Below are 144,179 nucleotides of genomic sequence, written 5' to 3' on the forward strand. Positions count from 1 at the left end.
AGCATTAACAGGTTCAGACCCAGCTGTACTTTTTTTTTTTTTTTTTTTCAACTGCTATCAACACAGTGATTATTATTCATCACACTTTTGTAAACATTAACTCGTGGCTGTAATGAATGCATTTAGCGCATATTTCTTCCTGTACACGTTGTTCTAATTATATTTAACAAGGTATGAAATATGCAACAATGTGAGATTGTGTTGTGTCAGTTCAGTTCATTGAGAAGCCCAAGCTGACTTAGAATGTTCCTTTCCAGCAATGCTTTTTATTCCCAACACCTGCTCTCTGTCTCGCTCTCCCGTTCTCCTTTTTCTTTCCCTGTATCTCTCTCTCACTACACACAAGCCGGTCTAGTCTCGTTTGCATTGTTGGGCAGTACAATTTGTATTCACTAACAAGTAGTGTAGTAAGAGATTACAATTTGAAACTCACACTACATCACGGTTATTTTGGGGGGTGGCTTGTTTGCTGACTTATTGTATAAATCACAATCTTTTCCTAAACCTGACTAAGTAGTTTTGTTGCTAACTCCTAACCAAGTCGATCTTTTTCTAAGCCTAACTAGGTCGCTTTCTTGCCTTAACCTAAGGAAGTTGTTTTCTGTGAAGACGGTAGTTTATTTTAAAAAAGACTGTATGCATGTAACGAGCAGAAATGACACGTGTTGCTGGACATTTGTAGGAAAACAAACAAAAAAGGGGGAATTACTTTTTTGTAAGATATCATATGAACCGTCATCCCCTCGACTGCGCAGATAGACCAGTTCGGTCAGGTCGCTCCGGTAGTTCTTTTGTGTCAAAAGTCGTGCATAGAGCTCAACACTGGCTTCAGTTAATTTAGGTTAACAAATAGATCCAGACAGAAACTAAACCAAAATACTTCAGAGATGAGGGTTATCATTCATTTTCCACCGTGCAAAGCAGCTGAAGCATCATAGGCCAAAATGACTTTATGTTTTGAAATAATCCTCCTTCTTAGCATGCAACATTACTGCATATGACAGTCAGCGATAGTGAGTTCTTACCAGTCAGATAAGTTCAATCAAAACAAAGCACGTCTTGTTTTTCTTTCTTTTTTTCTGCAGAACAGTGGGTTTGAGGAGGATTTTGGTGCTGGGCTGTCACAGTGCTGATATTGAAGGCATTCAGCTTTGCGGGTGCAGCAAAAAAAAATTTCTAGGGTGGAGTTCCTGATAAAGGTGGTTTCCTGTATTTGCTTCTTTTAGCGAGAGTGTGGGTGTGTATGTGTGTGTGTGTGTGTGTGTGTGTGTGTGCGTGTGTGTGTGTGTGTGTGTGTGTGTTTGTGTGCGCTACGGGCGAGCAGTTTTTAGATAAACAGAAAGTGGAGAGGATTGTCAAATCAGCAATTGGTCATTCAGTGTGTGTGTGTGTGTGTGTGTGTGTGTGTGTTTGTGTGTCTGTGAATGGAGGTACATGTGCATGCTGATATGCATGTGTGACCACTCCACTTCTAATGCACTGTGTTTACAACTGTAGAGCAAGTTGCTAATGGTTGCCTGGCCAATGACCCTCAAAACAGACTCCTTATCTCTGCTGCCACTGCTCTGCCCCCCCATTCTCATCTGCTGACACGGAGGGGAAACTGAAAGTGCTGCTTTAGTTACTTTGCACACTCAAGGATTTCTACTTTAAGAATTTCAAGAGTAAGTCTGTACTCCTCCCTGTGGATTTTTACAAGTATTTACTTCTTTAACTTGAGTTTTACAGTATTTTCCAGCATTGAGTCACATAACACCTTCAAAATGTACATTCTGTTGGCCTTTTCATCAGAACAGGAAGTCGCTTTGCTAATCTATTCATGACGTCAATCTTTTCTAAGTAGTAGGTGAACTTAATGCACATGCCTGCTCTCATACTGACTATACCAGTAAGCAGTTAAAATGAGGGCAGCTCATATGCATAAATGGTTTGCTCAACCCCATCAGCCACAATTTGGTTTTGCAATTGTAAACTGCTGAAAAATTGCTCATGTGTTTGTGAGTGAAAGGGAAAAAGCAGGCAGGCAAACAGATTAATAGGAAATAAACTGGCAAGATCACTAGCAGGAGCTGGAAGCGTGGCATGTTGATGAACCGTGAACAGCAACAATCTGACGGAGACTGGCCGTTTATGAAGTGAAGAGGAGTGCGTTTGATTGGTGGGCAGGAGCGCTGATTGCAGGAGACTGGCAGCAGCGCTGATTGCAGATTGTGTCCAGGTAAGAAGTGAGAAGGAGAGAGAGACGACGAGAGGGGGAGGGAAACAAGCAAACGGACAAAACCAAAACACACCAAGCACACCTCACTCATACTAAAAGACAGAGAAATAATAAAAACACACTGCTGTCAAGGAGGAGGGACTGTGACATATACATATATTAATAAATAAGACATTTGAGAATACAGGCATACAGCTTGCTTGATTCAAGTAGTAAAAACAAATATTGTACTCACACAACATGTAAAAATATAAGTAAGTAAATGGGTGCAAATCGGCTTGCAATTTATTTACTCTCATCAACATAATGAGAGGATAAATGTTATGAACTTGTGCTATTTATCTATTAATGTAAACGCTTAAGACATAACAAACTCAATGTAACTGTCACATATGCAAAATAAACCAAAACTAGTTTTGCGATCACACCAGCCGCGACACCAAATTGGGCCAGAGGTGTAAAGTGGAAGGCCCACTTCCCCACTTACTACACCTGTCTGGCACCATTACTCGGCCCACACGGTTTGTGTGTGTGCGCGCGCGTCGTGTTACAATCAGCTGTTCGTTCGTGTCCCCTGTTCACAACGTTCAGTATCATTTTCACTGTACAAACGTAGTAGATTTAAGCCAAACCATGTAGTTCTTTCCTAAACCTAATTATAGAGGGTTTTGTTGCCTAATCCTAAAGTGATCGCGAGAGTAACTATAGTGGTTTTGATGCTGAAAATATAGTGACGCCAAGGCAAGGGGCGTGACGCCAAGGGGTGTGATGCCAAGGGGCATGACAAAGGGGGCGGTATGTGAGAAGTTGGGATGGGTGTTGACCACGCCCATCTTCAAACTCCACCTTCATTTTACACACCTGTAAAGTTTTGTGACTGCATCCTGCACAGTTGTGACACTATCTCTGTGAAAAAATCTGTCCACAGACAGAAATATAATGCATATAATGTATGTAGTTAATATTGTACTTTTATGTAGATCAACCTTCAGATGTTTTACCCCACAAAACATCATTACATGCTCCGACAGCCAATAACTGGAGATTAATAAGTGAAAACAAAATGAAGCGCTGAAAAATCCCCTCTCTGCGGACACAGAAAGAAATGTAAGCATGAGGTCCACATGTTGCGTAGGCACGTTGAGTTGTTAATGTTATGCAGTTACCCAATGAGTCATTTGAAAAGGATGACTACAGTTTAGCTTTGGATATGGGAACAGACATAAACACAACTTCTACGACAGGAAAACATTGATGTTAATCTAATTTAGTTGCTATCGCTCCAAGATCACAACAAACCCAAATTCAAGAGCAGTGTCATGTTTGCCAATCACTGCTGTGTTTTAATTTGTTATCATCTGACAGCCAGTCACACCACACATCAGCTGTCCTCTGACTCAGTACTCTGCTGATTCCCTAACCACAAATGTGCCTTCCTCTCTCTGTCCATCTCTCTAACTCTCTCTCTCTCTCTCTCTCTCTCTGCTGGGTTAGTGACTACAGGGGGAGATGGTGAGAACAGTGGGCCGTAGCCTTTCCCAGCCACAGCCCAGAAGATTGCTGTGGAACGAGGAGTCCACCTCTCGCCTCAGCCCCTGGCCCCCCGGCCCCCAGTGATGTGGGAAAAGCCTGGGAGGGTGTCCCACTGAGCACGCTCAGACAGTCGTCCCAGGCTCCAAACCTATCACTCCAGCCCTCTCAGCGGCAGCAGCAGCAGCAGCCAGGTCCCGGCCGAGCTTGTTAAAGTCAGCTTCACGAGTTGTTTTCTTTGCCGTGTTGTTTCACCTTGCCTCAGACCAAACAGAAAGTGCCACACAAGTTGCAGTGAGGGTGAAATGAGCCAGTGAGTCGTGACTTCTTGCTACCACTTAAACAGATCTGTGTAAACATCTGTTGGGTTTGCCTGGAACCGTCACGACATGGCTATTGATTGACATAGCTTCGACAGTTGCAGCTTCAAACTTGTCACTATTGTTTCTTTTATGACATGTTTTTGCGAACAGCAACTGCTTGAAATAACTTTAAGAATCCTTTTAAGTGACTCTTATCCATCTGAGAATTACACAACATCCATGCGAGCGAGAGGGACTGCGTGATGGTTTGCTGAGTAATCCCTACTAGTCCCCGTGTGTTAAACTGATAAAGAGCAGGAGCATCTGTGTAGTGTCAAATCCTATAACAAGCCAAACACACGCTCTCGCGCACACACACATGCGCAGATAAAACAACTTTGCACCACTGCGGAGGATAAGAGTGCCTAAACACGAGAAATAAAGAGAGATCATTGACCTTCATCTAGGCTTAGAGAGCATTATCATTCTGAGATGCTTGCATGTCTCCGGCACAAGTTCTTGCCATGGGAATGTGTATTGTTCCACCTCCTCCGTCACGATGCTTTCATGTGAGAAGAGGAGCTCAAGCAAAGCAAAACTGCTCTGAAATCCCAAGTTCAATGATTTCTTTTTTTTTCACAAAAGAGGCATAAATCATAACTGCTATAGATTTGTTCACATGCACACCCCTCTCTCAGTTTTATACTCTTTGCACTGATTCAGCGTTCATAAGCGAGGGAGCAGATCTTTGTATGGGAAACTCTGTGACCTGAAGAGCGCTCGTCTCCCTCGAAGCGTGTGAACAGCCACTATCCTCCCTCCTCTTCCCCACGCCCCCACCTTCTCCCCCTTCATGCTAAGCATGGCATTATATTTTTCTCTTGTCATCTTTAGGTTTCATTGTGTCGGTGAAGCGGTGACCAGTTGGCACCAGACCACCCTGCGTCTGCTTTACATCAGCTCTGAGTCACCAGGAGAGCCCTGTTTATATACGGCCTGAGACGAGGACGCTTGGGAAGACAGCCAGGAGAGAACTTGTCCTCTTTTTTTTTCCCTCAAAGTTTTATCTTGGATCTATGAGATACATGCACTGTCAGAGTCTAGGGGGGAGGCAGCGTAAGCATTCACTGCCGCAGTGTGTTTGTGTGTGATTGTGGGGTGGGGCATGGGGGGAATGGTTTGTGGTTATGTGAGCAAAAGCTTCTTGGCACATCATCATATGACTTTATTCTTTCTCACACGGTGAGAGAAAAAGGGGATGTGAGCACACGGATTGTTTTATTGTGGAAAAATATCACCATTGCAGAGTCATTGTAAACACATGATTACATAGCAACCGCAGAGAGGTTTTTTCAAAGCCAGTTTATGTAAATATAGGTGAAATGCTATTTACTTGTGGGATTCCAGGATATTTACTGCTCATTTAAAAATATAGCAATGATGTTGTCCTGCGGTTATGATGAAGGGAGACATGTTCTGCTGATATTCCGCTTACGGTGCACCTGACAAACAAAGTCACTCATTTATGTCGTCAAGTAGAACATTCCTAGAGCCTGCTTGGCACCTGCTTCTAATCGTAACAAATAGAAAAACAGGCACATACTCAGCAACAAAAATCACATTTTGAACCAAAAGTTAATTATATCTGAAGTTCATAAGAATTTCATTATTTTTTAGTGTTGTCTCTGAAATTAAACGGGTACAAAGTCAGTAGAACAACATTATGTAAGGTCATGGTAAGACTATAAGCTTTCCCTAAGGTGGAAAATCTGTTTTTCCTCCATAATTGTCGTGTAAAGAAACACAAAGTAGCATTTTAAAGCAATATATTATGTCATAAAATGCAATTAAATCTAGAGGCACAGGGATTAGTTCTCACAAAACTACAACGGCCTGAAGCGAGTAACTACCACAGAGAAGCTGAGACAATGATCTGACGATAAGGTGTATGGAGAAGTGGAGTAGATATACTGTGGAGTTGAGGAGTTGATGGAAAGCAGCTGTGCAGACTGGACAGGTGAGGTGAATGAGATGAAATCAGGAGAGAGCAGGTAGAGTGCCACGCCCACGGCAACACACACAGCAGAAACACAAGGGAGGGGGAGACACAAGAGACGACGGGAAACAAGCCGAAGCACAGCCACCGTGACAGAACGCAATTTAAAAATGTCTCCTACCCAGGATTCCCAGGAGATCTCAATTGTCTAAAAAAAAAATCACAGAATGGCTCTACTTATGTCCTCCACTTCCTTTCGTCCCCTCCATCTGCCAAGCACAAACGCATATCCAGAGACAAAAAGCATTAGCACTGTAGACTCACGTGATATCACTGAACCGTTTCCACAGCCTGGTACAGCTCAGACAAATAGTCACTGTTTATCAGGAGTTGGTGGAGAAAGGTGGAGCTGACCGTGGTGCTGCACAGGTAAACTCTGCAACACACCTGCTGGGCTCTATCCCAGGTACTGGAGCCTACTACGGCCTACTTGGTCACAAAACACTAACAAAGCTAAAGATTGAGTCAAATTGCAAAATGAAGTCTGCTTTGGCATAATACAAATAATTTATCAAAGACATTATCCGCTTGGGAAAGTTTATTTTTTTACGGTTCAACAATGATCCGAATGATTAAATGTCCCTATTAGTGTAAATATAACTCTACTGGTGTCCATAAAAAGCTCAACCAATAAACAGTAAGAAACAACACTCATCTACCCGAGCAGCTCTCTGAGGCTGTTTGGCACAGTGGAGCTAAATGTTAACATCTGCATGCTTACATGATGATGTTTAACATGTTTATTGTTTATCATATTCACCATCTTAGTTCAACATATTATCATGTATATATATATATCATAAATATAAAGTATGGCTATACATCCAGTAGTTATTTGGTATTGTATATATTTTGAATTTGCACCTTATTATCTCAGACTTTTATATTTGCACTCTTCCCACTTTGTATTGCAACTGTTGCACAGCAATTTTAAGTGTTATCTTATCTTATCTTAAGTTATGTTATCTTTTTAAGATATTACAGTGGACTGTCTGTACCAAAGTTATGGATTAAGTGACCCACATTGCCACCCTAAAGTCAAAGTCATTTTGCTAACATGGCTAAAAAAAACTTGAAATACATTTCAAATGCTCAAAACTCTTCTGTAGAAACTGGAAAATATAGAATTTTGCTTATTACACCTTTGTTTTTGGTCATCATTCTGTCAAGTTACCCTCTCCTGACCTGTCCACTTCTCAGCGGCCTTCTGCCTGAGTGCCAGGGGATCTGCCCTTCTCACTTCTCTACTCTAAGTTATTATAGCTCGTAGCTCAACATCGAGCACATGTACTCACTGTGTTATTGCAACACAAATAGTTCATTCATGTTGTATACATATGCCTTCACACAAACCCTGGGTGTTTCTGTCCTTTCCCACAAGACTTTAACCTCTGAAGTGCCAAAGGTCGAAACAGCTTACTTCACTCACTGTGGTCTTTGCAGAACGGGCTGTGCTTCAATTCCTCATTGGGGACAAGATATTTAATCATCCTGTAGTCTTTCTATTCAGAAAGAATTTGACTGGAATTACACCAAAGCACTCAATGAAGAAGGAATTTTGATTATAACCCAAACTATTATTCCCTTATTTCCAACCATTCATTCAAATATATCATGTAAAGGTCATAGTCTCAGCTCATATTACTCAGACAAAGGTAAGCCAAAACAGAGCATGCAACATGTCATGAAACACATCATCGGCCAGTTCTCATGACTCACTGCGAACAGCAGGTGCTGAGATTTGGCTTTTCACAGCCTCCTCCGTTGTACATCTCACCAAACCATATTTCCACTGAAATGTTTTCTGACTTTTGAGTTTGCTGTGCTGGGCCCAGAGAGCTGTGTCAGAAGAGGCAAGTGAAACAGAGAGTTAACCCGAGCAAGTGCCTATGAGCAGCCAGACTGCAGCAAAAATCAAGTACAGGCTGAAGGGCAAAAGAGGGCAGTGCTAGTGAGAGCACCAACATATCCAAATCAATGGCAGAGATGCTCTTGCTGACATAAAATCTACATTCTACACAAGTGAGAAATTCTTTCTGTACCTAATCTATATGACTAGTGCAAATCAAAGAAATGCATAACCCGAATAAAGACTGTGATTATACGTTTTTACTTGAACAACTCACTTTGTTTTTACAAATGAATTTAGCTTTGATGATGCTCACTGACTTCCATTAACTTAGAGCGTTCATCTTTCCCCTCGCTCATCATCTCAAGCTTTCCCTTATGTATTCTTTTTTTATCCATTCTTCCTCCTATAGTCATTTGGAAAACGCCGGGCGTGAGCAAAGGTAATTGCAAGCGAGTGTTTGTAATGCAGGCTAAAGACGGACTGACAGAGATATAAAGGCTGAGTGAAGATGTGATGTGTAATTGGTGTGATTATATGCTGTTCTATAGAGCAAGCAGTCAGCGGAGATATAAAATCTTTCTTCCACAACTGTTATTAGCTTTGATTGGCGTTCATTCTCTGTAAATGCATTGTTGATTTTGCACCGTTTTATTGATTACGTTGTGTATTATTAAACTTGCCCCCCACTCTTCACAAGAAGAAGTTTAATTTTAACACATATGTCCTGTTAACATCAAATACATGAAGTATGCGCTGAACATTTAATGTCACAGGGAACTAATGTAACCTGGTGCAGATAGAATTTACAGAGTCAGTTTGGACTCTGATGTCGTCTAAAACGCGGGATGTCAAAACATTTTGCTGATTGCATGTGAAGGGTTAAAGAGTGGTGAAAAGGCAGGAAAATGCAAGTAAAACAAACAAACGAACAAAAACAATGAAAGGGAGAACACCCATTTGCACCCAAAACCTAAATGCAGCAAACTTGAAGTTAGTCTGAGTGGCACACTACAGATTTATTAGCTCGGTCTGACCCATGGATTACTCTTGAAGACCAGTCAGCACTACTGCGCTGTAAATCAGTTCTTGCCCAGCAGGAGCAGGACCACAAAACCATTGGTGTAAAGGGTCAAAGGTCAATGGGGAGGAAGCTCAGAATCAGGAAGCCACTGGTAATATCTTTATCTACTCTGGAGGCCACAGTTCTCATTAGCAACAGGTTTACAGTGGGGATTTTGACACTACTGGTGAGTATTTTTAGTATATAGTATAGCAATAGTATAAATTATAACAACAGCTATTGGTATTCAAAATATCTTAGCAGCTCAGTGTTTTTAGTCATATAGGTAGCCCTTATAATTAGCCCTTATATTTCCTTATTTCAGTCTGTGAGAGATGTTTAGACTTAGTCGAGGGGTAGCCCCTACAGAACTGTTAGTAATAACTTCTAAATTTCACTTGACCTACCTCATAACCTCCGAGTTATTTCTCCCATGATTGTTTAGCCATGAGGGCCAGAGCCTATTAAGCAGTTTACTGGCAGAAACAACACAGTCAGCCTTACTGATAATAGTGAGCTATTGCTAAGAACCGGAGTAGCTGCTGCTTACATTGTGTGTTTCTCTTTGGCTACAGTGAATCACCATGCTTATTTCTGAATATCTGTGGAAAGTACCTGCTATAATAAGCAGGGTTCTCTGCAGTTTGTTGACTTGAAAGTCACGCAATAGGAGCAGCAGCAATGACCACACAGGAGGGAAGAAGAGCTGTGAATGAAAGAAAGAAAGAAAGAAAGAAAGAAAGAAAGAAAGTACGTAATAGCAGAAACTGACGCTTGTGGTCAAGGAAGTTGACCCTTAGTGCTATTTTCTCATGAAAAGGGTTGGATTAAGTACTGTGGGCGGCAGTTACAAGTGTGTTCAATGTGTTTTTGAGTGCGTGTGCCTGTGACAATATTTTTCTCTTTAGCAATTTCTGCCCTTTTTGGTCAGGTCTGATTCATGAATTGATTCATGAGTAATGATCTATCATTCTTTGTAGTAAAATGAGTACAACTTCATGTATGTTAAATATGTTATGTAAAAAAAATCTTTAGTATAAACTATTTAGTAAAGCAGTTGAATGAATTTCTGTAAGATAATGTACATAATATATGTTTAATGTTGCTTAAAATGTAAAATTGCAGACAGTTACAACAAGAAATCTGTAGGAAAAAAGTTGCCTGGTGTAAGTGTGTGTGTATATGGATGTGTGGGTGTGTGTGTGTGTGTGTGTGTATGTGTGTGTGCATGTAACCCAGACAGCAGGGAGAAAGAAAAGCGCTCTTTTCACTAACGTTGATTGGAAGCAGATGTTGGCAAAAGCCAAGACAGAGGAGAAAATGTTTCGGAAAATTCTCAGGGCTCAGCCTTCTCTTTCTGGGCCCTGGCCCGGGCAGCCAATCGCTGCGCAGCACCCACCGGTCTTAGGGGTGAAAGAAGCGCTCCCATTGGATGGAGATTCAAACGTGGGCGTTGGGAGCAGATGTCCTGGGAAAGTTGCTGAATCCCAGTCGACTCACAGTAAAAGAAAAGCGAAAACATTTGCTTGTTCAACTGGACAGTGACCAAAACCTGTTTAAGTCCAGCTGAACTCCCTCTCTTTCTCTCTCGTAGTGCTTGTACAAACACTATTACAATGTCCCTGTATGCCCCAGTTGTGTATGTAGACCTACACATTTCATATAAATCGGCTTTTGAAATGGTTAGTTATTCAATTGCTTCACAAAAGAAAAGAATAATCTTTTGTAAGAAAAGAAAACTGACTTAAAGACCTCTCTTTTCTGCTGTCCTCTTTCATCTAGCTTGGAGACGATGGTTTGAAATGAATGCAGTTGAGGGCTTCCACACCTTTGCCATCTCCCACCACTCATCTCCCCATGTCTCCATGCCTCCGCCCCTCTAAACCCTCCACTCCTCCTTTGCAACTTTGCATCCCCTAACCTTCACCCTCCCGCATTCAACCTTCCATTCCGTTTCTCATCTCCCTCCGTCTCCATCCCCAAACCCCCTCTCCTCTCCTCTCACCTCTCCTCTCCCCCCATCATCAGCACCCTGATTCAGTCACACTCTAGTTCACACGCGGCCTCACCTGCACACAAAGCCCCATCTCACTCTTTTATTGTGCCAGTCTATTGCCTATTCACAGCAACAGCACAGCACAAATCAATCATCTTTCCTAATGGAAAGTCCACATTAACATGAGAGGACACTCCATTTCCGTCCCAGAATGCCAGGTCGACTGGTACCTGAGCTCCAGCCAATGCAGATCCAAGGGGCGGCAGGCACTCTCATTTCAGGTGGGATAGCAAGGTGATGCCGTTAGGTCCAGGGGTGGCTCTGGGAGTCAATGGTGTATTAACTGAGGATGCGACAACGGCAATAAAAATGCAAATTACCAGCCAAAGCAGGGGATGGCCTGGATCTGCCCTTCATAAGCCTGGATAATACAGTCACCACACCTGCCAAGACATGTGGTTCAACACATCTCAGACACAACAATACAATGAATGAGAGGAGGGGAGGAACAGGAGAGGTACACTCCGTGTGACAAACACTGAGACCAGAGGTGCTATAGCTAAGAAGGGTGCTGTTTTATCTGTGACAGCCATTACTGGTTTGTAAAATAGCCTCCATTATGTTTAATAAGAAAGTTAATATATGCTATTGAAGACACTAGACATACACATCATTTGGCATATCTTAAAGTTGAATACATATCCTCGATCCTATGCAGAAATCCGCACTAGTATTTAAAGTGTGTAGCCAGTGCTTCTCAGTCACTTGTGCTGGTGTGTCTAGATGACAAACAGTTGATATTTGTGGAAGTAAAGACCAAAACTAAAAGACCAAACTAAAGCTTGTCCAGAGTCACTAATGATGGAGAGCAACCATTCCTGAAAAGCTCAGCTGCTTTTTTCATGACTCTTTATGCACCTATATCTAGAATAACAGCCCAGTCGCACAGCGGTTTGGGAAATAGTCACGAAATCTAATGTATTAATTTTTTTCATGACAGTCTGCACAAAATCAATTTGTATGTAATTCACGTAATTGTGAACCGGAAAGTATAAAGAGCAGCGAAAGTCAAAGCTGATTTATTTGCCACGTAACTTCCGTATTTAAGTTACGGCATTGACCATCACGAAAAAAATTAGAAATTCGTGTCTATATACACGAATCAATATCAATCAGTTAATTTCATGACTATTGCATGGACTTCTGTGCAACTAGTCTGTGTGGGCAGGCTGAGGTTGTAAGGGGGTAGCAGAGAGGCCGGCAGGAATCCTGGCGCCCAAGAAACAGACAAGAAATAGTTCAGGTTCCAATAATACAAGGAAAACTATTCACTTTCACAGCTAGTTGAGCTAACGGTCTGACGAAGAGTGAGTGAAGAACCGGGGTTGATGCTCTGCAGCGTTGATGAGTAGATGGTCTGCAGGTGTGCAGCTTGTAACAGGTGATTCAGCTCGGCAGCAATCAGGGAGCCGGGAAGGTGAGTGGAGGAGCTACGCCCACACAACACACACACACACAGGGGAGAACTGGAAACACCAAGTGAAAGGGGAAATAAGTTGAAGCACGGCTACGGACGTCGCGCTTACCTGAGTTTGTATTATGTGACATAAGCTACCTGGCCCAAGTAGCATGATTCATTTCATGTAAAGTATTTTAGAAACACAGTATGTTAGCCAGGCAGAAGGGACCATTAAAAGAGTCAAATGAAATTCAAACAAGCCCAGTACACTAGTGTCCTTATGGCAATAGACCAAATCTGCAGAAGACAATTCACCTCTATCAACTCTAAACTCTGCCCATCTGCCTTCCATGAGAAGGGTCATATTTGAGAGGACACGGTAGATCTAACTCTGTTTATGTTCGTCCCTGGACAGCACTGGAGTCCGTACTGGCCCAAGTCAGTCCAAGCATGAAGGACAAAAAGGACATGAATATATCCCCAGGCAACTGGGTCTTAAGTTGGCCCATCAGGACCCTCTGGGACACATTGGTCATATTTCACAATTTCTCTGCGTAATGGAACCACTGAGTCGGTCTCTTGTGCGTCACAGGGATTCTCTTTTTTGTAAAGAGGACGTTAATTCAGGGCAGCGAGGAAAGATATAGTTGTGTTTTATCCTAATCATAGCAGAAGGTCCACTAGGTCTTAAATCCAAAGGAAGTAGACTATTAAAGCATCATGACTGAAGTTGAAAGAGAGATTTAGCAGTGATGGCATCTAGACAGTGTGATATTGTGCCCTCCAATGTTGGATTTTTGTATCCATTAATGTCCCTAAAATTAATGCTATACAACATTTCCCTTGAAGCCAGAGGGCGGCCAGGCTTTAATTCAGTGTCATTAAAATACCAGTTCTGCTGCACTGATCTTTACAATTCAGTTAGATGACATGCACACATACTATAACATTCTCATATGGACATTTGTGTGACTTTCTTTGGAGATTTATGGTGCACATACACTGTAATTTCACCACAAAAGCAGTTTCCTGCGGTACCATTCACCAGCCCCTATGAGTGTGACTGGCTCAGGACAGATTTACTAAATCTATTACAAATTACTGGACCACAAAAACTCTGTGCCACTAGCTGTCTCATGTTTTCAATTTAGTATTCAGCATTTGCTGAGACTGATTCTGTAATTTGGCACAGCCACAGTGCTGTCTATTATTTCATTTAAATGTTATGCTGCTAATTAAGACTTGATCCAAGGCAAAGGACACGTTGTGTGCACGTCTGGAGAGCAATGGAGTGCAACTGAAAGCTCTGCTGCTGAGCTTGAAATATTTAAAATACCGTTAGATACTGCTGTCGGCTTCATAAAAGGGTAAGTAATTTAACAAAAAAACTCTAATAACTGGTGCTTCTCCCAGACCTTCAATCACAGACACAGTTTGCTCTGCTGCAGCAGTCAATCATCATTTAGAAAACCATTTTCCATTCACTCCTTTCATATTTTGCACTCCCTAAAATACAGATTGTGTTAACTCAAAACTCATTTTGCTCTGTCATTTCGCCACAAAAAAAGTGCTATTTGACCCATTAACCTCTAAAAAAGTGTTAATTAAAGCAACCCCTTGATGTTTTGGCTTACCCCAATAGTACAGTGGTACCTTAAAAAGTAGACACAGTAAACTATGACATGCAAACCCTCTCCTTTAATGATGCTATAAACTATATAGTCTTGAGAGCTGGCGTAGTTTTAGAGTGGCAATAGAGAAGTAAGTGTGTAAAAGAAAATGGCTGCAGTACATATAACCTGCAATGCAATAAAATGGGTATAAAAATCCTGCATGAGGAAACACACATCCTTCAATGCAATAGACTGATAAGTAGAATCCAGACGGCAGTTATGACTTATTGATAAATTCGCTCCAGAGGTTCCAGATTTTATTGTAATACAGCCAGTATTTCCCAACTTCATGGCTACATCATTTAATCTCCCGCTCTGTCTTTCCCAGTCATGTTAAGACTACATGCAGGAGACAGATGTAGCTTGGTAAGACCCTTTAGATAAATATTTAGGTTTGAAATCTGACAAACGGGCCGCATTCCAGTGTCAAGAGAGCTGTAAGCTGCTGACGACAGGAGGTGATACTTTTTGTCAGGAGAGGCAGAAATCATCCGACATCTTTCTTGCGACTGCCAGGTGTGACAGTTCTCGCTTTCTGCACAGACTTCCTCTTCTCTTTATGTCTCTCTGTGCTGTCTTTCACTTTTAAACACCGCTTTAAATCAGTGGAAGCGTTCTTTGAAGGAGGCACAGAGGAGGAAAAAAAAAAAAGTGTGTCTGCCGGAGTGAGCCAGCTTTGTGTCTGGGTTTGGATGTGGAGTAAGCAGGTATGAGTGGTATCATAATGGTTTCGGATTTTGTTCCAGGTCTGTTTGAACATGCACTGTCCTGGCAAGTATTTAAAAACCTGCCTAGCGATCACGTCTGGTCTGGATCATCGGCCCAGTCAGAGCGAGGGAGGTGGAACAGGAGAAGAACCACCTGTGTAACCTCAGCCTGCCCTCTGCCAAGAACACCAGCAACAGGTCCAACGGCTCTGGGGTTACATGTGAAGTATCAGTACTGTATGTACAGTATATTCTTTTTTTGTGTGATTTATACAGTATGTGTGTCTTATTTGATCAGCAGTGTTTCATATTTACATTGTTAAACATTACATTTATGCAAATTGAACTAAATGCAAATGTCTAATTCGTCTATGTTTAAAGGGGACCTATTATGCTTTTGTGCTTTTTCCCTTTGCTTTAGTGTGTTATATAGTTTTTTTGTGTAAGTAAAAGGTCTGCAAAGTTACGAAGCCCGAAGTGCCAAAGGGAGTTACCGCAACGCCTTGCTTGAAGTCCCGAGCAGGAGCTCAAACAGAGCGTTTCAGACAGAGGGTGAAAAGAGTTGCTGCAGCACAGCCGTTATGAGAAAAATAAAGAGTTTTTTTGAATATGAAAGCATGTAAACGTGTTCTAGTAGAAACCCAAAATACAAGTACGCCCCTGAAAATGAGCATAATGGGTCCTCTTTAAGATATGGGATATCCTTGTACATTGTGTTTTGTTTCTACTTTCAGTTTTTCTAAAACTGAATAACAGCCTACTGGACCCGTGGTTGGCCCTATTGCTAGACTGCTGCAGCGGGGCCAAACAGCTGTGCTGTTTGGGGCAGCAGGCCACGGCCCTGTATGTTTTCTATCTACAGTGGAATTTATATGAGCCCGGGGTTACAAGCACATGAATGAGCCCCAGTGTGCTGGTTCTGTTTTGACGTCACCTCATCAGTGCGCATGGGACACACTCGTTAAAACTGGGACACTCCGCGGCCCGCGTGTATTTCAAAGGGAACTAGGCCCCCTTTGAAGGACCAGAGTGTGGTAGTTTGAACAATAGACAGATTTGTTTGACTAATTTGTGCCACTTAGGGACCATTGCAGAATCAACTTTTCAATGAAACCATCTATCTATCTATGATAATGTTCAAAATACTTAAAATAGTGTCGCCAAAACTGGTAGTATAACAGTTTATAGTACTATATTGGCACTAATACATGTCACTGTTATAGTATCGTAATGTGTATGCATGATTCAAAGCAATAACACCACACACAATTATGAAATCTTTGTTCACATATATTTTATAACATTTTGAAGTACATTAAGTACATATTAGAAATAGAAGCTACAGTTTATAAAACCTTTCCAGCAGAAATCATTGATGGGCCAGCATCAGCCTTTTTTCTCTAGCAGACAGGTCTATTTTCTATATAAAAAAAGAATAAAAAAACAAACAAAAACAAAACAAATCGCTACATTATTTTGTCCTGCGCTACCTTTATATTCCCATGAAAGCACCAGCTGTCTGCATCTCTTGTCTTTTATAAAATATAAATTATTGAAAAATATTCAAATGTTTGTGAACTAAATACAATAAAAATGATCTCATAACAAAAATACAGAGACACTATAAAATATACAAAAAAAACAACAACATCCAAAACAAAAAAAGGTTTTCCTTCTGAATCCATTCTGAGATATGCATATGCCACAAAACTACTGGAGTGTGTGTGTGTATACACCTGCCCGACTAGGTTCATTAATACATAAGACCTGCAGTAGATTGTAATCTGTGACATTTAACAATAGTTTATATCCTGACAAAATATTTTTGGGTAACAGAACGTTTTCTTTTAGCACATTAATCTTATGAAGCCAACCATACTGATATTATGACATTGTGTGGGGGGAAAAAGATCACTTCTTCCAGGGCACTGACAACCGTTACAATAATGTTTAAAAATCTCTCTAACATAAAACACTGACATCAGAAAAAGAACCTGAACGAAACCAACAGTGTTTTTGAAACCTTGACATCAACATGCAGAGAGGAATGAAAGTACAGTGCAGCTTATTACTAATTAATTTGTTGAATTCTTTGTGTCAGATGACGGCGGACAAGCTTGTTACCAATTAAACATTATGAACATATCCAGCATCTCTTTTTTTCTACACTCAGATCAGCGAAGGCGTTTTTCTTTGTCCTACAGCTTGTGTGCTTTCCAACAAATTAACAAAAAAGACCAAAGAAAAGTCAACACTTTCCAAAAATGTGAGAGAATTCTGGTCCCTGTCTTTCCGACATTGTGGACGATACCCGAAGCACCGCGGCCAAAGACCTCACATGGGTTTTGGTTATTATTCCTGCTTTGTCTCTTGCTTATTTGTGTAATCTGGGTCTCAATAAAGCATTATGAAATACAATCTGTACAAATAGACATCTCAAAAGCTATTTTCATCCATATGGGTAACATTCAGCCACTGTAAACAATAACATTGTATTCTAAGATGATATTCCACTTTGGCATTTCCCATAAGGCCAGTGTGCAGCCACTGTTCCCACTGTTGGGAGGAAACTGCTGCCAATTTGCTCTAATGTAACCAGTGAATCTTTATTCTGAGCGAGCTGCACAAGTATGAGTGGAATCATACATGAGTTACTATGAGCTGAATATTATTTTGCTCATAGATGAGTAACGCACAAACCTCAAAATTAAATACAAATGTCTGCCTCTAGTCCTAAATGCCTCTATTTTCAGTGAGGTTTCAGTTGCATTCAACCACGATGGCAGTGGAAAATCAAGTGCACAAGCCACACAATGGAAACCTCCAAGCAGCGCCAACTTGCATCGTTTCTGTCAGTCTTTCTCTATCAGACCTTACAAGTGATTATCACCTGCAGCATTCTTTTCAGTCACCTCCATCTATCCCACAAGACTTCCGATTCTCTCTAGTCAACGTTTTTCTATTGCCTGTCCCTTTTTCCTACACTGTACCTTCACACTATACTGCAGCCGCGTCCTTGAGGCCAAAATGTACTGCATAAGAAAAGAAAAAAAAATCTGACATTCTTAGGATTTTGTAAAATCACTCCCTCAACTATTTCACTTGTGATTTTATCGTATAGACAGACAGAAGACTATTCAAACACTTCTAAAGCAACACTAACATGGACAGTGAACCGACAAATTATGCATCTAATCTGCACATTAAACAACTCTTCTCACCAAAGACTCCTGAATTCCCCCACATAGATTGTCTACAGTTTGCTAATACTGGTGGTATATGCAAAAAATGCATAAGTTTCAGTCACAATATGTGTCTCTAACACGGTGGCAAACATGTACGTAAAGGTGAAAGCGTCAGTTTCAAAAGCAACGGCTACTTTCAGTTGTCTGTCTATCAGACACTCTTGGGATGAGTAATCTCACCAGGTCCTCGAACCTTGTGGCCAGTGTCTATAGTGTTGTCTGATAACCAATCAGCACATTTCAGTTAAAGGCTCCTAGAGAACATCTAATGTTTGGTTCCACTGTAATACCTTCATTGACAACATAAGAAAAATACTCTTTCCAATATATGCCTGGCAGGTTTACATTGGCTGTTCTCAACATCAATAATATAATACTGGCACAAGCATACGCTCCTCAAACAACAAATTAGAAACGACACTTTTTGGTCCGAGCTGAAAATTCTCTCTTTGCCACAGAGAAACAGTGAGCACGTATGTAAATATGACAATATACCTTCCCGCAGTTTGGTTTTTACATTTTGGCAACCCCTTTTTCTTAGCGGGAACCTTCCGCCTGCTCTCCCCCGACAATGAAATGAATCAATTATTTTCTCTCTCTCTCGGTTCTCTCAGACGTTCTGTCTTGGTCCTCTCGTCTCCCCACTGTGCTACTTAGGCAGACCTGAACTCTACCCGATGGCGCTCCATCTGCCTCGAGCTGCTAAATAATACCGATACATAATCACACATACGCACGCTCACACACACATGCGCGCACACACATCTCAGATGCGACAGGGTATGAATACAGGCTTTTGGCTTGTGCCTTCTTTTTTAAAACATGGTCTGAGAGACAGGAGCTTGAAGTTGACAAAGACCACAGTTAGTCATTAAAAACATTTTTGGTCCCCAAAAAAACAACTCTATCAAAACAGTTAAGACCACTTTATGAGCCCCAGTCCACGTGTCTCCTCAACTTTTTTTTCTTCACTTCTTGTTCCGTCTCTGCTTTCACTCGTCCGTATCGGGCTTTACGTCCAACATTGCATGGAGCTCCTCGGGAGTGTAGCCCAGCAGGCTTTTTAAGTCACAGACAAAGCGGTAGACGTAGCGTTTCCCCGACGTCTTGTGGATGATGTTCTTGTCATAGTAGTAGCGTAGGCCACGGCTCAGCTTCTCATAGTTCATCTTGGGCTTGTTTTTCCTCTTGCCCCATCTCCGAGCAACCTAAAACAACGCAGAAAATAAACATGTCAAGATGTGTCATAAATAATATAATAGATATGTAACATATGACTTCAAATCAAAATCATATTTTTCTTTAAATCTGGTAGTCTCTGAGAATGTGCAACAGTACTTTGTTTTATCAAAGTCATTTTGAAAGACTAATATTGCAAACCCTTCCAATAATAAAAAATAAAAAAGATTGATGGAGCCAAACAAGGCATGCTAAACGTTTTCACAAAGGCAGAAGACATCTTGTTCATCTGGCTAACTACTTAGGACCTCCCAGCGCGTGTACCAGCGACCAGCGGGGTCACGACTTCTCACCTCATCTGGGTCAGAAAGCTTGAACTCCCAGCCGTCGCCTGTCCAGCTGATGAAGGACTGGCAAGACTTGTCGGTCAGCAGCTCCAGGAGAAACTGCCACAGCTGGATGGGGCCGCTGCCTGCACAACAGATGAGGGAGGGAGAGAACGCGTGCATTAAAAAACAAAGCTATTTACACCGAGGAGACACATTGTTGCTGATGTAGACATTGGTTGGTGTGTGGATTTAATTAGTTAAGCGTGAGGTTGGGACAAAGATATGAAGATCGAGACTCTCAAGTTCTGTAGTCCTATTAGTTCAGTGCTCCAAAATACTGTATTATAGATAATAATACATTCACATTTTAAGACCATTCAAGATTTCTAGAATAATAGTTTACAAAATTGAGAAACAATGCATACAACTATGCAAAATCTATGAAAGAAGTACTATCCAGATCAAAAGGAGGAGTATATCGTGTTTAGACAGTGTATATTTCTGCTATGTATGATGTATGTGTTAAATATGGATGCCAATTATTCACTTGTGTCTGAAGAGGGACAAAGTAAACCTTCTAATGTGGGTCAGACTCAAGTACAGCAGTGGAACCAAATGTCCTCCTAAATACAACAGTCCCATTCATCATGTATTCCCTTGTCTGGCAGTTGCCCTGTGCACTATGTGAATCTAGAGTCTGTATGAGTTCCATACTGGTGAAATCACTAGTTTAAAATAAGAGGGGCTGCCTTTAGACTGCAGCAACACATCTGAATGCAGACCGTGCGTGTGAGAAAGAGAGCGGTTGCTAAGTGATCTGTAATGTTATAATGGATTCATGAATAAAGAGTAATATAATAACCAGATAAAAGTGAAACTTCAGCGCTATTACAACAGCTTGTTCTCGTGGAAAAAAAGGAGGGAAAGCAGAATGAAGATAACCAAAAAAGAAGGCTGGTCTTGTCTCTGAACTAGATTCACTGCAGCACACTTTGATCTTGTGGTTTTTCAGCACATACACTAACGCACCCACTTTTGAGGCTTGCATGTTGAAATCACACCTGCCTATGCAGCACACCGCCTCAGCAAAACTGAAGCTATACGCAAAAGTCACCTCTCTCACCTCAGAAAAACCAAATGTACCTTTACAAAACACAAACAAAAGCAGCCAGGGAAACAGACGTGTGGGTTGAACGCTTGAAATGTTGCTCGCGAAGCCCTCTTTGCTCCTGCAAGGATTGGAGAAGGTGCATGACAACAGCCACCAAGGCTTTAGGAAAATAAGTGGCTGTGCAACACTGGGTCTCTTTCAGACGGAGAGCTTTGACTCGCATTCCAAAAGTCTGCTACTGTAATAGCGAGCCCACATAAGGGTGATACAGTGCCCGTTTACCAGCCCCCTGTGCTCTCACGCCAGAATGTAGGCGACCCTTTGACAAAAAAAAGTTTCCAAAAATATGTTACAAGTCTCCACGCACAATGGGCCTCATTGAAAAAGCACAGTGTGGCAAAAGGGTGGGTGGGGTGGGGTCTCGCATTCACAGCGCAGAGTTAAGTATCTGACCCATGGTACAGTATGCTAAATGAGTCTTGAGCATAATGCAGCTACAGCAAGAAAGCTGGGTGGTGATTTGGGCTGCAGCTAAGGACTAATTTATCTATCTATTTCTATCTTACACTGTTTTTTGTACACGTAAACTAATGATAACAAAAGTAAAAAAAAAGGAATGAGTATCAGGTTGTTCTCATACAGGTAGCGTAGCTATACGTACCAAAAGTAATACACTGTAATTGGTATATTTCCCACGAAATCAATTCATAGTAATCCACGTAATTGTGAAGCAGGAAGTATAAAGAGAAGTATAAAGTCGTTTTGTTGCCTAAACCTAACCAAGTTATTTCCTGTGGAGACGGAAGTTTATTTTGAAAAGACTGGAGCAGGAATTGACACGTGTTGCTGGACATTCATAGGAAAACACGAAAAATGAGAATTAACTTATCATACGAACATTTGAAAGCGGATACGTCGTTGAATTTTCATATTTTAAAAGATGAAATCGACTAATATGTAGTGTTTTAACTTATCAATAACAATTTTACCACTACATCTAGTGGCAACGTATTTGTATGTTTATACTTGTGAGACTTGTGAGACAGGGAGCCGGAGGACAGAGATAGCAAAGTATCATGATACAGATTGAGAGTCCACCTGTAGACAGAGGTGTAAATGATAAATTGTCACAGGAAATCGCTGAGATGACAACTAAAGCTTCACTTATCTCTCTGCAGCCTTATCAGGCTCAATGTCAAGTGTCACCTGTCACCTTGTGACTGGGACAGGAAGCCGAGCAGAGCAAGCTGTCACAAACACCAATTTGGAATCTTACAAATTTTTTTTGGTTGAGGTTTCTCTCTCTCTCTATCTCTCTCTTTCTCTCGCTCTCCCTTTCTTCCTGTATTTCTTCATCCACCCCCACATATGCGCACGGGCACGCACACACACACACACGTACACTCAAAGAATGCTTCCATCTTTGAAGGACTACACTCTCCTTACGCCGCTCCTAATAACAGCTTGGACTGCCGGCTGCTCGGCATTTTCAGGAAAATTAGGATATTTTAGCATGATTTTCATCTTTCCCCTTTTCCCCTTCGTGTAAAAGCACAGAGGAAGCACATTCTCCTCAGTGAGAGTACATTACTATGCATTAGGCTGGAAACACTCGCCAGGCTTTCACACATGAGCTCTTTGGAGCCGTAACAACTGATACATGTCAGACGTCGAGATCGAAGCGGTAAATGGAGCCAGAATGCTGCAGTGTACATTTGAAAAAGGTTTTGAAAGAAGATATTTCCACATGCTCGGGTTTACATTTTGATATTATACAGATTTTTTTTGTCAAAACGAATTTCATAAAGACAGAGGTCATCATAGCTTGTTTTAAAAATGTACTTACACGACTCTTCAAGGGTGTAAGAATCTCAAGTGCATCCTATCAACTGATGTATCATATTTATTTTTATCCATTCATTTTCAGTATCTTGGTTCAGTCTACTTTTGTCAAATATGGTGTATGGAGAAACACAGCCTCTACTGGTCACTAGAGGGGCTTTTTAGACTGTCCTACTCTTCATTATTTGATTATATGTGCATTATGCCATCTTTCCAACATCATTACGAATGAATGACTCATTGTTCTATAAACGGCTTTTGAACTAATAACCATACAGATGACCAATTACCTCGTGCATACCAACTTTAGGGACAGTCTGTTGAGATCTGATGTATGCATTGTTAGTGACGTTGAGAAATTTGCTTGGATTTCCCCTTTTCCAATGCTGGCAATCTCGCAGCCTTGTGACTATGATTTAAACATGACTGAAAAAGTCCCAAACACTTTGGCGTTAAGAGGTGATTCAACGCTCCACACAATCCAATTTTCAAACAGCAGTGTGTGTCATAAAGACTTGAACTAAACACTCTACTTGTGTATTTTCTTTTACGCAACACATGATTTGGAAAGTATCGTTTTCATGTGTTTACGTGCACATCTTGGTAAACTGTTAAAAGTAGTAGCAGTAGTCGTTCTTTCATGCACCTTTTTCAGACTAAAAACCGGGGACAGATGCTAAAATTGTGTTTTTGCTTTAGAAGACTTTGCAGGTATCTCCACATCTTATTGAACTTGGAGAACATACATAAGCCGGCTCTTTGAGCGTGTACGAGTATGAAGAGGCCTCACGAGATGAAGAGATATCAGGGGCAAGCATAATTTTCTATGTTTCACCAGCGTTGCTAGGACGACCTGGAAAAAATAGGTTGAGATGCGGGCTGCAGATAACAAGGAGGTAGATGAGAAGTGAAGACAGAACAAAAGAGTGCGAGACATAGACAGACAGAGAGAGAGAGAGAGAGAAAAAAAGATCAAGAAGAAGAAGGTACGAGCAAAATCTATTTTGTTTCCTGTAATGTGCATGACTCGAGCTGCCAGGGTAAAAGGGGGTTGTTTTTTTTCTTTCGGTGTAAAAGCAGTGCATTAAGGCACCCCCACATCTGGGGCTTTTGCAGAGCATCAACAAGTGTGTTACAGCTGCACTGAATCTTATTCCTTATAAGACTTGCACACACTATCAGGAATAATACAAAACACCAATATTATTCTTTAACCTTACCTCTCGCCATGTGTGAGCTCACTTGCATATGTATAGTTGATAATAATACTATAATATATAAATAAATAACATAGTTCTGCATTCCTTTTATGTGTACCAGTATCACAGACCTGGGAGTGTGCATGCTGGCCAGAACAGAACAGAACAGAGCTATGGTTAATTTCATTGGTTACCTTGTGATTTCCCTGCTATGACATTTTAAAAATGCCTGCTGTGGAAAAAGGTCTATAAAAAGCTGCAGCGCTTTTAGAGGTAGAACTGTATATAAATATGATACTGTATAAACTCTGACCTCTAGACATCTCTTACCTGTGTATCCTGCCAGCGCCGCCGCTGGGATGACGGGTTTATCCTTACTGAGGTCTGAGCGCTCCCTCACATAGTCTTTGAAAGTGCCCTTGGGCTTGTGGCTATGCAGGGCGGTGGGGTAGTCTTCCGAGTCGAAGCTGTCGTACGAAGGTACCCGCTGCAGGCTGCTGAACGAGGACTGGCTGCTCCATGACTGGGTCAGTCGGTCGCAGCTCTCGAAGCTCTCGATGCTCTCAAAGGAGTCCTGGCCACCGAGCTTACCTGAGAGGGAAGGACGGGCAGAAAGGGAGAGAGAGAGAGAGAGAGAGAAATAAAGTTGTTACAAAGTTGCAAACTGTAAATTTGAAAAACTCTTTAATAAAGCCTGAATTTGTAAAATGTATGACTTTGCTTTTCCTGAACAGATGTGTAGCTTTTTTTTCAATGCAATACTTGAATAATGCAATACCATAGTAGTAAATTATGCATCCTAACTAAGCTATATTGTTCTGTACGGTGCCACATCTCTCTCCATTTCACACCTCATCTCCCTTTTACAACCACCATTTGGATTTGATTTTAAATGGAAGACAATCACACAAATTGCCTTGCTATTTTTGGCCTTGGGAAAGATAAGAGGAGCCCTCAGTCATTATCAAATGACAGATAATGCAGCCCCCTCGATTGATGCCGAAATCTTCCAACTGCTGAAATTGAAGCCACATGTGGATATCAGTTGTGCTACAAAATACTTTCCCACGTCGGGAGGGAGCACAACGCAACGCTCAAAAGCTGTGTGTGATACATGAGGATCGGACCTCATACCTTGCAGGCAAATGCTTAAAGCACTGGCAGGAGGCTTGCACAGTGTACATGGCACATGCTATTCATTTATACAGCTGGGGATTTGTGAGAAGAAAATCCTAGCTTTATGGCTATAAATGTAAACCATGCTGCTAATTCCTCTGTAAACTATCACTGGGAGAGAAAACAAGCCTGCGCATTGAGAAAAGCAAACAGTTTCATGAGAAAACCCCACGCTCGCTAGCCGAGGATGACACCTCTATCTCCTTACCTAGAAGTCGAGGAAAAGAGGCCAACAGAAAAAAAAAAAAAAACGTTCTTGAAGGTTACACCACTTGAGCTGTTTTACATAAAGGACGGGGCGGCAAGAAGAGAACACGTTGTGGCTTTGGTTCGTGTATCACACTGACAAAAACAATAGAGCTTTCTTTTTTTTCCCCGACCCAGTCTAGAGTGTACGAGCCGGGTTTGCTTGAACCACAAACCAACTGGAGGGCCTGCTTTTCTTCTCCTCTAATACATGCACGCTGATGTGGCATGACAAGATTGTGGTAGCCTCAGCACAATCACACGCACACAGACGCCCACGCAAACACATTTACATGCACTCGCACACGCATGCGGACCCATTTATCAATTCCAAACAAACTGTTGATTAAAACAGAAATGCGGCACCGAAATGCTCTGCTTTAAATCTCAACTGTGCTCCTCATATCTAGTGTGTGACCCCTCACCTCTGCTTAGGCGTCCAACACACATGTTGTCAGGGGAAACCACCTCCTGCTTGACGGTGAAGTAGTCCCCCTGCAGCGGGTTGAGGGGCGTGTCCCGCAGGATGACAGCGGGGTATTCACTCTCGTACTTGAGCGTCAGCAATTCCTCCGAGCTGATGGGATGAAGTGTCTGGTAGGACTCTGTGATGAAGCCGGGCTCTGAGTATTCAGAAGGAGGGACACATTGAGCATGCTCAACACCGTAGCCTGGAGACACAAAGGGAAATGAGTTTGGATAGAAAGCAGAGAAGGAAAGCGAGGAGCAAAGCAAAGGAGGAAGATCAATCTTAGGAGAGCGGAGTCATTATCCATCTTGTGCTGAACTGCTGGCCAAAAGCTTAGTGTATAATAGTCCATAACAAAACACAGCCCTGAGTGCATAAGATGAGTCTTGCACATTTGAGGCGAAATTATTGATTAGATATGTACCTAACTTTAGCTAAACTTACAGTGATATGTGGTCAATATACGCCTATATACACAGGCTTTTTACTGGGATCTAAATCCAAATGTACAATGGGATAAGATCCATTTTATCATCTAACACTAAATCTCCAAACTCTTTCATTCACAACGCCAATTAGGCATGCATATTGTGCTATTACACAGTGACTGACTACGAGTGTGATGGGTACTTACTGACAAAGTAGTCTGAGGTATAACGGGATTCCTGGAAGTTGGAGGTCAGTCCATTGATGGGGTAATGCTTTGCATCCTCTTCATGAAAAATAAATAGAGAACGAGCGTCAGTGACCTCGCCATTGATTTCATGTATCGTGTAACTGCATCCAGCATTATCAAAAATTAATGACCTGAGCTAAATAGTGTCTTCCTGTTTGGCTCCTGTTACTGTAGCATCCTAAATTGGTGCAAGCAGTGATATCACCCTGTGTGGTGAGACTTTTTCTCACACAAAACCAGCTGATAATGCATAAAAGTGCCATAAAAAATAAATAAAAAAAATCTGTATTCTAAATTTTTTTTCAGACCAATGTGGCCTTACCTTTCTGAAGCATTTCTAAATGTTCCCAAAGGATGTCACCCACAAAGTCAGGTGCTAAGTCCAGGAAGCGCTCCTTCCCCATCGCACACAGGGTGGCTCCGTTCATGCAGAATTTGTCAAAGTCGACGTTCTTCAGACTGAACTCGTTCACTGTCCACGTTAGCCACTCAGCCACGTGGTTGTCTGTCCACTGTCTGGGATCTGAAGGAGATCACAATTGGTGATTATTATACTGTGTTCACTGTTGAAATACAATATAATCCTTCTGTTAAAATCACATGATGTGTATTCAGACTGAGGTGGTGCAAATACTACACATGCTCTATGGACTGCAGCACATTCTCCATTTTCACTGTGAGAAAACTCTGATATTTGGTTATGCCGCCAACTTTCACATCGCCGCTGTGGTAAATAACTACCGATAACAAGTCAATCAAAAACAAACAAGGAGGCAGCTGAAGATGTGAGCAGTGGTAATGACAAGCCAAAACCATAGTTTGTAGATATAGTAAGATTACATAGACAGATACTGTCCTGCTGTTTTTACATGAGGAGGCTCTGTGGTCGGCTTCCACTGAAGTAGCTAAGTCATTATTTTACGGTCTAGATTCTCTGGATGCGGTAGTCAGACAGTCTGCCCGGACTGAAATGTATGTAATGTAAGGCCCTTTGTGGAATAACTGGGTGTCTCCTTGTTTTCAGTCCTTCTAAAAGATGCCTTCACTGAATGATCTAACGCAGGCTACAATGTGAAATGATTTAAAGAATGTGCATGCCTGACATGTGACACGTTGATGAGGGCTCATGCTTTTTACTGACAACATTGAACGTCCCCAATGGAAACGTTAACAGGGTCTAATAAGAACACAAGCAGCTGACAGTGTTACCTTTGGGTATACCCAGCCGCTGCTGTTCCTTCGTGAAGCCACTGAAGGTGGCCTTCAGAGCCTGGGACATCATCTCTTTACTTCCTGGAGTCAGCAAGGGGACATCGCCACACTCCGGATCTGCCAATCACAAACAACATTGATTAGGATATTTCTTATTCAATATATATTTCATTTGGGATTGCAATTACTAATATTCTAATGTTACATAATGCTTTAACAATTATTGACAACCCAAACTACGACAATGTATCCTGTATTGTATTTCATGCCGATAAAGCTTACTGAATGGGAAATTAAATTGAGACAGAGAAGGGAGCAGGAAAGAGCGATTTGTGAATGTGGTTCAGTTAGATATTCACACAGACACACACACACACACACACACACACACACACACACACACACACACAAACAAAATCAACAGTTGTATCTGCCCGTGATCAACAACATGGCTCAACAATTACATCCCGTCTAGACAGACACTGTCTCCGCATCAGATCCAATCTATTTAAACAAGACCTGTCACACCGTCGCATATGAACTGTTTACAAACGGAGGTAACAGTGCATGTGCACACTGATACACGTGCATGTTTCAGAAAGGCTGAATAGCAGATAGTGGAAACAATTTGCGCAGTTTTTAAACTGAATTTAGGGCATGTCTTTCAATGGCTTTCAACCACGTTTTTACAATTGTCTACAGTTTCTGGTATTTCAGGCAGGGTCCTAAGGCAAATCCCACTCATCTGGCACAAAGTAATCCCGCACGTTTACTTGCAAATACTTATACCAAACTCTCTCCTAGCCGCAAATCCTGGGTGGGAGAGCAGGGCCTGGTGCCCATCAGTGACACCATGACCCCCACTAGCCCTCCTACCATGTTGCCCTTACACAGTGGGCCTACTGTCACCGGACCAAGCACGGGGTCAAACATTCTGAGAGGTCAAGGGTCGAGGGATGAGGTGATGATGTCACCGTGGCTGCTGGCGGGTGGCTAGGAGAGTTTGGGGGTGGGCTGTCTCGAGGGTCTCGGTCACACACTGGGCGTACTGTTCTCTGCTCACAGCCAGTGGGCACCCAGTGCGGAACAGAGCTCCCTTTGATGGCTTTAAACAGTGCCTGATGACTCGCACTCATCTAATTAGATTGACCAGGCTGCAGAAGTGTGGGGATGAGGGGGCAAAGCAGGGGAGATGATGAGGGGAGACGGGGAAAGACCCCCGGGCACTAACACTAGAATAGACGGCTAAAAACTAATCTGGCAAAGACTCAACCAATGACTTGTAAATAGACATAAAAAGGCCTTATAGAGCTCCAATTAACTGTCTTTATCTGCAATGCGCCCACACTCATTTACACAACAAAGACAGACATGATATGTCAGGATCTGTTGGAGTCTGCGGTATATAATAGCATTAACTCGTCCAATCAACTTGGGGGGTTAAAATGCGTGAGGCAAAACTTTAACTCGGGGCTTCAGCGGGTTAAGGTGCACACAAACCCAAGGGTTCAATCAGGCTTTGATTCTCGCGGCATGTCTTTCTCTTTAGCTCATCCCTCTTGTCTGTCTCCATAGCGCGTCAATTAAAATCGTTAGAAACCAGATCACAAAAGGCTTGGCTTGAAAGCTAAATCGTGATGAGGAAGAGTTGTGTCACTCCTCTCACAGCGCCGCCATTCGTCGAACCCAGATGTTCTGGCATCTCCGCTGGCTGGTGGTTTAATCTGCCAGCAGTACACTGGGGCAACATACAGTTCATGCTTGTTTTCACCACTCGCTGACGTCTCGACCTCGTCTGGAATGCACAGCAGCTGTCTCTCCTTCGCCCATGTAACCAATGTCTGTCTGGCTGTTTGTAAAATTAGGTCTCCTAGTTTTCTGTCTTTGGCTCTTTTTTTCCCTCTATTTCTCTCTCTAAAGAAAGAAGCCTCACAACAGGCCAAAGACAGAGGACAGACAAGAGCTCTTTGCTTCTTCATGTGATTCAATTAGGCCTATAATAATATATTGCTCTCTGTTACACTGGTGGTGAGCAAACAGAAAGTTATTCATTCAAGTCAGGAGTAAAAGCAAGGTAGAAGAGCTGAGAATAAACGCTGTTTTACAGCCTCACATAAGACCTCAGTTTAACTATTGTCAGACACAGTTCGCACATCAAAATAAAACCGTGCAGTTTCACAATGAAAATAAGACCTGAGCGAGGTGTCTTTAGTGTACAGGTTGGCCCTGACAACAGGGTTGTCTTGGCCTCTGCTGAGCTCATTTTTCTTTTAAGTAGTGTTGGTAGTGCTAAAACGTACATGTTGCAAACGGCTGCAAACTGAGATGGGACTGGGGCTCAGACAGTCTGCGCTTTGATGTGAAGGCAGCGGCGAAATGTGGCAGTTTATTTAAGCTGGATCGAGTGGAGTTTGTCTGCACTTTCGAACCGCTTACGCCCCTCCCTCTTCATCGCTTTTATCAACCCGGCCCCAGCCTGTGCTTGCCCACACAGACTTTAGAATCCACTTTAGCACTAAATCCTCCATCAAAGACACTCAACACCATCGTGCATGAGAACTACCATTAGGCACTCTAAAGAGGGAAATATGTGAACCATGATTATAGAGCAAATTAAAATGGGAACTGCAATTTGTGTGATTTCTTTTGTTTTTATTTTTGAATTACTCATTTCTCCAGTTTAAAATGAGTTTTGAAGTGGGATTTTTGTTTACCGTCTTGCAGAAATTCAAAGCACAACAAATGTCTTCCAAGTTTGGACTGTTAGGTGACAGATTTCTACAAAGAGAAATTGCATTTTCAACACAACAATTTACTTTCTCAATAGTATGTATGTGCGTTATTGTATTTTCGTGAATTGAAATCTTAAAAACATGAAGCAGAGGACAAAGCAAGGCTGCAAGGCAAACAAAAGACCTAAAAGTGCAGTGATAACGGAACAGCCTCCATGGTGAGTGATCCATATGAAAGTTATCTGCGGCAGAGCTAATGTACAGTGTGCATCCATTAGCGAGAGAGAGGCGAGCTCGGATCTAGACAATCTCTAGTAAATGATGAAGTCCTGATAGAATTTCAATGCCTGCGAGTCCCATTAGATACAGAATGGTCAGTATGTACTGAGAGTTAGAGCATCCACAAGTCATCACTTTCCACATTAGACCGTGTGGGTCTGTCCGCAAAATGAGTCCCATCCACTTAGCTCACAAAATGTGGGAGTGGGTGTAAATCACAGGCAACATTATGGCATTTCGCTACCAACTAGCAAGAGTAAAAAGAGCGTCCGGAGTGAAAAGTATGAAATGAAAACAATTTCTCCTAATGACGTAGAAGGAATAATATAAGTCCATCTATTCTAAGAATGAAGTGAGACCGGTGTTTAGTCTGGATTTACAGTAAAAGCTATTGATTAGCCACTCCCCTCTTGCCATGATATGAATAATGGACAGGCTGCTGAGTGCGACGGCCATATTTTCCCCAAGGGATTGTCGCTGACAGACTGTGCACCTTCACCGCCCTGCCCCTTTGACCAAGCCCCAGTTTGGCACCTTCGGCTGTTAAATTGACACACATATGAACACACATACACACACATGAACCAAATTAGCAGCCTTCTTCGCCTGTGCGCCGGAGCGTGGGCGTGAAATTGGGATTTTTGCAACTGGGGCCAAAGTCTATGGGGCTGGAACAGACAGGGTTGGGTTGGGCAGGGCAGGTTCAGGGCTGGGGAAGATAGCAAGGGAGCATCTCTGGTGGGTGAGGGGAGACTGAGTAGGAGGGGTGGGGGGGGGATGAGTCACCGGCCTGTAATATGAGCCCATCACAGGACAAGAGAACCGGGGGTGGGCACAGTGGAGAGAGAGGCAGAAGAATGAATGGGAGGTCTCATAATGCTCCCTCTCTTCTGCTCTGTCTCTGGAGTGACATCACAGTGGGATCAGTGCCATCTCCCAGGCTCTGGCGGAGACTCGCTTCATTCATAAAGCCTGGACTTCTGCCTCCGCTCTGAATGATGCAACGACACAAGCAGAGCAGGCAACCAGACCCAACAAATAAGGGACAATATGCTTTCTATCATGCGATTGAGCTATAAATAGACCTATAGAGTTCGGCCAATGAGTGGGTGTGTGTTGGCGTGAGGAAGAGAGAGTCGGCTGTTAAAAAAAAAATGAGGATGACATCAAAAAGGCTATTCGAAACTGGGTTTTTGAAAAGTGAAACACTTTAGGGTCAAATAGTCATTTATTTATATCAGTGTCAAAGCATGTGTCTCTGTAGCTGAGTGTATGGTGGGCTTTATTCAAATCAGCGAAAGAGTCCATTTCCTGTGGCTAAGTTGCCACTTCCTGTGGGAAGTGAGGTGAGTTGTGGGTTCAGGTGAGGGTCATACCCTTCCTGAATATCCCTACATGCATACAGGTATCAGCGGGGTCACAACGCGGCGCAGGAAAAAAAAAGAGTCGAGGTCTTGGCTACTTGCCAAGGGCTTATAATCGTCTCATTAAAGCAGACCAGTCCATCCACAGCAGACCAGAGGTGGCAGTGGTATCTGAGAGAGCCTTTGATGGAGATCCGTATCTAGACCCCTGGTCTGAGAACGCGGGGTCATAAACCCGACCAACATAAAGGGGGCCCATTCAGCGCCACAGGGTGATAAAGTGGCGGCTGAGAGCTGCAGTGGAGCGAGAGGAGGAGGACGGGGTGGCAGTCTGGTTTTGAGAGGGCCGCTTGTTCGGCCAGCCGCTCCGCTGTTTAGATTTCCATCTCAATGCCAAGACCAGGAATAGATGTGTAGGCCTGCAGCTCAACCCAAAGTGAAGAAGCCAGACCAGACCTAGACCCTGCTCCAGCACAGGACTGTGTTAAACAAGGACCATCCCATCATCACAAACAACAGTGCTGAAACACTCGTTTTATTCTTAGGTCTCCACCGCTGGCTCCTGGCTGCCCTCTTGAAGCACAAGCCTGTGGCGGTGTAAAGCAGCTGTAGGCTACGGGACGAGGCCACTGTACTGCTGACATCTGTCTTTGGCCATGAAACTAGAGTTGTCCAGGATCATCACCACCACCACAGACATAGCGGCTACTGAAGCAGACAATAAGTGAGACTAATACCCCCATAGCTGCCTTGCTGTCTTTTCTTTCTTCCACTCCCTCCATCTCTGAAATCATATTAGCTTATGATGTGAAAGTGCATTAACTCTACTGTTTATGCCAAAGTCTCAGCGCTTGATATGACATTACCTCTGAGTTTGAAATGATACGCGCCATCGCCAACAGACGCTAAACATATTTTTGCTAAAAGCTTGATGGAAATTCTTTCCTTTTCCAGAAGAACGAGGGGAACAAGGACAGGGCGCTTTCAAGCAGGATTTGGCTCCTTTGGTTGCTTATTTAACTGCCTACAAGCTTTGTTGCTCTGTGATCTTTAACAGTGTGTGTGTTTTTTTAGGTATGCCTCAAGTATTAAAAAGGTTGAGCAACAGTAATGTACTTCTCACAACATGCCCGTTGCACAACCTTCAAGTTCTCTTATTACTTTGAGAAGGCTGACAAATAATATTGAGAAAAAAGCTACAACCCAGCATGCACTAAAGCACAACACAGACAGTGGAGATCTGACAAATCTCACACAACTTGAAGGTTTTCCATGACCTCCATATATGTTAAATATTTATAATGAAAGCCCTACTTAGTCCAAAAGGATTTGACTGTTTTGTTTTATCCATCAGTGTTAGGCATGGTGGTGGGAAAGAGGAACTGACAGGCGAGCGTGTACTGGAGAGTGCAGGTGGCGCTAGCCTAGCTGTATCCAGGATAGCCGGCCTCCCAAGCTCCGTCCCTGTTGTAAACAGACAGGGGATGCTCCGGGAGAACTGTTTAGGCGTTAAACCAAACACACGACATATCTGACAAACAGTTTACTCGATGTGTTGCATTTTTTCCACAAAACATGGTGCCTGCCCCATTTTTAGTCCAAACTGATACATTCCACAACCAGGTTCCTGAAAGAATTGTGAATCGTGTGGGACGGCACACAGCCGCACATTCACACACAACATCAACGGAATTGTTCGCCACTCAACCGTTCTTTTTTGTGCAACACATACGCGTGTAAGTCTTGTAGTGGCTGGATCTAATTATACATCACACATAGTATATAAGAGCTTGTTGCTTGTTTGAAGGCAAGCTATGGGCGACAGATGGATACTTGATAAATAAATTCCCCCGAGACCGCAGTGTTTTCATGTTGCATGCCTCACATTCCACCTCTGTTTTACAATCGCTAATGTGCTTCTCACAGCTTTCTTGTTTTCCTCTAATGCAACCAAAAATGACTTGTGGCCTAAGTGGCAAAATGGTTTCAGCTCAGAATGATGAATTACCCTTCTATTTTTGTCTCAATGTAGGCTCCATGGCTAATAGGAGCATAAAACATCTGGCCCCGTCTCCTCTTCCGTTATCTTATTTAAGATATCGGAGTTATTTTTCATGACGCTGTGAACAACCTCAGCTTTGGCTGACTTGGCTGCGTAAAAAAGATGTAAACCGCGATGTGATAACTGGAAAGTTACAAGTCAAGTGTTTTGCAATAAGAGATGGAAGTGATTTCCAAAACACGCGCATATCGTTGCAGATGTGTAAACTCATGATCACCTTGTCTTCTCTATCTCCCTTTCTCCGTTTCTCTTTCTCTCTCTCTTAGGCACTCACGCATAGACTATGACTCATTCCATCAAAGAATGACTGGACTTCATTTGACAATGTGACTGGTCATGATGAAAGCAGTGACCATATCTTGTAAAATTCCTACTCAATGAGTCAAAAGTGGTCACAGTTACCCTGTAACTATGCATAGAACAAACATGCAGATACGAGGGAGGTCAGGCTAGTAGGCAGGCAATGGAATCCAGCTGCTTTTACTCTCACAGCTAAACTCCAGAGGCAGTCTAAAAACTTACACCGAGTCCCATTCCTCGACCTCCTCCGTAGCTGCCAGAACACATGTGCCTCCCATTTGACTGCGTCACTGAGGCCCAACTCATCATGAGCGCTACAGAGTCGCACCTACACAGCAGCAGCCAGCCACCCACGCAAACACACCCTTCTCTATCTTCCTTTGCTTTGGGAGGCCAATCAATCAATACAAGTCTGATGCTGAAGGTCTGATACACATACGGTCTGTGGCTGTGCCCCATTTGTTCACCTGATTACAAAAGCAGCACGCTGACTCTAAAAACAGGTGGTGTGCAGCAGACACAACAGAAAACAAGGGAAGAAAATCTGGAGCATACATACAGCACAAAATGAGTGACATGGCCTCGTTGAGGACAGCTGAACATCCGTAGTGAAACAAACCCGCTGCCTTTCAGGACACTGGACTGATTCTCAAAGCAGGCATGTTTCTAAACTAGCCCAGTTTCCATCCCTTTATGGGAAACACAGCTCCCTAAATGTGGAACAGTAAAACAGAAACAGAGCAAGAGGACAGAAAAAAAAGTTCTAACGCACTCAGGCCGATGTTGAAATGCGTGGGAGGTCGTGGAGCCATTTTGGGGGCAGCGTCGGGCCAGTTAGGCTTCGCAGTCAAGACTGGTGATGTAGGGAGGGGAGAGGCCTGTGGTGGCAGAAACCAGTAAGCGAGCCGAGCAGACGCACAGTCGGACAGCCAGTGGCGTGTGGTGCAGCAGGCGTCTAGTGCCATGACTCAGGGATTACAAGCCAGGAATGACTGGGGATGGGACAAAGTGCACTCACCAGGAACTCACTATACACCACATCAAGGTGCCGTGAGAGAAACCCATGTGGCCAACAGAGAGACATTAGAAACCGAGGAAGAAAGGAAAGGAGGGGGAGGAGCACTTGAGTAGGAATTGTGTGAGTGGGTGGGTGAATGACTGAAAAAGAGTTGTCTGTTACAAAAAAAGCTTGTTAATGCTTTATTTCTCCAGCCGAGGAGCATATTTTCCTTTGTTTTGGTTGTTGGCTTTTTGTGGAATGTGAGTAAAAATGAGAAGCTGTTGAAGACTGATTGCAAAGAGAAGCATAATCATTTTGTGCTCTAATTGTTTTTTAGCATAACGAGGTCTACTCGCTAACAACATATCGGCCACACCTTGGAAGGCCCCTCTTTCTCAGTCCCTCAAACACCCAACCCCCTCTCTCACACCATATGCTTACTATTTAGCAGTCTGCTGTATCTGCTGCTAACACGCCTTGCTTTATGACTAAGCTTTATAAGCAAAGATTAAGGCGTGTAGTCACCGGGGAAGCGTCGAGATAGGACCCACGCAGTATAATGGTTTTATGATGGGCAACACAGCAGATGACGGGCTGAATGAATGAAATGCCGACTGAATGGGGGGGATAACCTATTCGATTTAACACAGCGGCATCAATGAAAGAAAGAAAGACATGGTCATTGGGGAAACTCACAGATAACCACTTCACTTGTATCCGCCCAGTCTGTTGACAAGTGTGACCAGCACAGGGAGGCCCATTGAGGAAGCTGGTATTAGTTGCCCTCTAGGCACAGTCACGGTCTGGTCAAACACCACCTAATGACATTTGGGTGATGAGCTGAACACTGGACTGACTAATCAAGTTTTGATCTGGCAAAACCATATCGTCCTCAGTTTGACACGGCGCACATCAGATGAAAAATGGACCGGTTAGCTCCGTTTGGCCCGATTCATTGACAGACCACATCAAGAGAAGCCTGGATCACCCAAACAGTGTTTGCACAGCTGCCAGGCGGCCACGCACACTCAAACATTGGCATATATTATACTGCGCTACTGAAGGAGTGCTGACACAAACACACCGAAGCAAAAACCTGAAGCTTATGTAACACCCTCTGTTCTGACACAAGCTGCCCCTCTCCGCACCATACCGACATGGGAGGCACCTTGGAAAAGAAAACCAGCGAAGCCTTTCTAAGAGTCATTCGTGTGGTGGCATGGCCTGTATGTGCTTGTGTGCATAGCGTATGTGGCGGGCGTGGAGCGAGATGCCTTATAAGGGCTCTCAGAAGCAGCATCAGGCACGCCAGTTACAACAAACAGCAGCGTTTTGATCAGATAAAAGTGAGCCTCCCACTTGAGCTCCTTCTATGCCTCCATGCATGCCACCCAGCAGGGCATGCTCACAAGCATTCCTGTCAGTCACTGAACCCCGACCTTCAGGCCTGACAAACACAGAAGGAGAGTAAAAGAGAGACAACTCACTCAAGTCTAAAGGGGACAACACCTTGTATTGTAAATGATTGACAACTCTATCGAATATTAAATCTATGACCTCAGAACAATGTTATAGTATACTTTAACGCTCAATAAGAACTTCAGCAATACAAGAGCACTTTCATGTCTACAATTTCACAATCAAACACCTCCCCGGTTAAGTAACGCTCTCTCCTATCTTTAAAACTTGTCTCTGTCGAGCTGACAGTGTTGTTATGACTACATGATGCTTTCAATAATAAGCTACCATGGTCTGGGTTACATGGAAGTAAGTGTGCTGTGTCAGGAATTGACTACTATAACTGAACAGAGGAAGAAAAGCTTTGTGGAACATTAGATGCCTTGTTTGGGTGCACCTCTGACCCTGGCACAGTGTGAGCGCTTTGAAGGGAATTACCTCCGCTGGAGAGAGAGAGAGGACAGGCCTTGGGTAAGCTGACACTGGCTGCACTTTCGTCACAAAGGAAAACAAACAATGTAGTAAGGTGGGCCACTTAAGCTTGTTAGTGGGGTATGCATGCATGTATGTACAGTATGTGGTTGCAGGTGTTTGGAAAAAGATAGCATCTGTAGTTCCCACAATGCCATAGCTCTGCGCTCTTGCTTGTGAAAAGCTGAGCAGCCATGCCCACTGGGACAAGTGCTGCTACTTTCACAAATCCAACAAATCAACAAATGCGTTCTGGCTTTGTATGGAGCACTTATCGCTCTCAGCAAAGAGCCTGTCATGGTCCTTTACATGCCTGCAACATTGAACATCACTGTTGTGTCTTCTAAGGATCAGGAACAGCCTTGGACACGTGTAGTGCACTTATCTAGTAAGCATGGTAACACCACTGAGTGAACAGAACAGCGTGTGTCTGCGTGACGGAGAAAAAAGATGTGTTTCTGCGAAGTTGTGAGCTGCTCCTTGGCAGCCTCGGCCTGACCCCGGTGCACCCAAGTGAGCGTAAGCAGGAGCGAGCATTGCAAAATGCTCTTTGCAAGATAGCGCTACGCTTTTGGCAGCCCAACTGCAGCTGTCAGTACTTTTTTATGTACGTTTTGTGAGACGTGTGAATCTACACTCTGCAGGTATTGACAGTGAGGAGAAGGTGGTTAATGTGGTGAGTCACAGCCCCCTTAGTGGGTCAACACTCGCAATTAGTATCAAATTTCCATGTTCCTGCTCGCTGCTCTATTAACAGGCTCAACGCCACCTGAGCTGCAAAAGCACAGGGGATTTTGTTAATGTGAAGAGCTGCAAAATGCAAACTATCCAAACATGCCACCATGTGTAACATCACTGCAAAAAAAAAAATGAGAAGTGAAACCACACGAAAGGTTTGAACCCAAACACAGCTCACAGTTGTGGTGGGCATCCCTGTCCTGTATGTGCACCCGGACTGGACTACCCCTGAAGCAAGCCAAGTCTTCCACGCAGCCGGGTCAGAGAGGCAAGCCTCAGCACTGCAGATTCATCACCTCAGCCTGCCTCTCCTTCCCTCTGGAAAGTCAGTTTCAACCACAGCGGAGGAGGGAGGGAGGTAGAGGAGACAGCAGGGTTGGTGGGGAGGGCAGTGATTAGGCACTATACTGCCTGTCTGTCTTCCCATGCCGGCTGGGCAGAGTGCCCTGTTCTCTCACCAGAATGGCACTGAATATAGGGTCAGAGATGGGTGTTTAGATGGGAGATGGAGACAGAGCCCCAGTGACATCAAAGCAGGAAGAAAGAGAGTACTTCAGAACTACAAAAGCCTGTATTGACAGTCAAGTTGCGCAACACTAAACAAAACATGACAAAACTTACACAATAACTGTTTAAGGATGCATGTGAGCAAATTTGAAAAAGTTGTGTGTCTGAAAGTATGTATTAATATCAAAACACTGGGAAAAAAAATCATAATTTTTTTGTATGAATTGAAACATTTTTGTTACCATGTTGTGACAATTTATTTTGCCTACATGACATCATTTTCTCCTGGTAAAAATAACTTTTCCATAGCAGCCCAATTGTTTCACACACATCATTATATTGTTAATTATAAGAAAGGCAGCGTCAGAGTGTGATTCATCCAATAAACACGAGAAACACACATACTGGCATTGCATGTGCAATGACTGTGGAGCCTCCGGCGTGGTTCTTTCAAGTGTTGCGTGTTGTCCAATATTGAGCAACCGACACACGCTGAAATCGGTTAAGGACGTTGTGTCCCTCTCGGCCGCATGTAATCACTCAGAATTATCACTACTAGTATCAACATCAACGTCATGAGCCAGCAGCCGGCTACACGGCGCACAGTGAAACACATCCAGGAGTAACGTTATAGTCTCGTGTTAACTGTCACAGAAGAGTTGTTATTACTCACCGTCCATTTTTTCAGCCTTTATGATGGTTAACGTCGGTTTCATATCGACAGCTGCCGTCATGACCATCAGATCAGAGTGACTTAATAACGCCGCGTCTCCTCTTTTTTTATTCTAACAGCTCCAAAAACACGCTCTATAAGGAATAAGAATCTTCTCTTCCTCTGGCGCGCCGGTCAATTCTACCTTTTTTTTTAAAAATCTTTCCTCTCACACTACAAATTCAGTTTCTTTTACTCGTAACTTCTCTTTCCCTCTTTTTCTTTCTCCCTCTCTCCGGTACATGTACACACACTCCCTCTTTTCCTCGTTCTTTCTCACTCACTCACTCACTTACACACTCACTCACTTCTTCCTCTCTCTATCTCTGGCTATGGGCGTTGCATTGCAAAGAGCCGGAGTGCGACGACAGCTGAAGGGGGCGGTGTTTGGGGCTGACTTGCCAGTTGATTCACAATTCAATTACAATCCCCCCCCCACCCCACACACACACCCCACCCTTTACACACACACACACACACACACACGCACACACACGCACACACACACACTACTACTACCACCTCCCCCGTGTGTCTGTGGGAACCTACTTAGTTCCAAGACCCCTTCACGTCATCAGACAGACGCAGTTAGCAGGAGTCTACATGTTCCCGTAAATTGCTGGCGTTTTACAGGGTATGAGAAACACTCATTCTCTGCTGAGAATTAACTTTAATAATGTTTAACCACGTTACTTCCCAAATATGACAGCAAACAGTTCATTCAGCAACTCCATCATACCATCGTACATGCCAAAAATAAAACAAATTTTAAACATGGTAAATTATTATAAGTAACACCATGAATGAATTATACTGGAATGTTACAGGCATATACTATAGGGGCGCAAAAACAATATGGTTGCCATATTTGAGCCCTTATAGAAACATTTTAGGGAACAGTAAGATGTCTTTGGAGATGGTTTTAGATCTTAAAAGAGCTACATACACACAGTTTAGCTGTACGTGTGGGGAACCGTTAACTAAAAAGAAGCTAAAAGGAGAGTCTGGCTCGTGCCGGTTGATTCACAATTCAATTAAAATGCCAATTACAATACTATGAGAAACACTCATTCTCTGCTGAGAATGAACTGTAATGATGTTTATCCACATTACTTCCAACATATGACAGCAAACACAGTTCATTCAACAACTCCATCATCCATGCCAAAAAAAATAAACAATCAAATTTTAAACATGGTAAATTATAATATCAACTTCTGCCCTCCAAGAGGCGATTTAGAGAATTTTTTAATGGGTTATGTATGACTAATTGTGATGTGTTTTGTTTTTTGTCTTACTTGTCCGTCTGTCTATGGTAAAAGTATGTCTATTGTATGTGTACTTTTTTCTCAAACTGAGCTGCCTATGGATGCAAAATGAATTTCAGTGCAAACTGACAATAAAGTTGTATCGTATCGTATCGTATCGTATCGTAAGTAACACCATGAATGAATTATACTGGAATGTTACAGGCATATACTATAGGGGGCAAAACAGCATGGAGTACAATATGGTTGCCATATTTGAGCCCTTATAGAAACATTTTAGGGAACAGTAAGATGTCTTTGGAGATGGTTTTAGATCTTAAAATAGATACATACACACAGTTTAGCTGTACGTGTGGAGAACCGTTAACTTAAAAGGATCTAAAAGGAGGGTCCGGCTCGTCTGTGTCCTATATTCTGCAGGTCCGGCCTTCCTCATAACTTGTAACTCACCCTCATAAACACCTCAGAGTATTTCCTGTTCACCTTGTACTGATCAATAAAAAACAACCTTTTTTCTTTACACAGCTGCCACAGGTATTAGACAAAGTGCATCTTTGCAAATGTTATGTTTACAAGTGTTTGTGAACAGTGCACGGTTTAAAAAATAGGTTAGTGGTGCGGATATTTAAATCAATCAAACTGGGTCACCAAGACCATCGATGAAAATTCAGTTTGAACAGGGCAAACTGTTCTAATTCTGAGTTTTTTTTTTACTTTTGTGCTTTCTTATCTACAATAATCAGGGACAATGACCATGCCTTACTGGAAATCGAATCAAGAATGTGTTCTGCCACTGGAAAAGAACAAAGACGAGAGTAAGATTGGGCTTTTTAGCCACAGTAAGGCTCCACTCTGAGCAAACCACTGCCATTCGGGAACACCTCCCATGGCAACAGAAAAATGTAATAACAGATTATAATAGTAATTCTCGCACAAGTACCTCTGGAACCTGCTGCTTCTAAACAAATGCAAGCAAATTGAGCTCAGTACAGTCTTTTGTCCATTAAAGAAACTACGGAAATGGTTTTCTTTAAAGCATCAGCCCTGTTTTTTTCCATATATCCAACCATATCTTGTTAAGAGTGAGTCATGGCACAACCTGCAACCTCAATGTGATACTTCTGCATGTACTGTACGTATGTATGTATGTATGGAGGCTGGGGAGCCAGGGATATTGATCACACATGGATTTTTCAACCGGTGGTACTTCACCGGCTCCATTAGCAGCCCCGGATCAGGTTTCATTGGCCTGATAGGAGCCTCGTCTGGGAAGAGTGCTGCTGGGTTCTATGGTGAGAGGAGCTGCCTCATATAAGGGGCAGAGTAGAGGGGGTGATGGAGGAGAAGAATGGAACAGTACCTCTCCCTTCATCTCAACAGTCAGTCACTCTCTCGCTGACTGGACCTCTTTGTTTTCTGTTAATGAACTCCCTCGTATCTGTTCTTAAAAGGACAGCCTGGGTCCTTTTGCGCCTGAGGGCGGCCATTAGGGGTTTAATGGTGTTGCTGACTAATATCTAGGCTGGCGTCACTGGAGCCCATTTCAGTTTGGGTTTTCTTCTGCCAGTCTTCACTACTTCTTCTTTTTTTTCAGTATTATAACAAAGCTTTTAAATTGCATTTTTTTCATTTTCAGAATGTGTAGAACCGATATGATAAAAACCGAACTATTGAAGTGAAATTAAACATGCAGTTTGCTGACAAAGCATTGTCGCTTTAAACTCTTGTTGCCAGGAAACATCTGAATACATTTCTGTTCTTGTGGCTCAGAACAGTGTGTGACTGATCTGCCTCTCAGAGCAATGACCATTTCTATTGCCCTTGGACAGCCTGCTGTACAACGACCTTGCAGACAAACACATTTTCACGAACAGGACACTGACATGAGGAAAATGATTTCCATAAAAAAAAAAAAAAAATGGAATTCTAAACATTTAGTTTATCTTCATGGAGATCTCGATATCAACTTGTAGGAATTGCCTGTGTCAAAGTTTTGCACATTACGAACCCAAAAAAAACAACTATTGTTGAAACAAACTGCGTCATTTCCTATTTAGACAAAGGGATTGTTAATTGTCTTACACTCATAAAACAATCAGCCAGTGTCTACCAGTACACTTGAGGACACATGTCCCAGATCAAACAAGTTTTGGTTTCAATGTCTCATTTTCTTCACCTGGCACATGCTGTTGCCATGGTTTTGACAGTTACTCATTTTGTGTTGCAGCATCGCACCCCTAGCTGAAGCAGCTTTCTCCCTCTCCTCGCTGCTCTCTCCTGCTCGCTGTCTGCGTCTCGCTGGCACATCTGTGTTGTCTGCCTGTCTATGATCCCTAGATGTAACCGTTGCACCTGCTACTTTTCACCGAGTTAACTGAAAGGTTATTCGATTCAGAGCAATCCGTACAGCTGTCAAGTGATATTTGTCTTTGATGTCGGGCGCCCTCGCAGCAAGTCACAAGAGTATTTAGATTTCAACGCCGTGCTTCCTTTCACATTCACAAACATAAAAATCTGAAATGATGACGTAGCTGAGGCGAAGTGTAAAACATCCCAGACAATGGATAATGGCTTCACACGTTTGGTATGTTGTGTGAATAGGCGGCATTTAGCATGTAATCAATCAGTCACTCATTTACAGCACACCCTCACATGGGTGATGGACACACACACAGACACACTCAGAGAGAGAGAGAGAGAGAGACAGCAGACAGTAAAACAGTGGGGTCCTTGTGGCCTCTGTCTAGCAGCTCTAGTCTCAGCTCTATCTGTGGTGGACGCTGTCTGAAGGTGCCACAGGCTGGATGCACTCCTGCGGAGATCAGAGGGTTAGCTGGGACAGGAGTGGTGTATCCCTGTCTGTGTGTGTGTGCGTGCTCATGTATGTGTACTGTAGTAGTGTACATCTTTCTCTTCTCACATTCCAAAGTCTCTGCTGAGAGCATCTGTGTGTGTGTGTGTGTCAGTGAGTGCGTGTGTGTGTGTGTGTGTATGTGTGTGCGCGCCATCCTAAACTGTGTGCATGTAAGTGCACTGGGAAAGTAGCAGGGCCTCCCTGAACAAAGGCTCAGCTCTTTTCTGAACAATTAGCTTCGCTAAAAAGGACATCTCTTCCTCCATTAGCGGCACCACGTGCCCCCCATCACTCCATTGTGCAGATAATTCAATTATCCCCACCCCCCTCCGAGTCTCTCTGCCTCCCAGACCTCCCTCTTCTCGTCTTGCCCTCCCTCCTCTCTGTTACCGCCGCGCTCTCAGATAAAGCTCCACTAGTCCCTGAAGCTGAGGGGAAAATACATCAGTCTGCGGTTTTAATTCATTTCTCACTGAACAAATGAAGACTGTACATTATAGAAAGCAGCGACGCTCAAAAGAACGGTACATTCTGAAACGATAATGATCTGGCTGTGGTAATACGGCTGCTGCTTGTTGTATTTTGTTAATTGTTGAATTAATGTTCTTTATATTGAGTGATGATAGGGAAGAATTGATCTTTACCAACAATAGGATGGACTTGACTCAACTATGAACGCACATTACAAGACACAGTAAGAGGTATTCATTCTTACCATTACCGGTGTACACTCATTGTAGTTAACAGTGTGTGAATATTGCTAAGCACACAATAGAAAACATTAACACAATGGGAGGTCTCTCTTAGGATTCATTAAAGCGCCACCTTTCCTGATGAGCTGGCATCTGTTGCATCATCACCCGTCAGTGATTGCATGTCTCAGAAGTGCATGTTCTCCAACTAAAGTGGTTTAGTCACCGCACTATCAAGAGGAACTTACGACACTAACACTTCCTAGAAATAAAAGTCCTAGAACTCTGGGAAAGGGAAGTTCAACAGTCGGGTATTTGGCTGAAAGCATCTTTAAAAATCTTTAAAAATGTTAAAAGGAAAGTAAGGTGTTTTTCTTCAAGCAGCAATGCCAGTAAGCTTTTAGTGTGGGACATCTCAAAAGGCCTAAACATCAAACCGACATTAAAGAACTAGCGGCGACGAAGGCCGACTGTTATGTCGCCAAACACCGTCTGTGTCTTGATCAAAAAGTTGCACTTGAACACATCGCAAAGACTACAGTCAACGGCCAAATAGCACGTACGATCTGTGCCTGCGTGAGAGAAAATAACTCTCCCTACCAGCCGGCGGCGGTAGAGGACCGCGGATTTACAAGCCATTGTTATGATACGTACATGAAATAAAGTGGCGTTTGCCGACCATATCAACACCACTTTGTCTCACCACTTAGCTTCATTCCAGATGGCCATGTCGTTGTGAAAATACTTGTGTACTGGAATGATCCGATGAGATTCAGCTGAACAGCCAATCAGAGGAATTTCTCTAACCGACGGGCTCCGCCGACGATTCAACATTCTGAATTGGTCAAAAAGCCACCAACAAGGGCAGATTAGAGTAAACAGTGTGGGACACACCTCAAAGACTAGGCCGACAGACGCTCACCGACGGCCCAACATTAGCTGGCGGCCGACCGTCGGCTTGGTGTGTCAAGGTCTTTAAGGTCAAGAGTTTTCATTTGGATAAATACTCCAATAAATGTCTCATCAAAAGAGAAAGAATATCCACAAGAAATCTTTCTTTGAGATGGTTTATTTATAGTTCAGCAAAGCAGTACTTTGAGTTATGGGGTGGAAATTCCAGAGTGACTCTACTGTAATTGCCGATTTCAATGCACAATGCAACCACTTCTCAGAAGTCTAATGTGGAAACTCAAATATTTCAGATTTCTAAAAATACTCCAACATCTACAAACGTACAGTGTAGTAGTAACGGATTACCTCTTTCCTCTGTTTATTGACTAACACCTCTTTGCCTCACAACTGTCATCACACCATGCAGTTCAACTCTAGGACCATGGCAGCGGTGTAGCCCATTCCTCCACAGTTGTCTGTCGCTTTTCCGTGTTTCCACTCTTGTTTTGTTTTATTGTTGGAGGGGGAAGTGTGCGCCGGCCTGATTAGCATCACTGTTTCCTCCTTTCCCATAACCCCCCAGACCTCCGCAGGCTGCCTGTTTACTTTTAGAAATAAAAAATGGGCCTGCGCCCGTGAGGACGTGCCCCTCATCAGAGGCGAAGCCCCTCGTCCCCCTCCCCTCAAGGCTCCACATCCCAGATCCTCCTCCCCTCCCCACGTCTCCTCTCCTCCCACCAACCCCAGTCTCAGTCCTGAGACTTATCCCTCTCTCTTATCCGTCTTCTCTCCTCAAACTGTATTCCGCCCACTCCTTTGCTTTCCACCCCGTTCCCCTCCTCTTCCAACTGTCCAGCTGTCAAATCACATCAAATAAAACACAGGCCAATGGTCCCTGAGTGCCAGATCACAGCTGTGTTCTGCGTGTACTAAATGGGAGGGCATGTTTAAATGTACAGTGAACTCATGAGTGCCTGGGAGTGTGTGTGTGTGCGTGTATGTACTGTATGTGTGTGTGTGTGTCTGTGTGTGCGCCTGCTCTACTGAATGGGAGGATGCTGTAATACAATACACACCAGAGTGCAGGGTGTGAATTTAATGAATGAATATGTGGAGTGTGCATCACTGCAGGATGTTGGTGGAGTGTGTATGCATGTGTGATATCTGTGCCTGGATTTCAGTGAGATCACACAGAAATACACACTCACTCAATTTTTCCCACACACCCACACACACACACACACATAGTGAATTTCCACAACGGGAGTTTACAACAGGCCCTGTGGTGTGAGTGTTGGATAGTGAAGAGTAGAGCTGGGTCAGTGTAAACACCACCATGGCATGGCTGTTGTCAGGAAGCAGTGTGTGTGACATTGGGCTCTGGGCCAAACATGCGATGGTCCTTTAACATCCAACATCCCCGCCTCACATCTGCTCTCTACTCTCTCTTTCTCACACTAGCACATTTCATTTTAACAACACCCAATCCATTCTCCAAGAAGTCACTTGAGCTGTAAAATCCTATATGTAACTTACCCACTTTAAACGTTAAATAAAATATATCAACCCCTTATCCCAGACAGTGGATTTAGTTTGTGAGAAAGTTAGGAATGTTGTTAACTAAGGACTTATGTATGGTGCTTTAAAAAGTAACTGGTTATATCTTTATCTTATCTTGATCACCTTGAAACTATTGTGCCAGTAAAATATTTGAAATGGCTGATTTATCGTGTTATAATTTAAATTTCAGTCTGACTTAAAGCGGGTGTAATCAATATATCAAAGAACAATATGGCAATGTGAAAGGGGGTGCTCGTAGTGATGAACCTAAAGAGAATACAGACATACACAGTTAGCAACTAGCTTGTGAACATAGTGGAGGATTTAGCAGTTAAAGAGCTGGATATTTCCCTCGGGAGTTGGTGGAGACCAAAAACAGAGCTAAAAGAGAGTGAATACTGGCCTTACATTCACCATGTGGCCTACAACACGGCTCCACATGAATGATAACTACTCCATGTGTACATAAGCAGCTGTTTGCAAACAAGTTTGCAGTGTCAGCTTAAAAGGTGATGATATGTCAATGTTACGTTCACATTGTGTTTACGCTGGCTCCAAGTGGCCAAAAAAAAATCAGTTATTGCAGGTTTAAGGAATATCAAAAGATGAGTTTGTATTTATTTGTTTCCATGAATGTATTGTTGCTGATGACAGTTTTACTTTTTACACACCTTAATATCAAACAGCATACACTTAAAGAGGTTCCTTATAAGTGGTGTAGCCCTTCTAGAAGTGATTATATTCCAGCAAATCTTCAGTTGACTGACTCAGATGTATCCTGATTGGTTACATAAAACACTTGCTCACTGTTAAGGAGCAAATGATCATGATTAAAAACGGGCACACCCTCAGTGGTTAAAAAAACATGAATGGTATGCACATGTGACTTTGAAGTAGAAATCTCCGAGGTGCCAAATCACTTACACAGCAGGAAAGAAGCTGACTAGTTTCTAATTATATACAAATTGAATGAGTGTTCTGGAATTTGCAAGTGCAATATATTGAAGGGGAAGCCGTGTTTTCAGTTTGACAGAGATGAGTCAAAGCAACGGCTGCAGGGTGTGGAGACTGTGTCAGAGGTTATTTGGCTGCTGTTAAGGTTAGCACAGACTCATAACGCCGTATACTGGTAGCACAAAAACCTCAGCAGCTCTATATGACCCCACCAACAAGACCTAAATGACTCTAACAACATCTCCAGGTGGCTAGAATGCTCTTAGACCTGTGGTCTGCATAGTGTAGGATTTAGGAGACGGATGAGAAAAAAAAAAGGTCAACGCTCGGTCATTTTTTTCCACTCAGCAATGTTTATGTCAACGGTTTAGCGCTGGGAGCAATGAAGTGAGGGCTCCAAAGGAGTGTGTCTCTGGCAACAAACATCAGCAAATCCCATCAAATCCTGACTCCCTCTCATACACACACACACACACACACACATGTGCACACTCAGGCCCCCTCCACATCTCCAGAGACCAAACCAGAGGCTTGGGAAAAAGATGGCCGCCCTTTTGCCCCCTGTCTTGCCCCCTGCATCCAGCTCAGGGAGGTGACGGAAGAAAGCCTGTGCCCCCCAGCACCCCTGCCCTACTCCCGTGGCGTGCGTCCCAGTCCGCCGGCATCAATCACTTTTGAGGGCGAGAAGAGGCCAGAGTCAAACGCAGGCAAATGCACTGGAAGGAATGTTCCAGTTTAAAATAAAACTCATATGAAAAAAAAAATGAAAGAAAAATAGAAAGAGAGGATTGAAAGAAGAAAAATGCACGGCATTTGGTTGTCCAAAGAAGAAAATAGGAGAGAGAGAGGGGGGGGGGGGCGGGTGTGGGGGGGTATCTGGTAAAGGCATTGCCCTCAGGGTCAGCATCACCAACATCCCTCGTGCAGCAGACGCAGAACAACAGGCCAAGACAAGACCATGTGTGTTTGTGTGTGTGTCTGTTCTAAAAAACTAAATGAGGAAGTTTAAATGTGTGCGTCAACATGAATGCTAAGAGTGTGAATGATTGCCCATTTAGCATTCCAGTTAACACAAAATCTTGTGTTTGCTCTAAGTTGTTTATTCACAATGAACTATTTGATCATTACATAATGAAGCATGTACAGTATGAATAAAAAAAGAAGGTAACGTGTGTCCTTTTATTTCTTAATAGTTTAACACTTATAAATCTTTACAAATAAGAATTAACTATGACTGAATATGCGTTTTGCCTCTTGTTCCAGTACCTCATACCATATTCGAGGTCAGACTGTCTGTGTCCATTTCTTACCTGTAGGGCACACGTCGCGTCCGTTGGGCACCTCCTGCAGGGGTATATCCTGGATGTAAAGGGGCTGTGACGGGTAGTACTGCTGCTGAGGGTGAACCACACCTGGGAGGTGGGTCTGAGGGCCAACTGCCACCCCGCCACTATGCCTCTGGAGACAAACAACACACAGTATGGTTTATCCATAATGATCTGATGCATACTGTATATTATTGTACAGTTGATTTACTTCCGTATGCTTGTTTTTATCTGCTTTAACGTGCTGTTGAAGAGCAATATTCCACACCTCATAGATGTGAAAGTAAGTAATACAATTTTGTATATTTTAACCACCTGAACTCAAACAAAGGAAACTCTTGTGCCATGAATATTTGCTATTTTATAAACATTATACAAATCACTTGGCTAATGCTTCTGACAATAGCTGATGGGGTTTTCTTAAATATGACTTTGGTTATGACGAGGATCCAGCTCAACTAGCATAAAATAAAACATTTGAGTTCTGTATGGAATTCAAGCTATAGAATAAATTATTTAAATAAGTGAACCAGCTAGAATTAAACTAATAAAGTTGAACCTAAACTCCAAGCACATCAATCGTACTTGAACCATCGGAGGGGCAGTGCATCCCACCAGTGTTTTACTGTTCTGAAAACAGATCAGTGTGTGTTTTCATGTAGCAAATAAGTTTAGCCAGAGTTTTATCAGTTAAACAATGAAAAACATGTATTTACGTTCGTGGGGGATGTATTGAAAGATTAAGCTGAAAACAACTGATCAAACTGTTGCTTTGGCCGACAGCGTAACCTTGGAGTTTGAAAGCATTTTTCATTTATTTTTTTCATTGTTTTCCCGCACAGATAGCCCTCGTTGCTAAATTTGACTCATTCAGTTTATCTTTTGCCATGTTGATTTATCCTGCTTATCATCAGAAATGTTCACGTAAGAGGTCGCACTAAAAGGGAAGTCTAAAGTCAGCACTTGACAGGGGAGCCAGGAGAGATATGAAATTCTGTGTGGATACAAGAGATAGTAGGGAGGAAGATAGCCACTTGGCCATTTTTAGCATATCAAAGCCTTCACTTGACAACAAACAAGAAACTCAATAGATATCGTTGGACGCTTCTGTTTGAAAGTGATGTGAGCGGGGTATGGACATTTTTCTCACAAGAGTGTGTCTAACTAGATGAAATGTGCTCTTTTTAACTTAAATAAGGGTTATAAATGCTGTTTTTATAATGCAATTTTGAATATTGATATAAAGTCTAAAGAGCAAGACTTAATAATTTAATGTTGTTGCATGCAAAAAGACACTCAAAGCAATCCTTCAGTTAGCTTCAAATAAGAGGGATGTTAGACATATGTGTAACTGACAGACTGGCTGACGGAGTGACTGCCGATCTGATAAGCGGCCCCCGTTTAAGCACTGCAGCATTTATCAGTAGCCGGCCAGCTTTATGGATGGCAAACATGACCAGAGGATCAGGGAGGCCAGTTTACGAGGTTCTTTAGAGGTTTGCGTGGGACGTTGCCTTCTCCTATCAGTCCAGTCGGCAATAGGGGGGAAAGTTAGATAGGCATGGAGGGAGCCACATGGATGATTTATGGATTAGACAGAGAGACTGACATAGATAACAGTGGAGATAACATCGACACCATAATACTGTGTGATCAGTTCAAGTGTAGAATAACTTTCAATGCAGAGGTTGAATTTGGAAAAAGAACAGGCTAACGACAACCTTGAAGGAGCCTTGTATGCCTTTCAATTTAACTTAGTAATTAAATATAAATACTGTGCTGTATACATTTTCTGTATTGTCCATTTTCATATGTATCTCCAGTCCACAAATAAACATCTTAACGTTTACAATATAAATCAGTTTGATATCAGAGTCATACTGACATTAAAATTCAACCTTTATCCGCCCCATCTTGACTAAACAGTGTAATTTATTTTATTTTACTGGCTTGCTTTTTCTTCTTTTTTTGTTGTTGTTTGTTCGTTTCTAACCCTATAGTGATACAGCGAAAAAAGCAAAAGACAGACATCCAGCACGGTGTCAACACCACTACGGCTATGAGCAATTTTGCACACAAATACAATGATTAGAATGGGAATGTAAAACAGACAGATATTTGTGAACTGAACGAAAAGTACATATGTTGCAAACCAGTTTTGCAATATGGGAACATAAAACCTACAGTACATCGTGTCAAAACGACATATATATGGAAGAATTTTTTTCATTGTGACATTTGTGACTCACTGTTCTCATGCAATGTTACAGGAATAGTCATTTCCTGCACTTATTCATTCATTCATTCATTCATTCATTGTGACATGTGTTTAGTTTACCTGCCCCCTAGTAAGGAGGAATTGCAGTGTGTACATTTAACAGACAGGTGTAATTAAATGCACCTGTGTGTTTGAGAGGAAAAGCACAGGTGTAATCAATAACAATGATGACAGGCTGCTGTTCCAGCGCTCTGATGTGTACGTGTGTGTGTGTGTGTGTGTGTGTGTGTTGGCTCACCGAATGGCTTCGAATCTTTATGGAACTGAGCTGTCGTTAATGTTATTAGAGACACCTGCGCTTTTTCTGCAATCATCGGTCCAAAGCTGTGTCTGAAATCACTCCCTATTCACCACATAGTGCACTGTATTTACCCTCTGCCATTTCATTGGTGTGTTCAACTTCTGAGTGTGAAATATATGCACTATGCATGATGTTATTATTCATCATTAGAGCCATTTTAAGAAGAGAACTAAATCAGAAGGTTGACTGCATGCCATTCCAAACCAAAGCATGCGTTAGGAAGAGTGGTGTGCTAAAAATATGTTGCTTATATTACAGTACATGTACTACAATAAGGAAGCCTCACACTGTGTATAATTCCTCTAAGCAAAGATCACCTACTGTATGCAGTGAAGTGGCTTCTGTCCCTTTCTCTTTAATTGCTGCTTGGCTGCTTGAAAGCCCTGTTTTTTTTTCTCTGCACACAGTCTTTGTGAAGCATACATATAAAACACCGGCAATGACTAAACAGAGAAAATAAAACACATCAAGCCCTGCTGCTGTTTGCTGATAATTCATGTAAATTCAAGAGAATAGAGCTACCGAGGTGATCCGGGTTCACCTTTTGACCAAGTCTGCCCTGGTATACAGTAGTCTCAATTTCAAAGGACAGCCCCACCACCTGAGCCAATTAGGAGCCGGGGAGCTGTATCCTTCTATGTGTTCTATCAGGCCAGGGTGGGGTTGCCATTTGCATATAACCTCAGTCTCTTATCCTAATGTGCCGGCGCTCTGCATACAAATGGAGGCATTTATTTTGCCGCTCCTTGGCCTTCACCCTTCAAATGCTCATCTGACAGGAATCCCAATGTTCCCACTGTCTCTGACTCTGTATTCAGCTCTCTCATTTGGAAAGCGTTAAGAGCCTTGGTGTTCTTGCAAACAGACTGCTGCGGAGCAGTGTGCCGGGTAGCTTAGCTGAGAAAAGTGTTATTCAGTGGGGATGGTCTGACTCCAATTTGATTGGTTAGTGGCAAGGTTGGAGGCCTGTAGGTCTCAATATTTACAACATGACTTGCTAAGGAGAAGTGCATCTTGGCGCACGGTGGTTGTGCAAACACAGATGAGTTCATAAGGGCAATTTCACAGCCATGTAGAAAATGTTCTTGTTCAACAGCTCTGTTTCCTAACTTTTGACGAAATCATACGGAACAGCATGTACAGATACACTGCAACTGTGGTGGACTAAGCTCAACAGGAAAAAGGTTAAGATAGAGTGTTCCTGTGAGGTGATGGAATCCAGAGTTGCTAACACACACATACTGCTCATATGCTCCTGCACACATTCCTGCACTGCAGCTAACACACACACACACACACACACACACACACACACATGTTCATTCCCTCACACTCCTGGACGGCTGTGTGGCAGGTAGCTGAGGCAGCCTTAACACGGGGGTAATTTACGAGGGAGGTCTTACCATTACGCCCAGACGGTCACAGGGGTGAAGGGCCGGGTAGGAAGAAACTGGATCCATGTAGTAACTCATCACGGACGCTGCGGACAGGAGAAGCAGGGCCTGCTGAAGGGATCAACGCTGCAAACAGACGGGGCACGGTGGAGCGACCTATCTATCACAAGCTGTTTACACTTTGTGTGCAAGTGTGTGTGTGGTATATACTATGTGTGTGTGTGTGTGTGTGTAGGTGTGTGAGAGAAGGAGGGGAGAGGGTCAAAAAGAGAAAGAGGAGGGAGAGTGAGACATTTGAACTGTGTTTCAATAACCTGCAACATCAGCTCCACAGTTTATAAGGGCGAGAACTGTGGTTTGGGGCTTTTTAAAAACACGTCAATCTTTATCGGATTTAGGTTATAGGGCTTAGGGGTGTTGATATATTTCTTTTAAATCAAACACTGCTGATTTTTATGTGGAAAAAAGGATTTCCACCGAATCAAATCCATCCATCCAGAGGCTTGTCAACCTAACATTTCCATCTCTTCTCCTTCACCGTATCACTCCCCTTCTCCTTGTGCAAAAAAAAATCTGCCTCCTCATCTCATCTGCCTCACCTCTTCCTCCTCCTCTTTCTCCTCCTCTTTCTCCTTCCCCTTCCTCTCCTTCCTCCCCTCCTACACACTTTGCTTATCACTTCACATGGTTTACTTGAAGCAGCATCAACAAAAGAGACTGGAAACTGAGCTGAAGGGTTACATTAGAGGAGGAGGAATGGTGGATATGGGCAGTGGCAGGTCCCAACCTCCTCACATTCATATGTTAAGCAATTTGGCATATCTAGTTTGTGGCAGCTGCTGACATACTGAAGGAAGATGTGCCACTGCTCAATGCTTGCAGATGTTCATCAGCTCAAAAAAACATTCACATGCTCTTGTTTCAGGAAAAAGAAGCACCCATACACAAAGTGAATAATGTGCAAATCAGTTCTTTCATTCAAATGCTTGCACCACCTTTAGGCTTAAATGTCATTGATTTGCTGGGAAAAAAACAAGACATCAATGCTAAATAAAAGCATTCATATAACCCCAATTATTAATTTTGGTGTATAAATAGATCCTACTTATACATTGTATATTTTGAGTGATCTATTTTAATGCAGCTTCAAGCCCACAATAAATTGAAAAACACTGGAGTAAAGTTCATTTTAAAAAGAGATAAACATATGCATGCAACTTTGCTTTTTCTGCTGCAAAAGGTCGCACAAATAAGCAGAGATGAAACAGCGCATCTCAATTAAAACAAAAAAAAGCGCGCTGGCTGCACACATTTAGGAGAATTCCTGACGGGAGAAGCAGAAAACTTTAAAGCCAACACTTTCACCTCTGATGCATCAAAAGAGCGCCGATAATATCTCTCATCTTCTCATCCTATCAGTTGACTTGCAGTTAATTTCGATACAATAAAACTTTGCACTTACCGACTGCGGTGCGAGAAGTTTCCTGTAAAGTGGGCAGCTGAGTGTGACAGCTGAGCTGTGGACTGCACAGATGCTCTACCTGCTCACTGCGAGTCCCACAGAGGAAGGAATATTATGCACACTTTTAGTCCCTCCCTCAATCACACGGTGATCCTCTCCAAATTCTCTTCTCCTCTGTGTGCAGGCTTCGACTTCACATGCAGTTCTGGTTCACACATGCAGCCAGTACAGGTGTTTAAACTTGTAGAGAGCCTGTGGTGGTCAATAATGGGTTCAGTGTGACTAAACTTTTCCAGTTTAACATCCACTTTACTGTGATATTCCAAAAACAATCCTGTGGGGGAAGTATATTTATTCAATATCAATTCAGCTAGGGAAGTTTCTTTGTTTCAGTTAAACAATGAAAAGGCAACAACTGATGTGTCATTTTATACTCGTCATTCCCAGACCCAAACCTCTAACCCAGATTTATATTCTGTTGTTGTTTTGGTTAAGTTTCAATAAAAAAAATGTTTTAATTTGAGCTAAATTTGAATAAAGTTTGTTTATTTGCTTGTTTGTTTTTCCTTTTTCTATAAGCCAAAAGTCGTACTGGGAAAAATAGCAGGAAAGAGGCAGGAAACTATCACACAGAGAGAGGGGGTGTGATGATAATGACAATAGCTGATCTTCCTGTGATGTTGTCATCTGGAAAGAAAAAAAAAAACATCTGTGCATGTACAGTATGTGTGTCACATGGGTTGCTTTAAATGTGCCATTTTGGACATGTTCAATCAATCCTTAATATTTGAAATTTGCTGCTAAACATCTCCTGGCATGTTATCCCTGCATGGTGAACCTCTGAAATGTGGCATCAAACAAGACTAAAAGAAGAAGTGTCGCCGTCGAATCAATTTGTTTCAGGTCTTGCCAGAATGCACCTGAGAAACATCTGCTTCTTGAATATTTATTTACTGTACATCACTGACTATCACATCATCCTCCACCTAGTACCTCCTAAGCCCAACCATCAGCCGACGCATGTGGGACACTGATTAAAGCCATGACAGGAACGTTGACCACTCTTCTGCGAAATGAGAAGTTCCCCCTATAGTACAACGCCAGATCTACATCCAGCTGCTCTGATAGAGGCTGGTGATAACCAGGTAAGAGTGTGAAGGTTTATCTATTTGCTTATTTGTCGCTTTATTTGTTTATTTATTTCCACGCTGCAAGGTCGCAAGCTTTCCGCTGCACTGCTACCTAACAGTATAGAGTCTCTCTCTCACTCTCTCTCTCTATCAGCTTAACACTCAACACTTGCGAGTCATCTGAAACACCTTGTGACTCCATGATAATTCCGTGACCCCAGTGCAGCATTTGTTTGAATTAGAAAGTGCACGGTTCAATCCTCCTGACAGCCACTGCTCTTAACAGTAAATCTTAAAAGTCTTGGGGTAAGGCGGTGTGTGTGTATGTGTGTGTGTGTGTGTGAGTGAAGAGCTGAGGAGGGGGGAAGGGGTCAAGTCCAAGGTGAGAGGCGTGAAGAAGTACCATAAGGGGCTCAGTGGCAGGCAGCCTGCATTTTCTCAAGACCTCGTCTGAATCCCTCTGCGCTCTGTGGGCCTCAGCGCCCCGGGCCCCCGGGGGACACAGATGGGCAACACGTCGAGGGCAAAAGGCGAGGGTATGACTTATTGCCATGTGGAGAGAAAAGCACGGGACGCGCCCCTGTGATGGGACCAAATTGAATAAAAGCAGGGGGGGATGAATGCGATCCAGATCTTCAGTCGATGCCCCGGCAATGCTGTTTCAATTAGCCGGCTCGCCAGTTCAAAGGCGAGGCCCTCGATACACTTCTGCTCCGCATGAAGCCACTATCATCACGTTGCCCCATTGCCTTTCACCTCCCCATTATGGTACCACCTTTTTCCGATCAGAGCCTCCAACTATGCGCTGGCTTGCGCTCATGTTTTGCATTAAACAGATAGTGAACGCCTTGCCATCGCCGCCAGTAAAAGCCGTTAGTCATAAGACCTGCAGGGGTTTATGGCCCTCACCATCACTCGCTCTGTAAAGTCTAATAGTGTTCTTGTATCTACATCAGCTCTTTATCAAACATATATGGGTCCAGCTCTACCTGAATATCTGAAATCTTTCTTTCCTTTTGTCATAGTTGACAGTGTTCAATGCCACATTCCTCACCTAAAGCCACCAGGAGTTTAAAACCATATAACTTAAACTCTGAAAGGTGACAAAAAGGTTTCGTGACAGGTTCATTCTTTATCTTGAAAGATATCTGGAGTCAGATAGGGGTCATATTACTTATCTTTACCATCTGTTTAGGAGTGACAATTCCACCATACACTGCTGAATTCAAACCCCAATCAGGGTTACTAGAACATCTCTAAGAAAACACCAAAAAAAGATAAATAATTTAAAGCTTGTCTGACAAAAACAAGCAAATATGCTTTGAGACATAAATTCCACAAACCAAATGTTTTGTAGATGAAACATCAGTACAGTAATAATAAATGGGACTGTCCTGTTGCCCTCGTGTTGTCTTTTGGACATTGATTGATTTCTGTCATCCGAATGCTTTATTTAAATCAGCACACCAAACCATACGGCTGTCTGTCCTCCGCTGGTTTCCTGCTTCTTGGTGAGCAGCTCCAGACTGTAACTCCTTTTGTCTCATTTTCTCGTTTTGGATCTTCCAAAGATAGCGCTGACAGGTGATATTAATGGTCTTTTATTAGCATCGTCCTGATTGCTACAGATTTTTGGAAGCAAGAGATAGAGGGAAAGAGCAAGAGAGAGTAAAAAAAGAAAGAACGAGGGAGAGAGAATATGGAAGTCCTCCGCCCACTGCTTCTCACAGGAGATCGCCTCTCTCTTTGATAGCCTGCCCGAATCTGTTCCCCCCATAGAAACTGCCCTGCAGATGTTGTTGCTGTATGCCGACTACAAAGAAGGAGCCCTTTATGAGAAGAACGTCTATTTCGGGCCTCAGTGTTTCCGAGCTGTGGCGCTCAGTGAGAGAAGCACAGGCCTAATCTATGTGCCGCTGAAAACTCTGTTTTATTCCCTGCCCGTGATATTTTTAGATTAAAGCCCAGCTCTAATGAATAAAGTGAGGATGTAATATTTTATGACAGTATCAATATGCCATCACCGCGGTGGGCTTGGGCCTGAAAAAGCCTGCGTTGCTATTGGCATCGGCAGAGAGAAAGAGGGGGAATATGGGGTAGTAACCTCAGTGAAATAAAGAACATGGAGAGGCCTTTGTGTCAAACCTGACTAGATTCATTTAGAAGACTCTCACCCTCACCCACAGAACCGTGACTTTGTTGCACTGTTGACTGTGAGGCAAAGGTCTTGGGGGCAATATTAGCTTTTGATATTATCTTTAATTAAAGCACCAATCCCTCAACCAAGTTGTCCAAACAGTTCTAAATAGGCCTTGTAAATCAGACAAACATCCTCAATATTCGATGGGTCGAGAGTGTGCACTATAGCCTCCAGATGGTTTGTGTTTCTCAAGCGTTTCACGAGGGATGGTACGGGACAGCGATCTTCTGTTCCGAGAGCGCCTCTTGACAGAACGAGTTCCTCCAAACCACATGCTGAGTCGCTGGATTTCTGCCTAGGTCGCTCTCTCTCCCTTTTCTTTCCTGTCTCCTCTTGTGTGTGGGTTTATCTGTAGGGTATACGCGTGTGCATATACTGCATCTTTTGTCAGTCAGTGTTGTGTTTAATTAACGGCATGAACACGACTATTGAAACTAACATTGCACATTTCATGCAAAAAAGCCAGCACAGCACACAGGACAGCGAGCGGTGACAGATCGTGGATTTGCATGTATTTTACATCATACTTCAAAGACTGTAAGAACAAGTGTCCTTTTCAAAACCTCATACCATCTTTAATAAGTGCAAAGCTAACGACGCTTGGAAAAAACAACGCCCTTACACTGATCTTTTACGAGAAAAAAAAGAGATGAGTGTAGTAAGATGAAAGGAAAAAGCAGGACGAGGAGGGAGGGAGAGAACGAGATGCTGAGTCCAACATGCCCCGGTTGATAAGCTGCTGGACTGGCGCCATAATACTCCCCCCCACCCCAAACACACACACAAACACCCCACCCAGTGGCCAGCTTGACCCCCTCCCCACCACACACACACACACACACACACACACACACACCACCACTCCAGTGGCGTCTACCGCTCGCTATTCCTCTTCATTAGTGTTCCAGAACGAGATGCTTGTCATGTAATTAGCAGAGGAGGCTTTCTGAATGCCTGTGTAACACACGCTCTCATTAGAGAAGTGAGAGAAGGCTGGAGTGAGAGAGGAGAGGAGAGGAGAGGAGAGGCAGGCCTCGGAGGCAAGTAGAGGGAGAGCAATCAGTGAGACAGATGGGGAGAGAGAAAGACAGGGGGACAGAGAGAGAGCATGTCAGAAAAAAGTGTTGATAGCAGCAAGAAAACTAGAAACTGATGATGAGGGGCCAGATTTTTGACTTGAGTGGGCCAACTAGGGATGTGAGTGACAACTACTTAGCCTGGACATAATTATGATGACTTACCTCAGTCAACTGGCATTCTCATTAACATTCATAGAATCTGCAACAGGCATTACAGCTAACTTGTGCCCAGTTTTCTTGCAGAGTCATCAAATTTAAATGCAATCATCAATGAGAAAAGTGAATACAGATAAAATGAATATAATACTGTGGCTATTCCTTCTGGAGAGTTATCGATGATGTTCTTTTTTTCCCTCCTTTAAGTGACATACACCTCTCACACACACACAACCTGGGATAATTACAGTTCGTCATCTTATGTGAGAAGTAATTAAGGACCTGGTTGAGCCCTTTGTAGTAGGCTATGTCAGTATTTCCCTGGTCACTTGTTGTGAGAGAGAGGTATCATTAGCTCCACTACATCCCTGTTGTGTTCACACTGATAACAACATCAGCGCGCTGGTAGACCTGTCGGCTTTGTTCAGTTCATCCAGCCTGTGATGAGGTGTGTGGCTCAGGCAGCAGAGGAGGGCTTATCGGGGTGATGAGAGGGAAGAAGGAGCTGCTTGTCAGTGGCTGGCCTTCAACAGAGTCTGTCTTGTGTCTTGTGTCTGGTCTTAAATACTTCTATTACACCACCTCCCTGACCTGGGCCATAAAATATTTGAAAATACCTTTTTACACTTTGTTTTTTAAACCCACCCAGGAGACAGGTGAGTTGCAACAAGTTTGAATAAAACTACTGGAAAAAATATATATTTTCCTGTAATAAACTAGTGTACTGTACTGGTGATAGGCCCAAGCCAATGTGGAGCTCCAATTATGAAACAAATGCTTCAAGACTGATTTATTTGACCCAGATCTATATTTTTCTAAGCAGATTCTGTCTAAATTAATCTAACAGAGATACACTGCTGTCTCAATCATCTTGAAACAATCATGTGCACATGACCGTGGAAATGTTTCTTGCCAGACAGGATAATTTATCTTATCTACAAGACTGGCATGCATGAGTATCAGGATTTCCACTCAGTGGCACTTTGATTAGATTGCATGACTAGGATTTAGTACACACTTGTTGGTAACTTCTTATTTAATGTAACCAGTATCTTTTAAAGAAAAAAAAAAGAAATGTGAAGTAGGTACATTTCCATCAACTGGTTTGGAGCTAATAAACTCGGCTAGAGCTAGTGATGTGTCGGTCACGAACGAGCCTGCTCAAAGAGCCGGCTCGTTTTTTTTTTATTAATTCAAGGCAGAATGATATGATCTTCTCCGCGCCACGTGCACTCCATGCACTGACTGTGACTGAATGTTGTGCTATTGACGTCCGTGCGACAACACAAGGATCATACCATCAAGCAGGGAGGGGCGGCGCGCTGATGGTCTACAGGTACAGAGCAGGAGGAAGAGGAGGAGAGAAAGAGAGAGGAGTGTGATGCGCGGAAACGAAGCAGCATGTCAAATTATGGTATTCTGGAAATTATAAGGTTTAGTATAATTATATTGAATAATTTAAGTGATATATGTGCACACATACTAATCATAGGTCAAAACAGCGCTAAATTTGGCTGAATGATAAAAGGCAGAAGTGTTAAACTATAACGATAATACGATAATACTTTATTGTCAGACAGGTCTGAAATTTGTTTCAGAAGCTCCATTTGCAACATCACAAAAAGGCCAAAGACAAGAAACAAGGATACGTACATTTAAACATTACGATCACAGAAGACGATATTCAAGGCCCTTCAACGTACATTTGATCTGGGATTAGGCTCTGTATTTAGTTTTAGGATTGACTAGTGTACAAAAGAGTGCTTCAGTCTAACCTTATTAAATCGTGAAACCCTGTATCTCCGATTTGATGGTAACAATTCATATTCACTGTTCAAAACATGGTTGGGGTGAGAGACGATGGTGTTAGCCAGCCTTAATATGTTATTATGATATAAGCTGATTCACAGAATTTCTCAAGGGGTTGACCTACAATCTTTGAGCAGATTTTCATTTGGTGGAGGAGTTTTGACTTTAAAGTAGTGAACAAACTCTTGTACCATGTAGTATAACAATACTGTAGAACACTCATAATAACAGAAGTAAAAAAACAAATGAAGAATTTGTTTACTTGCCCCAAAAGACCTGAGGCGGCGGAGAAAGTAAATTCTTTGTTTTGTCTTTTTACAGACAAAAAAACAAAACAAAACAAAGAATTTACTTTCTCCGAATTCCCATCACTAGCTACAGAGTAGTTTGGTCAGGAGGTGGCGCTATAAGCTATGCCAATAAAGTAGAGTAAGTAAGAGTAGTAAAGAAGTAGAGCTAGCAAACCGGAAACAAAACAAGTCGATTTAGCCATGCAGTTAACCCCATGAGCTAACCATGTACGAGAGAAAAATGGAGAAACGTCTTCAGGAATTTGTTTCAATTAGGCAAGTTGTAATTGTTCTTTCATGTCAGCTAGTACTGGCCTTGTTTCATGCTGTCCGGAGATGAAGACTAAGCATTCACACCTTATGGGAGGAATACCTGAGAAGATGCAGACAGAGGAAACAGCTGATAAGTCACGTGAGTTCATTCAGCACAGGTGTTTCCATCACACATTTAGCACATCAACTCTTTTATTTTGATACAGGCAAAATTTATCCTATAGCGAGTGTAAAAACTTTTTTTTTTTGCATTTCAGGAAGTTTTATTTTATTTTTATTTTTATTTTTTTTTTTTATTTCAAAATGACAGTATCCATAATAACAGCAGAAAACATTAAAAACATTTACATACAGAAGAAGCATAGCGAAAACATAAACAAAGAGCTGTGCCAAACATAAAAGGACAACAGAAATTAAACAAAACCAACATAAAAAAAATAAATAAATAAAAATAAAAAAAGACCGTGCGAGAGTATGACAATAATTTCACTTAATAACTTTAAAGATATTGAATTCATTCATTGTTTTCATTGCTTTTTTGTTTCGTGAGGAAGAAATTGTTGACAGATATAGATCCATTTCTTTCATAAATACAAAGAAATTAGGCTTTTTTTGGGTAAATTTACACTTATATATACACAATAATTGTGTAAACATAGTAAATATATTTTTACCACATTAAATAAAAAAAAATATGAATTAACTTCACTTATAAACCATAGGCTAAATGTCCTGCCTCTCTCACAAAAGGATCTTCCTTGTTTCACATAAGACGAAACAAGTCAAGTTATAAAAACAAAGCAACAGTCTCTCTTCAGAACATAGTGGTAGAGGAGACAGTGTGGGCTAACCATCACTTGGGGGTAGAGGGGTGAGAAATCAAACAATGAGTCCAAAAAGTTGAGGCTGCAAAGATGCGTCACAATCAGATGTCTTATTTCCATGATCTGGCACAGGAGCATTGTTATGTCTGACACCATTGTAAAGAAAAACTCAAATATTTCAAAGAGGCCTTTTCCAGTGAGGAGCAAGTTTTTGTTTATATGTAGTGGGATCCAGAAACATAAGGAGTGTGCCTGACACATTGGTCATGTTGTTTCTGCTGCTTTGGGGCACAGTCTCTGTTCCATGCAGCAGAACTGAAGGCTGACCAAAGTTTCTGGGTCAACTGTGCAACATAGTCAGCAGGAGAACCTGGAGTAGATGAAGATGGGAGATTGGAGCTCTCTGGTGATGTGTGGGATTCTGTATTGCACATGAAGTACATTGCTTGCACCACATCTTGATGTCCTGTGACATGATTGGCCAGTATTGAACATGTTTCAGGACTTTATCTGCAGACAGATGACCAGCTATTGAACTATGCATCAGCTGTAGAGCAGTGTTTTTTAAGGCATGAGGGACAACAACTTGATGCAGCACTGACTTAGAGGAAGGGTTGAAAACTTCACGACTTTTTTGTAAGTACTGTTTTTTCACGAACTCAAGCTCAACTTGAAAATAGCCATGCTGAAGGTCCATTGTGGAGAACCAGTCAAAGCCCGATAGAGTTAGCACAGCAGAAGCAGGTGTAGACACTCAGGTTGTAATGAACGACCTGGCACAGAGGAGGCAATCATAGGGCATTTTTTTTAAGGCTAGATGAGAATTCTTTGGCTCTTTTGTCTCCATTGTGAGCAGAGCCAGGAATTTGCCATCAGTAGGTTTAGGACAAATCATAGCTACCAGTTCAGAAGATAGAGTGTGTGGAGAAATTGCAATGGTCGGGTGCAGCGCTTCCCCAAGGTTCTCTGCAGCCATCTCATGATCTTTTGATTGTAAGGTTGGCTCCAAGGCAAACTGGCAACAAAGCATCAGCATTTTTCACCTTCTAGTGCATTGTGGGTACAGTTGGGAAAAATTTCTAGCACAAGGTGAGGGATGTCTGCATTGCACATGAATTTGGAGAAAAAGGCAGAGAGTATTTTAGCCCAATAACTTTATCCTTCACTAAATCAGTCTCTCTGGGTTAAAAGAGGGAGGCTGTTCCAATACAGTCATGCAGCTTCAGCTCAGCCAGTAGGGAGGATGAAGGCCATCACCGTAGATAAATCTGCATCAGGTGAAGTCATAGCCTGCACTGCCATGTCAAAGTGTTGAGACCAACTTGTAAAAGATATGGTTCCATGCACTTTAAAAAGCAGGTGGAAGATCACACCAGAGACGGTATATGGAGCTAAAGGAGCAGCACTGGTCCTCGTAGCATCCGCTGATCTCTGTTGTTGCCTGGGAGCAGCTCATCATGTGCTTTGTAAGAGAAATCTGAATCTCCAATATAACAGTAACTGCAGCAAACTGCCTATAACTCACAGCCCTGTCATGCTGAGCCCTCATCAAATTTGATTCAATGTTAGAGATTAGACAGATGGTATTACCAAAAGAGAGTGTTTAGTGAATACTGAGATAACTCAGACCCTGGGGTCTAGGTTGGGGTTCTCTTTCCTCCACTTTCAATCTCTTACTCCCACTCTCTATCTCTTTGTCTCTCTCTCTCTCACACATGCACAAGCAGCCACGCAATCTCTGGCCCATCTCTCATCACCACTGTCTGGCAGGGTGGCGTTCCTTTGTTTCTCTCCAACTTTTCACTCCCAGGCTCATGCACCGATTCCCATTTTCAACCGCCAGCCGGCCCCACTCACCCCCACCTCGCTCACCCTTGCTCCTATACTCCCACCTCTTACTGTGCAGAAACGGAGGTTATTTTTAGAGCTCAGTTGATGGTTTAAGGATGTTAAGTCCATATTGTGCCATGGATTTTCAGGGAGGAAACAGGCTGTTTCTCTTTTTGCCCCCTAACCTCCATTTCATTTCCTTCTCTGCATCCTCTCTTTCCTTCTCAGAAGCCCTCTCTGTGAAACACCCTCTTACTAGCACACTTTCTTTTTCTCCCGTACCCTATAGCCTCAGCCTCTCTCTCTCTCTAACCACCCGATTGTCAACACACCACCACCGCCATGCTCTCACCTCCCTCCTCACACCTACACAATTCTCTCATTTTCTCGTCTTCTTTCTCTCTCTTCCTAGCAGCGAGCTGTTTTTTCTGCCTCTACGTGCAATCTGGGCCTGTCATCATTCAGACCGCTCACCCACTCTGCTCATGTCTATGGATGGGAGATGCTTTCAGTACAGCGCCTTACCAAGCCTTACATTATACAGTTCGTGTTTGTGATGTACGGAACATCCCAAAAACAAAAGTGCACACACACAATACTGTATATCGTAAAATTCTCAGAAACAGTCGTACAATTTTCTGTTTAACGTCCAGACTGTAAATCCAACTTTGGTTTTGTACACTTGTCACTTGTATGTACAGATTTTTGTCAAATTGTAGAGAATTGTAACTAAAACTATATACCATAAGGTATTGATACAAGAATCTTAGAGATCCACATCAGCTGATTTCATAGGAAACATATTATTTTGTGTAAGTTGTGAAGTTATACAAGATAATGATGCTGAAATTTGAAGTTAATGGAGCAACTTTTCAGCATTGTTCTGCTTAAAGGTGTGTAAGATATTGAGAAAAGTTTCAAGCACAAGCCTGCCATGACACTCTGCTGCTATCACACTCTTTTCACAGCTCAACTCTGCCCTCTATCACTGGATCTCTGCAATGCAGGTACAGTACAACTATCATTTTTAGCATGACACAAGCCAAAACTAAATGTCTCCTTGGCTTTGATACCTGATGTGAAATTCTGATGTTTTTGTACATTATATGACTTTGCCAAATTGAAACAAAAATCCCTGAACCTACTTTTTCTAAAACCTGACATGTTGAGGTCTTCTGTCAGAATGCGATGAGAGAGCTGGCATGGCCACCTACTGGCTTCTGTGCGTCTCACCAGCCGTCTCAAATAGCCCTCGCCATATGTTAACACTTTACTCCCCAAATACCCGTGATGACAGCGTCGCTCTGTCTCTTTAAGACCCGGCGTGGAATGCTGTGGTTTTGCCTAGGCGTTTGGGGTAGTGCCCTCACCCACACATAAACACAACCCTAAAAGTGACTGTGACTCACTCTCCTTCTCGCCGTCCCTCTCCTCTTTCATTCTCAGATGCCTCCCTATCCTTGTCCGCCCGCGTGAGGACGTTTCTCGTGTTGTTTTGCGGCTTGTGCTTTCATTCTGTTTCGCTTGAGTGTTTGAAAGAAAACAATGTCCTGCCCTCATCTGGCTGGCACTGTGTCAGAGCACGGCAGCATGTGTTTCCTGTTTCACATGTTTGTTTGTGCCACAGGTGAAAAGGGAGGCTGCTGTTGTTGTCTTTGGCCTCAATAACCCCACAAGGCAGCTCAGAATAGGAAACAAGCATCTTATCTTGCAGATATTTGTATACAGTTTGTTGTCTTTGGATAAGTCACAGGTACCGGTATCTTAATGTTTGATACAAACACATTTAAAGAAGAAAAAAAAGTTTCCTTATGACCTTTAAGGCTTTTTTTAATAATGAATCACCTGAGCTGATCTGCACAAAAAAAGTGAATCATCACTGCTTGTTCATAATGTCTCCCATTCTGAACAAAAGGGTACCAAAGTCCTCCATGAGCCGCTCCTAGCTTGAGCCAGAGAGCCCTCCAGTGGTGACAGCCGGCAGCAGCTTTCCCTATGAATAGGATCAATAGGCAAGCTCCCTTTATTAGATCCAGATTTGACCGTCTGAAGGCACAGATGAATGATTTTTGTAGTCTGGTGAGCAGCCCACATCGAGTTCAGCCTGTCAGACATGTCTGGGGGGACGTGGGGGAGGAAAGAGAGACGCGGGCCTCAAAAGCCTTGAGAATGCGGGACAGGGGTAAACCCTAAACCTGAGAGCTCAGCCCGGGCTCGCAGCCTTCCAGGGAACAACACTTTTCTTATTGAGCCAGCGGGCCAGACCCAAATGAGAGGTGACAGCATATTCATTTCACTCCGTGTTTTTCTTTAAGGGCTTTTTAAAATGCTGCTGAATGATGAGCGGTCAGTGGATTTATAGTTCAGGGGATGATTTAGGCTTTCTAAATGGCACTGCTTTCCTCCTGCTCTCGCTCGCCCTGCCTTTTTCCACAGGAGCAGTCATTTTCAGAGGCTTTATTTCAGCCTCATGTTGTTCATGTAGGGATGACTCCCCCACCTGGCAACCAAGATTGATTTAAAATATAAAGTGAGCACCTTGATCCCCATGCCCAGTGTGGACTAGAGGCAGGGTGTGTCCAGCTGAATTGACACAAGATAAGTGCTCCGGGAAATCCGTGCATACACCCTGAGAACAGAGAAATTCACAGCAATTTGTGGTGTTGTTAAAAGTGATTACATGGACACACAGTGTAGATGCCTAAAGCACAGACACACACCAGACACTGACCCAAATGCACTCTCTTTCTTTTGATTAAATGCATACCAGAACATATTATATGTAATGACAACATGCATTTCGTCTCGACACCACATGTCCTTCCACAAACATCCACTCTCCCAAGCTCTCATCTCAGCACACCAACCCCCGCGGGCAAGAATACCAAGACTGAACAGATGAGGTCACATCGTGGACGTATCAGTGGTTCGCTCTGGACCTGATGAGTGGCAACACATCAGGAGGCATTGGGAGGTCGTTAATTTATAGGGATGCTATTACCTTCATAAATGCTTGCCTCATAAAATGACTGCCTTGCTTTAATTTAATACTTCCCCTTGCTAATTATCACCGCACACACGAGTGGGCTGCTGTCTGCACTCTGTGTGTGAGCTATTTTCAATGGACAAATTCTTTGAATTCTGATGTTGGGTAGTATCTTGTAAAATTGGACAAACCATCACAACTCTTTTCTAAACTTTCTTTCTTGGAACAAAAGAAGCTTTGGCATCATTACAGTTCGTCACAGTTTTACCAATATCATGAAAAACATCTTTCTGTTTCTTGATTAGGCCTCTTTCAAACTGTAATTCAGCACAGACAAATGATACAAATATTGAGAAATCCCACTCTTTTGAACATGAGCCCTGTGCTTACATGCTGTTCCATGTCTGGCCCATGCCTGCCTGGAAGCTTGCGTGAAAAGATTTGATACACTGCCCTGCCTTCCCTGGTGCCACACTGCCATTTTCTCTCTCCCCGAGGAGTAGAAAAAAGAAAGAAAAGGCTGGAATGGGGCCGATCTCCATCTCCAGATCATCTCTCGGTAGCCCCTTCAACTAAATAAATAACTCATTAGAGTTCAGAGTAAGGAGCTTCATTTACTCTGGGCGATGTAATCGCAGATGTCTGTAGGTTGCACACATCATCTCAAATACAAGCGTTTTTGGTGGAATCCCAAGAGAGGGAGCTCTGAAATGTTAACATAACAGTGAGGAGAGACTGGCAGTGGACTGCATATGGGAAACTGTTGATGGCAGATTGTTTGGCCTCGTTGCACAGTAGTAATTAAGTTTGCTTTAAAAAAAAAAAAAGTACAGAGGGAGATTCAGTCAACAATATGAAAGCATATGCTAAATAATCATGAAAGACAATTGAGAGCCTTCTGTGAGCCCTCAACAGGCACATTCCACATGTGATGACAATACCATGGCAAAAACAAGAAGTCCTGGATGGTGCAAGAGTTGATGAAACAACCAGACAGAGGACCTGAGGCATTTGCAAATATATTCTGTTTTGTTTTTTCTTCACCTCCTTAAAATAACGCAAGAAAGACTGTTGCCACATAGGACAAAGCAGTCAGTGTCAGAACGTTTAGACAGTCAGTGGATCAATTCAACAACCTCTGATAACTGATATGGTGCTATTTGAAATGTCATTGTGCTTGCTGCTATTTGAGGTTAAACAGGCACTAATAGTTAGGGCTGGGCAATATATTGATATTATATTGATATTGTGATATGAGACCAGATGTTTTTTTAGATTTTGGATATCGTAATATGGCATAAGTGTTGTCTTTTCCTGGTTTTAAAGGCTGCATTACAGTAAAGTGATGTAATTTTCTGAACTTACCAGACTGTTCTAGCTGTTCTATTATTTGCTATTACCCACTTAGTCATTATATCCACATTACTGATGATTATTTCACAAAAATCTAAATATTTTGTAAAAGCACCAATAGTAAACCCCACAATAGAGTCGCATTATCGACATTGAGGTATTTGGTCAAAAATATTGTGATATTTGATTTTCTCCATGTCGCCCAGCCCTACTAATAATGAACTGCAAATTTGAATTACCTTAGTGTAGGAATAGAAGAATGGAGGTTATTTTTAAACAGTTGTATCCAAATGCCTGACTCCTTGTCATCTTTGCAGCGCTAATTAGATAGTTTTATCATTCTAAATTAATATGTGATGTTTTAAATGCTGATGGCACATTGAAGAGTGACTTCTGATTAAAAGCTCATGATTTAGGCCATTAAGGTTCCCATCAAAAGCTATGTTTGGTTAAATGTGGAGCTTTGTCACAGCTAATGCCTCTATGTGTTTTAATATTAGTATCAGACCACATCATTTCTTTTCTTTTTCTTTTTTTTTTGTTGAGAATTTAATAGTTGCTGTTCAAATGTGTTAGAAAACTTCTTCTACTGTATCCTGAGGAAGGCAACACAGCAGGCGCATGAATGCCATTTTTCAGTAAAACGGATGTTGGGATTTCCTCCCATTGTTTGGTGCTGGGAACACTATTATCAATGTTGTTGTTTTTAATCATTGCATTAGGAAGCGGTGCCACAAACAGAAGGTCTAGCCGGTGATGAAAGACGACCTTTTTACCAGATGACCCCCCCACCCCCAACCCTGTAAAAAATCACTCAGTATAATATGTCGTCTGTTTTTATAAGTGATTGTTTTGCATAATGGAGTGTTATTCTAACGTTTCCAGACTTTTTCCTTTACGTCTTTGCCTCACTATTTGGCAAGAAAATATCACATGATACAAATTCATCATTGGCAAGAAATATGCATCTTTTCTTGATGATGGACGATCACATGAAATATGTCTAAATTCCAGCAGCAGATCTCATCTTTGGCATGACTTATTGGCTCTTCAGTGCAAAAAGGTTGCAGTCCCCGTTTCACTTGGGTTGCTGTGCTGTGAAACAGCGACCTTGATGAGGCTATAAAATGCCATGGTTGGGCGACTTTCCTCACCGTGAATTGCCTCACATCCTTTGGGGGCTTGAAGATGAGGGCAGCAATGTAAAGGAAATGAAGTTAGTGAAGTGAGTTGGGGTCAACTGAGCAGGAAAAGACAAACCCTGCTGCAGAGGAACTCGTGCTGCTGGTTGTATTCCTGCGGGAACTGTCACCATGCAGGACAGACAGGGACAAGAGTCAAGTCAAGTCAAGTCAAATTTATTTCTATAGCACATTTAAAACAACATGAGCTGACCAAAGTGCTTTACAGACATAGGCAGAATAAAAACAGGTCAACAGAGCAGACAACAAAATGTCACACATCCACAGACAGAGACCAAGATAAAAAATCCATGAGTAAAAGACTGTTATAATGAGCATTTATAAAAGGCCAATTAGTAATCACAATTCAAGTACATGAGTGAATATCTGCATAGAAACCCTTGCTGATGGCTGATAATTAAAGTCCCTTGTACTGGTTCAAAGTCTGAATGTAGGCCTATATTAGCATCAGGTTATATTATATCATTATAGTTTATTTAGCAGAGTAAATGTGTGAAAATCAACAACTGTTTTCCAGAAATACTCCAGCTTGATCCTTGCGTAATGGCATTATAGCTCGTGTCAGATATTGTGCTTTCTAAAGTTACATTTGAGGCCTAAATACATAATAAATACAATACTCTCCACATCAGATCTGCTCCCTCTACTAAGTATTTCAAAGCACGGCTCAAGACCCACCTCTTTTCCTTGGCTTTTGAATGTACTTGAATTGTGATTACTAATTGGCCTTTTATATAATGCTCATTATAACAATCTTTTGCTCATGGATTTTTATCTTGGTCTCTGTCTGTGGATGTGTGAGATTTTGTTGTCTGCTCTGTTGATCTGTTTAAATTCTGCACTATGTCTGTAAAGCACTTTGGTCAGCTCATGTTGTTTTAAATGTGCTATAGAAATAAATTTGACTTGACTTGACTTGACATCTGAACACACTTTGCCCCACCACTTAATTTGAGGAAGGATGGTGAGAGAACAGTTTATTGGAAGAAAAATGTTGTTTTTGCAATAATCTTTATTATCATCAGGTTATATTATATAATTAAGGTTTATTTTGCAGAGTAAATGTGTGAAAATCAACAAGATGATCTGTTTTCCAGAAATACTCTAGCTTGATCCTTGCGTAATGGCATTAGTGTCAGATATTATGCTTTTATGCAGTTACATTGGAGGCCTAAATCCATCTGAACACTCTTTGCCCACCACTTAATTTGCGGAAGGATGGTGAGAACAACAGTTTCTTGGAAGAAAAATGTTGTTTTTGCCATGATCTTTGTGGTGCTTTTGAAGTCCTCTGACTGTACTCAGAGCATTTTACGCACAAAGCACCACTGCTGTTCCAATAACTGCAGTAGCCTATAATCACAAATGAATGCTAATTAAACCATCTAAAAAATAGAACAATAAAAACATATATTTTTTTATATTTTCGCTTTCCTTTACCAGAAACACTTTATAAAGCAGATTTATGACGCGCTCTGCTTTCCCCTTATTTCATGGTTCAGTGGCCTCACACTGCAGGCTAAGGGGAGGTTTTCTCTCGCTGCTCATTGGTCGCAGCTCTCCACATCTCAGCAGCATTTCCATTCATACACCCGGCGCTCCTTTTCAGCCCCTTTTACTAAATAACTCACTGTCATCATCATCGGGAAAACGGCTTTGCCTGCACGGGACTAATTATTGAGAATTGGCGGAGAAGTGATTGGATCGAAAGAGATCAAACGAGCGACAGAAAAACGACAGGTGAGTAGTAAAAACTGAGGATCGCGTTTTGTTTGCAGAAAGTCCTGCTCATGCATGCTCTGCAGCTTCTACATGTGCATGCAGGAGGATAATAAATCAGTTCCACTTGTTTTAATGCTATTTGTTGATCACGTTGTAAAAAAAAAACAGGTTGCACCTGAATCGATAAAAAAAAGAAAAGTGGACGTTTTGGAATAAAACTGTGAAGTCCATCGCAAATCTTTGTCTAAATGTTTGTTTTATTGCATCAGGTTTGTTATTCAACGTTATACCTTATTAATATCTGAGTTAAATATGAGTTTTTGCTATCGAAAAATACTGAAGTTGTGTCAGCTCACCTCGTCTCATCGCAGTCTCAAAAAAAGAAGCAAAACTAAAATCAACATATCTATATGTCTGTCACATCTGATCTGAAATGACTTTGTTGCACTGCACAGAGACGTTTTCAGATGCAGAGGTCAGTTTGGCTCCACTTGCGCTATATGTATTGTGTTTACTCATGTCATATTAAAGCACGACTCTGAATTTAGAGTTGCGGAGTAAACAACAAATGTGGGGGAAAAAAGAGAAAAAAATCCTCTCCTACTGAAAGGAAACAAAAATGTGACAGATCATTCCTGATATAGAGACTTGAGTATATATTAAAACACCTCTCAGCCTTTGAGAGGGGCTTTTAGTCTCATATAGAAAAAAAGAAAGTGGAATGAGCTGGAAATCAGTTGGCTCTCTCTTGGTTTATGATGGATAACAGCAAGGTAAGATGGTTAAAATGTAACACTAGAGGGGTCCCTGTCTCGGAGGGAGGTTCACGCCGTTATTCACCAGAACCTCCTCTGCCTAATTGGCTGCAGATGCGGGATCCTATGCTCCTTTTACCGCGGAGAAATTGGATGCATTTGAGGAACTTTATGAGGCGAGCCTTGCGTTTGCCTGCAGGAGCCGAGAAGACCAAAAAAAAAAAAAAAAAGCATTGGTCCTCTACTAGTATTTATACCGTGTGCCACGTTCCTATATATAACCCCCCTCTTTCTCGGCTAATTTATCATGGGGGCAGGAATTCAATGAAAAAAAAAAACGTGAAATTGTGCTGTAAAAAGGGAGAAATTGTAGTCCTATATTAGACCCCTGGTCGTGTGTATAGGAAGGTATAAGTCTCCCTGTGTTTTTTTTATTATTGTTTCATTTTTGTTGAATTTCCCTGACCATACCTGAACCATAATCATGGCACCTGCACTTTATGATCCATTTATTTGTCTACACTTTTGATTTGAATTTTTTTATGTTTGCTTTTAATGTTTGCTTTTACTGCCAAGAACTATGCTATACTGTTTTCGTTGTTTTCAATGACAATGACAATAAAGTCTCTATTCTATTCTATTCTATAGTGGCTTTAAGATCACAAGGGCGCGTGATCTGAATCCAAAAATTACTGATTTGTATATGTGTGTAATAATCCTTACAGGTCAGATCACACGTGCTACTGAACAGGAGAATGATGTCCCATAGGCTTTGTTAAAGCTCCCATATTGTAAAAAAAAAATAGATTTTCATGTCTTTTATACTATAACGCAGGTTTAAGTGCTATATAAATACTGTTAAACTATCAAAACGCTCAATATATGGAGAAATACACACAGCCCATATTCAGAAATTGCTTGTTTGAAACGAGCCTTTATAGGATTTCTGTCCATTTGTGATGTCACAAATATATAATATTTACACCATTACCCGGTTTTAAATGTAAACATTCTAAATGTGTCCCAGTTTATTTCCTGGTTGCAGTGTATGTAAATAACATCAGCTGACACGAAGTAAACATGGACCCAAACTGTTGCCTAGCAACGCAATTCCGTTGCAATTCCATTGAAATGCACTAAAACGGAGCGTTTCAGACAGAGAGGGTAAATACAGGTATATTCAGGCAGATAATATGAGGAAAATAATGTGTTTTTTGAACATTACAGCAAGTAAACATGTTCTAGTAGAAACACAAAATACAAGTATGAACCTGAAAATGAGCACGATATGGGACCTTTAAGATATGTTGAACTGTGCGTCCTGAATGCCAATATAGACTGTTTATCACACAATCTATATATATAACAAGCCATTTGTGATGCTATATGCCACTGCCTTCCTAATAATTGCTTAGGGAGGGAAGGGCTAAAGACACCGTCCTCTAAGTGCCCTTTCACCCTAGACTTTGTAAGCTGCACTTATTAAAGCGAAAAGTGTTTCAATATGTGGTAAGCTTTAGGGGAAAACGTGATGGGGGTTGGGATGGGGCCCTTTTCTTCTTCTCCTTCTCCTTGCTGCCCAGCTCCTATTGGGCGACTCGGAGTCATTCATCCATGTTATACCAGTATAGGTTAGTGGTGTATAAGTTGGTGTTGTTAATGTACAGACAGTGGTCATTAAAAAACCTACCCCTATCTAATACCTCTGACCACTCTGCAGAAAAAATGAGGCCTCTATGAATGAATCAAAGGATCATGTGTGCAGTCAGGCATACGGGAGGGTGGGGGGCATTAAGCTTATTTGACTTTCCCTTTATTTTGGTGGAAGTGGTAACCCAGATGTGGTGCATTTTGGATGTTTACTGTACAGCACGTAGCTGTCATGCAAAGTGATGTCTTGATGACAAGAAGAAAATGTTTTTGTGATGTATTTTTTTCGCTTTACATTTTAGCAAAATGTCACATAACCATTAAAATAATACATATACAAATAAAACACCAGGTTCAAATGGAAATATATTATACATAATAATAATAATGACATTATTATTAATTTCCTTTTTTTTTCTTTTCGCAGGGCCCATTGGACACTGAGCACCCTTGGGCCTGTCTGTCAAGTAGACATGTTTCAAACTGTTCCTGACACGTCGTCTTACGTCAAGGTAAGACACCACCGTCTCTTCAAACAGGTAATGTTGGAGGGACGAACTTGGGGTCCTTTCATTTTTTCTACTCAGATGTTCCAACCAGTCTTATTCTTACTGTTAAAACAATCATTAAACCTGATGAGTAGCTCCAATTATTTGCATCAAACAAGTAGAATAAAAATGTTTATAGTGCTTCTTTTGCTGATTTTATATGAGAAAAAAAAACAAAAAAACTTGCCTCTTGCAAAAAGTATACTACTAAGTAAGCCAGGCTTATTGCATTTGATTGCCATGTTGTTATTTTCCCCTCTGTTTACGCTGTAAAGTCACTTGTTGACATGTGGCTCTGCTGTGGTCTATTTGAAGTGCCAGAGTCGATTCAACTTTTTGTCGAATTTTAAAAATGCTGCTGTTATGGCTCATTATTATGTTTGACGTCATGAATCAATCTCTCTCTCTCTCTCTCTCTCTGAATGTAAATAAAGCAAACAGTGCACATCTGGTTTTCACATAAAAAGAAAACTGCATTGCGCACGTCACACATGGTGCAATGTGTGAATACCTGCGACTGCTACATATCTGAGGCACTGAAACCATTAAATATTTTTATATAAAGCCGTATATGACCATATAAAATGCCCACATAATGTCAAGTTTAACATGCACTTTGCTCGCATTTAATTTGGGTTTGCTCACACATCCATCATAATAATAATCTTCCTCGGGTGACTGCTCGCATTGTGCCTTATTAAAATGAGCCATTGTGCAGAGTCGAGCTATGGTAATATCTTCATAATCAAGGTATTTTTCCAGGGCGACTTGTTAATGTTTGGAAGACTTATTTCCCCCAATAAGGAGAATAAGGGCTCTTTTCATGCAGCCATGCAGCGTTTGTGCCACTGCAGAGAGACTCTGCTTTTCAGGGCTCAGAACAATTCCTGATTTGTTGTGAGAGAGTTGAATAAAGCAGGAATGTTTGAGGAGAAAATATACCTTTTTAAATGAGTCTTTTTGCTCCCTAAAATAAAGAAGACAAGGAGGGACAAACAGAGGTTAGTGGGATTTAAGCATGGAAGGAGTTAACTTTCAATTTTACAGTGCTTGCATTTAGCTTCTTTGATTTGCTGCTAGATTATTTTCTGTTTGTTCTGAATCCAATAATGTTATTTTTTTTTTTATTATGCTTTATTCTTCAGGGGTATAGCGTGCATTTTTTGCGTGCTAGTGCTCCACTCCCTGGCTCAGTCGCATTCAGGGAGATATTGGTCAGCATGTGGAAACGCCTCAATACAGAATTTTAAAGAAATATTCCCCATTCAAGCGAATCCACGGCCCCAACATTTGGTTTTGTTTGGTTAAGGCCAGGCGAGACTGGAACTCTCCAATAAAAATAAATCTCAAATTAATTATGGCCTAGAGCGAGGGGCCAGACAGTTCGTGCTTCTATGTTGCTGCAGACTCCACTTTTTGCCCTCAGTATTTTGACTCGGGCTGTCTTTTAGCCTGAGAGAAGGAATGATCTGAATACAAGTCTGCTGTCTAATAAACAGCAAAGTTATAGCAGGGTGCTCATATTGACTGCATGAGACTATTTTTTTTTTCTTGTAGAATAACACAAAAGTTTCTCACAATAGTACTGAATGCTTAATTTCCCAATTGAGGACTGATCAAATGAGGTACCCATGAGCAACCTTAAATTCATAGACTACACTATAAAAAATGTATGTTTATAGAAAGCACAAGAAAAGAAACAAAATGGTGTGGACAATTTCACATGTATGTTGACTTTATTTTGGGAAAGTGTCACCTTGGCATGAAGCTGAATACTCAACACACTTATAATAAAAATGTGCCTGATTAAAGAAACCCTCTTAAAGTTTAAATCCCCCTTTATATTTCCATTTTGACAGATTGTTAGACCTATGTGACAAATAAAACTCACAATACCAGTATAATTCATTCATGGTGTTACTTACGATACGATACAACTTTATTGTTAGTTTGCACTGAAGTTCATTTTGCATCCATAGGCAGCTCAGTTTGAGAAAAAGTACACATACAATAGACATACTGTTATCATGGACAGGCAGACAAGTAGGACACATCAGACAAAAAAACAAAACACATCACAATTATTCATACATAACCCATTATAAAATGACCATCTGTCCTCTGGATTTACATGTCTTTAGCAGCACATTAATTATTATTTAGCAACAAGATGGACTGATGGACTAAAGCCTGTTCTTTAGCCTGATGCAGGTTAAATGTAGGGACTCTGAATCGCCTCTTGGAGGGCAGAAGTTGATATTCCCCATTTAAAACATGTAAGGGATCAGAAGAGATGCTGTTGGCAAGTCTGAGCATACTCTTGTTGTGAGCTGCTTGTTGTTGTTGACTTGTTTTGGGAAAGTGTCACCTTGGCATGGAGCTGAATACTCAACACACTTATAACAGAAATGTGCCTGATTAAAGAAACCTCTTAAAGTTGAAGTCCCCTTTTATATTTCCATTTTGACAGATTGTTAGACCTATGTGACAAATAAAACTCATAATACCCACTCGTGACCAAAGTCTCCATGCACTAAATCTTAGTAGATCTTCCTATAAGCTAAAACAGAAAGGCAGGGCCTAACAATTGAAAGGCTGCTGAACATAAACTCCATAGTGTCCGCCCACCTCTGGCTGGTTGCCCCAGCGGAGAGACTGAGGAGCTACTGGCTCGTGGTGTAAGGAAGAAATGTCTGGCTGTCTAGTTCCAGCGTCAAGCCAGATGTTCTGTGGTTCGTTGTGTAAACCAACTTGCATCTGTTTATTGGCCTTCCAAAATGTTTGTTACCACTGTATTCATTATGGTCTTGGTAGGTCCTGGACCCCCAGTCGTCCTAATAAGCTCTATGACTGGGATTGCAGGTATGTTCATACAGAGAGGGAGAGAGATCTGGGCTGAGGCAAGCTGCTACTGCTGGCAAGAGGATGTTTGATTAGAAAATCAGACTTCTCAGGAAAACATGAGGGTTTTGTGTCATTTGAAAAGCATCCTGGAAAGTATTTCATAACACTGCATTTAAATTATTTACACAACCAAAACTGATTTTGAAAGGGTAAGCTTACATTTTTTATTAATGGAACCTGATGACATGAATCCAAAGACGCACATCGCAGTATAAAACTAAAAGGAATGAGGTGTTTTAAGAGATGTGGTTCTGTTGCTGGTCATAAAGCGCTGTATGAATCACCAACTCTGGGTCAAATATTAAGCACCTCTTTAATTTGCCACTTTATCACTTGTCTCCCTAAAATAAAATGCCCATATGAAAACCTCACACACTGGAATGTATAGAAAAACAACAAAAAAAAGAAACCAAACCAGTCAGTGAAGAGTTAAACAAGGTGTCTCCCTTAATTACACGAGTCTGAACTGGCCTCAGGCAGGAGAAGCCTTGACCCTTAGCAGGATCCAGATGTGGTGGTCCCAAGGGTGGGGGCCCATAGCCCCTCCAGACCCCCAAGTCGAGAGCAGACAGGCCGGCCCTGCTGTCAGTCTCTGTTTGGGACCACAACACTGCAAAAAATATCCAGCATCACCATTTCAACTAAATCATATTATATTGTTAAATATTATAAAAAAAGTGTCAGTGTAATGAGATACCTTACTTTACTCTAAGTTGTTTATTATCAAATGCAATTTTCTTGATGCTGATCAGTAACATATAAACTTGTTAAAAAAAATCCTTTAAAAATATGGGTTATTGTTATTTATTTTCTTGGTTTTGTTTTGGTTTTAAATGTTGAGGTTGTTTTCTCTAGTGTACTTGATGGGTTTGTCTGTAAGCTCATCTACTTAAAAGTTGGTTTATAGACTATTGTAATTACAAACAGCCTTGAAAAAAGGGAAAAAAAATAAAGTATAAAAACAAAATATATGGGTAAAAGTGGATTCCCTTCAAATCTTTAAATCTAAATGATCTTTTTAGATTTATATGTGTTTCCCCACTGAAATGCTGAATGTGTTGTGAAAATGGAGGTTTTCTTTCAGTGTTATTGGTCTGGTCACGTTCAGAGCTGGCTCCATGTCTAGCATCTGCGCGAAAATTATGCTTGAATTGATGAGGGCAATTTCATAGGGCAGACGAAAAGGGGGAAAAAATACCTGTGTGGGGGTGGGGATTAGGGGATTTCTTTTTTTTTTAGGCTCAGGCGAGTAGAGGGGAAACTATTGAATAACAACAGCAAAGTCAATAATAATAAAATATAATAACATTTGACACATTTGTGCCCCTTTTTCAAACGCGCCTTTGTTGACGCATGTAGGCTGCGTTTCATCCATTCATTCCAGACGCAACACGTGTAGAGCAGACCTTCAGACTGTAGTGCGGTTAGGAGCTGAATGCTTGGCTTTTTTATTAATGGTGTCTAAGGAAAAAACTTCACAGAGGGTTGTAACAAAAAAGGACAAGGTTGCAACAACTCCTGCCTATATGTAGGTGTTCAGGTTACTCTCCTGTTCTGATTTAGAGCTCCATCAGCAGGAAGAAGAGAGAAACATCTGTCCACATTCATAGATAAACTTTATTTTATCACTTTATCTATATGAAATATAGGATAATATATATAGAGAACATTGTGATTTACAGAAGGATGTTGCAACAACTCCTGCCATATATAGGTGTTCAGGTTGCTCTCCTGTTCTGATTTAGAGCTCCATCAGCAGGATGAGAGAAAAACATCTGTCCACATTCATAGATGAACTTTATTTGTTTGTTTGTTTGTTTATTTAGATCCCCATTAGCTTTGGCATAGCAGCAGCTATTCTTCCTGGGGTCAACATAGTTTACATGGCGATAATACAAAAATACAAATTCACACTACTCATCATACATTAACATAACACATTGTCATGCACGTCAACTGACACAGTTTAAATGACAAAAACAAAAAGCCCTTAATACCCCTTAAACACCAAAGAATACTTATTAATTACTAAAGTTTCTTCTTAAGTAATGCTCTTTTAGTGTGTTTTTTAAAACCATATATTTCATGTATCACTTTCACTATGAAATATAGGATAATATACAGAGAACATTGTGATTTACAGAAGGATGTTGCAACAACTCCTGCCTATATATAGGTGTTCAGGTTGCTCTCCTGTTCTGATTTAGAGCTCCATCAGCAGGAAGAGAGAAAACATCTGTCCACATTCATAGATAAACTTTATTTTATCACTTTCACTATGAAATATAGGATAATATACAGAAGGGTTTACAGAAGGATGGAGGCATGGCCAGATGCAAGTCTGAAGTGTAGGCGTGGACCAAAAGCTCTCTAAAACATGGGATCACATAACTGCGACACATTCCTTAAAAAAAAAACTCAGTTAAATGTGTGCAGAAATAATTCATAAGCCGGACAAACAGAAAATCCGTGACACTACTGGGAAAAGCAAAAACACCCACCAGCCTTTTCTATTCTCCAGCAGGCTATACGAAGCAATGGCTGTGCGCAACGCAGGCAGTCATCCTGTAAATATTTCCGAGCAGAAAAACATAACAGCGGAGCGAACAGTCAATTGTTTTCCCTGCTTATCTCTCTGGGACAGTATCCTGCTGCTTTTTTGAAGGCAGGGCTTTTTCGGTGACACACAGCTTCCTTCTTCTCAAACCTTCTCAACAGTGGTGGTGACTTCACTTCCCAAATTTAGAGGGGAAAGAAAAAAAAAGTCAATCCGGTAAAAGTGTCTCTTTCTCTCTCCACGCCACATACATACCGGGGGCTGGAATTAATTGAGGAGCGTGTCATGTTTGGGATATTGTCCGGGTCCGCTGAAAAGTGCGCAAAATGGACGGAACTATTAAGGTAAGGGTGGAGAACTGGGTGAGTTTTTGTGGGAGACTCTGCTTTTTTTGCGGAGTTGCGCCTCCTTTTTTTTAAGCAATGGGTTGAAATGCTCCTGTGTGTCGGTCTGTGAGCTGGGACCTCCAAATCTGACGACGATGAGCGGCGTTTTTCTCTCTGTCTGAAAGCGGTAAACCACATTTCCTTCTTTTTTTTTACACTTTCTTTTGAAAGTGTCCACTCTCCTTTTTTTCCAATAAGCTGCCCGGTTTTGAGAGGACACGCTTCGAAATCAGAATTTGGATTTTTGGAGACCATAAGCGCACAATTACGCACGTCTGGAAAAGGCTAAAAAAGGAGTGGCTATTTATTTCTAACAACACGCTGAATGTTTTTTCATATCAGTATAAGTTATCCACGAGTTCAACGGTTTGGTTTTTAGTCTGGGCATGCGGGGATTGAGCAATAGCTGGATGATGTACCGCTGGATACGAAGTGTCGAGCTGCGCAACAGCGGTGTGGCACAGATCCTGTCGTGGGTCAAAAGAAAAGTGTGATGGTTTGGTATTTTACACATGAAATAATCTTTCTCTGTGTGTTTTGCTGTTGATAATTGTAACTTCTCTCCCTCCGCTACAGAGAGAGTTGTGTAAAGGTGAAAGTGTAAAGGAAAGCTGTCATTTGGCAACTTCATGCGGTAACTGCTCCGTTTGCAACACTTAAAAAACCCACAAGCTTCACAATGATACCTTGGCTTGCTCCTTATATATAGTTACACAACTATTTTGAAACGGTATGTTGGTATAGTCGAGAGCGCTGGTCTACATTAACTTTGGCTACTTTGCCCTCCGACAGTCAAATTCCAGATGCATTATGGCTGCAGCCTCCAGATGTTGAATGGCAAGTCCCCATTAGTTCACCCTGATGCGTTTAGTTCACGTCAGTCTGTCCTCCGGTTTAACAAGTGTAAAGCTCAGAAGAATGCAGCGTCTGCTCGTTTTGTTGCTGAAAAGTAATGTTTTCTTTTGGAAATTTAAAGGAGCTGGTTTGTGGTGGCTGGGTGTGGTGTGAGTTTTGGAAGAGTGTAAACGTTGGCCAGACAAAAATGTCAGGCTGCATATATAGTCACTTAAATCTCGTCATTCACAGCTCACAACGCTGGGATTGTTTTCTTATGTATCATTAATGCCTCAGCCTGGATGTTTGTAACAAAGCAACAAGTTGTGACAATTAATGCAATCATAATTGGATCCTTGGGTGTAAATGACTGGCTGCTATAGCTGCATTCATGCTCTCTAAAAGAGAGGAAGGGCTCTCTAGCCATGAGAGCTTCCTGCTCCACACAATCTTTTCCTGACAGGTTTCCTCTTCCTCTTTAAACAAAAGACAGGAATGCCCCCCTCTGGGTGGCTCCTGCTAGATCCCTGTGTGTGTGTGTGAACGCCAAACAATCACACGTGTAGTCTGGATGGATGTGGAGCTCTTGCATGTATCCAGTCTGCTCCAAACGCGTCGTGACGCATTTTGGAGAGATGGACTTTGGGTTGATGTAAACAGAACAGAGGTGGCTCCCAGCAGGTGTCACACTCGCACAATGCTTATAGTGATGCGTGCAGTTTTTTCAGCTGATTTATTTGACTTTTATATCCTCTTTGTCTGTGGCACTAGTGCAGAAAGATATATTGCAAAAAATATAATTCAGATCTTATTTATGCTTTCAGAAAAAAACCGTCTATACAACACAGACTTTTTACTCAGAAGTTCATCTGGAGGAATTCATCTGCATGTATATATATCATCTAACAGTGACAGGGACAAGCATGCATGAATTAAAAGAGTGTTTTCTTCCAGATTGATTGTTGTAGTAAAAATAAGAAGTAAAACATCAGACATTTGACAAACTTAGAGACGTCCTTATCCCCAAAACCAACTGTGTTAAATAACATTGAAACAGGAGAAAATGTCCTCAGGGGGGGGAAATAGATTAAAAAGGATCACTGTTGCAGTAAAATTAGTTTGAAATTGCAACTATTGTAAAGTCAAAATAAAAAAAAGAGTGGAGAATTCTCTGTGGACAATGTGAGACAGACAGAAAACTAAACTTTGTGTATCTCTATGTGTTCCACAAAGATACTGGAAAGAAAAACATATAGGCACTGGTCTGTCATCCTCTCAGCTTCTCTTCACAAGATCCTATTTTTAAAACACTGTCTGCAATCTTGATAGGCACACACCACTTGCCAATCATGGTTTCAATTGCGCAGGCTGATATGTCGCAGTAAATATAACGTGCAACAGTCATAATGGCACAGTAAGCCCTTATCGGGCTGTAATGAGACATTCCCTCACTCTTCTACACTTTATCATCCACAGACTAGCTGGTGTGCTCTGCTCAGATAGGGAGTCCTGCTGCCAGGGTTCAGACTGTGATGGATTCACTGATGAAATCACTGGAAAATCTAATTCTGGCAAGATGGTTAGAGGTTCAGCTTTTTTTATCAATCCATTAACTTGAAGAGTAGTATTTTATTGTAGGAGTAGTAAATACAAAAACAATATTTAATATGTGGCATAGATAAAACCACTTCTAATATTAAATAAAAGTTCTTTCTTGTTCGAGAAGGAGTTTGACTTGTCACCACATTATTAAAACAGAAGACCAGTGCCTTTTATTCCAGGGTGTCTACAAGCTGTTACACTTTGTAAATCTTTGTGTCCATACTTTACCTTGTCTAGACACAGACAGTATTCATGGCATTACAACAGAGGGCACTATAGTGCAATTACAAATTAAAACCTTTTTCCACTGCAAAGGTCGCCATAACTTGAGATAAAGAATGGTATACTGAGCAAAGGCTTCACCTGTCACTTTCTTTTATGAGATTTATCAGTTTTATGCACAGTATCTGCCCTGGTTTCAAATATTAATCCGGATTATTTCAACGTCATTAAGGAAAGAAGTAATTAAGACAAAGAACCAATTGAGTGGCTGCCAATCAATATCAAAGTATATAGTCCAAATATTGGATCAAGTATTGGCATAGCGAGGATCATGCTTTTTTGATAATCTTATACAATCATTTGCTAAATAAAATTATTTTATAATGTATAAAAAAGCTATAACTGCCATAAAAGACGTGGCGATATGCATGTTGTATTTTTCAACTCGGTGTCAAAATGGAGTTGGTGAAAAAGCATCCCTGCCATTTATAGTCACTATAGTGTTTTGCTGTATGTGTCTATACAATAGACCCATACATTATTATAGTCACCCCCGAGGAAAAGTTTTGCCACAAAAAAAGACATTTATCATCCAAACAGGGATAAGCGAAAACATTCTTCTTGCATGACATGTCTTAGAATGGAATGAGATTGAAGTTATGTGAGATCATGAGGACTTAGCTTTCATAAAAGCAACATTTTATAGAATGCAAACGGCTGCTTGTTGGAAATACTGATCAATGAATATCAAGTAGCATTTTCCCCCTGAAGCAGATATGTGGCATTTTGGAATGAAATAATTCAGTCCTCGGGAATTAGACACGTCTCGGTCTAAGCTGTGCCATCAGATCCTATCAGATCCAGATGTGCGTCAGACCCGAGCCTAATCCCCAGCAGGAGCATAGGACTGTAATGATTTCACTTGATAGTCTGACTTTTCTTTTTTAATTTGTTTGTTGTTAACAATGATGGATGGAACAATGATAATGAATGCTGACTCATCAAGTTATTTTAAAGCAGCATCCCCATTCTGTGCCAGCTTAAAGTTGCCTGGCAACCGGTCTGAGATGGTCACATTGTCCGACTGTCACTGTCAAACAAGCTGCGACATCTCTATGTTAAAATGTAACCCACCACGTACACAACCCATGCTTTACTTCCAAGACATTACACGAGGAGCATGTAGGAAATATGTTGGCCAGCCGCAAGTTTCTGCGTTTGTTTTCTTTAATAAACTTACATTGCTCCAGCTGAGCCACAGCAGAGGGGTCAGTGCAGCCGTGACCCCCCCTGCTTCTGTTGAGTCTTCAGCTGTGGAGGGAAGCCCAACGCTCAGACAAGACAGACACACCAGGGCATGACACAGGGGATTTTTGGGCCTCAGTGAAGTTAAGAATGGTAATGGGCGAGAGAAAATGATTACACAACCAGGAAGCTGGGAAATTTGGTTTGGAATATTTTTAACTGTCAGCTGTGAGACAATAAACGTGAGAATTTGAGAAGCCATTTTGTTTTTTTTATTTGTGAACCAATTACTGGTGGAATAGCTGTATGTATTGACTGATAATGTTTGTAAACCAGTACGGTGGTAGAGCCCATCCTTACTACTCTGTCGTACTCCACTGTGAGCATGATTGAAGTCATCCTAACATCAACAGGAAGCTACAGTTGCTACGTGGGTTGTGCGTACAAACTACTTTGGATGCCAGACTGCGATATGACCCATAACTGCACATAATTGCTGTAAACAAAAAATACACAAGAGATTGAAAATTTGACATCACAGGTTTCCGGGTAATGACAAATGAAAGACTGGAGTTCGTGACTATGTCTTACCACTACCAACAGTTTGATATTTTGGGAAATATTCCTTTTTTTGCTTTCTTGCTGAGAGTTAGATGAGAAGATTAATGCCACTCTCATATCTGTCTGTTTGGAGATTGTTAGCTTAGCTTAGCATAAAGAAGCAGGGGAAAACAGCTAGCCTGGCTCCGTCCAAATGTAAAACAAACTGCCTTCACGAACCTCTAAAACTCTTTAATCAACAAATTCTATTCTTTAATACATACAAAAAAAGTGTAAAGTTATGTGCCAGGCAACCAGCAGAGACTCCAGGAAGTCACTGTGCCCATCCAAAAAATAGCGAATGTAAAACCATGCCACCTATAATGTGTTAATTAGCGCGCTTTAGTGGTCTTAATGCTTTTATTATTTTAATGTCCTATTGGTTTTAAGTTGGTCTTAGTGTTTTATCACCAACTGCTGCTGTAACCTTATAATGGACAGACTTAAGTGTGTTGTTCATCTTCTTATCTAACTCTCTAAAAGAAAGCAAATAAGCGTATTTCCCAAAATATTGAAGTACTTATTTTAAGTGTATTGGTTACGGCCTATTTGGAAGCTCACACACTAGCACTTGTTATGTGAGTCAAGAAAGACATACCAAGTATTTGTTCCTTCCACCTACAGGAGGCGCTATCAGTGGTGAGTGAAGACCAGTCCCTATTTGAGCCTCCATACGCTGCTGCTGCCCCTCTCCCCAAGACAGACATGACTGCATCTGGCACACAGGACTACGGCCAGACCCACAAAATCAACCCCTTACCGCCACAGCAGGAGTGGATCAACCAGCCAGGGCGGGTCAACGTCAAGAGAGAATATGAGCACATGAATGGATCCAGGTATGGCATGACAACCACTTCCTGTGTCTTACATTAGTTTGTGTTCAGTGAGATATGAGATTTGATGTTTCTTTATTAGACATTTGGTGTTCATCACTACAGTTGCTGCTATAAATGTTGTCATCTGTCATTCAACAGGCCATTTCTTTACCCGCACTTTTTGCTTCAGTGTACTTGGCCCTGGCCAGTTTAGGGCTCATATATCCCATGCCAAAGTCAATGACTGGAAAAGAAAACCAACAACACCCAATTTATCTGCTGATAATATTTTTACAACGGTCTCGTATGTGTGTGTGTGTGTGTGTGTGTGTGTGTGTTTGTGTAGCAGGGAGTCTCCAGTGGACTGCAGTGTGGGTAAATGCAATAAGCTTGTGGGGGGTGGCGACGCATCTCAGATGAACTATGGAAACTACATGGATGAGAAGAATGCCCCTCCCCCCAACATGACCACCAATGAGCGGAGAGTCATTGTACCTGCAGGTATGTAATAATAAAAAGTATGTATAGAATAAAAGGATCTGACATGAGATGGATAAGGTTGAGGTGTCTTAAATCCGTGTATCTGCGTATTTATACAGGTGCTAATTGCTTGTTATTTTTCTATGCTGCTGCTGCGGTTGCAGACAGAATCACTCTTCTGTTTCGGTATAATTTTGCCAATGCTGTAAATGTTTTATGAGTCCCATTTCTATTTAGCTGGTTTGTGGGGTAAAGTCATTGTTCCAGTGTTTTACGTCACTCATGGGAGCACGGCTGGATGCGTGCAGGTAGAGATGTCTGTTTGTCTGCCAGACCCATATATTTCTTCACTGGTTTTACAATTTCACAATTTGATCTTTCAGTATGTGAAATAACAGTTCGGGGAGTAACAAGTGCAGTTTCAGGGTTGCAGCTTTAGAAATGTAATTTTAACACGTAAGTTGATTACGTTGTTACACGTAGGCCAAAAAGAATGACTGTACTTTCCCAAAAATGAGCACATGTTATTCATTTAATTAAAATTAAATGGAGCCATGGTAAATTTTCCATTGTAAAGGCTACTCAAATGTTAGTGCTAAAATGATGCAAACGTCCACTCATTTATTAACCTAATAGGAGCTCCACTTGGAGGCCACTCCTTAACCACAAGTGGTGAGTTTGGGGTTTGGTTTCCAGATTGGCTGTACAGTATATCAGACTTTGGTCAAGTTGTACTTGCAAATGCAATGCAAAACATACTACAACATTTGGACAATCACAGGAATGGATTTCAGTCTGAGTGAAGGATTATTTACCTGAATATGAGTCATCTGGCAAATCCTATTCATGTGGTTAAAACATGACAAAGAATATTTACAACTATCTGAACAAGGTCTGCTACTGATACAGAAATGCTGTTTCCAATTTGTTCATTGCTCCCCCTGCCTTTACCTCAGTCAGATATGGGGCTCTTCCAACTCTGTCTTCCCTGGTGTCTGTCCAGGATGGAGTCAATAAACTTCCCCTCTCTTCTTCTGTCTTCCTGCAGACCCCTCGTTGTGGTCTCAGGACCATGTGCGCCAGTGGCTAGAGTGGGCCATCAAGGAGTACGGCCTGGTAGAGATCGACACGGCCATGTTTCAGAACACAGACGGCAAAGAGCTCTGCAAGATGGGCAAGGACGACTTCCTCCGGCTCACCACCATGTACAACGCCGAAGTGCTTCTCTCTCATCTCAATTACCTCAGGGAAAGTAAGTACACTTCATGAAACTTAAGTGTTCATAAACAAAAAGGTGAATCAAGAGGAACAATGGATGATAATCAATTAATGGTTTATTGGAAAAAATATTGGACTCAAAAGTTATTAGACAGCAAAATTTGTTTGACAATTGATTGATAAAAAAAACAGAACAGAAAAATGAAAGAAAAAAGTTTAGAATATTGAAAATAATCCAATTTTTGACAGCATAAGGACAGTAAAAGGACAGCAATTTTGGTGAGCTGCATCCTGCTGTTTGTGTTTAAGTTGAAGTCTGCACTGACTGCCAAAGAATGGAAGTGAAAATCAACTTTAAGTCAAGACACAAGCCTCTTTTCATATGCTTTTCTCTACTTTTGGATGAGAAGTGAGAGTGAAAAACTGCCAAACCAAAGCGAACAACATGACACTTTTTTTTGTCACCACACTATACTCATATTACCGTCAATACACAATGAAATTGCCTTTACTGGAAACTCATTTCTCCATAATGGCTACCCAGTATTAAGCAGAGCCGTGGAAACCGAGGGGGTTTCTCTCCCTTCTCGAGATAACCATCGACTACATCCCCCACTTGACTTTGCTGCGCCTTATTCCACATGGGCCAGAAAGATGAAGCCCAGGTGCATTGCCTCAGGAATCACGCTAGGCCTTGTGTGTTCAGCACAGCAAAGAAAGTTGATCTGCAATTTGCAATGGAGGCAACTAAATTTGAGCCTCTTGCCTTTGAAGAGTTCCACGGTGCAATCCTGCTTCATATGTTTCGGCGGGGAAACGAAGCCAATTTTCTGAGGCTGTATGCAAATTACATTTTGATATAAGATGTAACATCTGGCATGGCTGCTGCTCTGAATACACAGTGATGTCTGGTTCAGACAGTAGGTATGTCTACCAAAAGAAGCAGATCAGGAGAGATGTGATTGTTGTACAAACAGAGAACAGTTTGTCCCATGTTTGAATTCTTCGCATTCTGTACTTTAAAATAGTGGGAGCTGCTTCGGCTGCAGAATATCATGACACCACATTGGGTGGAGTGACTGATGGCTCAACTAAATTTAACATTACTCCCAAAAAATTGCGATGGGCCTCCGCGTGATGTAATGGGAACTGCATTTTGTGGGTGTCAACAGTTTTCTCTGTGCACGGCGTCTGGGCAGAGAGAGATGCTTGTCATGAGTATAACAGCCTCATTGTGCAGCGCTGCAGCGGGTGGATCTGTCTGACCGCCACTGGGCACGCTCCGCAGAGCAGTTTTCATTATGGCCACTGGCTGCGCGACTTAGCCACGGCTTAGGCGTGCTGCACCGCGACTCTGCCCATTGCTGCCCTTCTTTTGATTTAGACCTTGTGTGCTTTGGAGACAGAGGAGATGTCTCGGGAATCCTCTCCACTTGCCAGTTGAAATTGCTTTGGATCCGTTCCCGACAATCAAAAAGATGAATGTTCCCGTCCCGTGCCTGGACTGACTGACCTGTTTCAGGGCAGCTCTCTGAGAAGCGAGCAGCGTGTATTATTGACACTAGAAGCCTAAGGGCAAGACGAACCATGTTAGTAAATGAACGTCTAAGGAAGACTGAGGAGGAGGCGGAGGAGGGTTGAGGCTTTATGTAGACCCTGCAGCGCTGATGATTTGGAAACTAAAGCGGCTCTCTCTTTTCCCCCCGCAGCACAAACAAACACAATCATAGACGGGGAGTAACCCCGTCCAGAAAATAGACCTCTGGCTTCACTCACGAGAGTTGGAGCTGAGCCGAGCTTCCAGGATACAGAAAAAGAGAGAGGAAGGGAAATACTTAGCCAAGCCCTGGAAGCATTAGTGATTACAGGTCATGTGATGTCTTCCTCCAACCCCATTCACTATTACCCCCCATCCTCCTCCAAAAAAAATGGATGGTCCAAGGTCCAATCATTTCATACACATCTGTGTGCATCATGTGTGCCTTTGGTTCTGTTTATTGAACCTCTGATTAACATTCCTCAGAGTCATTAAGCCCTGTACGTACACTCGGCACGGGGCAGGGACACACTTCCCCACCCTACAGCCATACCATAACAAAACATTCCTGCCACGTCATGCGCAGAAATATCGTTGAGACACCCACACACTGGTGCAACCGCGGGCACAATCTGAACATCTGTCTGGCTACCCAGCTGCTTGCAGTAACAAGGGTAGTTGCCCATGCATTATTTTGGCCTCATTGTTGGTCACTTATCCAGATTTTTATAAGTAATGGCCGCCCGCACCCCAATGTGCTTTCAATTTGGGGTGCAATTTGAGAATTTGTTCAAATTAGTCTGTCAGGGAGGGACCGCGGACTGTTTGCTTTATCGCACCCATGTAGGTCGGTTTGATACCACATGTGCTGGAAACGGAGCGGAGCAAAAAACCTCAGACAATGAAAGACCGAATCCTCCGACACACAGAGATGTGAGAAGAGACGGGGAAAAATGAAAAGGGAGTGAGGGGGGAGAGTAACGAGACAGACAATTGAGAGCAAACCTACTGTGGATCTAAAGAAACATAAGGGCAGAAACTGGAAGAAATATATCCTTTACAGTAGTTATTTGAGGACATGGGCAGGAGGGTGTGAGCAAGAGAAACAGTTATAGAGGGCGAGTGTGAGATAGAAAAAAGAAGTCGGAGAGGGAGGGGGGGTGAGCTATTTTTTAGAAGTTTGTGGAACCGGTCCGAGGTGATTGAGTGTCTTTGGAGAATTGCAATAGTTCTGTTTCCCAGCTGTCGCCGTTGCTTGTATGTCTGGATGGATTTACAGTGAGGGAGTCAAGACAGAGAGAGAGAGAGCGAGAGAGAGAGTGATAAGTCTGGGCTTCTGCACCGCTGCTGCTCGCTCCAGAGTGGGGGACATTCTCGAGCCCTCAATAGTTTATACAGACCATAAACATCTGGGCTCGAAGGCTGAGTAGGGAAAAAGGAGGTCTGGAGAGCTCTCTCTCTCTCCCCCTTTCTCCCCTCACAACATTTTTATTGAGCTCCCCTTGCATTAGTTCCTTCTATTGGCAGATTATCACTGGTGCACAGGGGCTCAACAGCCTGGCTCCGCGCCCTTTACTGTTAGCTGTCTGCTGTTAGCCACCGTAGTCTGCGGCTGCTCACTTGACTGCTGGGGTTCAGGCACTTAGCATTACATGAATTTATGTGCATATCACATTAGCATAAGCGGAGGTGGATAATAAGCAGTGGCTATTCATGTAAACACTGAGATGAGCTCAGCTTTAATTGAAGAGAGCTGCTTAGAGGTGCATAATAATTACACTTGCAAGTGATGTTTTTGGCTGGAACGCAGAGGGCCAGCCCTACAAATGCAAAAGTCTGTCACTGAGTGAAGGCGCGAAACAGTCCTTTATGCAAATGAGCCCATCCAGCGCAGCGCATCCGGTTCATGAAACTTGGACCAAGCTGTCAAACCAGGCGATCTAGTTCTAAAATGAAAAAAGATTCAGAAGTGGCATAGTCTATTTCTCACTTAAAATGTTTTCAGAAGTAGATTTTAGTGGATTGTTTAGCCGGAATAACTTAGCTGATTGAACGGCCCCGAATTGGGGGTGCTGCGTCAAAACATTTCTCTAGCTTTCCAAAACTGACAATCTTAAATTCACACCCACTTCAGGCAGCGATTGGTCAGGTGTGTGGAGGTGAAAAAGTCAGCAAGGTTTGGACTCTTATTTTGTTCTCCACACATATATTTCTGGCACTTTTCTGAGCATACCAAAGTCTTTAAGGTCAAGTAACTAAAAACACTTCATCAAGGTTAGGGAGGTTACAATTTTGGTCCTCTAAAGATCGTCAAAAACAACGCTGACCATTGGTAGGAGATGGGATGTGAACAGTAAGCCCACACACTTTGTTGATCCACCCCTCCACCTTCCACATTTATTCCGTCATTTTAGGAATTCAAACAAACAACCCATTATGTCGTTCTCTGGTGAGGACTACTGGCCCAGTGTCTTTAGGAATTACGTTCATATTGGACGATTCTGCACCGCAAAATTGATGTCCAATGCCAACATTCAGTGCCAATGCAGGAAGTAGCGTGCCCTTTATGTAGCAAGGCAGAAAGCAAAGTGGAGGTCATGATGTTTTGCATTTGAATTTCATATGCGAGTTTGTGCCCAGCAATGTGCCCAGCAATGAATGTTTGCTTTTTTTAAAAAACCAAACCACGGTCTTTCCCTAACCTTACCCAAGTTTTTGTGCCTAAACCAAACCAAAAGTTAACTATAGCGGTGGCAGGTCAGAAAAAAAGTTAATTGAAATATTTTTGTAATGTCATATGCAATGTGTGTTGAGTGTTTGGCAGTAACGCGTTACCTAGCAACGGGTTTCAGTAAGGTAAGGAGTGGTGTAAGGGATTACAATTTAAGTTTTGGTTCTAAATTGCTGCTACTAATCTCAATGACTCTTTGATACTTTGGCCTTTTCTGGGTCAGTTTGTTTGCCGTCTTAGTTTATTGAAGGATTGATCTCCCGTCAGTTGACTGGACATGTTACCTTGGCACAGGGGCTGGTGGTGGTCTTCGCAGCTGAGTTGCTAACGTTAGCCACTAGTTAGCCTACCTCTGATTGGCTTACCCTGAGATTCTTACCTTAACGCTAACCAATCTCACGCTTCATGTCTAAACCTAACTAACCCAGCCAACATAGGGCTGAGGGAACATAGGACTGACCCCTTTTTTGTATACCTCCATCAGCGCTTTGAATCTTCAAAGGTATTTTTGTGATCTCACACATGTTAACTGTCTGGCCGGGGTGAGAGCATCTTTTCCTGTAGCGTAACCAATACTTAAATCCAGTATTTCCACAGACTGCGCTTGTGGACAAAGCTCGTAGTTGGTTCAGTAAAGAAGACAACAGCGGGGCCAAGTTTGTAGTGCTGTTGCTGAAAAGCTGGACACAGTCTGTGGAAATAGTGGATTTGAACGTTGGTTTCGAGAAGATGTTCTCACTTGAGTAATTCGTAAAGTAATGTAAATACAACATAAATAATGAATTACCTTTTTAAGCAACCTCCCCAACACTGCTAGCAAACAATGTCGTTTTCACAGTTGGGACGTCAGCTGAGAAAACGCTCATGGGCCGTTTTAGAAGGCAATGACAAATAATTTCTTTTGGTTTGGAGGACTTGTTGGAAATATCTCTCGTTCATTATGAAAGGCTGGTGAGAAGACGGGCAGTGGTGCTACTTAGCTTTATCCTATAGAGCTAAAAAGGATGATTTTGGAAAGCCCATTGGCCGCCTTGAGGTGGCAAGATGCCCAAAACTGGGTGACTGGGACCCTCAGTTTGTTGACAAAGCTCAGACCACATGTTTGAGGCAACAGTATCGTATAGCTCCACAGAATAAACAGCAGGGGCCCGATGGAGGTCAGTCACAATGCTGAACAAACCCCGAAAGATCTCGATATTATGAGCGTGCAAAAACTGGAGGACAGGGCCTTTTGAAAAAGCCAACACTCATAGGAAGGAGAGAAAAGAAAATTGTTTGTGGATGTTATGTAATCTAACAGACTCTGAGCAGATGTGAGAGGAGAAGGAGAGAGAGAGTGAGGGTCTTAAAGGCTGAACACTGGCCAGTCCTCCCACTGTGCTGTCAGATTACCGGGACATGTTTGTTTTCTGAGAGAGGAAGAAGCCGTCCAAATAAATAGGCAGCACAGCCAAGACTCCCTCCACCAAACTGTCAGCTGTGGTGTCTCTCTCTCTCTCGTCTACTCCCTCACTAACTCTCCCTCTCGGTCGTACAGCAGCCCTGAATTTCTCTGTGGGATGATTTGAGGTTTTCTCAGCAATGCTGCCTGTTTGCCTGTCTGGGTCAGCCCACATATGTGGCACACAGCAGGAAAAGGGTTAACAGCCCCTTCCTCCTCCCTCCTCTCCCTCGCCCTCTTTTTTTCTGTCTGTCTGTTCATCTTTCTCTTACACTTTCTCCCTCATTCCAAAGCTTTTGGTGGCTCGCTTGCCCCCGTGCGCTTATACACTCTGCGTGTGGAATTATTTTTGTACGGGGAGCTGCGTTTGATTGCTGTGCAGGGACCCTGCCTCATACAATGGCTCCCCTGTTCTGAGGCCCCCAGGTTTCTAAACTAGACCCAGAGCCTTGGGGGTGCCGTGGAGTAGGTAGAACTGGGAGGGGTGGGGTGTTGGGAGGTTAGAATACATTTGTGGAGCACCCCGCTCTTCCCCCCCAGCCACCCCCTAAAAAAACAGACCCCTAGTCTGCCACCATGGGCCCCTTCATCCCCCCCAACTCCACCGCCAGCAAGTTAGGTAGGGATCCTGCATCAGATCTCAAGAAAAGCACATAGCAAATTCAATTCTGCTTCAGAGTTTTTGTGGTTCTTTTTCAGATTGCCCCGTTCAGAAAAGGTATCCTCCTTACTCAGCAGCTCTCCGTAGCCGTCTCAGTGCTAAAGCTTAACACTCCCCATGCAGTAGCTGCTCTTGTGTTTTCTCTGTGCATTTTTGGCTCTGTTTTTCCACTCGCTGATTTATGCCTGGGGGCAGCTAAAATTAAGAGAGCATTTTGGTGCCGCCCAGGGTGCCTGTGTAAGTGGAGGAATGCAGCGCAGAGTTCTGCTCCATAAGGTGAAATGAATAGGCGGCCATATGCAGACTCTTGCCTCTCTGACTTTATTATTCAGGAGTCAGGTTTGCAGTTAAAATGCTGACAGGCTACGGGTTTTTTCCTACGTTTAAAGGACTGCCTGTGTGCTGGTTTTGCTTATTTAGGACTAGATTTATGTATCATGAATTACTTTATTTCTGAGATTATTTTTCAAGACAAAACAGGAACAATTCAAGAAATGAAAAGGGCTCTGTAGTGCTGCTTGTCAGTGATTGAGCTGAGCCTTCTACTGCCACCTGCTGGCCTTTTGTTACACCCTTTGAGCTTTTTGTCACAGACTTCAGGGTGAGGGTACACCACGGTTACTCTGAATTACAACTTCCCTCATAGCAAATTTATCATGATAAATATACAAATTCACATCTGTAAATAGTCTGCAAGATATCTTATTCTAAACCAAAAACTAATACAAATCATAAAATGAATGCTGAACCTTATAAGTGCAAAGATGTAACGTGTACTGTCACTGAGTGCTTCATAAAATGTAAGAATTTGTAAAACAAAATTGCACATTTCTTATAAAGGTTTTTATATGCTGGTTTTGTGTGTAATCATTTGTTTTCATGCAGTACAGGACTGGTGGATGAGACATTGTTTTGTCTTACTATGACCTCTTTTGTCTTACAGGTAGCTCATCATTATCCTACAACACGCCATCTCACACAGACCCATCCCCACGTCTGGCTGCCAAAGAAGGTAGGGACAAATATATTTTTTTATTCTTTATTTATCCTAATATCTATTTGTGTGTTCATATTTGGGCTGATGTAACAGTTTCATATCAAGGGAGCACGGTGGCTACCTGAAGATAAAGAGAAGAATGGGAGACAAAAAAGAAATTGACGAGAGCTTCACAGCACCTGCCAGCTTCAGACAAGCAGATACAAACAGATACACACAGAGCACACACACTTGAGAATACAGACACAAATCCAAAGCACATGCAGTCGTCACCTGACAAAGCTCTGTGCAGGTGCACCTTTTGTGTCGTTGAAATAATATGAGCCAAGCTGCTACAGCAGACTGTGCTATTCAGACCCGCTACCTGAACGTGACAACACTAGTAGCTCAGAGGGGCGGCGTATTAACAAGAAGACAAAAGCAGTGTGCTGATGAGTTCAATATACAGCAGCGGGGGCGACAACAGACGGTGAATGTGGCGACGTGGGGACGTAAGACGTGTGAATGAGGTTGTTTGTTAGAGAGACGGGCATCAGGGGCAGGTGCTGAGGCAAGTATGTGTGCGGTAAACATGGTAGAAGAGCCTGATTGGCTGCTTCAGACCAGACTGGAGTGGAAAGGAGTGTATGTGTGTGGATCTCTCCTGTGTGTATAAATGGATTAATGGCAGAAAGGTTGACAGAAGGTTAAAGGGAGAGTAGCCATTCAGTATTTGCTGGAGCGACTTTTGTCTTTGTAATAAACTCGCCACTTCTAGTGGTTCCACTGTTTTTATGATCACAATATGTTCATGAAATTTGGTTTCAAAACACACAATGTAATATATAATTTATTCTATTTTTATTTAACAAGAACAAAACATGAGTTGAGGTTATTTCACTTGTTTTGAACACATCAACTTTACTCAAAAATGTAATTATAGTCTTTTTTTAAAGATATTGACACACCTCTCTCAGAAGGCACATCAGCTGAAACAAATAGGAAGAATAGGTCACCTTATCTTGAGATTTGTCATGGAAAGTTTAGTGAATAAGATTTTAGGAGTGAATGTAAACATAAAAGACACATAAATATGGACGTTTTTGCTTGTGTTATTACCACAAGAGCTGCTTAGTGATTGTTTTTCACAAGTGTCTAAGCTGACCATGAATTACTGGATCCAGTTTGCTCGTTGAATCAGCATTGACCTTGACAATTCTGTAGTAAAAGTATAAATGCAGCAGTCAAACGAGACCTGTTGCAGTGTTGGTAATGCTGCACCAGTAAAATTCTTGCCAAAGCCAAGCTGAGTTTCTAAGAACGACGCCCACAGCAGCTCTGGATGATTGTCTCTTTCCTCTGGATACCTTTTCACTCTACAAACATTATTTTGTGCTGACACAACACCAGCCTAGGCGAAGGTTGAGCTGCGCTATCTGTAAAGGAAAAAAAGCTCATCCTTTACATCGGCTATATGGTGTCACCACCAGAGACGGGAGAAAGGACTGCAATAACAGTGATAGCCTTGCTCACAGGATGAGGGGCCCTATCAAGGCAGGAAGAGAGGAAACACTAAGTCTGATAAGTGTCCGAGAATGCCCTCTGCCTCTCTCTATCTGCCCCAGTGGTGAGCGTTAGCGGGCAGGCCGCGTACTTGTTCTCGCCCGGCTTCAATACCAATAGACCAATGGGCAGGCCAGATAAGATTCTGCTCAGTCACCCCCAACCCCGGCCTTCCTGGTTCTCAGCGCCAGGTATTTGGACTGGCACGAATACGCGGTCACTCCCTTCAACAGCATTTCCCTTTCACAAGAGGTGACTTCTATTATAGGCTGCTGTAACACTGGCTGTGCCTCTAGTCGTGTCCCGTGATCGCAGCCAATGAACAGCTTCTAGCTGAGGAAAGCCTGTGTCTCCAACAGGGAGACTTTTCAAGAATTCGGAAATATGACCAAGTTATCAGATTGATACCAGTCCAATTTAAAAAATGAATCCCTTTGTTTAGAAATATTCGCATTCACCTTAAAATGATGCAACCTGTTAACCACATTAAATATCGCATAATGTTAACTTCATGCAAAATCAAGTGGAAAGGTGAAACAAGATGAAGAAAAAAAACGTCAAAATTGGAGTTTGGGGGTTGTGACTCAACAATAAAAGACGTCTTGCTTCAGGAGAAGCCTTTATCAACATTTTCTCAGATCAGCAGTGCCAGATGTTCAAGTTCATATTGCCTTTCGAGAACAGTCAAATACCGTACAGGATCTTTGGGGTAGAGTAAGCACGAGCATGCAGCAGGAGACAACCCTTAATCTGCTCCAGACTCTGTGGTGTAAAATGCAATGTTATGAATAAAAGAGAGCATATAAAACACGGAATGCAGCAGCTATGAAAGGGTGTGTGTGTGTGTGTGTGTGTGTGTGTGTGTCTTGGTGTGTATCTAAAGCCTATGTCTAGTATTTGCCTGTGGATAGGCATGTGTGTGGGTTCCTGCATGTCTTGCTGGCATCATACAACACGTGTTATGGTGTGTATGTTGGAAAGTACATCTGTATTGTTTGTGGTGTTATCCTAGTGTAAATGTTTGCATATGATACAGCCTTTCTCCCAGAGTCTTCACACCTCTTTCGATTTTGAGCTTCTGTTTTTGTCTCTGCTGTGAAATTTTGGAATTTTATAATTCTCAGCAAGGACACTCATATTCTCCGCTGCTTCTCAGTGAATGAGGAAAGATGATGATTCACCTCTGTGAATATATTTATTTTTCTTCCAAGTCAAAGTGCAGTACAGCTTGAAGTGTGCCGTTACGTGTACAAGCTGGCGTACATTTATGACTTTCGATTCCTCCCCGTTGCATTTCGAAAATTAAAGAAAAAAGTAAATGAAAGATGCAATTCCCTCTTTAGAATAAAAATAATAACGCTAATAATGTTGCCTATAACTTGCATATGCAAGAATATCTTTATGTTTATGTGCAGCAGTGTTGCAGTGCCTTGTTGCTCCGAACATTTGATGCTTCTCTGTTCTGGTGCATCCCACCGTCTCCTCACTGTGACTAACTCCTGTACTTTGCCATCATTCTCCTCCTCTTATGGCTCCTTCCTCACACAGATGGCTTTTAAAGCACCTGTATTACGGGTATTAAAAAAGTTTGCCCTGTCTGGGTCTCTCTCCCTGGCTCAGACACCGGGTTAAAAACAGTCCATGACTCTCTCCTCTCTTTCTCTATCTCACCCTCTCTGCTCACATGTTCTTTCTCTCCCACTCTTGTCTCCCGCTGTCTCTCTTTCTCCGTTACTCTCTATGTCTCTCTCCCTCTCCGTCTAGCGCTCGGGCCTTGTTTTGACTAACTGGTCCTGCAGCCGAAGTCTCCCAGGAGCGTGCACCACACCCCAGACCAGAGTGGAAACTGGCTCAAGTCGCAGTCAGAGCGAGGCCTGGAAAAATGAAGGAGGGGGATGGGGTGGGGGGGAAGAGGCGGCACTGTGTGTGCACATTCGGGTCTGTGTCTGCGTTTGTGTGGCTGGCTCGCCCCGAGTATCCCCGACCACTTGAGCTTTGTGTCCATCTGCTGCTTCTTCCTTCTTCTTCCGCTTCCCTACCTTTCACTCACTCCAATTAACCCCAAAACTGAGTATTCATGGAGTATTGTGAAAACATTGAAATGACTCTATTCTTGCTTTCATGGAGGAAAAATTGTTTTGGAAGTTAGTTTAATCTGCTGCCAACAACAACACCAAGGGTATCTAAAAGATGTGGATGAGCCCATTACTGGGTTTCTCCTCCAGCCCATACCAGACAGTAGCCGGGCTGGTTTGCTGCCTTTGTTTTCTTTTCAAATTCCAAAGTTGTGTTTCGTCTGACTTTTTTTTTTTCATTATTTTTCCTCCTCTTCTTTCTCTTTCAAGCCTTTTCATGCACTTAGTCACTCTGTCTCCATCCTCATCTGTCTGCTTCTCGATAAAGTCTCTTTCTCTTTCTGTGACTCCCTCACCTTCTCTCTCATCTCTCCTTCATCCGTCTCTGCTTCTCCCCCCTCCAGCTCTGTTTGTAACCCCTCTCTGCACGTATGGAGGTAGCCCCGTTGTGTTTTTTTCGGGGTGGTGGAGAGTGGATGGTTGGAGGGGGGGCTGGCGGTGAGTAGAGGGGAAAAAAGGGCCAGTAAAACAAAGAGAGGTTGTCTGCAGGCGAGGCAGGCAGGAAACGCAAGTCTCCCAGGACTCTCCCCCAGTCACTGCTCCTTGGCTATCCTGCCGGCCCACACCAGATTGAACCTGACAGCCCCGCTGAGCCACGGCAGCCCGCTTGTTATTTGTCCCTCTTCTCCCTCTTTTTGTCTTTCTCTCTATTACACCCTCTTTTCTTTCATTCTTTTGATCATATTCTAATTTATTCACTTTTCTTTTGCTTTGTTGCAAGCTCATATTTTACTTCATCCATATGTTTTTGCACCGCCACTTGTGCCGTCTTCAACCTCTACTCCATTCTGAATATCCTTCTTTTCAGTCACAGGGACCAGAAGCCCTCTTGTCATCTGCAGAGAGGAATAGGCCTTTTGCTAAAACGTCAGAGGTTAAAAGTTGAAAAGTTAGAAATTAGTGAAGAAGAGACCATGAGGTCCCTGAGCAGCTGGAAGTTTTCCCATTGGTGGATATTCTTCTAGTGAGGAAAGGGAAAACAAGGCAACAAAACATTATTTTGAAAGTAGCACAAGACACATAAAGTGGATCTGAAGTGTTTTTAGATTTTCATTGGAAGATTATGAAATGAGTAAAACAATGGACATACTTATGTGGGAGGTTTCCTGGCAACTGTTGTTTTTATGGTTGCGGAGAGATTGTAATCTAGAGTGCAGTTGTGCTGAAAGGAAAAATAAGATGTTTAACTTAATGTATTTTATTTATATTTGTTGTTTATTTTAGGAATACCAAGATTTGTCCTGAACCACAGGAGGGCAGTATTGTACAGTGTTTCGAGAGGGCCGTGCATGAGGTGGAAGCTGGTGATGAATGTTGGTTGATGTCACTGGATGTTCCACTGGTGTGGCCGTATGAGGTTATATGGGTCAAGATGGCACACGAAGCCCAAATGTGTTGTTGTAGCGAAGACGTTCATTTGTTTCTGACACATTAAGGCTGAAAAGCCGCTCTTACAATACGTCATCTTTAATGTGTGTTTTTTGCGTACCAAACTGATGGACTTAACATATAATTAACATAAATATGATCTATAAAGTTGAGACAAACACAGGGACATATATTTAAGTGAATTTATCTTGTCTTTTTTTCTTTTTTCAATGATTGATAGCTTATCGGCGTGTGTAGTTCTTTGACCGCAAAACATGGTTGAGAATAATTTGCAAACACATAAATATTCATGTCTGCCAAACAAACACCTACACACAGAGAATGCATTTAAAGTGTGGGATCAACACACTCACTCACTTCTGAAATGTTAAAACATATTGTGATGATGATCTATTCAGGTTGATAATTAGTCATGCATATTGTGTAAAAACAATGTTTCTCTGTTTGAGATGAGGACCTGATGCTCTTCATTAGCACCGTCATGCTTCATATTTGCATTAGTTATACTGCCTTGTTGCACCAGGATTGAGTCTCCTTCTCTGTTAAGATTTAGGGATTCAAACCGTCAATAAGCCTACTTCTCAAAAATCCAGCCTACGCTGATGGGAAATGGGATTGCCTCTTGACCTTCTAACATCTTGCTCATCCCAGCAACAACCTCTGTCATCACCATTAGACTGTCTCTAGCCGCTGCCCTCTGGCAGAAACTGCTGACAAAAAGATGTGCACATCATGATAACACTGTGAATAGCATGTTGCACACAATACATTGTGAAACGTCTAGCTACAGTACGCATCATATTTCCATGTATTCTGGCAACTGTTTTTAGCCCTCAATAATACAAACCATCATCAAGGGTGCTGGCCAGGTGCACTGTGAGGTAACCAGGGTGTTTTTGAGACATTGCCAGGGGAAGGAGAACACATCCTCTGTTTTATCTGCTCGTGTCAGAGTGATTGATTGTTACTGGAAGCTGTCCAGTTTCACACTCGGTCAGGTTTGAACCGCAGACACACAGCAGGTAGAGCTCATGCAAACCGGGCCAGTTTGGCTGTTTGTCAAGGTTTCGTTGTGTGGGAAGAGGGGTGAGGGTGAATATCATGTGCATGTTTTGTCTATGTGTGTGTCTCTGTTGTACGTTAATTTGCATCAGTCCCTTTATTTGTGGTCAGAGTGTTGCAAGCTGTTCAACCAACTGTACCCTGTTAAAGATTGAGCCATCTACATTTAAACCATCACAGCGAGCCAACACTAAACCACACTACCATGTCCAGATATCCTGTGAACAGCATCTAGAAGCACGTTGTGATAGATTTATTGTCGCCATTTGGCACTGGTCTCCCTGTTTTTGCCGTGACAGACGCAGTCCTGTGTTAGACTAACACACAATGAGATGAGATTCATTGTAGTCACATAAACACAGGGATATTAAAACATTGTAATTTGACTAAATACACAGATTTCTGGTCAGACAACTGCAGAGAAGTGTATTTCTCACCCTAAAATGGAAAATATTTTTTAAAAATATACTCTAAACGTCCCTTCCTTCCTCTCTCTTTGTCAGACCCTTCGTATGATGCTGTACGGCGGACAGGATGGTCAAACAACATGCACAGTGGCAAAGGTGAGGACACAAATATCAGTGTGCATTTATTGTGTGGACAATACTAGTAAGTATATGCATGGCTGTAACCTACTGAGAGGAGGCGTGATTCTACATTTCACCTGAACTTTATCATCTGGTAGGATATGCATATTAAAGCACCCAGATTATCTGCAAAAGCTTTTTAACCTAATCGCACTAGAGGCAGTTCCAACCTCCACAGAGTCTAGACGTGTAGGACAGACTCCTAAAGATTACAGCCAGCCAGACAGTTAAAAGAAGTCAGTCCAGCCGTCGACTACCGCCTTATTTACTTTGGCCTTCAAGATGTGTAGCCTGGTTATCTGTAGCCACCCATACTTTTTATGTCTCTCGGTTATCTTCCACTGATTGCTTCTCTCTCTGCAGGTTCACCGGTGGTTACTCAGAATGTGACCAAGTCCACTGAGCAGCCAAGACCTCAGCCAGGTAATGGCTTACCTGGTGTCTTTCTTGATCTTGTATAAACACAGAGTGAAAGCTAAATGTGTTAGCATGGATATCAGTTTCCCTTTTTGCCAAACGTTCTCCTCTTTATATTGATAGTGAAGACGGTCAAGCATGATTATTCTATGACCATAAGAGAATTGTATTCTCTAAGCTCTCTGCATCTGCTTATTTTACTGCTGTGTTGTTATGAGTCGGTAGTAGCTTAAGGCCTAATGTGTAAAAGCTAATGTAAGTAAGCACAAATCAGGACACCGTCACAGCCTCAGAAAAGCACTAAAAGAATTGTTTACAAGTGGTTCACCAGCAATTTAATAATGGACTGTTTGGAATACAGTCTATATTTATAATCTATCATAAACCTTTGAGTGTTTACTAGTGTTTGTAGTTTTTTTTCTGCTTCATCTATTAGCGTGTGTAATTGGTTTTCCCAGTCAGCTAATTATTTAGAGGAGAACAAAAAACCAAACACACTAATACAAGACTTTAACACATAATGCTCTCTCATTTTGTTATTGTTTTTGCATATTTTGTGATATTAAGTAAAGGTATTAAAGAGGATTTTTTTAAATTATCATTATTTTATATCATCCGCTGTTGCTCAGAGACGTGTTTATTTTGTGTTCAGTCTTAACATCTAATTAGTCACATACCGTTATATGACCACAGTAATCAGCGTGTAGACCAACAATGCTCTCCCTTTGTCCACAGATCCGTACCAGATTCTGGGTCCCACCAGTAGTCGCCTAGCCAATCCAGGTGAGATTTTGAGCCCACTAATGCATCTGAATAGGAAGTTGACGTGGAAGTTTCTCAAAAATGTCCTTTCATGCAGGCCTCGCTGGATAGATAATGAGTTGTCGAGCTGTGAACAGTGAATAATGATGCATCTTCGGTCACTATTTATGTGTCCACCATCAGGTTCAGGTCAGATCCAACTGTGGCAGTTCCTCCTGGAGCTCCTGTCTGACAGCGCCAACGCCGGCTGCATCACCTGGGAGGGCACCAACGGCGAGTTCAAGATGACGGACCCGGATGAGGTGGCGCGGCGCTGGGGCGAGCGCAAGAGCAAGCCTAACATGAACTACGACAAGCTGAGCCGCGCGCTGCGCTACTACTATGACAAAAATATCATGACCAAGGTGCACGGCAAGCGCTACGCCTACAAGTTCGACTTCCATGGCATCGCTCAGGCGCTGCAGCCGCACCCCACCGAGTCCTCCATGTATAAGTACCCCTCGGACCTAGCCTATGTGCCTTCCTACCACGCCCACCAGCAGAAGGTCAACTTTGTATCCCCACACCCTCCTTCCATGCCCGTCACCTCCTCCAATTTCTTTGGACCCACCGCTCCGTACTGGAGCTCGCCCACTGCGGGCATCTACCCCAACCCAAACGTTCCCCGCCACCCTAACACCCATGTGCCGTCGCACCTGGGTAGTTACTATTAAACAACCCACTCTGATCATCCCCCGTCCTCTAAAATCTCCCATTTCCCACAACAAAGTCCACAAAAAGCTGACCTGCACTCCCAATGACGCCTAACCGATAAAGACTGAGTTGATAGAGGTATTTGTCCTCTGAAGAAATTTTGCTCCTAAATGAAGGATGATAAAATTGAAGGAGATTTTTTTATTTTTTATTTGTAAGAATCTATAAACAACTGGATGCTATGGTCCAAAATGGAATACTACTTACCTTTACCAGACTAGCAACTGTTTGTTTATGCTTTTTGGACGTGAGTCTGAGTTTCCTGTGCCTTTCTCTTTCCCATCCTCCAGAAAGCTTCACCTACAGGTGTCCTTTCCAAATCCTCCCCAAACCAAAGCAGGGCAGGAGAACAAGTCGAGTCTGTCTTCCTCCTCGCCACGCTACTGTACCAGACATGGGCCTATTATTTATGGGTCTCAATCTACATCCTCCTCAGTACATCATGTACATTACGCTTTAAGCATCTGCCTTTCCTGCTTGTCTACAGCCTTGTTGGGGTTTCTTATTCCCACCACATCTAGCCTTCTGTTTCCACTGTCTCCCTCTGCTCGTCTGTCCATCTGCATCTGTTTATGTGTGTGTGGAGAGTCTTCTGGAATTCGCTGGACAAGGAGGAGCTCTCAGAGAGATGGACTTTTCTCAGCACTGAATGAAATTTGGCAACTGGAATATGCCATTCACAATTTTATTTATCCTCCAAACTGGAAGGCTAGAGAAGAGTTAAATGCCGAAGAAGGAAGCGCTGTATGTTTTGCTGACCTGGGTCAACACAGTCACATAAAAAGGCTTTCTGTGAGTTGTGTATGGAGTTCAAGATGGGCGTCGTGTACAGTTGACTCGACCGTGCTGGGGGAAGCTGAGTCAAGATGTAATTGAAGTAATTTGCAACAATAATTCAACCCAGGTCAGATGTTTTCAGGGGGCCACACACTAGGCTATTAAATGTTTGCCATGTTGTTGCCTTTCAGCCATGCCATTTCCAGATGTTTTGTTGCTCGACCATGTCAGTATTAATGTGAATGTCTTCTGGTTTGTGAAACACACGTAAAAAGGATACCCTGCGGCAAAATCAAAATTTGTCAGATGTTTTTTATTTTGTTTAATGAAAAAATGACGTCATTTTTAACACCATGTTTGCTGCACACGTCTGAATCTAAAACATGAAAGTGCCTTTTTTTTGCAAATGTGATTATGTAGATGTTATCTACACAATAAGACGTGTATGTTTGGATGTTTTTTGTCCAAAGTGCCTGACAGTGTATCCAGTTTTAGTACATGGCATAATGAGAAACAGTGCCTTAACTGCTGATTTATACCATGTATTTTCTATTCATTATAGACAAAACAGCATTAAATCTTAAAATGCATAATAAGATATGTAATCATCATCTCCATGTCTCACCAGAAATCTGACAATTTTTGATTTTGAAGTGCACTCTGTCAATACTGGCTGCCACAGCGTCTCCTTCCTCTTTGTAGGCCAGTCAGGACCGTACAGGTCAGCACAGAGAGGCGGCTCAGCAGTAAGTCATGTTAATAGACATTTTACCAGGGCTGGATCCTAGTTTGAGAGCAGCATGTGTGTTTGAATGTTAGTTTCTCACTGATCTAAAGCCCAGCTAAATGCACATGAATCTCAAGTCAGAATTTCATCATCATATCAAAACATATCCATCTTCAGGTGTTCAAAGCTGTTAATAGCAAACGTATTCCTTTAGAGTAACTGAAAAATGGACACTTGAAAATAAATTACTTGGGACTAAGTAGTTTATCAGAGAACAAAACCAATAAAGTATGACGAGATGAAACAAAGAAATCCTCAGATTCGCAAACGCTGTGCGTTTGTCAGACCTATTTTTTATTATTTTATAAGCATCAGTCAACTAGGCATTAAAGCAACTTACTGTATAAATTATGCAGAGTTATTTTCATATGTGACACAGTATAAAAAGTCAAGAGAATTAATACGAGTTGACCTCGGTCAAAAATGCAAACCTTTTAAGTCCATTTCTGCTAAGTAGTTTGTTCAGCATTTTAAGCGTTTTTATATCTGTACATTTGGGCAATACATTTTAACATTTTTTGTTTTCTTGTTATTGTTATTATTTCTGAGATTCGGTTGTAACATCCAAGTGTCTTTATGTGCACGAGATATTTTTCTTATATTCCCAAAACCACAAATGCCTGCTTGAATCATAACCCAACAGCCAGGGATTCCTTCACTCTATATGCAACATGTGATTATGATGGATCGTTTCCATTGTGAATCACTTTTTATGCCAAATAGCCCTGGAATTGATAGCTTTTCCTGTGCATTAAAGAATTTCAGGTATGTTATGCAAAACAATACAAACAGTATCCACAACCAGCTTTTCCTGAAAGTTCATAGCTTTAAAACAACAAATAAAAAGGGAACTTGTAATTTGTAGCATAAAGAAATGATTCTAATGTACCCTGAACTTCCATGTTTCACAAGCATTATCAATGAAAAGGGATCTGTGCTACTTCGTATATGCAATGTATTTTGGATATCAAATATATATATAAATATATGTGTATAATTTTACAATTAACCAATGTATTATTAATATTGTCATTCCTGCAATGTATGAAGTAATACCTTTTGAAAAAGGGCTTTTGTATAGGAAAATGTGACAAAATAAATGTTTTTACCTCTCAAGTTATCTTCCATTGCCTGCCTGTGGCCTCGCCAGATGAAAACACAGTTGTCGTATTTTCAGCTATCAAAAGTAGTACAGTCATGATAGTGACTTGCACATTTTGTGACAGTTCTGACAGCTCATTATATATTTTCAAAGAGTATTATTCCTTAGCCTAGTTCAATTTGTTTATTACATATACTACTGTGTTCTAACACCTGCAGATAGAAAACAGATTTTCAGCCCCTCCTCATTTAAGCCAGCTTTGTTTGTGTCTGCATCAGGATACAAACAACGCATGCATTCATTCTAACAAAACAATCTTACACTTCATATTTTTACTGACACTGACGTGTAGCTTTTTCTCCCGGATTCATGTGTGTTTCACAGAAAGATAAAGTCGCCGTTACAGTTTTGTAGTTAGGCAACTTAATCTCGATCATCCTTGAAAGGCTTTTTATCTGATTGGAATATAATCAAATTTATGCACAAACTAACCATGACAAGATACAGCAGAAATGTTATGTGCTATAAAGAGAACATACACTCTGTTGCTGGTCAAATATTTTTTTCCACCATTCCAATACTGCATATTAATGATGATACAATTTGCATTATGCCAGTTTTAGCTGGCTGTACCTGATAAACTAGCAACTGAATGTAATTTAATATAAATTAATCATTTCCGGTGGAAGGGATAGGAGGGTGAGGAAGCTGTACCATTTTGACAGGCTTTCTTTTTGCCATGATGATCACAAGTTACATTTTGTCATTGCAAAAACGATGATAAACCACGTTTACACCCTTCTCAGTCCTATCAGGTTTTGAACCAGCACATCGTACGAGAGCACACGCTGTGAGCAAGGGAAATCACTTTAGGCGGGTGTACGTCAATTTGAAAGTCTCCTCTGCGTTTGACTCTTTGCATCATCTCTCTGAACACAGCTTGAGATGATAGGTGTGGGTAATTTAACAACCGGTGTGTATGCATGGCGTCTGTGTTAAATGACAGCTACATCCTTGCAAGGTGCTCTATTAGTTTGCATGAGCCATGTAAACAAAAATGTGTATCACAGACACAGTGAACAACCATCAAGGGACGGTTGTGGACTTTCTTTTTCATTATTATTAGAATATATGTGTCTGTGAGGCATGTATCATCTTTATGCAGCTCATCCATTTCACATTTAATAATATTCAGAATCTTTCACCCGGGCTATGCATATTACTGTGTCACGTACTCCGGGTGCAGACACACACATAAGCATATGCAATTTATTATAGAGGTCACCTGTTAAAGCTCCATGCTAGTGTACAGTAAGTGCTGTTATTTCTCTAAATGGAGAGTTCTGGTTTCATGTTCAGAACCTGCAGGCAAACTAATGGGCTCTTATCTCCCAAAGACTTCCACTCTGTTGTGTTTGGATCCCTGTTTGCTGTCACAACTTCACTTTGTTTACAGATGAATAGCCGGGATAGGGGTTGGCACCTGTCATTACGCCGCTTTAACCTTTTTGATCACAGTCCTTATTTGACATTCAGGCTCGGTTAGGTGGAAAATAACGTGACGACAGAGACATTTCTAATGCAAAAATAGCCTTTATTTCAGTGTATTTTTCCCCCTGAGATCAAATACAAAAAAAGATTTAACAAAGACAATTTGTTTTCATACTAGTCAGTGCTGCATGCAGGCATATTTTAAGTGTTTCCTGAAAGCTTTGTTCTCTCACAATGTCTTCACTCGAGAAGAAAACCACAACTCCATCAGCCACTGTTTGAAAAGAGTGGCCCCTGAGCCCAACCCTTTGCTAGTGCCTCAGTGTCTGAATAGTTAAGCATACTCTAATGGTTCAAGTCCAAGTGTCTCGTTGTGTACAGCAGCCTACAGTAGCATGAATAATTGAATGAAACACTTTTTCTCACCCATGACAAAAGCATGGCCCTCAATGCTGGTCCTTCAAGTAATTGTACAATTTATACACAAGATAATACATTTGCTTTGTTTTTCTGCCTCTCTATACTCGGTAAACCCAATGTGCGAGGCCAGAGGTAAATTAGAACCACAAATCTTCATTAAAAGCAAGAGCACATATGTATAATCCATGTGTGAGTAATTGGGTCTGTTTCTGTTGTTGAATTGTAGCCTCACCATCTTGCATGACCTCTCCCTTTAGAAAACAGGTTTTGTTTTGTCAGCAGACAGTGGCAGGTGTGGTTTTACATACAAATAGTTCACAATAAGGGTCGTGACCCACAGACGGCTTTCTTATCTGTGTTAAACACAATAGAAGAACAAATGAGTGGGTTTTCTCTACTTCATATTTAAATGCTACACAATGTGCTGTTAGGCATTAAGTAACCCCATCGCCTCCAGCACCACTTTGTCCTACTTGAGGAGTTTGTCAATGAGAGGTATGAGCCTCTAACAGTCTCAGCTTCTACTGTTCATTGCAATGTATCCATGATCTCACATCTTGGTGACATTGGGGGGATCGTTGATATCAATCACCTCAAAGCCCTGGTTTTCATGTCCAGCTCTGGAGTGGTGATGATGACCCTTGATGTTGTGGAAGCAGTAGGCACAGTGTGCAGTGGCCACCGGCGCCACTTTGGAGAAGTTGGAGAAATCGACTCTGTACTTGCCCTCTTTGCTTCTGGAGATGATGGGCAAGAAGTTGTAGCCCCACATGATCTCCTGAGGAATAAAGGAGGTCCGGACTTGGCAGGCAGAGCTGGTGGACTCTGCGGTGCCGTCTAGGAAGACGACAAGCTCAAACTCTTGATTGTAGAGCGTGTCCACCGCCATCTCGAAGAAGGGGCTACTCTTGTCGATGATGTGGTAGAGCGTGAGAGGACACACGAAGAAGAGGTTGTCCTTCCCGGAGTCCACCATGAAGTCAATGTTCACCTGGTCCATGATGATTGTCTCCCCATCAGGCGTGTTTGTTGTCCTCAGCAACTTGCCGTAGATCTGGCTGCCAATCATCAGGGTCTTGCGCAGGTTGGCCACTCTGATCGACAGGGAAAGAGAACCATTTTTGGGGCTGATGACGGCCATGTCACTGAATGCGATGGTCTTTGCCCTCTTTTTGGGTAAAGAGATTTTGGACAGGATGACTCCACACATGAAGCAGTTGATGATGGCTCCGAGGAGGGACTGGATGATGAGAAGGGCCACAGCGCCGGGGCAGAGAGGGGTGAGCGCTCGGCCACCATACCCAATAGTCGTCTGGGTCTCAAGGGAGTAAAGGAACGCTGTGGTGAGTCCTACAACGTTATCAACACATGGAGTGTGACCTGCTTTGGGGTTTTGCCACGTCAAGTCTCCATTACTGCGGGAAATCCAGTACCACAGCAGGCCAAAAATGAACCAGCTGAGGGTGAAGGAAGCGATGAAGAGGAAGAGGACAAAACGCCACCGGATCTCCACAAAGGTGGTCCAGAAGTCCGCCAGGAAGGATAAGTGTGTGCTGTACCTGATGTTTCCGTATTCAATGTTGCAACGGCCATCTTTGGTAACTAGTCTGGTCCTGCGGCTTTTTCGCTCCGCCAGATAGTCCTGGATACGTTTGTTCAAGTATCCAAACATTTTCTACAAGCCCACGACCTATAAGACAATAAAACAGCATCTATAAGCACAGAGTAGAAAATTGTCATCAAGCTGTTGTGTGAACAGTAATGAAATTACAAACAGTTACTATGCACTACTACTACTTACTTACTTACTAAAAGCAATAACTATCGGCTCATAGCTGACTTGTCCTAGCAAATCAGATACTGCACCTGGGACCCAGCAACAATGACTGAAAATGTAATTGGAGTTACAAATGCTGATATCAATCATACTTGTTATGGCTTTTTATCACAGTATCCGTCCTTTAATTAGTCAGCCGGTCACAGGCCCTCTAAAACTGTCAAGCATCCTTAATTCACTACAATCAAACAGCAAAATGTCAAGATGACACTGCCAGTCCGCTGTTGAATGGGAGGTGTAAAAAGGAGGATACGCAAGCACAAATTGTGCCACGGTAAAAAGGATATATATGCGCAGTTGGTGGTGTATATGCAATAATATTTAGGACTTACAAAAAGAAAGGAATAACTCTGCTTAAGGTAAATTGAGGGGAACATTATTTAAATTGGGGGTATTTTGAGTATCAAGAAAACAGATTGCATAATCAAATACAGTGAGAACCTGTCCAACTTCTGTATACTGTAAGTATCTTTCCTGTTTTCTTGCTCCAAATGCTTTCCTCTTCCCATGGTTACTACTTATGTACAGTCTGTCCCACTGCAGTTTTAGTCCTCACTGAAAGGCTACAATCCTGGGTGGAAGACTTGAAGTTAATGAGAAACAAAAGTTTCCAATGAAGTGTAACACATAAGTGCTCCAAATAAACTAAATAACTTTGGTCCCGTGCAAGTGTCTCAACACAAGGATCAGCTTTGTTTGCTACAGTTTCAAGGCTGCAAAAATAAACGTGGCATTAAAATAATTTGGGCAAACTCGGCCAGGAGGCCAGCTGCTCACAGACATAACAATCTTTGACTTTATTCAAGCTCTGAGTTCCCATAACTCCAGTGCTTGATGGATGGTAACTGGCAGTATTGGCTATACAGAGGTTTCCAAACAAGTATGGCCTCTGTTCTTGCCAAGTCATGCAAACTACCCATTTGGATCATGGCGTGCTTGTTAGGGAGTGCGAAGTACTACAAAACGATCACTGCAGTGAGTTTCTGTTTTTGTTTTTAACCCTCAAAGCTCACATCCCATCATTATACCAAAGAGAAATCTCATAATCACTCTGCATAGGTTGTTGCAAGCTTTAATCCTTTGGAAGCAAAGCCAGTCATTCCACACCTAATCATTAGGTCAGCATGTTTTCATAGCGTAACAACATATGTGCGGAAATAATTTCAGGTATTTAGTATTTTAATTGTATATTTGACAAGGTAATCTAAAGTATGGCTTTGCAACAAAAAAACACTACCTTTGGGAATGGAGATGTGAAGCTGAAAGTCAGCTCTTAGGGAGCATCCACAAAATAGCTTTAACTCTGAAAAGGCTTTACTGTCATGAGTCAAAGCATTTCAACCTTAAGAATCATCAGAGGTCACAGTTTAGCAATCTCTGTATATGCAAAGAGTCCTTGTGAGGACAATACTGTACATTTTTTACATTCTATTTGACTTTTTTCTTGTATTTTCTCTTTACACAGACCTTTTGAATGTGCCTTCAATGCTAGTCATTGACTAACTGTATTGAGCCAGTCTAAATGCATCGGCCCTGAATCATTACAATAAATGTCTTTCAGGTTTAAAGCTTTGAGACTCTTCTGTCTTTCCTATAAATTTAGATTTACCTTGGATACCTTTGAGTTATGTCTTCTTCCTGCAGACTGATTTAAAATGTGTACCTCAGTTCCCACTCTAATATAAAAATCCATTATAGTTGAAACAACTAAGAGCTAGTGAGTAATAGTGCTGCTTCTGTTGCATTAATTGCCGTTAAGTGTCACAGACGATCAATATTTGACTTCATTACCTTTTTTAAACTACCTACTACCTTTCATTATAATGCTTCAATACTGTAGGCTCATTCTAATGTCTGTTAATGAATATCTAATTTCCTTATTTGCATTATAAAATTGGTTTGTGACTGTTACATAATTCCAGCCACAGCAGGGGTTTAGCAATACTTTTGATTTAAAAGGGAGATTACTGGAATACTTCTCTAATGAGCCGTAATGCCTTATTTGTGGTAAATGCTTTCATTTGTCAGTGAGGTACAAACTAGCTTCATGAGCTAATAAATAAAGTAAAACAAAATGTAATCATTCAATTTATTTGCATTTATTTATTTATCTATATAGAAAACATTCACAGTGACTATCATATTTCCTATGAAATGAATTGCATCTGAAATACTCCCATAAGGACATCACACTCAGCTGAAAATTAAATGTGTTAACATGAAAGTGAACTTAACTCACCTCTGTAATTCGAAGTGAAAGTAGTTTGATGCACATCCAAAGGTTGATGAATGGCAAAAATCCAGCTTGACCTTCTCTCCTCTCTCTCTGTCTGTGTCTCTCTAGTTCACAATCGATTGAGTCAGTCTAGGTGTGTCCTCCTCTTATGCCTGTTCACAAACACCTGTGTGCCTTTATACTGTCCTGTCTCGGCGTGCCGAAATCATCCAGGTGATGTTTACGCCCACAGAGACGTAAAGTACCCCTCCGCCCACAAACACACACGCATACCCTTCCCCTGGCTCTAATAGGATGTTTACCCCACAGACGCCTGGCACCGAGGGCCAAGCTGACCTCTATCCGCCACACGCCCAGTCCACCTAAGATTTGCTCTGGATTTACTGCTTTTGCGCAGTTGCATTTAGTATAGAAAAAAAGTGAATGTTGACACTGTAAAGGCACAACCTCTATGTACTGTATCTGTATGGTTCCGGTCCTCTGCGTCTCTATGACGAACAGACTGTGTGCTATTATTTACTGTAGACACAAACACTTTATTGGCATGTTTGGAGGAAATCTTAGCAGTGACTGAAGATGACTTTTCATCTCCTGATATTAACATGATATAATAATCACGTTGTCCCTAGAATACTGTATGATAGAAAAGAGCATATAACTCAGATTTGTTTATGCATGTATTCCTCCACTTCTGTGAGGAAAATGATCACCATAAGAACAGATCTCGGGCACAGCGTTGTCACTATGAATCAAACATCAGTGCTTCACAGCCCGGCGCTGCACAGCCGTCTTCCTCCAAGCAACAAGCACTTTCCCCCTTTTCCCCACAACCAGCCGTGTTGTGATGAATTGAGGGGGCATAGAACATAAATAGGGGATGTAGTGAGACAACAGAAGCTGCGGAGATGAAAAAAGAAGATGCTCTAGATCCAGACAGAAAGCTCTCCAGGGCCGTCCAGAAACCGAATCAGTTCATGAGCCCAAGATGTTCTGAATGCTGAGGGGAGAAAAGTTGTGAATTGTGATGGGAGTCATTTTTCAACTCCATTGTTCCCAGCAAAAAAGTGACAGAAAAGGCTGCAGTATTACCTTACAGGCTGCAGTGTGTGTATTCTATTGACAGCCACAATACATTACTGTTGACACACAACAAGATTAGGCTTGCCTGTTCTTTTCCTTGTAAAAGGATGACAAGCCTTTTGTATTTAAGCATTTTTATTCAATAGGTGATTTGCGTGTTTGTTTAATCAACTCCCTCGTTTTTATCCCTTTCATATCAGACAAAAGGCCTGCGAATAGCCACCAGACCACATAGCTGCACTGATTGTTGGGCTGGTTTAGCAACTTAAACGCTGTGGAGGCTGCATTTGATTGAAGGCAATGCAATCTGAGACAATTGCTGCCACTGAATAATAATGACAACAACCACTGATAAGCTCCGCAGATAGGGTGATGCTGTTTTACTTCAGAAGAACATAATGTATCATCAAGCATCAAATATTGAAATGTAGTGACCTTGTTGACTATAACAATGTGCGATTAAACCAATCATAACACAAAATGTTCCGAAACAATGTAATAAACAGGTATATAATTGTGGTATGTGGACATGATTTGTATATAATACATTGTCTTTCTGAAAATTATGATCATTTTAAATGTCAGTTAAAATCAATCAAGTGAAACTGCTGAAATTTAATGAGTCAAACTTAATGGAGAGATAATGGCATTATTGAGGAGATATATACTGCATTAATAAATATACAGTATGCAATACAGACTGATGAAGTTACAGGAACGATTGCGTCAACCTCTGGTGACAGCCTGCCACATGTGGTATGTTAACAGATGTTCGTGTTTACCTTTGCACTTAGCTGATTAGCACATGAACACAACACTGTCACTGCCAGCCCTCACTGATAAGAGATACATGTTTGAGAGATTAACACTTAAGGGTCTTTGAAAGCTTGATGTCTCACGGAGATAGTGAACAATGGCAGTTTCTCTCTGCATCAATTGGAGTACTCAAATGAATCACTCCGAGCGACCAATTTCACACGCAGGGGTTAAAGTGGGCTCGAATGATCCGGAACGGCGTCTGATTGATAACTAAATTATGCAGTTTCATGCATAATTATGTCAAGCGAGTTCATTTTTTGGGTGGTGCAGAAATCAATTTTGAATTAAATCTACCAATTACAATATGTGTGATATGCACTTCTTAGCATGTTAATGGGAAAGAAGGGATTCAAAAGTCAGAGCCATACTGCATAAACCTTGAACAGTGTGTCTATAAATTACATTAATTCTGTTAAAAAGTTACCCATATTGTGCTGTAACTTCCAGCCATCCAAATCAACAGTAACAGAAGTTAAGAAAAGCCACTCCTGCGTTTGTTTTCATTAGCGATCAACTGATGATTTGAGTTGACAAGAGAGTTGACAGTGAAAACAAGACCAGAGATCTCTTTTTAAATCTCTTAACACTTGTCAGAGGTTTTCCTTTGAAGCTGTTAAACTTTCAACATGTTGTCATGACCCTTTAAGGCTCATATATCACGTCTCACTTTAGCTCCTTTGTGGCTCACTTTGCCTGAGCCACGATTGTGATTCTCCAACTTGAACACTTTACTTGGTTTGTGATAGGTGATGATGAGAGAAGTGACTTTTAAGCATTTGATTAGGCTATTATTTTACCCATTGGTCTCGCTGCTCCTGTCATGCTCATTCATTCTTTTTCTTTTCCTATTAGAAATGTTTAAAAAGACCTCAGCTGCAAACCACATCTGACTGTTTCACAACAGAGAAAATCCACTGCCATCAGAATTAATTATGCAATGTAGCCTTGAGCATTGGGCTAAAACATTTTAATTAATTCTGGTGTGAATAGAAATGCCTTTTTTTAACTTTTTGATTAGTGATTCAGGCGTTCCTTTCAATAGTTGTAACATTCGCCATGTGGCTTCATATTCTATGATGCGCTTTGGTTGAATAGATCTATACTTTGGGGATGATGGTTGAGTGTGTGTGTATGTGTATGTATGTGAGCAAGAGGAGGGAGTGGGGGGGGGATGTACACTGATGGCAGCCGTTTTGTTGGGTCATCATGTCACTGAGCATTCATATTCCATATCCATCATTCTCAGAGTAAAAATGGCAAAATGCTAAAAGCCAAGCATTGCAATCCCAAGCTGTGCAATGTGCTTGTGAAGCATTTGCCTCTTGCGATGACACAAACATGTGCTGCGAAGCATTTCTCAGAAGATGCCCATGCACTTTGCTGCCTTAATGTCAGCATGCATTTGTGCAAGAGCATCTGGAAAATTCTGCGACGTAGGCATGCAGAAAAAAGCACGCTTTTGAGATGATAATGATCTTAAGGATCTGTGCATCCCGTATTGACGCCTTTGGGTACAATGTGCATTTCAATAGAAGTCTACAGACGAGGACTTGGGCTGTCAGGCCTGAACGGGAAGCCTGGTCGACAGGGTTCGTGGGGATTTTCCACTACAGGACTTACACTTGCTTGTCCACTAACTATTGGGCTTCATCAAAACTACTGGAATCGTGTATGTTTTTACTATACCATCCCTTCATAAGCACAGTGGTTTTCCAAGACTGCCATAACCTATTTCAGCTTCATAAGCAGATGGCTGGGATGTGATTATAGTATGTACAGTAGGCAATGAAGTGTAAGATGAAAAGCATGGCATAAACATTTCAAGTACAGCTGGGTGAGATGTGAGATGTGTTATGCAGGGCTGCAGGGCGATGCATTTCGGTTATCTGTCTCCTTTGTTTCTAGAAACACCAGGGTGTGATTCTATTTGCCCTGTGGACATGTATAGAGATAAAGAGACAAGTAAAAAGCCAGGAATACAAACTAAAAGAATCTTATTTATATTCTTGAACAAATAACCTGCTTTCATTTTGATGAATGGCATGCCTTTAGTGATTCTAACTCCATGGAGAAGGTCTTCAGGGAGTTCTCCTTCCTCTGCTGAATCAATCATTAAATTGGAGGTTCCCAAGGTCACATGGGTATCACACATGTATTTTTGTCCTCCACTCAATATTGTCAGGTCACATTATGTCTTCTGCCATACATACTCAAAGGACTTCGGCCTGATTAAGCAGCTTGGTAGCCTGAAAAAGCAACTCATTGAAAGGGAAAGGAAATACGAAAGCCCTCTTAAAAGCTTAAAATCACCTCTCTCTCACTTGCCCTTTTTTCTCACCCTGCTGTGGCATGGTCAGCGTGAATTCAATTTTGTATGATGTAAAGTGACACCCGGCGACAAACTCCACGAGAGAACACTAACCTATTGTTCCACTCGAGGGATTTTCTCAGTTGTGGATAAAGCAACTATATCACATTTCATGTATTTTCACAGGTCTTTATCGATATTATACTACTGCTATTATTGATATTCTCCAAATGAACAATACAATTGTGTTAAAAGGACTAAATCTCTGCTTTGCAGTGGTTCTAATGACGGCTTAACAGCGCTTACCAGTATATTGAAATAGGAATGTTAGAAGAGAAGGTGTCTCTAAACGTGTATGTTAAACCGTCCACATGAACGTCTTGGAGCTGGAGGGTACAAGAGATCTCAAAGATCTTTCTGCCTGCAGGGTATGCTCAGGAGGTACAAGACTTTGTCTCTCAGTAAAAACTCAACCCGACAGCAGTTCCCTGCAGAGTCAGACTATATTTTTTAACACACAACTATTACAGTAGGAGGTTGCTCTATGGATGCCAAAGCTTTTTGGCCTTGATGGACTGAAGCACATGGAAGAATGTGCCAGTGGGCAACAGACTGAACAATTTGAAATGAACTACTTTGTTTAATAAATGGGTATTCCGAGGCTTTACATCTTCAGTGTTGGAAGGTTTTAATTCGGTAAAATATAAGTAACACATGGAATAATAGTTCCTGCTTTAAAAGCAGCCCATAAACATTCTCTTGCCATAAGCATTCCTTAATGAAACAGAAAGAAAGAAAAACAATTTGGGATTTGTCAAAGTAATATCACTGGTGTTAGTCTGCTATTCACTGAGCAGGGCATCAACCCACTGCCATGCACAAGATTTCCCACAAGACTTGGAATAAGGCTGCACATTTTTGCAGGTGATGAGATAAACAACAAAGCAAGAGAAATTCAATTTTGAGTTTAAAGTTTGACGGAGCCAGCTGAAAGCGGTCACCAATTACGTCAGCCACTTATATGTTGCTCTTACAGAAAGAGACCAGACTGTCAGGAATTGATTGTGCTGTTTCATTATTACAGCTTGTATACAATTGCAAAGTTTTCCAAAATGTCTCAGATATGACATAATGTTATTGTACAAGTGCAGAATCTTAATTGCAGAGTTGCAAAGATTTACGATAGTTGCAACAGCTTAACTTTGTTCAAGTGCAGATATTGGCCATGTGATTCTGTATAATCACTCACTGCTATACCTCTTTCCTCCACATAGTGTCACTGTGTCTGGACTGTGTAGTGGTGAAGATCAGTCACATTATGTTCACCCAATGCATAATATAGCATAAAAACAGAGCATTTATGGTTGATTCTTGGACACAAAGGCATCTACATGGCAAACTATTCTAATAATACTATTGACTAATAGGTTATAAATTAAAAACTTAAATTAAAAAATCTTTTGAGCCAAGGAGAAATAGTCCAGGCTTTGTAGTTGATTCATGTCAGACTTGCCATACATAATTATGTTAAGTATAAAACTAAGTATACCTGTTTGAATAGTGTTTTTGAGTGTCTAATGGTCACTGGATATGGTGTTATGCAATGCCTGTATAGATCTGCTTTATTTTAAGACCTCCACTGTGGATACTTCAACGCTCTGTGCACCAGATAAAAACATGCATAGCGTATTTCTAAATTATGTATTCACATATAACAAGCACAGTGCTGCGACGTAGATCCTCACACTCACATAATTCATAATTTAAACGCTAATAGATGTACTCATTCCTTAAAGTTAAGCTTCCCCTTTAAACGACAGGGCATGAATATAAAAAATAAGGAGTACATGGTTGCTGCTCTGCTCCTAAATATGCATTCTGTCTTCTGTATAATGATGCGTTGGACCAATGTGTTGACACTGATAAATTTGTTTAAGCCAAAGCTGTGCCAGCTCGCTAAGATAGATTGTTTAATAATTTACACTCTTTCCATTGCAAACATACCTTGCCTCTTATGCATTCACCAGTTCTCCAGGCTATTAAATGTTGGCCTCCGAGTTCTGCTATCTGTGTAACGACAAATGCAAAACATGCACTTGGTTGAACAGTTAAATATTTTAGATGATACCATACATAGAGCAGCTTCAACTTCAACATTTCTAATAAACTATCATTCAGGACATGTTGCTCTTGTTACTGAACTTCCTCTATTATGTCCTTGTAGTGATATGTTTACTGTGGTTGTCCTCTGATTTCCATCCCCGCTCCTTCTTGTTCCTGGCTGCTAGTAACAATGCAGTTCATCGCGGTGCCATAAGCTCTGACAAGAGGATCAATCAGAGCTAATGAAGCCTGGGAGGAGGTGAGAGAAAGCGAAGAGGGATGGAGCCAAAGGGGGAGTGAATGGGAGAGTACGGTAGGGGCGGGGGGAGAATACCAGAGCCAAGGGAGCAGGGAGAGGATTAACATGACACATCATCCTCACCTCCTCACTCCATGCAAGAAAGAACTAATTCCTCAGTTATGACCTCTGAAATGATCATTTTCTTGACCTGATGGCCTGACACACACTATCGACTGTGGGCTGCTGTTGCTGATTTGGACTGAGGCATTTTGCGTGAGAGTCTGCACTGACCTCTGATACTGCTATTCTGTCTGAACTGCTTCAGCAGAATGGGAAAATCTATTATTTACATCATGTGTTTACGTTTTGCAATCTCTCCTTGTGTAGATTTAAGCCACAGTTTACGTGCGATGTCTATTTATTTTTTAGTCTGCAGACAAGAATAACACATTCCCACAATGATATAGGAGCTGTAGCTCAGTTGATTCCATATGGAAATCTCTGCATTGATGAATATCAAATCAGACTCAGAACATACATAACACTTCATTGTTTGTATAAGACGTCTTCATCCTGCGGTTAACCTTGGCAGGATAATCCACAATTTGATCATTCTAATGGATCGTCTATTAAAGCACCAATGAAGAGCCTATTATGTTGTGTTACCCACACCCCTTAATATTATGCAAATCGAATGTCTAATGATGTACACTACGCTCAAGTTTCCTCCGAACACTTGTAATAATGAATGTGCCAAGAAGCTTTATTAATGTGTGATGTGTGATTAATGGGAGGTAGTAGAGTCAACTGAATGGGCTTCACCACAGGATGAACAGCAGAGGCAATAAGGAGGAGGGAGGGATGGGGCTCTGCTTTGATCAATAATGGTGTAACCTCAGGAGGGGAAATAATTACACATGCCCCGAATCTGAACCACAAGGGGCTGATCCACACGCAGGATCCATGGAGCTGTGCCGCCGAAGGACCTGAATTCTTACAATTAAGATCACCAACACTTCGTGATCACTGCTGAGATTAGCACCGAGGAGCGAGTGTGAGCGCGGCCCAGAAGTCGTATCCCTTAGCCAAATCCCAAGCTCCTCATTATTGCAGCCTCACTCCTTGATGTTCCATAATCCGCTGTCATTGGCTCCCCGGCTGGTCGAGGCTGGGAAAAGAAGAAGTATCTCCCAGCCATCTCGCTGTGGCTCTGCGACTCAGCGGGGAGGAACAAAGGGGGGCTGCAGAGTCATAAATCTCCTCCCAAACTCAATGCAGGAAGTACATGAGTAGGCTCTCTGGTGATAGCTGCTCCTGTCGCTCCTCCCCCACCTATCATCGTCTCCCTATCTTTCTCTCCCTTTGCTCTCACTCTCATTACTCCTCCTCTGTTATGTCATGTCTACATTCAATTTTCTCTTTGCCTAATAACATCTCAATGTCAAGCATCTATCCATCTGTCTCCGTCTGCACTGTGTGTCCTCTCATTTGCGCACACTTCCCAATCGTAGATCACACACTTCCCTGCTGAACAGAATTTAAAATAGGGGGGAATAAATGAGCCTGTGCACTCCGTTCTGCTGCTAAGCTTTATGAATTGATCTTACTTTTGAACCATGAGCACACGGCTCATCATCATGGTTGCTGTGATGCATTTCACTTCAAGTTCAGATCACTCATGACGCACCATTTAGGCCTTTTTAGGAACTGCAGTTGCAATTCTTGTCGGGATTTTTAGTGAAAGTGTCACCATTCCTGATTTGTAAGCCTCTTCTGAGGAGAAACTCTGGGTCAAAATGTCCCTTTCCCCCTGTTACGTCGACCTAAGTGCTTCTCCTTTGTACTTGCTCCCCTTTACCTTCCTTGTCACGCTTCTCTCGTACTTCTTTGTTACTTTCTTCCTCTTCTGCTCTTTCTTCGCCTTGCTCTGTGTGTTTTTTTCCCAAAGACTCTTTGCTCTGATCCCACTTTATATCTTTCTCAAACCCTTGGGGCTTTGTCTTCACCTGCAGTTTTAGAGCAATTGATTACACCCCACTCCTCTTCACCATTGCTCTTTCCCTGTCGGCACCCACAACACGCACACACACACACTCTCATCTCTCTTTTCACTGTACACTGGACTTGCATATTTTGCCTACACATATCATTGCCTTTGCAGCAGAGAGAAGGGAGCCATGTGGTGGATTCACACACATACATATGCTGATGCTCTGTGCAAATAGGCATAAACAAACATTCTTATAAAGGACAAATCCTGCGAGACAAAAGGTTCAATCTATGTGTGGAAGTGAGAAGAGAGGAGCTTTCAAGAGAGCGCACATATTTACATCCTTTCCATCTCTTCTTTCACCCACTCTGACTGCCTCTCTCTCTCTCTCTCCCTCTCCCTCTTCCCCTCAGATACACACACACACACACATGCACACAGACAGACCCCCCTCTCACACAGGAGTAGATAGAGAGCGGTGAAGAGCAGAAGGAGCTGGGTGGCAGGAGAGAGGCAGGAGGGCTGTTGTTGATTGAACAAAGCCAGGAAGGGAGTGCGCAGTCCTGGTGAGAAGAACAGCTGTGAAATGCCTCGAAGGGAGCCTGCCAGCAACTCCTGCAGAGACCTGAAGGTAAGCTTCGTGCACGGCTTGATGGAGAAAAGGCACAGGAAAAGACAGAGAGAGGAAGGCAAGAGAGGAAATGGGAGGTTTTTAAAGCCGCTGATGCATGGTATACGACCGTGGCTCCACGTCCAAGCTGCGTCCTCTCAATTTGTCTGTGGATGGCATCGCATGCTGTGATTGCATTATGTGTGTCGTTGCACAGCCACAAATCCCATCTGGAGTGGCTCGCCAAATAAAAAGTGTGCGTTACTTGAAGGAAGAACAGAAACTATGAGAGTCAGATAGCTAGAAACGGGGAGACGAGGACAGATAGCACGAGAAGATGTGAGACAATACAAGACACTTCCAGAGCAAAGAGCAGGAAAAGGAAAGTGATGATGGGGAAAAGTGTCTGGATTACCCTCCTCCATCAGCTACAACCTTTATCATCACATCTTGCCTCTTGCATGTTATGTCACTGCAGTGATACATAGATCATCGCCATGCATCTACTTGCCCTCATGGCGGGGGCAGGGTAATCAAAAAGGCAATGGATTTCTCTGACGCAAGCAGAGAAAAGCCTGTCAACACTCCTGCTGTTTACTCGTGTGCCGTGCCGTAGTTCTCTCAGTGCAATGCAGGAGTTTTACAAGCGCAGCAGCAGCAGGAGCAAACCTGGACTCAATGTGCATCTATATGTGTGTTACTGTAAGTGTGTGTGTGTGTGTGTGTGTGTGTGTGTGTGTGTATGTGTGGAGGAGGGGGTATTGTTCCACCAGCACGCAGCACAGCATGTTGCAGCTCTTACTATACCCTCAATAAAAGCGGGAGATAAAGCGACGGACTCGATGTGATAGCTGTTGGCAGCGTTTTCATGAATTTTGTAGGCATTGAGAGGAAATCATTTATATTGATTCCTTTGAAACACTCTCTCAGGGCTGAGGATTAGGGCTGCTTGCTTTAATGTCTGATGTACACCCCTCTACTGTAGCTCCAGATCGGTGCACTCCGCAGGACGCACATCTGGAGAGTTGTTGCTGTAAAACTTTGATGACAATGCAGTGGGCTTAACAGCCACATTAATCGAGCGCAGTTTCCCCAAAGCTCCTGTCCTTCCTGGCATTGTCTCATCAGGGAATGTCAAAACAGCGTCAAGGCAGCGAGTGGACTCAATCATCATTTTTTTATATATATATATGTTCTCTGGCAAGTGCAAGCCATCTCTCCTCTCATCATTAAGCACATTTTTACACATGGTACATTCTCGACTCAAACCCATTAGAGCGAAAGGGAAAGCTCATTCGGACACTGATTTTTACTGCCTCTGCAGCAAAACCTGTCTATTTGCTACTTTTATCACAGTAATATACCACGACCCTCACAGCTGGTTGAGCCATGATTGGTTAAGAGTGTAGGGGGAAGTGTGAACTGCTAAAAGTTAATGGTTTTTGATGGGTGGCCTTTTGACCTTAATAAAAGCTCTATCATTGTAGCTGCGACTCAACGCTGTGTACCTTGCTCCCACCCCTCCTCCTGCTTGGTTATTAGCCATGTCCTGATCTCACTATCAAGTGGACAAAAGAGGGCAAAGGGCAGATGTAATGCTCCGCAGGATCTGAGGAGAAGATCTCAGGAGAGGAGACACTGTGAATAATTAATTGGATCTGTTTATTTAGTCAAGACTGGGTGTCTCTAGGGGATGTAGGGAAAGCTACGTTATTCAAGCAGATCCACACTCTCTAATACCGCAGCGGCACATTTGTGTCAAGAGCTTAGCCAGGCGTGAAGATTTTTTTTGTATTTAGTGCCCTGGAAAATGTGAGCATGTCAGCGTACCGCATAAAAATACAGCATTTATTGTAGGGCTGCTGATAGACCTACATGAAGATGTCTAATTTATGCAACATATTCTCCTTTAGTTCTAGTTTGTACACTTCCCTCTCTCTGGAAAATAACTTTTTGTATAATTTAAAAGCCCTTTGCACTGTGTGAGCTGTATATGTATGCAATACAATCTCTTGGTATATTTGCTTGGAACAGATAAGCAGCATAATATTTCATACACAATCTTGTCATCCCCCAATGAAAACCACTCTGTTTATGCCTTCATAAATCTGTTACCGATGCAAATTCAAGCCCCCGTGTCTACTGTATTTGAAAGAGTCACCTACAATGCTTTTGTACCAGATTTATGGTGCGTCCCACTCACTGATTTGGCAACGACTTCACAACGCATGTATTCCCCCTACAGTCCTGGCACACATAAAGTTAATACAGTTTACATGGAGCTGCTGCTCCGGCCTACATGCAGCACAAACAAACCTTTACCTTGTGTTTGGCAAAGAGATGACTGTTTTAGAGTTCACCTCCAATACCAACACAAATGGTCATGAAAGGGTATATAAATACACAATGCACACACCTCCAGAGTCCCCCGTTTTAGATAAGAGATAAGGGCAGAAGATATAGCTTGCTGTCTCTTGGGGGTTTCATGCAGCTGTCTTCTGTAAAATCATCAACAAAAAAGTAAAAATGGCTGCTTGTTTCAGGTCAACTTGTGCTTAGCTTCTGTCAGTGTGCTCTTCTGCAACAACGTTTTACCTTTCAGGTGGTTTGGAAGGAATATCATTTATGTAGCACAACTACCTGCCAACCAGAAAAACGATTAAGTGTAATATGTCACAGATTATAACTGTGAAAATGCATTACAGTGCATACATCCCATGGCCAGGTTAACTGGCTCTCAAGAATCTCCATATAATAGCTCATGTTCTTATCAGTCAGATGCGGGTTATGTGGAATAAAATGGAAGTTTTACAGTGTCTCCTGCTCCTGGCTTAGCCAGTGGGGCTTAAACAGACTGTATCTGGAGTTATCTTAATAAAGGAGGATCCCTTATACTTATTCATGGGGACTCTTTTGTTAAGCATGGCAGAGACGATGGCAGAGATGCGTTGATGTCTCGTGTCCACCTGATAAGCATTCAGGTCAGGCCAGTTTAACTTAATCACATGAGAGTATACGTGTATTGTGTTACAAGATCCCTTTGGTGAACATGTATGCACTTGTAAGTATCACATCGTACGTGATGGCTGATTTGGATTTCTTATATAATTTAAAACCAAATACACTACCATCACAGTCTCTTTAATTGGCCAGTATAACAAATGTGTAATGTGCATATGGTGCAAGGACAAATTAGCATCACGTGCAATGCAAATAGAGGACATTCAATACATGCATACACTTCATTTTAAGCATTTGAGAGAACTGTAGTATCATTAAGATGTAGGAAGCGAACACATCCAGGTCTCCACCACATCAAGCATCTATGAAGCGTGAGCATCCATCACCCAGGGGAAGCACATCCCCGTAAATTTGCAGCTCATTAACGCGAATAGAAGAGTGAAATACTGTATGGTTATCGGGGCCAGTAAAGTGACAGCATGGATTGTTTTCTTATTCGACATGCTTCTTCTTTTAAATATTGTTTTTTTAAAGATGAAATGGTTGCTGGGCACTTTTTTTTTAACACCAATTTACCTCACATTTCTACAGCTATTCACACCATCACCTACTGTCAGCAAGACGGGTTTAAGCTCATGACTAAAGCACACCTTGTCAAAATACGCACTAAGCATATGCTGCGTTACTCAGCTGCTTTGCCAAGCAAGCTGGTCTGAAGATTTTCACCATGCAGCTCGTAATCTCATTTCATTCTGACTTGGTATGTGATGACTATAGAGAAGGAGGCTCCTCAAAGGGACAAGCACGGGGACACAGTGAAGCATGTCAGGAATTCCAATCAAGACCGTTTGACCTTTGGCTCCTCCAGCATTCGCCATGCGCTGCCTTGCTCTGCAGCCCCGCCCCGCCTTGCTCATGGCCTCCCATCCTGTCATCCTCCCCTGCTCTCCTGTCCTCTACAGTGAGGATTAATGAACCAAATGCCCTACAGTAGGATCCAGTTTGATGCAGAGGATTCGTATAAGTGGATCTGATTTATAAACAATTAACAGATTAGTTTTTTATAATATTATTGTGAAATCATATATTTAATGCTCATCTCATTCCAACTTGTTCTTTTGCTCCGCTATCACCGCCCTCTGAGACAGAGAAGTGTCCTATAGGGAATGTGGGATCTAAGGCAGTAAATCACATCAAGAGCCTGACAGAAACGCCTGATAAGAAGAAGAAACAGGGTGTTGGGGAGCATGCCCAGCCACCCAACCTCACACACCTCACGTCTCTCTCCCTCTGTCTCTTTCCATCACATCTGTTGAAGAGGGTGTTATTTGGCTACGGTAGGTGTTAGGTTTTAATCCCATCCAAGCTCCACTCAACAGCAATGTCAAATCTTGGCTATCACTTTTTAACAAAAAAATACTCATATTAGTGGAGTAGCGAGGCAGATCGGAAACGTGCAGCAACAAAATTGCTATTCTTGTCTTGACCAACTGTACTTTTTTTCTAAGAGGGTGCGCAAAATGTACTGTAAGAAGGAGATTGAGTGAGGGACAGCCAGAGAGGGAGATGTGTGTGTATGTGAGAGAGAGAGAGAGAGAGAGAGAGAGAGTTGGACATATCATTAGGGAAATTGTTTCTCCAGTGTGAGTCGAACGTCTCGGTGCAGCAGTGTCACTCCAGAGAAGGTCACCCATGAGAAGGACACAACTGGATACACTCAGCTCACTATCGGGCATAATGGGAAAATGGGAGGGAGGGATGGTATGATGTGTGTGTGTCCGTGTGTGTGTGTGTGTGTATGTGTGTGCGTGTGTGAGTGTGTGTTTGCTGGGCCTGGAGCCAAACTAGCTGGGGACGTTTTTAGTCATTTGACCCGCACAACCTCAAAGTGTCATAAGTGAGCAGAGATAGGGATGTAGCCATGTTAGTTTATGGGCCAATCTTAGCCCGGGACATAATCATCACAGGCCTGGTAGCCATGACTCTTTGCTTTCACTCAAGGGGGAGGAGTGATGGAGGGCAGGGAATCAAGGAAATAGAAAGTTCTAGTGCTTCCAGGAGCACAGACAGCAGATAAGCTGGAACGACTGTACCAGTGTAGATATCAATCGGATGCAGTGATTCGGTAAATATAGTTGCTGTTTCAATACTCTCTACTTAAAAGCTCAGCTCTGCTGCAACTTTTATCTTTCTTTTTTCTTCCTTCTTCTTTCTTTTTTTGCCTATTTTTCTCTGTCTTTCCCGTGTCAGCATTGTATTTGATGAACCGACAGAAAAACTGCAAGCGATGACCTCAAAATCTATGGATGAGTGCCCACCAATAGTCAAATTTGTATTGTAAACTAGGAGATTCTGCTGAGTTTGCAACATCTTACTGTCATTTGTAACCCTGTCATGCTCGGCGGCATGCTGGGTCGCAACCCAAAAGAGGAGCAGGGAAAACATAAGCACTATTGTCAGGCGAGAGACCATAGAACGGTTACTGAAATGAATTTTAGATAAATATAAGAAGAATACTGCTGATTTTTGTTTTTCCTGAAAAGTTGTGGAGATGCGAAGCAGCATTCTCAGCATTTGCAAAACAAGCACGTCTGTGCAAATTTCAAGCAGGAAATCGTGTTCTTCCACAGATAGAAAAACAAAATTGATTGCCTCCATATAATGGGAATTAAAAAAGTAATTCACAGAATTAAACTGTTTACAATTATGTTGATCAAGTGAGAATTATATCACGGCTAATTAATCTGTTGCAAAGGCTTTATTAGAGCAGTATTGATGAAAAACCCGCTCTTGGCTCAGCTCCTTCCGTTTCAGAACTGCACACAGAGCTGACAACACAAGTTTCTGAAGTTCTGAAAATGTAGAAAATTAAATCATGAAGCAAGTGCTATTCGGTACGATACAGACCCAAGGGGAAAATTATAGAGCTTGCCACAGGTTAGAAGGAAAAGAGCCACATTTTGCTGTGCTCTGTGCAGATTATTGTTTACAGCATGCAGCGTCAGCAAATAAGGAAAATATATGTCCTGTAGATATCCCTTAGGAAGCAAGTTCCCTGGTTTACTAGTACCCTTTTGGCTTTAAGCACAACAGATGAGTGCTCTTGTTATCAGGACACAAACACAATTCAGCCAAAGCATCCTGTCACTCTCCCGGTAACAAGATAAATGCTTGTTACCCTCTTAAAGAGCAAAGATAAAACACCCCGGCTGGTATCCATGTTCGAACACCTCTCATTCGGGCTTGTTGAGTCTGCTGCTGCGAACAGTCACCGCAATCACAGCCTCGCTGAAAATACACACAGGTCTGGGGTTCACAAATCTCCAGGGAGCCATGTTTAATTCATGAGAGAACCTAAAATGAGTCAGAAAGCGAGACCTTGCAACCCCTTTAATGTATTCAGCAAGGTTTTTCACTGTGTGTGCGTCCCGCGCCTCTGCTGTTCGTCTGTCTGTCTTTTCCCTGCTCAGATGCCTGTCACGTCACTCTGCCCTTTGCTTTGGACCATCAATGTCAACACTATGCTCCTGTGTGGATCTGATTTGTGACGCGGTCCTCTCACTTTTCCACGCTCGCCTTTGCATTCCCTCTCCTTGCTTGTCAGCGATCAAATAGAGTAACATCAAAGACAGATGACAAAGAAATGTCAGATGTTGTTAAGGTCAGGAACCGGCTGCAACCGTAATTTACCCATGTTCTTTTGCTTGGTTGGTTATAAGGCACCGTGTATCCCTTGTTCTTTTAGTAAATTAAAAGTAGTTGATTTCCAAACGACACCCGGGGGCTCTATAAGTTAATTGCCTCTTGTGGAGCTCCAAAGGTGTTGTAAGATTGCTGCTAAAATTAGGGCTTTATCTGAGGTTCCCCCCTCACACTCACACCCCCACTCCCCTCTATAACTACAGCAGTGGCTGTTATTAAATCCCACATCATTCAGGAGACAATTGAAAGCGTTCCTTTTCTACTTCTCCTGTCACTTTGGACCTCAAATAACAGATGTTTAAAAATACCTGTTTTGGGAGCAGAGAAATACTCTTTAAAATCACATCACACACTGTGTAGACTGTCAGCACATCACCTAGTCGCTCCACTGGAGCTAAAAACAACCACAAAGGTAATATGTACACTCATTTTATATTAGATTAAATGTAAAGTACAAGAGCCCACTGGATTTTCTGACAGTAAGTATTTATTTGTCTGTCTCCAGCTGATTAAGAAAGCAATCACTTCCTCCGATCTGAAGAGCAGTGTGGCCGTGGTGGAGCAGCGTGAGAGCAGTGTGTGTGTATGTGTGTGTGTGTGTCTGCGTGTGGGTACATTTATGCGAAGCAAGTGGCGATTCTGGCAATGATGAGCCTGCTCTTTGGGAAATGACACCGTTAAAACACTGCAGCTGAGCCTGCTTCATTGTACAGGCAAATTAGCCAACAGTGGACACTGGGTCATCTCCCATGTGACGTTAACAGCTAATCCTTTACTTAGGTCTTCCAGCAGAGAAAATGCTGCGCCTTTATCATCCTGTTTTCTTATATTTGTGCAAGCTAATACCGTATATGTTTTATTTTTCTCTTATGGTTAATCATAGTTGTACTGTCAGATGGAACTAGCTTTTCTGTCTTTCTGTCTTTTTATGTTTTTTCACCATATACATATGTGTTGTGAGTTGAACTTAAATTATGAGTTAATATTTTAATATTTATGTGTTAATATTTAATTCAGTATATATTTTTACAGGGTAAGCTGCAAATGCATTGACTGCTAATTAATGGTTGTTCAGGTGCTGTATTCATGAATATGATATGCCGACCCTGTCTCGCAGAAAAACTTCATGTAGGCTGCAACTGATTTCTTTTGCTTCCTGGGAGTGCTACTTTTTTGTACCGTATGCAAGTTGTCACATCCTCAGTCCCATTTGTGGTTAGCTTCAAGCAATGAAAGCACACGTCCTGACTCGCTGTGAATGCTTAAAAAGCATGAATCATTCTTTAGTTGCCACAAGCAGATATTGTATCACAACTGTGCGTTTTGTTGAGAAAACAAGATATATACATTGTCAAGCTTCTGTGAGGCGGTGCTTAGGCACAGCGGTGCTTTGAGCACAGTTTCTAACATCAGCATGCTAACATGTTCATAATGGCAATGCATGTTGATGTTTTGCAGGTACAATGTTAACCATGTTCACCACCTGTATTGCTAACATTTCCTAATTAGCACTAAACACAAAATATACAGCTGAAGCTGGTGGGAATGTCATTCGTTTTGAGGGTCATAACCAAACTGATGGCACCAGATGAAATATCAGTGTTTACAGATAATCATCTCAGGACCATGGATGTCTGTAGCAAATTACTTGGCAATCCATAAAATTGATGTTGAGATATTTCAGTCTGAACCACAAATGTCAACCTTATGATGGCTCCAGAGGAAAAGTCAGGGGATCACCAAAGTCAGAAGGATTCAACCTCTGGGGACCATGGAAACCTGTACAAAATGTCATGGCAATTCATGTGATAGTTGTCTTGATATTCCAGTCTGGACCAAAGTGGTGGACTGACTGACCGTGCTGCTTGCGTGGCTAAAAAATTATGTTTTATTATGTTGATAAAAAACGGAATCCAGGCAGGCTGATTTATGTGTCCTCCAGTGATACCACCATTACTGTGGTGGGAGAGTTGAACTGAACAATTTCAGTGAAAAAGCATAAAAGTTGGATTGATGACATCTGGAAATGGTCCCTTTTGATGGATGAAAGTACAATACACTATGTGCACATGGATAATATATTAAAGTACAAGTTAGAATTTAGTTGTGATATGGTTTTTGGGGGAAAAACATCAACACTTTTGACAGACCACATTATGGATGTGAGAGAGCTGTGTTGTAGCCCCAGCTACCATTCATCTTCAGATTTAATTGTTTGCATATGATTATCATTCATAAGCTCATGATTTATTGCATTGTGGTGATTTTTATCATAATATATAAGTGGAAAAGTGCAATTCTAGTAAAAGAGTTTGGTCTCAAACACCACCTAATCTTCAATGATTTGAGGCTTGTGAATTCTGCAGTTCTTTTATTTTCCAAAGTTAAACTTTGCCTCTATTGTTGAATGAGCTGATAAGAGCACATAGTTTACCTGATTCTGGTTAAAGTCCATAAGTAGTTAATAAATTAAACTCTTTCTTTAGTGGGATGCCATAGCAGTAACAACAGCCTCCACCTGCTATACTTCCCTGTAGTATATACTTGTATAGCAAAAACATTTTCGACTATTTTGACAAAATATTACAACCAATACAAATGCAAACATCTTACTCCGTTGAAGATTTGACATTCTAAAGCTTATAGATCAAACTGCCCTCGTGGATTTCTGCGGGTTCTAATTACACCTGCTTGCAACTATTGACATATTGACAAATTTAACCAGTTTAAATGACAGGTGAGAAATAATATGCCCGAGGGGGTTGCACTATACATCAGCACAACATTGTTAGTGAGACGTAATGTATGCACTTCTCAAAGAGAATGTGTAATTTGGATAGCTGAGGGCTGAAAGGCTGAAAGGCCTAATGGATCAAGCTTGTATATGCACTGAGGGCACTGTAGCTTTGACCTTTATTCTTGGTTGTATTGGTTCATTTTAATGTTGGTGAGCAATGATCTGAGGCTTACTCTGCTGCTGCAACAAAATGCTCATTACAAGAACACAAATGTTTTAGAGCCTAAATTCAACTGACTATCGTACTTCTTCATGTCTTACAGGTGTTGAGCTTCAGCTGAGGATGGCAGGAGACTCTCGAGTCCTCATGGACCACAACATGGAGATAGGAGTCACACCTGCACAGGTACAGATGCACAGCCACTACTGGTCAGACACTTTACTGATCACTCACCACAGCAGGGAGAGAGAGTGTGAGAGATGAGAGAGGCGATGTGAGAGAGAGGCGGCATGGTGATGATGGTGGCTCAGAGAGAGAGAAGAAGATGGAGAAGATATAGAGAGATGGGAAAGATTAAGGAACAGAGCGATGTGAGAAAGAAAACCAGACTGATTGTTTCCAAGAATAGTGGGAATTAGTAGGATAAAAAGGCTGTTTGATATACATTATACGTACTTTATAGATTAAATAAGCAGTACAGATTATCGATCAAGCCCCATAAAGTGGAACCAAGCCAGTTTCTTTAGTTCACGTAAATATGTTTACTTGGCAGTAGAGATAGGGAGCCAAGGGAAAGACACCCCACTCGCTCCCAATAACGGATGGTGGAGCTGCACTGGTTATCCGTCCTGATTCCCAGCTGATTGGAACTTACGCTGTCTACCCAAGCGCAGCCAGAAAGACTCAATGAGAGAAAACACCCACCACTTACTCCTGCCACGCAGAGAGAACTAATGAATTTGTTTATCGACCATCACCCCCACAGACCATATTGACTACAAAGGCCAAAGATTAGACGGCAGTGCTGGTGACAGCTTCATCTATCACTGAATTAGCCCCACCCCAAAGTGTGGAAATGAATGAGCCTGTTTTAGCTGTCTTTCATTTAAAAGCAGTCATTAACAACGACTGTGTATATTAACTGATGTTGTCAGTAGAAAGTTTCACTCTAAGGAATGGTGGGCAGACTGTGTTCTGACTCTATATTTGATCCAATATCCCTGAGCACAGTTGGTAATGAGGGAGCCCATTGACATTTAGTGAATGCATCGTCATCAGGCTACTAATTGCAATGCCGGTCAATGAGCATTGTCTTTCAATTCTTCTTTGTCAAAACGTTCCTTAAACAGGGATCACTTCAAATCGATATCTGAAAACTCAATACTGCACATGCAGGTCTGACCGAGTGTGCACACACACACAGGACAGCAGTGAAACAGCACCTGACATCTCCAGGAAACCATCCTGAATAAATCCGTCTGACAGCTTTTATTATCCAGGCTCTTCAATCGAAAGCACTGCAAGGATATTGTAGTACCTTAGATGTCCTTCCCCGGCTGAACTGGGAGAGTGATCGTCTCTGTGATAGAGCATTAGAGCAGTTGGTGTAACCACAATAGGACGTTACTTCTCTGGTGACGCGAGCACGGCTCCAGGGCGAGATGGAACCCAGGTGTCCTCTTAGAAGCGAGAGATTCAGAGGGCATGGGAGGTGTTTTCTTGCCTCGACACAATGCATTTCAATTATCAAGTCAGATTGGAAAGTGTCAGTGTGCTGCCAAAGTGTCCTTGGTATGTTTGAAAGGTGCCTTCCTCCTGTATGTGTGTTTCTTTCTGTCTGTATGTATGCATGGGTCCAAAAAGAGGGATAAGCAACAGCATCCTGCTGGACTACATTGTCTAGAATACTGCATGTATGTTTCTTGATAAGTGTGTGTGCCCATCCTCTTTTTGAGGATGCCATAAGGGTCTGTTGGGGAAGGATGGAGGATCTGTTCCTATCCAGGCCTGCCAATGTCCCATAGGGTGCGAGGGGAGGGAACACAGGGGACAGGGAGGGAGGCAGGGCACAGCTGTGGAGCCAGATCGCCTCGCTGGAGCACCGCCAACATAGACAAAGACCTGAGCGTCCTTGTGTTCTTGTTGTGTCCTTACTCTCTCTTTCTCCCTGTATATGTGCGCGTACACTGACACCTACAATGTCATTGTGGAGTAGCACAGAGCAGTGACTTTATAACGGCTCATAATTTTATTTGCCTTGCCGCCAGCAGCACAGAGCAGTGTGCTTTTGCAAAAGGCTGGAAGAAAATCTCATTAAAAAGATTAACACCTACATCCTCCGATACAAACTCGATCTAGCTTTAGAGACAATATTAATGAAAAGAAATCAAAGTGGCTCCTTTAAAGTACACCCATGTGGAGAAAAACTTCTCTCTCGATCTTTTTTTCTGTCTTTGCTTGTTTGCTTTCTTTCACTCTCCTTCCCCTCACTTTGCCCATCTCTCTCTTTATCTTTCCTCTAGGTGAAGAAACTTCCTAAACACTTGCGGGAGGCTCAGATCTCGACAGAGCGAACCCACTTGATTTCTGATCCGGCGAAGAAGCCACGTCAGCGATACGTGCAGAAGGACGGCAAGTGCAACGTTCATCATGGAAATGTGCAAGAGACCTACCGATACCTCAGTGACTTGTTCACTACGCTGGTGGACCTACGCTGGCGTCTTAGCCTCTTCATTTTCACCTTGGTCTATATAGTCAACTGGCTTTTCTTTGGCTTTCTGTGGTGGCTGATAGCGCTCATCCGTGGGGATCTGGTGCATGCCGATGAGGAGGGCTGGACCCCCTGTGTGGAGAACCTCAACAGTTTTGTCTCAGCCTTCCTCTTCTCCATTGAAACAGAGACCACCATTGGGTACGGTTATCGTGTAATCACAGAGAAATGCCCTGAGGGGATCATACTGCTTTTGGTGCAGGCCATCTTGGGTTCCATTGTTAACGCCATGATGGTGGGCTGCATGTTTGTCAAGATCTCACAGCCAAAGAACCGCGCCGAGACCCTCATGTTCTCGCACAACGCTGTCATATCGGTGCGAGACAACAAGATGTGCCTGATGTTTCGGGTGGGGGACCTGAGGAACTCTCACATCGTGGAGGCATCGATCCGAGCGAAGCTGATCCGCTCGCAGCAGACCAAGGAGGGGGAGTTCATCCCGCTCAACCAGACTGACATCAACATCGGCTTTGACACGGGAGACGACCGGCTTTTCCTGGTGTCGCCGCTGATCATCTCTCACGAGATCAACGAGAAGAGCCCTTTCTGGGAGATGACACTGACGCAAATGGAGAAGGAGGAGTTCGAGATTGTGGTTATCCTTGAGGGCATGGTGGAGGCCACAGGTATGAAGCGGGGGGGGGATGATAAAGGGAGGGGGGAAAGGTGGAATGGGAGGCCATGTGGATGATGCGTAGATGGATAAAGACAGAGACGGAGATTGATGAAATGTTGGATGCGGGAAGTAAACTGAGTGGGAGGGATGGTAAGATGGATAAATGGATGGAAAGAGAGAAGAGGCTCAGATGGAAAGATGAATTGCTTAAAAGAGAGGAAGGGCGGGAGTGAGTACCTGTGAGTGCTGCAGATTGCAAAAGATAATATTGTAATGGATGGAAAGACAAAGAGACTAACTAAACAGATAATACATTCTCTAAGTGAGACATAAATAATATTAATGCATGTCACTTCAAAGTTAGTTTTAATGTGGATTTTATTATTTCAGCAGCTGACAAATGTTTTTGAGGAAGGTGGCAATTGTTTCTTTCATGACTCCTACAACCGTAGTTCTGTCTACATCAGCATATCATTTCTACACATTTTCAAGTTATTACACTTCAACTGACGCAGACGATTGAAAGCTAATCACACCACAACCGCCTAGCAAATGTTTCTCTGCACTCATTGCGGCGTGCTTTTCCACTGGTGCTACTTCAAGGTTATGTCTTTGATATTGTTTATTTCAAAATGAATGAAGTATAGCTACCCACACTGCTGGTCTGTTTTGGGTAAAGGCCAAGCAGTCCTGAAAAGTGCTCCAGGCTGGTTACGTTTAGGAGGCGGACGGGCGTTTCTGTAAAGTTCCACAAAGCTCCTTATTTCCAGTATGAGACTGTATTCAAGGCTACAAGAGGAAAATATAGCATCTTCTACTCAACAATCAAAATAAGAAAACAGCAGATTGTAACGTCAATTTCATCACACAAGGGGATTTTCAAAAACACCCAATTTATAATATTCGAAGCTAGTGTTTTGTCATTTTTGAAAACCCCTGCGTGGAACATCAATCCCCTTGTCATTCATAATAATAATGTGATGAATACAGAAACCTTTACAGCATGATGGACCACAGCTAGCTGTTAATATGTCTAATGTGTTTTCTGTGGTATGCTGGCTAAATGAAGTATTGTTTATATGCCTAAGCTGCATTGTTTATTGTCTTTGTTCAAAGACTCATTTTAAATACAATGCATTAAACATGCTATTAATTTACTTTATTGATTATCATCAGTAAATGAGACACACTGGTTGATTAGGATTGTTTAGTCTTGTTCACACGATTGTCTTTTTAAAAACTCGTTCAAACAACCAAGCTCCCTAATGCGATCAGGCATGGCATTGTATACATCTGAACATTTCTGCTCTATTTCATTTTTGATTTATTTATTTATCTAATTTTCTTTCCCTCAACCAAAGCACCAGTAGCCGTCATGCATCCTGCTCACGCTGCTGGATACTTGACTCAGACATTAAATCACCTTTCGCTTCACCGGCAGAGACCATGCATCATGCAGGGGCTATGTCGTCACCGTCCTTGACCGCTAGGCAACGGACCAATCCGACCATCCAGTAACCCTACCCTACTTCCTTCACTGTTTACCTTAATGAGACTTGTTAAACAGGTTATAGAGCGTAAGTCAGGGAATTAAAGGATAGCTCAATTACAGTATTAACCCTTTTTCTTCTTTTGCCATCTTAACATTTGTGTTCTGATTTTGTCGTCAGCTTTAACTAATACAGTCTTGCACTTGAAACACACGGGGAAGTCAGGGTGGTACTAACAACAAGACCCCAAACTGTTGGGGTTTGAGTAAAGCCTGCTTTTCATTGATAATACTCATGTGTTTTTAATGGAGGCATAAAGGTCATAAGGTCACCAACATGCAAATTTATAGCTGAATAAGCTCCCCCACTTCCTATTTTAAAAGTGATGAATCTGCTGTCAGTGTGGTTATATATCAATGAGGTGGCCAATGCTGTGGTATGCAAAAAAAATATTATTTTTATCCGATCCAACAGGATAATAATATTCTAAAATCTCCAGGAGTAACGCCAGGGGGGAGAGATGCAGTACAAACATCATTTACATGTTTTAAGTTGGAAAATAAACATTAATGGCTCATATCAAGCAAGTAATTATCTCATAAACTCAATCAGATTGAGAAAGATTAAAACCAGCATCTGGTGATGTCCATGAATTGCTCAGACTTTATATACGCTAGATTAAAAACTCCCTATTAAACAAAATATTTACCACATCATGAGTTGGATGCTGTCACCGAGTTTGGAAGTGACAGATGAGTGGGTGGTTTTCTCTTTAATGGCCATCACTTGTTTTTCTCCGTTGACATCCAGCCTGTGGTTTTAAGCGTAATTGTGAGTCAGGCTCTAACCGCATTTGTTTCTCAGCTACTGCCACAGCATTTTGGAATAAAAAGTAAAACAAGATGATGACTTTCTAAAGAACATTCTGGCCTAGCTCCTGTTTGATGGCACAGCTCAACTGCACTAATGAAAATACATAAAATAGAAACAACATGCGATACACTCAATTAAACTCTCTCGGTTAATGAATGCAGAGCAGCTATAAAATGTCACAACACTATAAAATTATGCAATCAAACTCATATTCATCATATTTTAGATCAATATTTTTAGATCAAAAGCAACCTAACCTCACGAGCCAGGGCTCGAAATACCACGTGCATAAAATTTGAGCTATGCACGTAACTCTGAACTCTACAGGCACCGTAACTTGTTACAGAAAACATGTTGTGCAGAGCTGTCACCTCTCACACATTGACCATGAGACACTTTTTATTTAAAGCAAAAAATAATTAATTTACTAATCCATCTGCACTTTTTATTTCATTACTAATTTCCTCAAATCTGCCATTTCTCACTTCCACTTTGCTTTAAATTTAGAGATCAAGTACAAATACAAGAATTGCAAATAATGGAAAGCTACAATTCATTCACAAGTGCACTTTGTTGCCCAGAGGCTCAGTATATACTATCATAAAAGATTAAGTTTTACCGTCAGTAACCCTGTTTTCAAGTGGTAAGGGATTTATTAGATGAAAAATGTGTTAATCATTTGTGAGCATGTAAGCAGCAACCAAACTGTTTTCTGTGTTATCACAGCTGTCTACAAATAGCCGAGGGATCCCGAGACTCAAGATGTTTATGCACTCTGCCTGTTTATTTTTTTATATCTAATTTTTGTTGTAGAGTTCTTCTATAAACTTAGTTAACTTACTTTTTTTTCTTTTTTACCTTTTTTTTGAGAAACGTGATTATGCTGCAGTTCCCGTTTCTGGTACTTGTTCTGCTGTGCCAGAGGCGAGGGCATGCTTGTCAGTGTTGCCGACAACAAACCTTGTTTTCATTATTGAAGTGTCTATGAAGATAGCAGGTTTATGGCTCATTTGTCTCCTGTTTCCTATACATTCAATTATTTATGTATAAACTAAAGCCTGCTCCATCAAGCCAGATTAATATGGACATATTTAGTTTCAACGCCAATAGTGTTAGAGGTCAAGATTTCAGATACACACATACTGTACACTGTTACTGCTGATCGGTTACCAATATGCTTTCTTTTTATTATTTAAAATATGAACACAGTTATTGATACAGAGCAATCACAACCAGGCCCAGCCAATGTCATACAGTTAGAGAGACACATTTCCACAAGTTTCAGCAGTTTCAGTCTAACATGCTACACCTAAAAGTAACAACAGCAGTAGTTTCTAACTGGAAACGTACTGAAGACATGTTCATGTGCTCCATCTTTTTCAATTTTGACACCTCTGGGCAATGTGCGTCACGGCTATAGTTTTGTTTGTTTGTTTTTGTTAGCTGGTGTTCGTATGTTTGTGTAAGGTTTCATAATTTACAAATTAAGCCTGCAAAGCTTACAAATTTTGTTTAGATTAGCATATGTTCAACTGAATACTGACAGACTGCTTTAGTGTCATTGTATGCCCTCTGTCCTCCCAGACTGTCCTTGTAGTTGGAGGAGGTTCCTAACCAGATTTCATTTGTCCACGAAAAAAAAAAAAACTTGTCATGAGACAAGCCCTCAGCATCCTGGTACCTGAATAAATCACGTTTGAGTTGTTGCCACTGTACAGGTTGCATGCCAACTCTTAGCTTAGTCAGCACAGGGCATGGGTACATGTACAGAAAGCCTTAAGCCACAAAACATAAGGGCATACTACGAATAGTAATAAAAACAAACAAAACACACACGCAAAATTATGTTGTTATGAATATGTTTTTTCTTTTGACATAAACCACATCTTTAATCGATAGGAATTGAACAGTAATATGTACAGGTTAGGTGTGTTCTAATACAAAATTGTCCAACAAAAAAATTCTGAAATTCACAAAAAATTCACAGCAGACATAAATAATATTTGAAGTATAGGCTCTGACCTTGTCACTGCCTGTCAAGCTAAACAAGGCAGACATTGGGGAGTGGCGACAAAAACGCCTGGGGTGACATAGAGTCAGAGTTTACAAGTGGATGCTGGGGTGGTGGTCATAAGACCTTATGACGTGCTACCTGAGAAGCAGCAACAGTTACACGTGATATAACGTTCTGACGTTCTGACGTTCTGATGTATCCACATGGTTAAAGCAAAGGTGTAACTAATAACATAAATGATTTTCCATTTTGGTATGTCAGTAAACCAGCATGCACAATACTACGACCCTGAAACTGACACACCTAAATGGAAAGCAGGAATACACTTGACACGTCTAAGTGTCTGGTGTGAGAAAGGTGTGTTGGCTACAGAGTGATGACTTCACTCGTCCATCATTTACAGGATATTCAAAGATCATGCTGGTGCTTTTGAATGCTTTATCCTGTTTGCTGTGTGTTTACATGATGTGAAAATGCCCAGCTATAGCTTTTGCAATGCCAGAAACTACAAAACTCACACCGTTGTGTGCTTACAGGGGAACTACATCCATTTCCAAAATGCATACGTTTTTCCTATGGTTTAAGACAGTCCAAAGAATATTAGTAAACATGAACAACTCTCTCCCAAATCAAAAAAACTAGAGTGTTTGTGATGTCATAGGGTATAACACACCAGTCGCCAAGAAAAAATGTTGCCATTGGATGTTTCTGCAAACCAGGGATACGTTGAATGTCAACTTTTTTGCATTCGGTCAGAGCAAGTGACGTAGTTTAAAGAGCAAAAAGACACACACCAGGCAGGAGGAAGGGGAGGTGGATGGTTCCAACAAACACAAGGCTTTCATCCAGGAGAAGTTGTGTCCTGTGCATCACGTTACGATCAGCTGTTTGTTCGTGTCCCGTGTTCACAACGTTCAGTGTCAATTTCACTGTTCAAACATAGTAGTTTTTAAGCCCAACCATGTAGTTCTTTCCTAAACCTAACTATAGTGGTTTTGTTGCATTGTTATGGTTGTTGCGTTACGTTTATTATTTGAACATAAACCATGAACTTTTTTCTAACTTTAATTGTTGCCTAAGCCTAACCAATAGTTTCACAACGCTAACCACGTGGCATTGCGTTTCTGCAAGCGTGATAAGAGGCTGACATGAAACGTATTCATGACATTTATTTTTGTTTCAGAAATGTTGACATTCAACATATCCGTGGTTTGCAGAAAACGTCGAGTGCCAACATTTTTTCTGGCGACTGAGCTGGGAATAAAGTGTGGAACTGCTCCATAAACACTGAAATAGGAAAGATGATATACAGTAGATGACACTGAAAGCACTCAGGGGAAATGTTCTGGGTATATGGGTACATTTTCTGTTTCACAACTGACAACAATGCAATTCTTAATTTAGGTGGTGTTCCCCTTTAATGTTTGTTGCTGGAGAACCACAGCTGGACATAGTAATGAGTTTAGTTGAGTTGTATTTCCATAATGAAAATAAAAATAAAAACAGGACAAAATCGCAGTGTGATGTGTTCATGTGCTGGTGTGAAGATGTGTAGGCCTACAATCGAAACCTGAATCTCAGCTGCCAAACATGAGTGCAGTCGCAAGCTGCGTTTTCAGAAAATGAAAGCCATAAAATCACACACGGTTGTCGTGAGAAGAATAATGTGAATTCTGTAACCTCTTTTATTACGATGGCTGCTGCTCATCTGCCAACTGTCAGGTCTTGAAGCACATGAACACATCACAGCACAAGTGTCTCCTACGCACGCTCAAGCCTGCAGCACACTTTTTCAACCAAATGTATAAAACATATAAAACAGGTATTTTTTACCACAGATGCAAGAGGGAAAAAGTCAATTCACCGCTCAGGAGCCAAGAGCTCAGCAGCACAGGAAAGCAGGACACATTACCATACAATATTTGCTACTGTTGGTAGTGAAAAATGGAAAGTGTGTCTTCAAATAGTCTGTAGTATTACTGATACAGTTGCTGTATTCAAAAAATATGAGTGTATGTGTGGCAGATGTGGGGTGGAATTTTCTGTTTTTGTCTTTGTGAATGATCAAATCCCTCAGGAAGTGACAACTATCTAAATGTATTTTCAAAATCATAACAATCAACACTATACCAATGCAATGTGAAGCGTCTTCCTGTTTTTATGATATCTAGAAGTATTAAGTCAAAGGCACCTGGGACTCTTGAATTGTGATAAAACTGAAAAAAAATAAAGATAAAAATAGAACTGGCTGCTTTTAAATGCTAATAGAACAAAATGCTAATAGATCTTCACAACACAACTTAATGTATTTGGACTGATGGACTCCAAAGTATTAGCTAAACTAAGAATTTAAAACCAACACATCAGACAATATGCCAACAGCCTCAATAGACACTATAGAAAATCCTTCTCATAGGGACAAAAAGACGCTATATTGTCTTTGATGATCCAGTCACAGAAATAACAAACATTTCACAAGTTAAATGTGGAAACTAGGCCACTCATATCCAGAGGGAAAGCTGAAGAAAAGGTGCAGAAGCCCCTCCTCTCACCGTGACATTAGACACCATATCAATTTGGCATCTACATCTATTTTAGAACACACGCTTGATGTTATTGGTAATGTTTTGCATTTACAGTGAGGCAGAGCATTATGTAACTAAACAGCTGGAAGTGCAAAGCAACTAGAGACAGATGTTTCCAGTTTATAGTGATACTCTACCCAATATCTGTCTTTCTCACCCCCTGTAGGCTTGAAAGGTGGCTGTAAAAAGTTGGTTAGCTTGTGACCACTTTAATAGCTATATGCAAATTATCCATTAGCCGCACAATACACCTGTTTGGCGGTGGTCTTGTGAAAGCAGAAAGCAGTGAGCAAGAAATGGAAAATAACAATTATAAGTTTCTAGGTGAGAGTGACGCTTTAGTTTCGTGTCGCACATGTAGCGCTGTCTGTCTCCATTTCTTCACCTTTCTTCTTCTTTCTTCACAACTCAGACAGTCATTTGTTTTGCCCTTAAGGGCAGTGTACACATGTTTTTTCAAATATTGATTCAACATCTTATTTATGCTAATGTTGAATCCACCAGAGAGAAGCTTGCTAACTGCTAATTAGAGCACCTCTTGTTAGGCTAGACCTAAAGATAAATACCTAAAGATTCATACCTTACAGTAAAGTCAAAATTTGAATAATTTTTCAAAATCGTTAAAATGGGAACATGAGATGGAAGAATGTAAAATGAGATTTATTTTTGTGAAGATTTATTTTGTAGATTACCTTCTCAGGTCTAAATAATTTACAAGATGCAATTAATGCAATTAATCTTTTCCTTAAGTTTGATGGGGAACTACATAACATGGTGCACCTTGCCTGTTATTTTAGTAATGGTTAGGCTTGGCGGACTGATGTGATGATGAGGTGATGTTTGTTGTTAGTGTTCAATTTTCCAACTGCGGAGATGAACATTAAAGTGGCCTAAGATTAGTGAAGACGCTGTCCCTGTGCTCTTGCTTTACCACGTCCCGAAAGTAGTTTTAATTCAGCAACTAGAAGTTTATCTTTAACACTAAGAGCAACCAGTGTTACAGTAACAATGGGCTTTTACATTTGTGATTCATTGTGTGTATCGTAACTCCTATTCGGTATTTATTTCTTTATGTTTGTTTCACAATAAGCCATTAGCTGGCTAACTATCTGCAGTTCAGCTTTCCCTGCTACACCTTTTTCATTGTAGGAAAAACACATATGCAATTAATAACAGTAATAATGAATGGGTTGTGTCTAGATTAAACAATTTCCGGGTCCAGATATTGTGCATGCATGCTACAAAGGCTTCCTGGGACACTTAATGGAACAGAGCCATCATCAAGTTACACCTGTGTGACACCTACAAACCAAAAATAGATTTGTGCAATGTTTCTACATTCATATCTAACACTACCAACACATTTAATGACCAAGTTTACTAAAAATGTACAGTAAAGCTGTGCCTTTAGCATTAACATCAGGCTACTAGAAGCCAAATCTTTCTCTCTTTCCATTTTCAAAGCAAGTACAGTTGCAAGATTGGGCTACCAGATTTTTTCTGACTTGCTTATCCGCAAAGAGTAACCATTGTGTGAATTTGGCGTGTAATTTATCAGCTAAACAGCTCATACCTTCTACTAACCTATATATTTAGATAAGTGGCGTTTAATTGCTTTCACAAACACGATGGAGGTTTAGAGGAAACACTTTGCAGGTCTTAGCCATTTCTGCACAGATTCTGTATGACGATAAATTATTAACTGATGCTGCCTCTCTTTCTCCCTACACCCCTTTCCATGTGTGTGTGTGTTTGTTTGTTTACCTCTCCACTCTGGTTGTGCGTGTGTGTGCATGTGGACTCATACACCTACCTGTAATAGGGATGACATGTCAGGCACGAAGTTCCTACCTGGACACAGAGGTGCTTTGGGGCTACCGCTTCACGCCGGTTCTTTCCCTGGAAAAGGGCTTCTACGAAGTAGACTACAACAACTTCCACGAGATCTACGAGACCAACACCCCCACCTGCAGCGCCAAGGAGCTAGCTGCTAAGCTTCGGGAGGGGCCGCTATTGCCTCAGCTTTCACTCCTCACCCCTGATCCCAAAACGCATAGTACATTTGACCGCCTGTCTGAACGGGACCCACTCAGCCCAGATGAGGACAAGGAGGAGAGAGATTCAGGGGGTGACAGAGGAGAGACCAATGGTTCAGCTGCTGCTTTGGAGGATCCGCCTCTTGTTGATGGACTGCCTGACTGATGTGACTGACGGCCACATCAGCAAAAAACCCAGGAGAGACTGGACAAGAGGACGGGACAATATAATGCTTAATTTAGTCAATGGCCAGCTTGTTCCTTTGCAATGCTCGGAGATACAAGACATCCGTCTCCAGCCCCCGACTCATGCAATACTCCTCTACTAGAGTGTCAATCTATAGTATAGATTGGTTTTGTAGACACGTAAGTACACATACACAGACACACACGTACAGTATCTATATCTACACTTAAAGGTTGGTGGTCAGATTGTCTTTTTATAATCGCAACGACCACTTACTGCTGCAACAGCTGTAAGTTGTATAATGTAAACTTGAGTTGAAACTGGTAGCCATGACAGAGTACCATGGGCTTATTGTGGATACTCCAATATTCTCATTTTAGAGTGTGTTGATTCAGCTTCATTTGAATATCAGTCTCATAACTCAGCTAATGTGTCAGACAGCAGCTTCTGAGTGATAATGGAACCTTGTTATGACCATTTTTTAAAAACGTGAGAGATTATTATTTCCTTTTTTCTGTCAGTGTTGTTATTATTCTGTGTCAGAAACCTAATTCACCCAGGAGGAAAAGTATAGGGCTTCTAGTTCGCATAGGCAAGAGAAAACATAGGACATGTGTACTGGCAACCACAATCAAAATTTCTTTGTTCACACCTTCCTCATGGTTGTACTGTCGTAAATACCATCATTGTGTGTCTGATTGGCGCCCCCAACATACTGGGAGCCTTGACCCAAAAGAAACCAGCTAGTACCTCATTTTATACTCATTTTCAGGGTTTGAAATTAACAATGAGAAGTAGGCAAATGCTGGTAAAAAGATGTATATGCCACTGACTGACCATTTTGAAAACCTCTTGAATAGTTAAAGATTTAATTCCCCTTACCAATGCAGCAACTAAAACATTAATTTTCTTGGTAAAGCACAATTTCCCATGAGATGACTCCACAGTGACCTGACCGCCCACCTAGCCCCCGCTCCGGGCATGTCATACTTAAAAGTGACATTCAAATGTAGATTCAAATATTTATATGAAACATCAATGCTCAACTGCTATTTGAAATGCTCTCGATTTTTACACACCACGCACATGAATATTTCAAATGCTACACAAGCAAAGTGAAATACTCCGTGTAAACCATGTTTGTTTTGTTTTTGTTTTAAATATTTAAAACGATATACAACCTTTGATGTTTTCCAGCTACATAAAAGTTGAATCGACTGAAGATGGGAGCAGGTTTTCTGTCTAATCTCACGAGTTTAGTATCTGGCCAGCTCATCACCTGCAATATTTGCCTTGTTTGTAATTATTTCCTCCAAACTTCATCTTCAGCAGTCACCTCATGATTTTAAGCCTTCTCTGTCCACACACACACACACACACACACACACACACACACACACTTGGTTCAATCTGCACTTTGGCCCTGTTCCACAAACCACCCCTGGGTCTTTTGCTTGATATAGTTTATGGCCCTTGTGACTACTGTTTTGGAAGCTGACACTTGTCCTGTGAGGGCCATAGCCTACAGTATTTCTTGACTTTTCTTTGAAAGGACACATGTCAGAGCTTGCATGCATGAATCA

At 42.0% G+C, this 144,179-nt stretch overlaps 4 protein-coding genes across 17 annotated transcripts in view; 2 read left to right on the forward strand and 2 right to left on the reverse strand.

The window, feature by feature from the left end:
• Window positions 1-16,130: 16,130 nt before the first annotated feature.
• Window positions 16,131-54,278, reverse strand: ets1 (v-ets avian erythroblastosis virus E26 oncogene homolog 1). 5 transcript variants are annotated; one of them, XM_037775167.1, is made up of 10 exons: window positions 54,140-54,278; window positions 52,687-52,803; window positions 48,690-48,837; window positions 27,535-27,654; window positions 26,648-26,848; window positions 26,284-26,361; window positions 25,606-25,851; window positions 24,089-24,349; window positions 19,631-19,749; window positions 19,091-19,306 (listed from the first exon to the last, which is right to left on the reverse strand). In XM_037775167.1, the coding sequence occupies exons 2-10, from the start codon at window positions 52,753-52,755 to the stop codon at window positions 19,091-19,093; spliced, it is 1,458 nt and encodes a 485-aa protein (XP_037631095.1). In that variant the 5' UTR covers window positions 52,756-52,803; window positions 54,140-54,278. The 5 variants fall into 5 exon arrangements, with proteins under 5 accessions (XP_037631093.1, XP_037631092.1, XP_037631095.1 ...); XM_037775166.1 differs by having other exon boundaries at window positions 52,687-52,886; XM_037775165.1 differs by lacking the exons at window positions 52,687-52,803; window positions 54,140-54,278 and adding an exon at window positions 51,605-51,796 and having other exon boundaries at window positions 16,131-19,306; window positions 25,606-25,803.
• Window positions 54,279-70,825: 16,547 nt separating this feature from the next.
• On the forward strand, window positions 70,826-105,503 carry fli1 (Fli-1 proto-oncogene, ETS transcription factor). 9 transcript variants are annotated; one of them, XM_037775296.1, is made up of 10 exons: window positions 70,826-71,011; window positions 73,826-73,937; window positions 84,921-85,132; window positions 85,458-85,612; window positions 86,640-86,843; window positions 94,123-94,191; window positions 100,808-100,867; window positions 101,255-101,314; window positions 102,044-102,091; window positions 102,254-105,503. In XM_037775296.1, exons 2-10 carry the CDS (start codon window positions 73,872-73,874, stop codon window positions 102,781-102,783), a joined length of 1,404 nt encoding a protein of 467 aa, XP_037631224.1. In that variant the 5' UTR covers window positions 70,826-71,011; window positions 73,826-73,871; the 3' UTR covers window positions 102,784-105,503. The 9 variants fall into 9 exon arrangements, with proteins under 9 accessions (XP_037631224.1, XP_037631225.1, XP_037631230.1 ...); XM_037775297.1 differs by having other exon boundaries at window positions 70,827-71,011; window positions 73,826-73,910; XM_037775302.1 differs by lacking the exon at window positions 70,826-71,011 and having other exon boundaries at window positions 85,461-85,612.
• Window positions 105,504-107,066: 1,563 nt separating this feature from the next.
• Window positions 107,067-111,628, reverse strand: kcnj1a.1 (potassium inwardly rectifying channel subfamily J member 1a, tandem duplicate 1). 2 transcript variants are annotated; one of them, XM_037774455.1, is made up of 2 exons: window positions 111,477-111,628; window positions 107,067-109,090 (listed from the first exon to the last, which is right to left on the reverse strand). In XM_037774455.1, exon 2 carries the CDS (start codon window positions 109,070-109,072, stop codon window positions 107,951-107,953), a length of 1,122 nt encoding a protein of 373 aa, XP_037630383.1. In that variant the 5' UTR covers window positions 109,073-109,090; window positions 111,477-111,628; the 3' UTR covers window positions 107,067-107,950. The 2 variants fall into 2 exon arrangements, with proteins under 2 accessions (XP_037630383.1, XP_037630384.1); XM_037774456.1 differs by having other exon boundaries at window positions 107,067-109,112.
• An 8,743-nt stretch (window positions 111,629-120,371) lies between these two features.
• The window catches only part of kcnj5 (potassium inwardly rectifying channel subfamily J member 5), a 26,982-nt gene continuing 3,174 nt past the window's right edge, over window positions 120,372-144,179 (forward strand). The window contains exons 1-4 of the mRNA XM_037776200.1: window positions 120,372-120,645; window positions 130,348-130,430; window positions 132,548-133,421; window positions 142,196-144,179. The exon at window positions 142,196-144,179 is cut by the window's right edge and continues 3,174 nt beyond it. Of these exons, the coding sequence (XP_037632128.1) occupies window positions 130,368-130,430; window positions 132,548-133,421; window positions 142,196-142,575 (1,317 nt within the window). The 5' untranslated portion in view covers window positions 120,372-120,645; window positions 130,348-130,367 and the 3' untranslated portion in view covers window positions 142,576-144,179. The remainder of the gene's footprint in view (window positions 120,646-130,347; window positions 130,431-132,547; window positions 133,422-142,195) is intronic.

This window comes from Sebastes umbrosus, chromosome 7 (genome assembly GCF_015220745.1).
Source record: "Sebastes umbrosus isolate fSebUmb1 chromosome 7, fSebUmb1.pri, whole genome shotgun sequence".
Classification (NCBI taxonomy): domain Eukaryota; kingdom Metazoa; phylum Chordata; class Actinopteri; order Perciformes; family Sebastidae; genus Sebastes; species Sebastes umbrosus.

Excerpts from the sequence above, each read along its gene's own strand:
- ets1 (XM_037775164.1), bottom strand. The coding sequence starts at position 51,781 with ATGAATTATCAGCAAACAGCAGCAGGGCTTGATGTGTTTTATTTTCTC. Across the intron at positions 26,849-27,534 it reads GCGGCTGGGTATACCCAAAG|ATCCCAGACAGTGGACAGAC; the intron begins GTAACACTGTCA and ends GATCTCCTTCAG. Across the intron at positions 26,362-26,647 it reads TTTAGAAATGCTTCAGAAAG|AGGATGCAAAGCATTACCCC; the intron begins GTAAGGCCACAT and ends TTTTTCATGAAG.
- fli1 (XM_037775294.1), top strand. The coding sequence starts at position 80,180 with ATGCGGGGATTGAGCAATAGCTGGATGATGTACCGCTGGATACGAAGT. Across the intron at positions 85,613-86,639 it reads GAGAGTCATTGTACCTGCAG|ACCCCTCGTTGTGGTCTCAG; the intron begins GTATGTAATAAT and ends GTCTTCCTGCAG. Across the intron at positions 101,315-102,043 it reads GCAGCCAAGACCTCAGCCAG|ATCCGTACCAGATTCTGGGT; the intron begins GTAATGGCTTAC and ends CTTTGTCCACAG.
- kcnj1a.1 (XM_037774455.1), bottom strand. The coding sequence starts at position 109,072 with ATGTTTGGATACTTGAACAAACGTATCCAGGACTATCTGGCGGAGCGA.